We start from the raw sequence: 131,368 nt of genomic DNA, 5'->3' as shown, positions 1-131,368 counted from the left end.
GGGCAGCATCCGTGAAAACGAACAGTCAATGTTTTGGGCCGGAACCCTTTGTCAGGACTGAAGAGGGAAGGGGCAGAGACCCTATAAAGAAGGTGCGGGAGGGTGGGAAGGAGAAGGCTGGTAGGTTCCAGGCGAAAAACCAGTAAGGGGAAGGATAAAGGGGTGGGGGAGGGGAGGCAGGGAGGTGATAGGCAGGAAAGGTGAAGAAGGAATGGGGAAAACACAATGGTTAGTAGAAGGAGGCGGAACCATGAGGGAGGTGATAGGCAGCTGGGGGAGGGGGCAGAGTGACATAGGGATAGGGGAAGGGAGGGGGAGGAAATTACCGGAAGTTGGAGAATTCTATGTTCATACCAAGGGGCTGGAGACTACCTAGACGGTATATGAGGTGTTGCTCCTCCAACCTGAGTTTAGCCTCATCATGGGAGTAGAGGAGGCCATGTATGGACATATCTGAAGGGGAGTGGGAAGCAGAGTTGAAGTGAATGGCTACTGGGAGATCCTGTCTGTTGCGGCGGACGGAGCAGAGGTGCTCGACAAAGCAGTCCCCCAATCTGCGTCAGGTTTCACCGATGTAGAGGAGGCCACACCGGGAGCACCGGATGCAATAGATGGCCCCAACAGTCTCACAAGTGAAGTGTTGCCTCACTTGGAAGGACTGTTTGGGGCTCTGAATGGTGGCAAGAGAGGAGGTGTAGGGACAGGTGTAGCACTTGCGCTTACAGGGATAAGTGCCGGTGGGAGATACGTGGGGAGGGATGTGTGGATCAGGGAGTTGCAGAGGGACCAATCCCTGCGGAAAGCAGAGAGGGGTGGAGAGGGAAAGATGTGCTTAGTGGTGGGGTTCTGTTGAAGGTGACGGAAGTTGTGGAGGATAATGTGCTGGATCCGGAGGCTAGGGGGGTGATAGGTGAGGACAAGGGGAACTCTGTCCCTGTTGTGGTGGCAGGAGGATGGGGTGAGAGCCGAAGTGCGGGAAATGGAGGAGATGTGGGTGAGGGCATCATTGATGACAGCAGAAGGGAAACCACGATCCTTAAAGAAAGACATTTGAGATGTCCTGGAATGGAAAACCTCATCCTCGGAGCAGATGCGGCAGAGACGGAGGAACTGGGAACAGGGAATGGCATTTTTGCATGTGGCGGGGTGGGAAGAGGTATAGTTGAGGTCATTATGAGAGTCAGTGGGCTTGTAGAAGATGTCAGTGGACAGTCTGTCTCCAGAGATGGAGACCGAGAGATCAAGAAAGGGGAGAGAAGTGTCCGAGATAGACCAAGTAAATTTGAGGGCTGGGTGGAAGTTAGAAGTAAAGTCGATGAAATTGAAAGCTCAGCATGGGTGCAGGAAGCTGCACCAATGTAGTCGTCAAAGTACCGAAGGAAAAGTTGGGGAGCAGTACCAGAATAGGTTTGGAGCACAGACTGTTCCACATAACCAACGAAGAGGCAGGCATAGCTGTGGCCCATGTGAGTTCCCATAGCTACACCCTTAGTCTGGAGAAAGTGGGAAGAGCCAAAAGAAAAGTTATTAAGTGTGAGAACCAGTTCCGCCAACTGGAGGAGGGTAGTGGTGGTGGGGAACTGGTTCTCACACTCAATAACTTCTGTAACTCAATAACTCAATGAGGCTAAACTCAGGTTGGAGGAGCAACACCTCATATACCGTCTTGGTAGTCTCCAGCCCCTTGGTATGAACATAGAATTCTCCAACTTCCGGTAATTCCCTCCTCCTCCCTTCCTCTATCCCTATGTCACTCTGCACCCTCCCCCAGCTGCCTACCACCTCCCTCATGGTCCCGCCTCCTTCTACTACCCATTGTGTTTTCCCCTATTCCTTCTTCACCTTTCCTGCCTATCCCCTCCCCCACCCCTTTATCTTTCCCCTTACTGGTTTTTCACCTGGAACCTACCAGCCTTCTCCTTTCCACCCTCCCCCCACCTTCTTTATAGGGCCTCTGCCCCTTCCCTCCTCAGTCCTGACGAAGGGTTCCGGCCCGAAACGTTGACTGATCGTTTCCACGGATGCTGCCCGACCTGCTGAGTTCCTCCAGCGTGTTGTGAGTGTTGCTTTCACCCCAGCATCTGCAGATTATTTTGTGTTCAGGATTGAAGGATTGAAGGACGTCCACTTAGAACAGAGATGCAGAGAATTATTACTTTAGTCAGAGGGTGGTAAGTCTGTGGAACTTGTTGACATGAGCAGCTGTGGAGGCCATATCACTGGGTGCATTTAAGGCAGAGATAGATAGATTCTTGATTAGCCGGGGCATCAAGGGGTATGGGGAGAAGGCAGGGGAATGGGGATGACTGAAAGAATTGGATCAGCCCATGATTGAATGGCGGAGCAAACTCAATGGATGGAATGGCCTACTATCTTATAATTTTCAAAATTAACATGTGTTGTGCTTCCTTGAGTGAGTGCACTATGTGTTTTTCTTGGTTTGGAATACTGTATCATTCCCTCACAACAGCATGCCTAAGGCCATACAGCCTGCTAATGTCTTTCTTGGGACCACTTCCAGAAATAAATAAAGATGGAAAAGGGCTTTCAGATCCTTGGGACAACCCAAAGCATTTAACAGCCAGTGGAATACTTTAGAAGAGCACACTGACATACCAAAAAGAAACTCAGCTACAAATTACTATCAACTGCAATATGGTCACTGCAAGATAATGGGCTTTAATGAAGCTGACTGAGCGATAAGTGCCGGCCAGGACATTGGGAACATCTCCCCTGATCTCAGAGTCACAGAGAGATAATGTGAAATAGTTCCACGAGATCTTTTGTCTGGAAACTGACAGGATTTTAGTTTAAGAGGGTAGCATGTGGCTTGCAAGAGAACCTGCTGAGAGAGGTGTTCCCATGCACCCGTTCTCCCTGTCCTTCTTGATGGTGGATATCATGGGGTTGGGAGCTGGTACTGGAAAAGCCTGGGAAAAGGAGAGAAGGGGGAGGGGGGGAGAAAGTACCGTAATTTAGAGAAATCATAACTGAAGCCAAAGTGTGTCAGTGGTAAGAAAATAAATGGAAAGATTGGTGAAGAGATTCTAATCAAGTAGGCTGTCCTGCCCTGGATTGATTTTGTTTTATTTTGCTTTTGGTTTATCATGTGGTGAATCATTGTCAGTACCCAATGTCTGTGAGGAGAATCTTCAGATTTACCTCAAGAGCGCCAGTAGGCCACTTAGATGTACCAACGCCCAGAAGAGATGGTGGAAGAAAGCAGTCCTGTAAAGTAAACCACTCCCGAGGAGGAGGAGAACCGGAATATGGCTTCTTCCCGAGGTTAACCTGGCCCGACATCCTCATCCCAGTGTGAGCCCGACTGCCTGACAAGCTTGAATTTAAAGAGGAAGGTGAGTTGCCTTCCTCTTTGGAACAGGGAAAGGAAGGTAGATGAGGAGTAGAAAGAAGCTCTAACTGGGGATGAATAGAGAAACTTAGAACAAAAAATCATTAGTGAGTACAGTTAGGATTTATTCATAGCATTAGAGGACAGAACTAAAAGGTGAATAAGTTCCAATGAACCTTTATAAAACATTGCTTCTGCCATAGTAACACACACAAAATGCTGGAGAAACTCAGCAGATCAGGTAGCATCTATAGAGAGAAATAAATACTTAATGTTTTGGGCTGAGACCCTTCATCAGGACTGGAAAGGAAGGGGGCTGAAGCCAGAATAAGAAGATGACGGGACGGGAAGGAGTACAAGCAGGCAGGTGATAGGTGACGCCAGGTGAGAGGGGAGGGGAGGTACAAAGTGAGAAGCTGGGACGTAAAAGATGGAAACGTAAAGGGCTGAAGAAGGAATCTGATAAGAGAGGGCAACGTGGTCTATAGGAGAGAGGGAAGAAGGAGAGGCACAAAAGGGAGGTGATAGGTAGGAGAGGAGAAGAGAAGAGGTAAGAGGGGAGCCACAATGGGGAATGGAAAAGGAGAGGGAGAGATAAAGTACCATCATTGGAGAAATCGTTGTTCAAGCCATCAGGTTGGAGGCTTCCCATATGGAATCTGAGGAGTTGTTCCTCTAACCCAAATTTGGCCTCATTGTGGCAATAGAGGAGGTCATGGACTGACAGGCGATATTGGGAATGGGAAACTCAAGCGGAATGGTTGGCCAACGGGAAATCCTGCCTGTTGTGGTGAACGGAGTGAAAGTCCCCCAATTTACGTCGGGTCTCACCGATGTAGAGGAGGCCGCACTAAGAACACTAGATGACTCCCACAGACTTGCAGGTGCAGTGCCTCACCTAGAAGACATGTCTGGGGCCCTGGCAGAGGAGGTGTAGCATTTGTGCCGCTTGCAGGGGTAAGTGCCAGGACGGGGATCTGCGAGGAGGGATGAATGGACAAGCATCTGCAGAATCTGTTACTCCTTATCGGTTCGTCCATAACTGGAGTACTGCATCCAGTTCTGGTCACCAACTTTAAAAGGATGTGTTGGAGTGCATGCCACCGTGTACAGGAGAAGCTGTGGAGATCCTCCTTACGGCAGGGAGGTTAGTGGGAGCCCGATGCATTGAGACCAGAGCAGTTAGAGTGAAAACTGTTCCCTTTGGTGGAAGGGTCAAAAATCACAGGTTCAAGGTGAATAGCAAAATAACTTTTACACAGCGATTTATAATACATTAGGTGAAGGACTGGTGGAGGTGGATTCAATGATAGCATTCAAAAGAGATCTGAGCAAAATAAACTATTTGGCTGAAGAATGAGACTAGAATTGTAGTCCTTGCTGGGGGATGGCACCGGCCTCCAAGCAGGTGGCTGCCAACTGTGCTGTCATTGTTCAATGACACAAATACATTTTCAAAGGTTAAGGGAATGCCAGCGTTGATCTCTGTAGCTGGAGCACACAGCACTGGAGGTTCGGATCAAGGCAAAGGTCAAGTTACAGATAACACATATTGAAGAGAATTTTGGGAGTGGATCAGAGGAATTTTGCTAGATTACACCTGCAGCAAAGCATTTAAAAGATGCGGAGGGTTAGTAGAGACTGGGTTTGCATTATTGTTCAGTGGTTTTGGCAGATCGGTTTATTTTTGGCACTTTTATTTATTGTTATTTATTGAGATACAGTACATACAGATACTTGACACTGATGCCAAGCTGTATGGGTCCTAATGCCCTTCCCTTGGACAACATCGGTGGTGTGGAGAAGGGAGACTTGCAGCATGGGCAACTGCTGGTCTTCCATACAACCTTGCCCAGGCCTGCGCCCTGGAAACTTTCCAAGGCCCAAATCCATGGTCTCATGAGACTAACGAATGCCTAAAAACAGTGTAGAATAGGCCCTTCCAGTCCTTAAAGCTGGCTGCCAAGTTATCTCCCAATTTAACCCTAGCCTAATTACAGGACAATTTACAATGACCAATTCACCTAACAACCAGTACGTCTTTGGACTATTGGAGGAAACCAGAACACCTCACGGTCACGGGGAGAATGTACAAACTCCTTACAGGCAGTGGAAGGATTGAACCCAGGTCACTGGGACTGTGGTAACCACTGTGTTACCGTGTCTACCGGCACCATCATTAGAGAAACGTAGCTGCCTGGGTCATTGGGGCACGCAGGCCTCCAAACGATACGACAAGCTGGTGGTCCTTGTGGAGGACCACTTGCGTTACTTGTCACTTATCGGCCAATGCCTGTAAATTGTCCAGGTTTGGAGTGTGCAGGCATGGGCAGCTCTGCTTGCTCAGCAGCGATGAACGCAGTCGGACATTGTGCGATCATCGGCAAGTGCCCCCACTCCTGACCTTGTAATCGAATGCCTGATCTGAAACAAGGCTTTGCAGAAAAGTGGAGTGCTCCCCCAGTGTCAGGCCGGATTTTGTGTACCTATCCATGCCACAACACAGGGTGCCAGGATGCATTCCACAATTCCATACCAGAAGAATTAGAAAAGTAAACAGTGAAGTCATAACGCAGGTGAATTAAACAATGCCCTTTCCTCTTACTATAAGCAAATTAGCAGCTGTGACACTCTATAAATCAGGATTGGAAATGGAATTGGTTTATTATTGTCACACGGTGAAGAGCTTGTCTTGCACAATGCGTTACACAGTGCACTGAGGTAGAACAAACACTGACTATTTATTTTCCTCCACAGATGCTGCCCAACCTGCTGAGTTCCTCCAGCATTTTGTGTGTGTGCGTTGTGCAGAATAAAGTGTACAGTCACAGAGGAATGCAGCTCAGGTAGACAATAAGGTGCAAGATCACAACAAACTAGGTTATGAGGTTAAGAGAACACCTTATCATACTAGGGAACTATTTAATAGTCTTATAACAATGGGGCAGAAGCTACCTGTTGTTAAGCAGTATGCAAAGGGGAGGAGACAGCACTGATCCAACATCACACAAAGTGGTAGACTGGAAAGGGAGATGCATTGTGCGGCCCACTTGCAAAAGCTCCAGGTGACAGTTTGGTCTAAGGCTCTCATTGTGCAGGTACGTTTTGCATTCGCCTCTGGCTGGTGAGCTGAGTGGGAATAAAACTGAGCGGAATTCTAAACATTTGCATCGTAGTACAAAGGAACAGAACAATTTGGGGTGGGTGAGAAGTATGAGGAACCTCGATTTTATAAATGGACAGTAAATTCAGAAACTGGAGGTGTATGGGGACTTGGGACTCCTAGAGCAGGATTCCCTAAAGGGTAACATTCAGGTTGAGTTGGTAGTCACGAAGGTTAGCATTTATTTATTTATTAATTGAGATACAGCACAGAATAGGCCCTTCCGGCCTTTTGGGACGCACCACCCAGCAATTCCGCAATTTAATCCTAGCCCAATCACAGGACAATTTACAGTGACCAACTGGTACGTCTTTGGAAAGAGAGAGGAAATCAAAGCACCCAGTGGAAACCCAGGCGGTCACAGCGAGGACGTACAGACTCCTTACAGGCAGCAGTGGGAATTGAACCTGGGTCACCTGTACTGTAAACCGTTGTGCTAACCACTACGCTACTGTGCTGCCCATTTTGAAAAGTCTAGAACATAAAAGCAAGAACGTAATACTGAGACTTAATAAGGCATTGGTCAGACTACATTTGGAGTTTTGTGAGCTGTTTTGGGCTCCATCTCTAAGAAAAGAGGTGCTGGCATTGGAGAGGGTCCAGAGGAGGTTTACAAGAATGATCTGGGAGTGAAAGGGTTTAACATATGAGGAGCATTTTATGGCTCTGGGCCTGTACTCACTGAAAATCTGCAGATGCTGGAAATTCAAGCAACGCACACAAAGTGCTGGAAGAACTCAGCAGGCCAGGCAGCATCTATGCAAAAGAGTAAACAGTTGACGTTTCGGGCCGAGAACTTTCATCAGGATTGGGGAAAAGAAGAAGAGAAGTCAGAGCAAGAAGGAGGGGGAGGGGAGGAAGAAATACGTTGGTAGGTGATAGATGAAATCGGAAGAGGTGGAGAGCTGGGAAGTTGATTGGTGAAAGAGATACAGGCTGGAGAAGGGAAAATCAGATGGGGAGGAGCGCTAGAGGGAGGTGATAGGCAGGTAAGGAAATATTGTGAGAGAGGGAATCAGGGAATGGTGAAGAGGGACAATTACCAGAAGTTTGAGAAACCAATGTTCATGCCATCAAGTTGGAGGTTACCCAGATAGAATATAAGATGTTCCTCTAACCTGAGTGTGGCCTCAATAGAGGAGGCCATGGACTGACATGTCCGAATGGGAATGGGAAGTAGAATTGAAATTGATGACCACAGGGAAGTCCTGCTTTTCCTGGCGGATGGGACGTAGGTGCTCAGTGTAGCGGTCTCCCAATCTATGTCAGTTCTCACTGATATATAAGAACCACACCGGGAGCAGATGGATTTCTCGAAACTTCCAGTAATTGCCTCTCCCCACCCCGCCCCTGTCACCATTCCTGTTTCCCTCTCCCACTTTATCTCCTTACCTGCCCATCACCTCCCTCTGATGCTCTGACTTCTCATCTTTTTTTTTCCAGTCCTGATGAAGGGTCTCCGCCTGAAATTTCGACTGTACTCTTTTCCATAGATGCTGCCTGGCCTGCAGAGTTCCTCCGGCATTTTGTGTGTGTTGCTTGGACTCACTGGAGTTTAGAACAACGAGGTCGGGGGATGAGATCTCATTGAAACCTCCCGAATATTGAAATTGCAACGTAGAGTGGCATGGAGAGGATGTTTCAAGCAGTGGAAGTTTCTAGAACCAGAGGGCGGCACCTCAGAACAGAAGGATATCCCTTTAGAACAGGGATGACGGGCAATTTCTTTAACCAGAAGGTGATAATTCTGTGGAATTCATTGCCACAGACGGCTGTGGTGGCCAAGTCATTGAGTGTAGTTAAGCGGTGTTTGATAGGTTCCTGATTATTAAGGGAGTCAAAGGTTATGAGGAGAAGGCAGGAGAATGTGGTTGAGCGGGAAAAATATATCAGCCATGATCAAATGGTGGAGCTGGCTCAATGGACCAAAAAGCCTAAAATTTGTTATGTCTTATGTTCCTATAGTCTTAAAACAACTCCAGTAGTGTTGTTGTACCCTCCTTGACCATGTGCTCCAAATGAATCTATTCTTGTGTATACTACAAAACGTGGCATGGATCTATCTGAAGGCAAGGAATGGAGTTTATTCAACAGAATTATGGTTTGCTTATTCTCCAGGAAGAAAATGAAAAGAACTTGGATTTATTTGGATGATTCACATCAAATCAAGTGTCAGTGGTCAAGTTTTCACATATAAGGAGATAGTTGTCTCAAAATGTCAGGTTAAAGGGATAGGTTTGAAGTGGAATAAAGAGTTTATGGATGGATTTCCAGAGGTTGGGGCCTTTCCAGATGACATTATAGGATCCACAAGGGGGCAGAAATAGAGAAGACGAATGGCGCCCTTCAGTCGCAGTATCGGAAGTGCATCAGGGCCGAGGAGAAAGTTGTGAGCATGACTTCTCCATCAGCTCTCTCAGTCCCTTCACTACATTCCAACACCATTCCTCTTCCTGCCAGCATTCTGATACACAACCAGGCCGCTCCTCGTCGGGTCTACCCACGAGGTGAGCTTTCACCACACGGTCCTCTCCATGGTCAAGTTGGTCCAATTCTTTCACGTTGTCCATCTCTGCTCCTGCCTCGCCCCATTTCAACTTAAAACCCTCATTACGATTCTGTTCTAGTCTTCTCCTGTCTACTGCCTCCTCATTCGTAAACCTCATGTGTGTTACACAAATACCAGCGTGTATGGTTCTAACCAGTCACTGAAGACTTACATTTGCCTTTCATTCCCCCAAGCACCTCCCTTGAAGACTTGTGTATCCTCCAAATCTGTCCTTCAGGAACAGTCACAGTGGGCCGAATGGCCTCTTTCTGCCACTGCACCTTATGATCTTAAGTTCAGGTCAGCATGGACTTTATATCATGAACTCCTTACTCACTCTCTGTGCCCCTCTCCAACTTCGGGAACTTCCTCAACACCTGACTCAACACTTGCATCTCACAACCTCTCTAGTTTATTTGGCTTAGGATCAGTTTCTGCCTGATTACAATTCCGCTGAACGTTTTGAGGCTGTTCCCACATTAAAAGTGTGATTTAAACGCAAGTCATTACAACCTCCTCCGAGCACCAGTCTCACTGTGAACTTAGCACAGCGTATTTTTATTAAAGGCAAATATTTGTTTTTAAGATCTGAGAATATGGGTATTACTACCCCAGAAATGATCGTGAGTGCACTAATTATAATATTTTAAAGAGAAATGCTGGAAGGTGATACTCAAGATGATATTGCATGACTGAAAGTTCCAGCCCAGTGCACATATTTAACTTCTGTATATATAAAGAACCTATCCGATGTTCACACACTAAAAAAAAATGATAAAGTGGGGAACGCTGCTTTGAGCGTGTCAATGAAATATCGTGGTACTAAAGTACTTTTCATGGACTGATTTCCCAGACCCAGACCCCCTCATTGCCTGTAGTAACCAGAAGTGAATTGCAGGCGACCCGGAAGATGAGATCTGCCTGAAACAAGCCCGAAGATCATCGCAACCCTTTTATTTTTTTTTAAAAAAAGACCCTTTGCAAGCAAGGTCTGTATGCAATGCTGTGATTTCAAAACTTGGTGTTTTTGCATTCAGTGCAAACAATACTTGTGGTGCAGAGGCGAGATTAGAGGCGAGGCGATGTTTTGCTCCATGCAAAGTGTCACAGTATTTTCAGATCTTTGGCTTTTGCATTCAAATGCAATGCAAGGCATGCGTGTTCTAGGAAGTGTTCAAGCGTCTGAATTTTTTTTTGTGTGTGTGCCGGGCGATTCAAACCCTTGGCAATTCTTAAATCGCACGTAAACAATGAATCATCAGACATGCAAATGTTAGAGCTGATCCGAGCAGATCGCTATTTTTTTGTTTCATTACTTTGGGACCTGCAAAATATGGCGACTCTATGTCCTTTTTTAAACACTGGCTGCCATTTTTGTTTTTTTCTTTTGTCGCTTTTTTTATTAAAAAAAGTCCAGACTGTCTGAGAATGTGGGAGAGGCGGTGCACAGGGGCAGTTCAGGCAATCCGTGCAATATTATAATGTACTGCTTTTTTTTTGTTTTTGCAAAAGTTTATAAGAAATTCAACATATTTGTATTTAAGATAATACCAATCTTTATTAATTAACAGTCATTTCAGAGAAATAAACCATATAACCGCCTTTACACATCTTTTAAAAAAAGCTTTGCTGTTTTAGAACTAATAACAAGTTTTACTCAAAGTTTTTTTTAGTTTTAAATTTAAAATTCAATCTTAGGGTTTGAAAGATTGAAGTTTTTGAAATCTGTGTTCAGAAGTTTTCTTTTAAAAAATGAACACTGTGCATATGGTTAAAAAAGAGAAAATGTGGCTTTTAAACATTGCGTTCATCTTATAATGCTTTTAAATGAAAACAAGAATTGATTTGCATTAAATAAATGGCTGGGAGTAACATGGAATTATGCAAAATACACTTGCAAATAAGGACTGCCAATATATTGTGGGATATAGTCTATGTTAGAACTTTATTTTTTAAAAGTGGACTTGTTTACGTGAGCATTGTATTTGTTGTGTTGCTGTTGAGGTTAAATTGGCACAGTTGGCAGGACTTTCTGGAATAGGCTTTCTCAGGTGATGCTGCTGAATCTAGGGAATAGGACCATGAAAGGGGGCCAAGAGGGTCTCTGAGTCTGCCTGAGTGAGCAAGTTGTTTATAAGGAAAATTGATGGTTTGGTGCTCAAAGTGGCCCTAGATACTTGACTGGATAGGTAGGTGATTACCCTGGGAAATCTTCAGGTAGGACATGTGGCTGGGCAGACTGATTTTCTTGTCTGAAATGGTCATCGCGGACATTTGGTAGTGGTTGTGTTTGGTCTGGATCAGTGAAGAGTTTCTGGATGGGCACTGTTGTTCTCTGTCCATTTTGCTCGTTTGGGGCAATTTTGGAATATATAATGGAACTTCCGAAAGCAAATAATGTGCACATACAGTATTTTTGGTTGCCAAAGGGAAAGTACGCATAGATTTTACAATTTTCACTATTTGGTGCGGAACTATAAAAATTTACGACTGATGTGTTGAGGCTAAACAGTTTTTAAGTAGTAATTTAATATTTGCCACCACTATATAGCATTAAAATGAATAATTTACTACAGTACTACATTTTGTTTCTATTCTGTCCTTAGTTCAAAGGCTGCTTGTTAATTGATGGTTAATACAGTCATTTGTGCTTTGCATGCCAAACACAAGACCGTTGAACATTGGGGAAATCAATTCATTTTAATAGTTAATGACGTAACATTACGTACATTGAGTTTTATGATAAAGTTTGATGAAAGAAGCATTGAAGTTGTTCTACTGTAGGGGCGTTACTGTGGTTTCCAGTCTTCACCCACCCAGCATCGACAACACGCATGATTCTTGCAGGCCTCATAGGGTGACAAGAGTTCCTAATCCAAAAACTGTACAGGCTTTATTTTTGGAGAACTGATGTTTATGTGGATGGCAGTGGGGAGGAGGAAGGTTTTTTTCTTGGGTATCTACAACCTAACTTTTCTCTGTGCTCAACCATTCTATTTGCTGAAGTTTATGATTATGTTAATATTTCATGTTTTAGTGAAAAGTCATTGAGCTGAAACATGGATTGCCCCTCGTTATCTGCTGAGTACTTTCGCATTTTCTGTTTATGCTTTATATTTCTAGCATTCACAGTGTTGTACCCTTGAATTATAAACTTATCACATGCTCAGTTTAGCATCCAGTCGAGACCATTTCTCAGCCTTCACATGTTACGTTTAATATTATTCAAATTTAGAAATTCAAGAACAAGATATTGCAGCTGTGGGAAGTGTGAAAATAACAAAAATCAGCACAGCATAAGAGGGACCTGTGGAGGCCATGTTCCCGTCTCTCTTCAGGGGAATCCAGGTTAACTTATTATTTTTTTTAGCTCCTTCAGAGCAGAGAGTGCCGGAAACACTCAGCTGGTTGGACAGCATCTGCGGTGGAAGACACAGTTAGTGTTTAGGGTCGATAGCCCCTGTTGTGATTGTTCTAGTGCTGCTTCTCTCTGTACTGGTGCTGGTGTTTCACAACATTTTCCATTTTGTTTCCTGTAACTTTATTAAACATTGGAAAAATAGAGCAGAACAGTATAGGAACAAGCTCTTCAGCCCCGAATGTTGTGCCGAACTAATTAGATTTCTAACTAAACTAATCCCTTGTTCCTAAATTCATTGCAGATGTTCTGTTTAAGACTTCTTAAATGCCTCTCTCATATTTGCCTCCAGTGCCATTGTTGGCTGTGTATTCCAAGCACCCATCTCTCTAAACAAAACAAAATATTGTCCTGCTCATCACTTTTAAATTTATTCCCCTCACCTTAAGTGTAAGCCCTCTAGTATTAGACATTTCCACCGTGGCGAGAAGCTACTAGCTGTCTTCTCTATCCACGCCTCTCTCAATCTTGTAATAGAGTGAAGATGCCTCTCCACTGAAGGAGATGTAAAGCGCTCTTTCTCTCTGCTAGCCTGCAGGTCACCCTTGGGCAAGGTGTTGTACCTGCTTAGCCCCCTGATCAGGGTCATGTGAAACCATGGGAGCAGATGGTGGACGGTCGTGTGAGCAGCTTGTGCACGTCACAAGTCCTGGTTATGCCACCACTGACGCCAGGCAGACCACCTCTGAACACTATTGAAAATGGCTGGGGTCGTCCATCTTCAGAATCAGGTTTAATATCACCGGCATATGTCGTGAAATTTGTTAACTTTACAGCAGCAGTACAGTGAAATCCATGATAAATAAATATAGAGAAAACAAACTGAGTTACAGTAAGTATATGAGCAACACACGCAAAATGCTGGTGGAACGCAGCAGGCCAGGCAGCATCTATAGGAAGAGGTACAGTCGACGAGACCCTTCAGCCCAAAATGCCAACTAAGTTAAACTAAGTAGTGCAAAAATAACAGAAATAAGAAAGTAGTGAAGTAGTGTTCATGGGTTCAATGTCCATTCAGAAATCAGAGGGCAGAGGGGAACAAGCTGTTCCTGAATCGCTGAGTGTGTGCCTACAGGCTTCTGTACCTCCTTCCTGAAGGTAACAGTGTGAAGAGGGCATATCCTGGGTGGTGAGGATCCTTAATGACAAACGCCGCCTTCCTAAGGCACCACTGCTTGAAAATGGATTGGATGCTACAGAGGATGGTACCTATGATCGAGCTGACTAATTTGAGACTACTAGACAGGTATATGGAGGAATTTAAGGTTGGGGGGGGTTATATGGGAGGCAGGATTTAAGGATCAGTACAACATTGTGGGCCGAAGCGCCTGTACTGTGCTGTACTACTCTATGTTCTATATGTAATTTTACAAGTTTCTGCAACTTATTTTGATCTTGTGCAGTAGCTCCCCCCACCCCATACCAGATGGTGATGCAGCCAGTCGGAAAGCTCTCCACAGTACATTTGTAGATGTTTTCAGTTGTTTCAGTTGACAAACCAATGTCCTCAAACTCCTAATGAAATATAGCCACTGTCTCACCTTCTTTATAGCTGCATCAGTATGTTGCATCCAGGTTAGGTCCTCAGAGATACTGACACACAGGAACTTGAACTTGTTCACTCTCTCCACTTCTGATCCCTCTGTGAGGATTGGTTTATGTTCCCTTGTCGTAACCTTCCTGAAGTCCACAATCGGCTCTTTGGTCTTGCTGACATTGAGCTCAAGGTCGTTGCTGTGGCACCACTCAACTAGCTGGTATACCTCGCTCCTGTACGCCCTTTGGTCACCATCTGAAATTCTGTCAACTATGGTTGTATCAGCAGCAAACTTGTAGATGGCATTTGAGCTGTGCCTAGCCACACAGTAATGGCTGTTTAGAGAGTAGAGCAGTGGGCTAAGCTCACATCCCTGTGGTGCGCCAATGTTAATTGTCAGCGAAGTGGAGATGTTATTTCCAATCCACACAGATTGTGGTCTTCTGGTTAGGAAGTTGAGGATCCAGTTGCAGAGGGAGGTACAGAGGCCCAGGTTCTGTAGCTTTTCGATCAGAAATGATGGTGTTAAATGCTGAGCTATAGTCAACAGACAGCATCCTGACACAGGTATTTGCATTTGTCTTGTAAAGGCACTGCTCAGAAGGAGACAATGGCAAACCACTTCTGTAGAAAAATTTGCCAAGAACAGTCATGGTCCTGGAAAGACCATGATCGCCCACATCATATGAACGAACAAATCTTATGAACTTAGGTGAAGTTACTAGTTAGTCTCGACCACTCCAGGGAAACCATACCAAGTTTGTCTGACCTCATCTTATAGCAAGTACCCTCTAATTCAGGCAACATCCTGGTAAATCTCTTCTGCACCCTCTCCAAAACTTCCATATCCTTCCTATAATGGGGGGATCTGAACTGAATGCGGCCTAACCAGAGTTTCATAAAGCAGCTCTAAATAGTGTGGTGAATCCTCTCAACCTATTGTTGTGTCTCATTCTGGAATATTTCTTTCATCTGTTGTCTGCAGGAGCAGCAGAGGGTTTGATTAAAACACTCAACAGGTGAATTCAGAAATGTTAAATTAGTTCTCCTCCATTCATGGCTTGGTCAGCACAGACATTGACATTGGGTTAGGTAATAGCGTCAAAGATCCTGAAGTCCTTCAACAGTCAGCAGCTGTGATATGAACTCAATCGTTTCTCTCTGAGTGGGAGGACCAAATTATCTTGCTCACTTAAATGGATTGAAAGTTATAGAAAGTTCCTGAAAAGTTGATTAGTCAACATAATTTCCAACATCAATTTCTGAGGTAAATTTTCATTTTTGATTCTTCCCTTTCAATTTATTCCTTGGACATAAATAAATCCATTCAGAATTTAGAGCAGAGCATTTTGCTTGCTTTAGGTACCATTCACCATCCCAGTTATTTGCCGCTGGTGTACCAAAGCTGCACGCACCATTTACAAATCTGCCCACCCCAACGGTGCCTTCCAATTTCCCAGGCTCTGTAGATAAAAGGGAAAAGAAGTTCAGGAACGCCATCCTGATGTGGAAATGTGTGGCTGTTTTGTCACAATCAATAGGTCAAAATCCTGGAAAAGAGGGGTTGCTTTCACTGGAAGGACTGCAGCATTCAAATGTGGCTTGCCAACACCTTCCCAAGGGAATAGGCAACAAATGCCACTGAAGTTTGGACCATTGTGGTTTTGCCAGTGGTCAAATCATCTGTATAGGTGTAACATGGATCTGTTCTTTACCCATAACCCAGTAAAGTCTTTTATTTATTTAGAGATACGGGCTCCTCTGGCCTACTGATCTGCACTGTGCACCAACTTACCTATCTAACATTAGCCTAATTAAAGGACAATTTACAATAACTATTTAACCTACTAACTGGCATGCCTTTGGACTGAGGGTGGAAACCAGGGCACCTGGAAGAGACACATGGTCATGGGGAGACGGCCCCAGAGTTGAACTCCAGAACGCCCCAAGTTGTATTAGCATTACACTCACCGCTACGCTACTGTGACGCCTAATACACTACCGTGACGCCCCACAGTTTTGAATATATTCTCTTTGGGACATTAAGTTCCTAACTAGAACGTAAGCATTGTGGTTAAATGATTGAACTTGTAACCGGAGGTTTGAACCATTGGTGCAGACACGTGAGTTTGAACCCAACAGGGAAGTTGAGTTAAATCTCATCTCATTAATGAATTTTTGCTGATGTTCCTCATAGAAGGAAGTCTAGGCCTGCCAATGTTGCTGTCTCCTAACCATCTCATTTCAGGGAGCAATCAGGTGCAGAAAATAAATACTGACACTGGCAGCAATGTTCATGCTCTGTGAGCAAATGCATTTTTAAAAAGGCACAATAGCTCACCTTGTTTTTAAAAACAAAATTCTTCACCTATCTTGAATTTGCATTCCTTGTAGTTTTGACCTTACTGCACTGGAAGTAATTTACCCTACATATATACACATGTATCTGATTTCTTCTCCTGTGCTCTAGCATATGGGTAGATTGGGAGAGTTGGTAAGAAATGGCAGATGCTTATTGATGCGCAGTTAAAAATGCAAATACCCATCCGAGATGGCATGACTGCTGAATTATCTCTTTTGCTACTTAATGTGCACGTTCTTGCGCATCAATATATCAAGTTCATGAACTTAGTATTCAGGGAATTTGGAGATCTTGGTGTGTTGGTTCATAGAAGTCTGAACATAATTGTACAAAGGGAGCAAATGGTTCAGAAGACAAATGGTACGACTCTGAGAGTCGTATAGAGAAGGGAAATCTTTTTTGCATTAGGATGTTGTTGAGACACCTGGAGTACTCGGTTGAAAAGTTGTCTAAGAAAACATATGGTGCTAGAAAGTTTGTGAACCCTTTTTAAAAAAAACTGCTTCAGCTCTGGGATATTGGTGGGCTTCCTTTCAAGAACTGCTTGTTTCAGGTCCTTCCATAACATTTTTATAGGATTAAGGTCAGGCCTTTGACTCGGTCATTTCAAATCACAATTTAAAAAAAAAATTTTAAACCATTCTGTTGTTGATTTATTGTCTTTCGGATCAATGTCTTGTTGCATTACCAACTTCTATTAAGCTTCAGATGATGGACCACTACCCTGACATTCTCCTGTAAAATGTCGTGATACAATTTTGAATTCATTCTTCCCTCAATGATTGTAAGCTGTCCAGGCCCTGAGGCAGCAAAGCAGTCCCAAACCGTGATGCTCCTTCCACCTTGCTTCACAGTTGGGATGAGGTTTTGCTGTTGGTGTGCAGTACCCTTTTCCTCAAAACATAGTGATCTGCATTTCTACCAAGACATTCAACTTTTGTCTCATCTGTCCACAGAACATTGTCCCAGATGTGTTGTAGAACATCCAGGTGGTTTTTTGCAAACTTGAGATGTGCAGCAATTTTGTTTTAGGGAGTGGCGGTTTCCTCCGTGGTGTCCTTTCATGAACATCATTCTTATTCAGTGTTTTTCTTATATAGTAGTGAATACACGAACAGAGACTTTAGCAAGTTCTGCAGATTTCTGCAGGATTTTTGCTGTACCCTAGGGTTCTTTTTCCACCTCGTTCAGCTTTGCATGTTAGGCTCTTGATATGATCTTTGCAGGATACCCACTCCTAGGGAGAGTAGCAACAGTACTGAGTTTCCTCTGTTTGTAGACAATTTCTCTTACTGTGGACTGATGAACGAACACTCAGATTTTTAGAAATGCTTTTGTTGCCTTTTCCATCTTCATGCATCACTACAATTCTTCTTCTAAGGTCCTCTGAAAGTTGTTTTGATCGAGGCACGGTGCACATAAACAGATCTTTCTTAAGAAGAGCAGGCTCTGGCTCTGTCAGTAATCTGACTTCGTGTGTCTTCTTTATAGGGCTTTTTTACAACCCACACCTATAATCCCATTGTTTGAAACAGCTGACTCCAAGTAGCTTTTGTAGAAGGCATTACCCCAGTTTCACATACTTTTTCCAACAAATACATGTAATATTAGATCATTTTTCTCAATAAATAAATGAACAAGTATAATTTTTTTGTGTTATTTCTCTTAATCTAGTTTTAGGACTTGCGTGTAGATCTGATCATGTTTTAGGTCATATTTATGCAGAAATAGAGAAAATTCTACAGGATTCACAAACTTTCTAGCACCACTGTATGTATGCTTAGCAGTGGCCCCCAACATTCCCATTATTGAGATGTGGAAGACTCTGTCACGTAGAACTTGTTGCTCATATACCTGACATCAGGTAAAGCTCTGTTGTGGGAAGAGATTACTACACAGTCAAGGGAAAAGATTTAGCAACCTCCTCAAAGTCTCTGGAAGAAATTCAGCAATCCTCCTCTGACGGCTGAGAACCTTTGATTCAAGCCCACTCAATGAGCATTCTGGATGCTGTTGAGAAGCTCAGGGCCCATGAACCGGGAGCACACGGGTCCTGCTGGATGATTGCTGGTCACCCCAGAAGTGATTCACCCACTCACTACAATGGACACTTCATGCCCTTCCACAGAAGAGTCGGCAATGGACGTAAGTCAGAGTGGAAGGAAGTCGCTCTTGATCCTGAGCTACTGTTTAAAGAGAGGGTTTGGGCTCGAGGCATTTTAGCATAGATGAGCTCAACTACTACCCAGATGAAGGCCTTGTTACGGGAGGAAAAGATTGCGTAAGATTGGCCTAAACTTGTAACATTTTAGGAAAACGAGAATTGATCTCACTGTGCCATACAACATTATGAGAAGGATTGACGTGGTAAATGTTGACAAACTGTTTACTAAGTTGAAAGCACCTGGAACTGGGAGCTTAGTCTGAGGATGACGTATGGGGCATTTGGGAACAACATAAATCTTAGGAATTTTCTCTACCATTTGCTGCGGGTTCAGAGTTGTTGATTGCATTCAAAATTTAGTTTAGTTAAAAGAATGGAGCTATTGCGATCAGGTAGGAAGGTAAAGCGCAGGATCTGCTGTAGTGTCATTGAATAGCAGTCGAGGCACGAAGGGCCATCGCGGCAGGATGTTACATCGCTGTTGTGTTCTGAGAACAATCTGCTGCTGCTACTGCCTCTACTTGCTGGAGTGCCTCCTCCCCGTACCAATTCAGCAAATAATCTTTCAATCCTTGACTCCTACTTAACCTGGGGTGTCCAGAATAGAATACTGCTCAGAGAGAATCTGAACCAGTGTCTTATGCAATGAAAATGGAGAATACCAGAAGGACCAGGCTGTGTCTGCAGAGAATCAATCACTGTTTCAGTGGGGTGATCTTTCATCATCATTTTTGAAGGCTTTTTAAAAAAAACCTTATGATTAATTTGGTGTTCTGTCTTTGTAAAGCTGAGTATGCCTTTTTGTATCAACCTTCACAACTTATCTTTCAAAGATATTTTTAGTTGACGTTGGACCCTGTTCTTTCTCTGTCATGGAGACTGCTAATGAAAAATGAAGATGTCTAAAGCGAATGGTAAGGCTGCTTAATTATCTCGCCAGCTTCTCAAGCTTTGCACTAGTTGAGATGGTAACTGTTCATGGGATTCATCCCATATTGATCCATTTCTGAGATGCCAGTTCACAGGATTATGGCCAATGCAAGCAGAAGTGGGTCCTACCGTGCACACTGACCACCAAGCACCTATTTATCGCCCCTCTTCACCATGACTTTTCAGGTTCTGCTACTTATTGATTACACTGAGGGCAATTTATAACAGGCAAGACCAGGATCTTTACAATTGGACTGCTGACCACAATCAGAATGGATCAAGAACCTTGTCTCCTATTGACTGTCACACGGGTACACTCTACTCCTTCTACTGTATACCAATCACTGTGTGGCTAAGCCTAGCTCCGACGGCATCTACATATTTGCCGATGACAGCACTCATGGCAGAATCGTTTTTGGTGATGATGAGGAGCACAAGAGTGAGAGAGGTCAACTGGTTGAGTGGTCTGGTAATGTCAACCTCGTCCTCGCTGTCGGCAAAACCAAGGAATCGATTGTGGACTTTGAGGAGGAGTCCGAAGAACAAACACTGAAGGGTCTGTGATGAAAGGGGTAAGCAGTTTCCAGTTCCTGGGTGTCAGCATTTTGTGGGACTTATCCTCGGCAACCATGAAGAGGGCACAGCAGAACCTTTACTTTCTTAGAAGTTTAAGGAGATTCGGCACATCATCGAAGACTCTGGCAAATGTACAGATGTACGGTGGAAAGCATTTCTGTCTGGTTGCATCACAGCATGCTATGGGACCTCCAATGCATGGAAACACCAAAGACAACAGAGGGTGGTGGACACGGCCAGAGTCATCACATTTCCAGCTGCCCCACCATGAGGTCATATCCATGAAGCGATATCTCAGGAAGATGACGTACATCATTAAGGATCCTCACTGACCAGGTCATGCCCTCTATATTGCCACCTTCAGGCAGGAGGAATAGGAGCCAGAAGACCCTCACATAATGGTACAACAACAGCTTCATCCCTACTGCCATCAGGTCTTGAATTGACATGAAAACCCCTAATACTGCCTTGGACTTTGTTTTTTTCCCTCTCTCCTACAACTTGCACCAATATCCTCATGTTTACTTTTGTCATGTAAGTTATGCATAAATTATGTTCATTTAATCTGTGTTTTTGATATGCTGTGCTGCTACTGCAAGGATCTAATTTTCATGCCATTTGTACCCTGGGTACGTATGCTCAGGACAATAAAATTGGACAATGTTGGGATGTGTGAGGAAACTAGACACTCGGAGGAATCTCACGTGGTCATAGGGACAGCATGCAGACTCCACACAGACAGAGCTAGAGATCAGAATTGAACTTGGGTCTCTGGTGTTTTGAGTGAGGAGCTCTGCTACCTGTGCCACTGTTGTATGAAAATTTCGTTTGTAATATGGTTAATGTGCACTGGACAGGAGACACCTTTCTCATTCAGCGTTCTGGCCCAGAATTCCTATTTGGCCACAGAGAAGCCCCAGCGGTCTTGTCTGGTCCTGAAGAAGGCCTTGGCCCGAAACGTTGACAGTTTATTCATTGCCATAGACGCTGCCTGACCTGCTGAATTCCTCCAGCATTTTGTGTCTGTGCTGCCTTGGGTTTCCAGCATTTGTGTTTGTCACTGTAAATCTGTTTAAGATTTTTTTTCAAGCTTAAAAAGATATTCATCTGTCACCAGTGAATATCTCTTTTCTCAGTGCCCTTCACTTTGTGAGTTCATGGATTATGGTTCTTGGGCTAGCCTGGCCCATTGGCCATCCAGCCATCAAGCAGTGAGGTCCCGTGTAAGGAGTGCGTCGCTCAGAGACTCCCCATCTGCCTGCCCTGTCAGCCGTTTCCTGCTCCGTTTGCGGGAGAGTTTGCAGTAACCTTCGTTAGTCATTTCATAACCCACAAAGCCAACCTACAAGCAGATCCAAGGCACTGTTGAAGAGGAAGTGAAAGGTCACATCACAGCTCAGTGATGGAGGCAGGTGGTAGCCCCAAATTCTCATACCCCAGATCATTCTGTTTTTGACAACATCTGCGATCTCTTGCGTCTCCATTTCATTTCTTTTTTTTTCTATATTCATTTATGGGATGTGGGCATTGCCAGCTAAGCCAGCATTTACTGCCCATCCCCAGTTGCTCTTGAGAAGGTGGAGATGAGCTGCCTTCTTGAACCGCTGCAGTCCCTGAGGTGTAGGTACACCCACAGTGCTGTTAGGGAGGGAATTCCATGATTTTGACCCAGTGACAATGAAGGAATGGCGATATGTTTCCAAGCCAGGATGGTGAGTGAATTGGAGGGGGATTTCCAAGTGGTGGTGTTCCCAGATATCTGCCGTTCTCGTCCTTCTAGATGGTAATGGTCGTGGGTCTGGAAGGTGCTGCCTTAGGGACTTTGGCGTGTTGTTGCAGTGCATCTTGTAGATAGTACACACTGCTGCAACTGCTCGTCGATGGTGGAGGGATTGGATGCTTGTGGAAGGGGTACCAATCAAGTGGGCTGCCTTGTACTGGATGGTGTCGAGTTTCTTGAGTGTTGATGGAGCTGCACTCATCCGGGCGAGTGACGAGTATTCCATTACACTCCTGACCTGAGCCTTGTAGATGGTGGACAGGCTTTGAAGATTCAGGAGGTGAGTTATGCACTGCAGGATTCCTAGCTTTTGACCTGCTCTGCCACTGTGTTTATATGGCTACACCAGTTCAGTTTCCTGTCAGTGGTAATCCCCCAGGATATTCCTTCATCTCTATCTATTTCTGGCCATTAAAATCTCAACAGGCTACAGTTTCCCAGCAGTTGGTAATGCTCCCCCGACTCTTGACTCCATCCTAAACCCTGGGGCTACCTTCACGGAAATTGCATGTTTTCCATGTGGATTCTCTGATTTTTTTTTTCCCCACTCTCTGACGATTCGCTGATTGGCGAGCTGATGGCGGCATAAATCACCCCCAGGGTAGGTTGTTGGGAGGAGAACTGAGTGTGTGGTGATGGTGGGGAGTGGATGAGGACAGAGGCTGAGGGCAGGGCAGGAGTTGATCGTTGTGAGACTGAATAGGTTACAGGGAAATTAGGGGTGGTATGGTAGTGAAATGTTTTTACTGTACCAGCGACTCGAGTTCAGTTCTGCCTCTGTCTGTAAGGAGTTCATACATTCTCCCCGTGACCACGTGCTCTGGTCTCCCCCAGCATTTCAAAGGTGAACTGGTTAGTGGGTTAACTGGCCACATGGGTGTAATTGGGTGGTACGAGCTTGTGGGGTCACGAGGGCTTGTTACCTCTAAATTAGAAAGTTAGAAGTCTCTAAAATTAAAAAAAAGAGGGGGAATAAATTGATGGGGCAAGAAATCAAATGCTGAAGGAGCTCAGTAACTCAGTTAGCATCTGTTGAAGGAGGTAAGCGTTTCAGGTTGTGGCCCTTTCAGATGCAGGGTCTCAGTCTGAAATGTTGACTGTTCGTTTTCCTCCAAAGATGCTGCCTGACTTGCTGAGTTCCTCCAACATCCTGTTGGCAAACATTGAAATCTGGAGCCACAGTCCAATTGGATTGATGTGATTGCTCCAAGAGCTGGCACTCTTTCAATGGGCCAAATGGCCTCCCATCTTTATTTGTTTATTGAGATACAGAGGGAACAGGGCTATCCGGCTCTTTGAGCCATGCTGCTCAGCAATGCACTGCTTTAACCCTCGCCTAATCACGGGGCAATTTACAGTGAGCAATTAACCGACCGACCAGTACGTCTTTGGACTGTGGAAGGAAACTGGAGCACCCGGAGGAAACCCGCCTGGTCAAGGGGAGAACGTATGTACTCCTTACAGGCAGTGGCAAGAGTTTAAACCGGTTCACTGGTACTGATGCACTGTGCTAATCACTACGCTGCCATGATGTCCTATTTATATTTTTTTAAATCAGTCTTTGAAAAAAAAGTTGAGAATTCTTTTTCTCTAATTTCATTCAACATGCCTCACCTACTGCCCAGCAGAAAGACTCCGAAGTATGCAAACTGCGTAACTGATTGAAATACTCAATTAGCACACACCCATCCCCCAGAACCACTGTTACCTGGCATCCTGCTGTGTTGCAGTTTTTTTTAAAAAGGATTAAGACACTCATTGACCAAGAAAATTACTGCAATCAATTAACTTTCAACTGATGTTATCAGTTTACAACCTCCAAGTATTTGAACAGTGAGGTTGATAGGGACAGGACAACCGGGTAGAAAGTACCACAATCTTGCCAAGGATTCCAGACGACACCTAAGCTATTCTGCTCTTTAGACTAACTAATGTGGTTAATTGCTGGCAGTACAACAGGAATTCTGCAGGTACATCTGCTCTCACTCCATCCTCCCACCACCCCACTAGGAATAGGGTTCCCCTGGTCCTCACCTACCACCCCACCAGCCTCCGGGTCCAACATATTATTCTCCGTAACTTCCGCCACCTCCAACAGGATCCCACCACTAAGCACATCTTTCCCTCCCCCCCCTCTGCATTCCGCAGGGATCGCTCCCTACACAACTCCCTTGTCCATTCGTCCCCCCCATCCCTCCCCACTGATCTCCCTCCTGGCACTTATCCGTGTAAGCGGAACAAGTGCTACACATGCCCTTACACTTCCTCCCTTACCCCAAACAGTCCTTCCAGGTGAGGCAACACTTCACCTGTGAGGCGACTGGGGTGATATACTGCGTCCGGTGCTCCCGGTGTGGCCTTTTATATATAATTGGCGAGACCCGACGCAGACTGGGAGACCGCTTTGCTGAACATCTACGCTCTGTCCGCCAGAGAAAGCAGGATCTCCCAGAGGCCACACATTTTAATTCCACATCCCATTCCCATTCTGACATGTCTATCCACGGCCTCCTCTACTGTAAAGATGAAGCCACACTCAGGCTGGAGGAACAACACCTTATATTCCGTCTGGGTAGCCTCCAACCTGATGGCATGAACATCGACTTCTCTAACTTCTGCTAAGGCCCCACCTCCCCCTCGTACCCCATCTGTTACTTATTTTTATGCACACATTCTTTCTCTCACTCTCCTTTTTCTCCCTCTGTCCCTCTGAATATACCTCTTGCCTATCCTCTGGGTCCCCCCCCCCTTGTCTTTCTTCCCGGACCTCCTGTCCCATGGTCCTCTCATATCCCCTTTGCCAATCACCTGTCCAGCTCTTGGCTCCATCCCTCCCCCTCCTGTCTTCTCCTATCATTTTGGATCTCCCCCTCCCCCTCCAACTTTCAAATCCCTTACTCACTCTTCCTTCAGTTAGTCCTGACGAAGGGTCTCGGCCTGAAACGTCGACTGCACCTCTTCCTACAGATGCTGCCTGGCCTGCTGCGTTCACCAGCAACTTTGATGTGAATTGCTGGCAGTATATTGACTTGGAGCTTGACATCTTCAAAGTTCTTTAACAGACATATTAGGGAAAATGTGCCAAATCTTTTTCCATTATAACTCATAACTTCTGAACAAAAACTTGAGTTTGAACTGATTTAATGCAATGGAAGCACAAGTTCTACACTATTGACTGTTAGGAGCATCTGGAAAAGTTGGACTGGATTGATGGCAAAAGGTGGACTGCAGTGTTGGGTTGACTACTTCAGCAGCAGTTTTGCAGGCCTGAGTCTTGACGCGTTGCTGCGTATTTAATGAAATTACAAAACCTAATGTACAGGGGTCAAAACTCGTCATCGCTAGTCCAGCTGGTCAGAAACAAAGACTGAGTCGTAGGAAATTTTCAACAACAATTTGTCGATTGCACAGTGTCAAAAGTAGTTTGGTTTTCCAGTATGCATGGTGTTCCACTACTGAAATACCAAGAGGTTCGTGCATTGTTTGCTAAGCTGCTGTTCCAAAATGAAACACTTTGGAAAGGTTATTGTGGAAGATGTTCCAGAGTGCATGCTATTGATGTCACATTGTGTTAGATCAGTAAAATTAATTTACAAGATGGGGCACCGTTGGCAAGATTAGTACTAGTTATCTATCAGTAATTGTCTTTGGAAAAAGCGTTCCACCAATTTGAACCTCTGCAGTGTTATGAGAGGAGTTCTGGGATTGCGACTCATTGACAGAGAAGAACAAGCAATTCCAAAACAGCACACACTTTTCATCCGTGCTGGGTTGAGCGTTGAGCTAACAACTCGGTCTTGTAAAATATAAAAAAAAATGCCATCATGACGGCCTCCGGATGACTCCACTTGGCGTTAAGGGCTTTCTTCTTCTTCTTCCACACACAAAGTGCTGGAGGAACACAGCAAGTCAGACAGCATCTGTGGAAATGAATAAATAGTCAGTGTTTCAGGCCAAGACCCTTCTTCAGGGCTGAAAAGGAAAGGGGAAGATGCCAGAATAAAAAGTGGGGGGAGGGACTCAGGTTGGAGGAGCAACACCTTATATTCCGTCTGGGTAGCCAACAACCTGATGGCATGAACATTGACTTCTCAAACTTCCACTAATGCCCCACCTCCCCCTCGTACCCCATCCGTTATTTATTTTTATACACACATTCTTTCGCTTTCTCTCCTTTTTCTCCCTCTGATCTTCTGACTATACCCCTTGCCCATTCTCTGGGTTTTTCCCCCTCTCCCCCTTTTCCTTCTCCCTGGGTCTCATAATCTTCTCATATCCCTTTTGCCAGTCAACTATGTCCAGCTCTTGGCTCCATCCCTCCCCCTCCTGTCTTCTCCCATCATTTTGGATCTCCCCCTCCCCCTCCCACTTTCAAATCTCTTACTAGCTCTTCCTTCAGTTAGTCCTGACAAAGGGTCTCGGCCCGAAATGACGACTGCACCTCTTCCTAGAGATGCTGCCTGGTCTGCTGCGTTCACCAGCAACTTTGATGTGTGTTGCTTGAATTTCCAGCATCTGCAGAATTCCTCGTGTTTGCCTCCATAATTCCAAATCAGGTTTGTGTAGTGTCTTGGTGGCAAACCTAAAGGTGGAGGTGTTACCGTGAGCCAGATGTATCTTTCCTTTATGGTAGAGATCACAGGTTTGGGAGGAACTATCATAGTTGCCAGGGTGAATACTTTGTTGAGAATACACGCGATAGAGAATGTTTAGGATGATGGATGGAGTGCTGATCAAGTGTGCTGCTTGGTTTTGGGTGATTTTGTGCTTCTTGACTTTTGATAAAGCTTCACTAATCCAGGTGGATGGTGAGATCTCCGTCACGCTTCCAGCTTCTGCCTTGTGGATGGCAAAAGGAGTGAGTTACAACCCCCCAGGAGAGCAAACCTCACTTGGTCATGTAACGACTGTGGGTCCCGTTGGACCTTTTGTTAGTGATAACCCCTAGCAAGGGAACTTGGCAATGGTAATGCGAATCAATGTCAGGAGTAAGCAAAGATGCGACTAGAGGAGCAACACTCACAAGATGCTGGAGGGGCTCCACAGGTCGGGAAGCATCTATAGAAATGAATGTACAGTCAACATTTCGGCCTGAGACTCTTCACCCGGATTGGAAAGGCAGAAGCCAGAATGAGAAGGTGCTGGGGTGGGGGGTTGGGTGGGTAGGGGAAAGAGTACAAGGTGGCAGCTGATCGGTGAGATCTGTTGAGGGAGAAGGTGGGATGGAAGTGAATGATATGAGAAGCTAGGAAGGGCGAGGTGAAAGCATTAAAGGGCTGAAGAAGAAAGGGAGGGAGGAGCTGGTGCAGAGGGAGGTGATGGGCAGGTGAGAAGAAGAGAGGGTAACTGGAATGAGGTGCACACAAAATGCTGGAGGAACTCGGCAATACACACAAAATACCTCCTTCTGGTTCTGTGCCTCCTTCTCTACCTTCTGTGGTCCATGGCCCTCTCCTCCTTCAGCCGTTTACCTCTTATATCTATCCCATTAGCTTCTCACATCATCCTGCCTACCCCCCACCCCCCGACTTGCTGAGATCCCCTGGCAGATTTATTTTGCATGAGTCAGGCTTTCCGTTTGGTCATGATATGGTGAACTTAATCTGCCTGTTTTGTCTCAATGTAATTCATGAGATTATATCTTGGGTTATGAATCCGCAGTCTGCTCAGATGAGTGTGGTTTCAACTTTCGAAGAAGAGCAAGGTTTCCTTTGGTGTCTTGGGCAACTGTCTCCCTGGGGCAGTAGAACTAAAAACAGGTCAAGTCATCTAGCCATGTGATCTGCTGATTCTGACTTCTAGTTGTGCACAATTTAATTGGCATTACTGCACTGACCTGAATGAAGTGATTTGGGAAACTGTGATCTGGTGCTGTACCAAAGTGCAAGTTCTTATCAGCCTTCTGGTTTACTAACGTTGCTGTGTACTTCTGGGGGCAAATAAAAGTCAAGTGTTTGAGTGAGCAGAAAAAATACAATAAAATTGTTACTCATGCATCTGAGTGTTTGGAGATCTTGATGGACCGGTCTGTGAGATCGCAAGCAGGTAGTGCAGCTGCAGTTTGGCTGGGGACGGGGTCCAGCTGCAGGCTCACTGTGTGGCTGGAGCTGGGGCTGTGCTCCTGGACAGTATTTACGATCAGGAACAGCCGCGGGTTTGCTTCCAGAACTGGGATCTGGACTGCGTTTCCCACTCCCTGGAAAATTTATGACAGCACTGTTATCATCGTGAAAAATGTGAAGTCGAGATGTGTTTGAGCATTAATAGAAGTAATGGTCATTTGTCTGGGAAGTCTGCTGGTTTGCAGTAGTCGTATATCCCAAGGAGAGAGAGAGAATGGTGGAAGTACTTAGCAGGTCAGTTCGCATCTGTATTGAAAGTTGACATTTCATGTTAATGGTCGTTTGGCAGAATACAATTATGGAACTGAGGCCTGAATTGTTGAATTTCTCTCCGTTTTGAAGCTGAGGGAACCTAGAGATGGGGAACTGGATTCAACACAGTGTCCCTGCAACACACACAAAATGCTGGAGGAACTCGCCAGGCCAGGCGGCATCTATGGAAAAGAGTAAACAGCCGATGTTTTGGGCCGAGGGGAGATCAGGTGACCTGCCCATCACCACCGTCTGGTGCTCCTCCCCATTACCCTTCTCCCATGGCCTTCTGCCCTCCCTTATCAGATTCCCCTTCTCCAGCTCTTATATCTCTTTCACCAGTTAGCTTCCCAGCTCTTTACATCACCCCACTCCCCCTCCCTGTTTCACCTATCACCTGCCACCTTGTACTTCTTCCTCCTCTCCCCCACCCACCTTAGTCTGACTGCTTCCCCCTTCCTTTCCACTCCCGATGAAGGGTCTGGGCCTCCAGCATTTCCCTTGTGTAGCTTTGGATTTCGAAAATCTGTAGATTTTCTCATGTTTTGTGACACTACCCTTGCAGTCCTGGATATAAGATGTGGTTTTGGTCCAATCCTGTGATAACCTCTTGGCTCTCCTTCACGCTGGGGGAAGATTAATGTTAACCCTCCCCCGAGCTCTCCCCTGGGTGTGTGATCACACAGTTCCTTTTGTCACCCATCTCAGGCCTAATGTCACATGAAATCAATGGTTTGATGTGGCACTTCCCACATGAACCACTCACCTGCTCTCAGTAACATTGTTCAGTGGTGTTGAAATCATTATAAGCTGAGTTATGGTTACGGTTGCTCGGACAGATTTAACATTGGCCGTTTACAGTTGGCCATGATGTAATTACGGCTAGTATTTGGGAGACCTGTAAGTCATCAATCAGGGCTGTGTTGGTTTTCTCCCACATCGCAAAGCTGTGCTGGCAGCTTAACTGGCTGCCATAACTTCCCCCCGAGTGGTAAAAAGAATTCAAGCGGAGGCGATAGGCATGAGAGAGAATGAATTTCAGGGATATAAAGGAAATTTGTAGGGGTGGGTGGGGAAAATGAGATTTCTTTCCAGGATGCTGAATAGACCTAATGGCCTGTTTTGTACTGTGTTAAATACAGTGGATTCCAGTGCCTCAGGACCAGTACATTTTGGCCCAATTAGCCAAAGTTTCATGGAAATAGTGAAAAAAGTATTAAAAAAAGACAAACTGAGTAACAGATTATGTATTTAAATGAAACACAGAACAAATTAGAACACTACCGATACTACTACAGTAATATAAAAATGTGTTTTAGTTCCTAATACTTATCGACAGAAGAATTCTTCCAGTATACAAAATGAACAAAACTAGTGCAGGACTGCGTTCATATAATGCTATCGACGATTACATACTCAAAATCTTCATTTTCATTGTAGCATGCAAGATAATTGTTGATACCTTCAAATTCCTCATTGTTTCTAACTTGTTGAAGCAGTGAAATAGGTTCATTTTCACTCTCGGCTCTTTCTGGCATCTCCAGGCTTTAATGGTTAAAATTGCAGTGAGCAAAACAGTTCTGAATTGTCTTCCTGCTTATTTCTTGTCAACTATCGCTCCTTTTTGAGCACAATTGAATTGAATTGACTTTATTACTTATATCTTCCATATACACAAGGAGTAAAAATCTTTACGTTACATTTCTGTCTAAATGTGCTATTTATAGTAATTTATAATAAATAGTATGTATGATAGGACAGTCAATATAACATAGAAATACAGTTGTGTCAGCATGAGTTAATCAGTCTGATGACCTGGTGGAAGAAGCTGTCCTGGAGCCTGTTGGTCCTGGCTTTTATGCTGTGGTACTGTTTCCCGGATGATAGCAGCTGGAACAGTTTATGGTTGGGGTGACTCGGGTCCCCAATGATCCTTCGGGCCCTTTTTACACACCTGTCTTTGTAAATGTCCGGAATAGTGGGAAGTTCACATCTACAGATGTACTGGACTGTCCGCACCACTCTCTGCAGAGTCCTGTGATTGAGGGAAGTACAGTTCCCATACCAGGCAGTGATGCAGCCAGTCAGGATGCACTCAATTGTGCTCCTGTAGAAAATCTCAGGTTTTCAGGGCCCATGCCAAACTTCTTCAACTGTCTGAGGTGAAAGATGCGCTGTTATGCCTTTTTCACCACACAGCTGGTATGTACAGACCACGTGAGATCCTCGGTGGTGTGTATGCCGAGGAACTTAAAGCGGTTCACCCTCTCAACCCCAGTTCCATTGATGTCAATAGGGGTTAGCCTGTCTCCATTCCTCCTGTAGTCCACAACCAGCTCCTTTGTTTTTATGACGTTGAGGGAGAGGTTGTTTTCTTGACGACAAATGCTATTTAAAAACTGATTGCTCTAAACACAGTTTTGTGCCTAAGGGCCACACAACTGTGTGTGAATGATACTGGTTAGAACCTATTTGGCAACAATCTTCTACCCCAATTAAGTAGCATAGTGTCCCAACTAAACAAAGGGAATCCGACAATTTTCTCAAATAGTTTCTGTTCTTTAAGAGTTGTTCCAGTAAGTGGCTGCCCCCATTAAGCAATGGCCCAATTAACCAGAATCCACTGTATATAAGATGTGTGTTTGGTCGGAGTTGCTTCTCGTAATTATGTTACTGCAATAATTATAGCTCCTCCCTAGACAGGGGTCTGTTCCAGACAACTATTAGTAACCAGAACTTTGTCTGCCTGGTAGCACACTTAAATACTAAAAACAAAGGCCAAACGAGGGCAACGTGTAGTTAAACCAGAGCATTTAACTCAACCATTTAGATATTACCACAAACTGTTTCCATAGACAAGAAAGTGTCTGTAGCCCCACTGGACCCCCAACACTTTGTCACATATATCGGTTGTACATAAGTTAGGCACCCATAACTTGGGGAGGACCTTGTAATTCTGTAATTTTATATATAATGTAGAGTTTTCCATGCATCTAATAACTGCGTAATTGTATTTGTTATAGTTATTAATTAATGTACTTGGCTTATTATTAGTAATGGTGTCTTGCACTCTCCATATTCCTGCCTTTATTCCCTTGCTATCTTGTATCATCCCAATTGTTCTTCCCAGTTTGGCAAAAGAATAAACCAGGGAAGGTAGTGCACCTGTGGCTGACAAGGGAAATTAGGGATAGTATCAATTCCAAAGAAGAAACAAAGAAATTAGCCAGAAAAAGTGGCACACCTGAGGACTGGGAGAAATTCAGAGTCCAGCAGAGGAGGACAAAGGGCTTAATTAGAAAAGGGAAAAAAGATTATGAGAGAAAGCTGTCAGGGAACATAAAAACTGACTGTAAAAGCTTTTATAGATAATGTGAAAAGAAAAAGAATGGTTAAGACAAATGTAGGTCCCTTACAGTCAGAAACAGGTGAATTGATCATGGGGAACAAGGACATGGCAGACCAATTGAATAACTACTCTGGTTCTGTCTTCACTAAGGAGGACATAAATAATCTTCCAGAAATAGTAGGGGACCGAGGGTCTAGTGAGATGGAGGAACTGAGGGAAATACATGTTAGTAAGGAAGTGGTGTTAGGTAAATTGAAGGGATTAAAGGCAGATAAATCCCCAGGGCCAGATGGTCTGCATTCCAGAGTGCTTAAGGAAGTAGCCCAAGAAATAGTGGATGTATTAGTGATAATTTTTCAAAACTCTTTAGATTCTGGACTAGTTCCTGAGGATTGGAGGGTGGCTAATGTAACTCTGCTTTTTAAAAAAGGAGGGAGAGAGAAACCGCGGAATTATAGACTAGTTAGCCTGAAATCGGTGGTGGGGAAAATGCTAGAGTCAGTTATCAAAGATGTGATAACAGCACATTTGGAAAGCGGTGAAATCATCAGACAAAGTCAGCATGGATTTGTGAAAGGAAAATCATGTCTGACGACTCTCATAGAATTTTTTGAGGATGTAACTAGTAGAGTGGATAGGGGAGAACCAGTGGATGTGGTATATTTGGATTTTCAAAAGGCTTTTGACAAGGTCCCACACAGGAGATTAGTGTGCAAACTTAAAGCACATGGTATTGGGGGTATAGTATTGATGTGGATAGAGAATTGGTTGGCAGACAGGAAGCAAAAAGTGGGAATAAACAGGACCCTTTCAGAATGGCAGACAGTGACTAGTGGGGTACCGCAAGGCTCAGTGCTGGGACCCCAGTTGTTTACAATATATATTAATGACTTAGATGAGGGAATTAAATGCAGCATCTCCAAGTTTGTGGATGACACAAAGCTGGGCGGCAGTGTTAGCTGTGAGGAGGATGCTAAGAGGATGCAGGGTGACTTGGATAGGTTAGGTGAGTGGGCAAATTCATGGCAGATGCAATTTAATGTGGATAAATGTGAGGTTATCCACTTTGGTGGCAAGAACAGGAAAACAGATTATTATCTGAATGGTGGCTGATTAGGAAAAGGGGAGGTGCAACGAGACCTGGGTGTCATTGTACACCAGTCATTGAAAGTGGGCATGCAGGCGATGAAAAAGGCGAATGGTATGCTGGCATTCATAGCAAGAGGATTCGAGTACAGGAGCAGGGAGGTTCTACTGCAGTTGTACAAGGCCTTGGTGAGACCATACCTGGAGTATTGTGTGCAGCTTTGGTCCCCTAATCTGAGGAAAGACATTCTTGCCATAGAGGGAGTACAAAGAAGGTTCACCAGATTGATTCCTGGGATGGCAAGACTTTCATATGAAGAAAGACTGGATCGACTAGGCTTATACTCGCTGGAATTTAGAAGATTAAGGGGGGATCTTATTGAAACATATAAAATTCTAAAGGGATTGGACAGGCTAGATGCAGGAAGATTGTTCCTGATGTTAAGGAAGTCCAGAACGAGGGGTCACAGTTAAGGGGAAGCCTTTTAGGACCGAGATGATGAAAAACTTCTTCACACACAGAGTGGTGAATCTGTGGAATTCTTTGCCGCAGGAAACAGTTGAGGCCAGTACATTGGCTATATTTAAGAGGGAGTTAGATATGGCCCTGTGGCTAAAGGGATCAGAGGGTATGGAGAGAAGGCAGGTACAGGGTTCTGAGTTGGATGATCAGCCATGATCATACTGAATAGCGGTGCAGGCTCGAAGGGCCGAATGGCCTACTCCTGCACCTGTTTTCTATGTTTCTGTGTTTCTATGTATCCTGCCTTTCCCCACCTCTTAACTTCGAAACTGTGCTTCTCCCCTTCCTTAACTGCATAAGCCATTGCAATGAATTCATCCACTGCTTGCCCTTTCAAAGCATGTATCTTGGGTTCTTCCTCCGCCAGACCTCCCTGCTCAGTCCTGCTGTGCTGGGTTACAGGACACGGACATGGGCCCAGTGGTTGCATTGGGAGTGGTTTGGACAGACAGAGCAAAAGATTTGACGGCAGTCCCATTCCTTGGGTGAGAAATGGAGGCAGTGTTGACCCAGGACATGGGAGAAGTCAACCCCTAATTGTTGCTGAAGGGGGTAGCTAAAAGTAGATTGGAAGGCACACCGGGCTGAAAGAAGGAGACAGACTTTCCTTTTGAAGATGTCCGCCATCGAGGATATCTTCAAAGCGCGATGCCTCAAAAAGGCGGCATCCATCATTAAGGATACTCCTTCACCAGGATGTACACTTGGCTGATTGCTACCGTCAGGGAGGAGGTACAGGAACCTGAAGACACACACTCAGTGTTTTAGGACCAGCTTCTTCCCCTCCGCCATCAGATTTCTGAATGGACAATGAGCTCATGAACACTACCTCCCGATTTCTTTCCTCTCTTTTTAGACTATATTAAAAAATATGTGTATTTATGTATCGCACTGTGCGGCAGTTGCAAAATAACAAATTTCCCGATGTACGGTATGTCACTGATGATAAACACGATTCTGAGTCTGGTTCCTTGAAGGACATTTATGAATCAAGAGGGTGTTTAGGGTGGCACTGTAGTGTAGTGGTTAGCACAACGGTTTGCAGTATGGGTGACCCAGGTTCAATTCCCGCTGCTGCCAGTAAGGAGTTTGTACGTTCTCACTAATTGAGTGAGTGCTCCGGTTTCCTCGCACTGTCCAATGACCTACCAAGTATAGGCTCATTATAAATTGCCCCGTGGTTAGGCTAGGGTTAAACCGGGGACTTGCTGGGTGATGTGGCTCGAAGGGCCAGAAAGGCCTATTTCGAGCTGAATCTCAATAAAATAAAACATATTTACAGCCACTGAAGCAAGTTTTATTTTGAAATTCCCGATTTAATGTAAAGAGTTGGAAGGAGTACTTTAGTTGCGGGTGTTGTTGAGGGGTGAGGTGGTTGGACGTACGGAAGAAAACTGTATAGAGTTCCTATTTGTGATTGCTGTGAGGTGACTCTTCGCAGAGTGTTCTTGTATATGTACACACACACGCACTTCTTTAAAACTATGAGTTCAGACAGAATAACTATAATTAGAAAGAAAACAATCTAAATCTCTATTCTCAGTGGTTTTTAAAGAGGTTGCCTGGTATTCCTGTCTGTTTCTAACCAGATGCTCTGCACTGTTATTTACGGTGATGGGGTGAGGTAAGCAGTCCACTGTTTGGTATCTTCTAAGCTGAGCAACAGGGTGAGGGAGTGGGCAGAATTTCTCCTGGCGAAGCCATCTCTCTGTTGCACGGTCTCCTTTCACTGCCTGTGAGAGAGAGGAGGTAAAGACACGATAAGATGTCTATAGTCTGTCAGAGATGTCAGGTTCCAGTAATAATGTGCTTAGTGGCACTGATTTCCCTCCTGCTGAAGATAATTCATTTGAACATTATTGAAGACGCCAGGCAAGTAACTAAGTGCTTGAGATGACTGATGCTGCCCCTCTCATCTTTTTTCAACATCATTATCTCGTTTTCTCTGCGTTTTCTTGACCATGGCTTCTCTGGGATTTTATCTGTACCAACCAAATTGCAGATAGAACATAGAAACATAGAAAATAGGTGCAGGAGTAGGCCATTCGGCCCTTCAAGCCTGCACCGCCATTCAGTATGATCATGGCTGATCATCCAACTCAGAACCCTGTACCTGCTTTCTCTCCATATCCGCTGATCCCTTTAGTCACAAGGGCCATAGATAAAGTATACATTTGAGCACTTGCTAGGCCGGGACCTCAAGGATTGTGGAGGAGACACCGGAAGTAAGCAAAAGGGGAACTTGACGGACGTGATGAGATGGAGAGGCAAATCCACTGCTCTCACCTGGACTGGCAGTGGTAGAAAAGTCACCGGGACTTAGCTCTGTGTCATAGAGTTATAAAGCTGAAAACCCGCCCTGGGCTCAACTTCCCCACACCAACCAAATTGCCAGCTGGGTTAGTCCCATTTGCAGACATCCCACCCTGCAAAAAACTCATTTCAGGAAGGTAGCGCCATCAGTTTCCGGGAGAGGTGGGATGTCTGCAAGAGAGTACCTCCTTAGCAGCTAGCCAGCTAGCTTAAATAATGTTAGCTATGCTGATGAATGAATGACACCTGTTAAACTCACCTCAACATGTCTTTTACAGTCTTGACCTGCCATGGGCAATAGAAAAGTCACTGTTGCAAACAGTGCAGCAAGCAACACTGTCGTTATTTTTGTCCCCTATTAGGCAGAGGTACACTTTACGTTTTATATTTTCTTTTTTTGGAACACTCTGCAATGGCGTGCGCACGTTCTCTCTCTCTCTCACTCTCGCTCAAAAAAAATCGATTGCCGGGATATTGTATATAATTTGCAGGCATCAGGGAGCCGCTACCAATGTGCGGGAGACTCCTGGAACTTCCGGGAGAGGTGGGATGTCTGCATTTGCCTGTGTTTTACCCATATCCCGCTTAACCTTTTCTATCCCTGTACTTTTCCAAATGTCTTTAAAATTCCTTCCTCTTCCTAGAACATAGAATATAGAACAGTACAGCATCAGATGGGGCCTTCAGCCTACGATGTTGTGCCAGCCTACAGTACTGTACAAAAGTCTTAGGCACACATATCTAGCTAGTACTGTAGTGATTTTATGTATTGCACAGTACTGCTGCCACAAAAAACAAAGGAAGTTCATGACATATGTGAGTGATGATAGACCTGATTCTGATATGGGTCTCTGTCGTGGACTGAGAGTGGGACGAGGGCAGGGAGAGGCGAATCTTGGTTGGGAAAAGGGAAGGGCGAGGGGAGGGAGTGGGAGAGAGACATTCTGTAATGATCAGTAAACTAACTGTTTGGAAGCAAATAACCTTGCCTCAGGGCTGGGTGTGCCATTCCCCCCCCCCCACCCCTGGCACTCCTTCTCTGCCACCTGCCCTACACCCCTCCTGCGATGCACCACTCTCGTCATTCCGAATGCCCTTTGCTCCCGCCAGATTTACAAACTTCCTGTCCGCTCCATGCTGACCAATACAGTATGTGCAAAAGTCTTAGGCACCCATCACTGTGCAAAAACAGAAACCTGCCTCTGACAGCTCCCCTAAACTTTCCTCCACTCACCGTAAATGTGTGTCCTCTGGTATTAACCACCGCCAGCCTGGGAAAAAGCTGTTGGATATCTTCTCTATCTGTGCTTCTGTCAAGTTGCCTCTCATCCTTCATTGCTCCAAAGTGAAAAGTCCCGACTTACTCAAACATTCCTCATATGACAACCTTTCATCTGGCATCTCACTCCATATACACCCTTGGCATGTCCCAAGTTAAAAAGAGAAGGATTTGGACTGTCTGATGATCCAGTGTTCATTTCAATGCCAAGACTGGCACATGAGAAAAGGCATCTTGGCCAATATATCAGAGCCCAGTTATTCAGCCGATCACAAGCTGCTGTCAGTACTGCTGCTATTGTTTGTGGATGACACCGAGACTGGGGGGGCGGGGGCTGTGTAGTGGACAGTGAGGAAGGCTATCATTGCTTGCAGAGGAATCTGGATCAGCTAGAAAAATAGGCTGAAAAATGGCAGATGGAATTTAATGCCGACAAGTGTGAGGCGTTGCACTTTGGTAGGACCAATCAGGGTAGTTCTTACACAGTGAATGGTAGGGCATTGAGGTGTGTGGGAGAACAAAAGGATCTGGAAATACCGGTCCAGAATTCATTGGAAGTGATGTCACAATTAGATAGGGTGGTAAGGAAAGCTTTTGGCACATTGGCCTTCATAAATCAAAGTATTGAGTACAGGAGAAAGGATGTTTTGTTGAAATTGTATGTGATGTTGGTGGGGCCTAATTTGGAGTATTGTGTGAGGTTTTGCTCACCCATCTACAGGAAAGATGTAAATAAGGTTTGAAAGAGTACGAAGAAAATTTACAGGGATGTTGCCAGATCTGGAGGACCTGATTGAGAAGGACGGATTGAATAGATTAGGACTGTATTCTTTGGAATGTGTTTGCTGAAGCTTTGAATGCATCAACTGAGTACAAAGATAACTTGTAACCCAGTGACTGTCCTGTCAGCCTGAAACTTGCCAAACATTGTAAAACACTGCTAAAAGCCACAACTGATGTCTTCTTCAAGGTCATGGATATTAATAAAGACTGTCAGGTGTTGTCTGTTGGCTAGTGTTAGACTTGTAAGTGGGAATATTTATGTGGCACCTTCTAAAGCCCCAGGATGACTCAAAGGCTTTCAGAGTTATTTAGGCGGCCCTTATCCGGTCATTGGCAAGTTGCAGTTAGCGGCTGCTTGGTGTTCTCAGGCCACCATATTCCCGTTACTACCATCAGGGAGGCGATACAGGAGCCTGAGGATACACTCAATATTTTAGAAACAGCTTCTTCCCCTCCAGCATCCAATTTCTCAATGGTCCATGAACCATGGACGCTACCTTACCGTGTTTCTCTTGTTATTGTATATTTATTGATGTAACTTATAGGAATTTTATGTATTACATTGTCCTGCTGGCGCAAAACAATAGATTCGTGACATACACTCAGCGGTACACCTGTACACGTGCTCATTAATGCAAATATCTAATCAGCCAATCACGTGGCAGCAATTCAATGCATAAGAGCATACAAATATGGTCGCGAGGTTTAGTTGTTACCCAGGCAAAACATCAGAATGTTGAAGAACTACCACCTAAGTGACTGACCATGGAATGATTGTTGGTGCCAGACGGGGTGGTTTGAGTATCTCAGAAACTGCAGATTTCCTGGGATTTTCACACACAGCAGTCCCTAGCGTTTACTGAGGAGTAATGGGAGGGGTCAGAGCAAAATGGCCAGAGTGGTAGGAAGGCGACAGTAGCTCAGTCAGCCGTGCCTGACAATAGTGGCGTGCAGAAGAACATTTCTGAACGCACAATACCGTACCTTGAAGTGGATGGGCTACAGCAGCAGAAGACATCAGCCATACGCTCACTGGCCATTTTATTAGGTGTGGGAGGTAGCTAACAAAGTGGCCACTGTGTGCACGTCAGTGATGATAAACCTGATTCTGCTCGGATGTTCTAACAGTGACCATACTTAGAAGCTGATTGTGACATTCTGTGGCTGTGTGTCAGTTTTCCAAACAAGGCCGTTGGGCTTGTCTGCCCCCTACTGTTCAGTGTGTTAGAGGCATGTGTTATAATGCAGGTCCATTTAAACAACACGATAAAAGATGGAGAAAAGCTTTCTTCTAATAGCTTACAAGGCCAGAAGCAAATATTAAAATCAAAATCAAGGAAAGTAGCCAGGGTGGAAACTGATGTTTATACAGTGCAGTAAGACACAGCTTTTCTTGGCGCGTGCGACGTAACAGCTGCACAAACACTGAACGTGTAATTACCACTGATATGTCACACTCACACTGCCTTTATAATAAAGCATAGAACTGTCGACCTTGTTATGGGGATGGACCCTTCCACTTGGGCGGAGGCCGACTCTTCCTAGACATTTCAGGACCCCCCCCTGCCGGGCTTTCATTCCGTGGAAGAAGTTTTGGCCTCCTTCAGTGAACAAGGACAGGCCCAGGTTTGAGTAGCATCTTCTCTGAGATGCAACGTGGAAAAAGCCCTTTTGGCCCAACTTATCAATGCTGATCAAGATGGCCATCTAAGCTAGTCCCATTTGCTTGTGTTTGGCTCTTGTCTCTTCAAACCTCTCCTATCCATATACTTACCCAAATCTCTTTTAAATGCTGTTATTGTGCCTACTTTGACTCTCTCTGGCAATTCATTCCATTTACACGCTGTCCTTTGTGTGAAGATGGCCATCAGGTCCATTTTAAAATAAAAAATTCTCCTCTCACTTAAAACCTATGCCCTCTAGTTGTTTGGTACCCTTTTCTTGGAAGAAGACTATCTGTCCCCCTTGTGACTCGATACCCCTGTAAGTTTACTCCACAGTCTCCTACATTACAAGGTGAAGTGGTCAGTTCTAGCAAGCCAATCGTCACTGTTGGTGACCTCCACATCTCGTTATCCTGGTGTGCCACACCATCCAATCACTCCAGTAATGATTTTTTTTTCTCCGGTCCTGCCGAAGGGTTTTGGCCCGAAACGTCGACTGTGCATTTTTTCCATAGATGCTGCCTGGCCTGCTGAGTTCCTCCAGCATTTTGTTTTTGTTACTCCAGTAATGATGCTCCACAAAGTCAAAGGAATGTATTCGATCCTTTATTAGCAACTTGTAAAACAGTTATGCAATTATGTGTAATTAGACAAAACTAAATGTAACTAAGTGGTCAACAAAAGATATGACATCCATCGGTCCCCTGTTCCAAACTAAACTGCCCAGAACAAAGCACAAACACGTAATTTATCCCCTTTGCTTTTACCACAGTCCGCTCACATGACTAGTTACCATAAAACACGCAACACAGAATACCATGCAGATAGAAAACAGATTCATGGCTCCTACACAAGGAATAAAGTCTTAACTTCCCTGACCTCTTCCTGTTATTTACATCCTCAAGTCCAGATGCTCCAGATGCAGCCTCACCAGCATCTCCAACAACTCCAACGTGATGTCCATCACACCTTCCTGCTTGGTTGGAGGCCCACTGCATTAACCAATGAACACTGGGCCTTCAAAGCAAGCCATAACAGGGGTCAAGTCAGAACAGTTAGAGATTTTGTGCCTAGTTGATTTGTTCATGTGAGGGAAGCTATAAATTTGCTCCTGGACTTTCTCACCAGAAGGTCGGTGAGGTAGAAGCATGCAGAGAATGCCAGGAGGCACATTCCAGCCCTCAGTGTAGTGTCTCGCAGCGGAGTAACAACCCGGGATTGTGTGTCAGTCATTGCTGGGTAAAGTGAAAGAGCTGATTCAGCCATTTCCAAGTGGCAAGGTGTGACATTGAGAAACAACAGAGGCCCAAACAATCAAATTGTCACACGTACTGCTTCTACCTCAGCTACGTGGCTTCACATTCTAACCTGCATGACTTGCCACTGGGCATTAGAACTTAGAAACGTCCCCTGTGAATGTCACATTTCAAATCACAGAGCCAGTCTGATTTCTCAACAATGAGTTTCCTGGATCAGAAGCCTGCCTTGTTTTGAGATGTATTTGACATCAAAGGACTGGAAAAAATTACAGGTGTTTTTTCTGCAAATATCACTTCCCCTCACTGAATACTTGCAAGAGTGACTTTATTGTGACTGGCTAACAGCAACTAAATTTTACACCTGCGCTTTGTGGGAGACACCACGGACGATCGCTGTGCTCGGGCAGCTTTTGGCTCCTGAAACACTTTTTTCCCTCAACAGTTGTACAACTTTAGAACGTTGGGTGTGTTCTGTCAGTGGCAGCTGGTGTGCTGGAATGTTGCCTGGACGTGACAAGCAAGATATATCTTACATCCTCTTTTGTGATGTGTACATCAGCATCCTCCTGCATTAATCGAGGCTCATCAGTGAAGGCAGCAGAGAGCTGATCTTACCGCCGAGACTCTCAGTGTTCGGCTCTTGATCCCGCTGCAGCGGTGGCAGGGAGACTGGTGGAAGGGGAGTGAGAAGGGACCGTGTGGGAAGAAGAAAGGAAAGAGAAATGTAGAGAATGTAGTTCTGAGACAAGAGCACGGGGGAGAAATGTTGCCAGTGGGGTGGATGAAAATCTCTGTCTGCTTTGCACCATCTATTGTCTCTCTTTACCTCTGTCTACCTCCCTCTCTACCTCTCTACCCCTACACCTACCCCTCCCCTCCCCTAAACCCTCACTCTACCACCACCTCCTACCCCCTCCCCTCTCACTCTACCCCCTCCCCCCTCGCTCTACCCCCTCCCTCTACCACCTCCCCCTCGCTCTACCACCTCCCCCTCCCTCTACCCCCTATCCCCCCGCTCTACCCCCTCCCCCTCCCTCTACCCCCTTCCCCTTCCCTCTACCCCCTTCCCCTTCCCTCTACCACCTACCCCTTCTCTCTACCCCCTACCCCCTCCCTCTACCCCCTACCCCCTCCCTCTACCACCTCCCTCCTCCCTCTACCACCTCCCCCCTCACTCTACCCCCTCCCCCTCCCTCTACCACCTCCCCCTCGCTCTAACCCCTCCCTCTCCCTCTCCCCCTCCCCCTCCCTCTACCCCCTTCCCCTTCCCTCTACCCCCTTCCCCTTCCCTCTACCACCTACCCCTTCCCTCTACCACCTCCCTCCTCCCTCTACCACCTCCCCCCTCACTCTACCCCCTCCCCCTCGCTCTACCACGTCCCCCCTCGCTCTACCACTCCCCCCGTGCTCTACCATCTACCTCCTCCTTCCTCCCTCTACCCCCTCCCCCCTCGCTCTACCCCCTCCCCCCTCGCTCTACCCCCCTCCCCCTCGCTCTACCCCCTCCCCCTCGCTCTACCACTTCCCCCTTCCTCTACCACCTCCCCCCTCCTCTACCCCTACCCCCTCGCTCTACCACCTCCCCCCTCCCCCCTCGCTCTACCACCTCCCCCCTCGCTCTACTACCTCCCCCTCCCTCTACCACCTCCCCCCTTGCTCTACCCCCCTCCCTTCCCCCTACCCCCTCGCTCTACCCCCTACCTCCTCGCTCTACCCCCTCCCTCTACCATCTAACCCCCTCCCTCTACCACCTAACCCTTTCCTCTACCACCTACCCTCCTCACTCTAACAACTCAGCCCCCCCTCTAACACATTCCTCGTCTAAAACCTCCCCCTCTCTGACCCCACCCCCTCTGGCCCCTCCCCCCTCTCTACCCACACCCCCTCTCTCTACACACACCCACCCCTCTTCTTCTCCCCTCCCCTCTCTTCTTACCCCCTCCCCCTCCCCTCTGCATGCTGCCTGAGCAGAGCATCTCCATCTGTTCTGGTGCGTTGTTGCATGGGTCCAGTTGGACTTTGCGTCTATAATGAACCATCAGCCCTGGCAGTTGTTCCTGAGCACAGCACTGTTGAGCCCTGCTGGCACTGCAGGGTGCCCATACCGACTCTGCGGTAGTCTCTCGCTGTTCAGTCAAACCCAGTTTGCAGCATTGTGTGGAGCCAGACTGAAACACAGTCCTGCAAATTCTCCTTGTAGCTGACAGACAATCATGAAATGAGCTTTGTGCAGGCCATGACCTAGACCATGAACACGTGCTCAATTGAGACTTGAACTGTGTGTTAGATAGCCCAGGTGTTATACAGGTTTTATCCAGGGTCTGGTGTGTTCCAGTACAGTAGCTCATTACATTGCCCTGGAAAGCATCATGATGGTGAAACTGTTCTGGCTGCTCCAGGGAGCCAGCCTCAATCCTGACTCTGTGGAGTTTGCATGTTCGCCCTGTGATGGCGTGGGTTTCCCAGCAGACCCCAAAGAGACGCTGGTAGTATAACTGGAGTGATAAGCAAGATGCTGAAAGAACTCAGCGGGTCAGGCAGCATCTGTGGGGGAACGGACAGTCGACGTTTTGGGTCGGACGTCTTGCGTTTTTTATTGAGATGGATTAGGCCCTCCAGCCCTTTGAGCCGTGCCACCCAGCAACATGCGATTTAACCCTAACCCAATTTACAATGCCCAATTAACCTACCAATTGGTACGTCTTTGGACTGTGGGAGGAAACCGGAGCACCCGGAAGGAGGCCCACGCGTAGGGCGGAAGCAAACTCTTTACGGGCAGTGGCGGGATTTGAACCTGTCACTGGTGCTAACCACTACACTACCGTGCCACATTTTGCTCCAGATTCCAGCACCTGCATCTGCAGGAGGTGGATAATTACCTACAATCCACGATACCTTCATGTCGTACGTGGTAGAAGGGCTAAGAGGGAATTGATGTAAGGTGAAAGGCTTTGGGGAAGTGCAGAGAGAGGATGGGACATCTGGGATTGCTCTTAGGAGCTAACAGGGACTCGATGGGCTGAACAGTCTCCTGTGTCGTCAATGGGTAGGTAAGTAATTGCGGCTATGTTGGAGGACTGTTGCTGAACAACAGCAGTTCCTGGCCATTGTTCAGTACTTAGAGTAAGGAGGGATCATGTGACAGTAGAATTGTCACTTGCTTTCAGTCAACTGCAAGAAATAGAGAGTGGTGTTTAATGTCTCTAAAATTGTATTCTGTCTGGGAAAAGTTGCATTGATATTCCTGTGGAGAACTTGTCTTTTTCCATGTGTGTATTCTTTCAGTGCTGACAGCCCACTATTGCGGCAAGATTACATATTATTAAACACAACTATCTTGACACGAGCGAGGAGACGCAGTAAAGCTGTAATGGTACTTTTCGAATATAGATTTGTCCAGAACAGAAACAGGCCCTTTGACCCACTGTTTCCACGATGACCGTCAGTTACTTATCAACACCAATCCCATTTACCAGCACTTCATCCGTTGACTGCTATGCCTTGGCAATTCAAGTGCTCGTCTCGATACCCATTGTATATTGTGAGAGAGCCTGCTTCTACCACCCACTCAGTGTCTTCTAGATTGTAACTATGCTCTGAATGGAAAAAATTCTTCCTCAAATTCCCTATAAACCTATTCCTCCCTCCCCTAAATATATGTCCTTCAGGATTAAATTCTGCTTGTCATTTTGTAGCCCTGTTTCACCAGCTGAACTGTAACCTGTGGCTATCCTGTTCTCTGTCGACAACACCGTTGTTTATGAATAGCCGTTTATCCAGTCGGTTAGCCCGTCAGACGTATGAGCAGAATTAGGCCATCTGGCCGATCGAGTTTCCTCTGCCATTCAATCATGGCTGGTCCTTTTTTCTATCTCCTCCTCAACCCCAGTTCCTAGCTTTCTCCTCGTAACCTTTGATGCCGTGTCCAATCAAGAACCTATCAATCTCTGCCTTAAATACACCCAACGACCTGGCCTCCACAGCTGCGTATGGCAACAAATTCCACAAATTCGCCACCCTTTGGCTAAGGAAATTTCTCTGCATCTCTGTTTTGAAAGGGCGCCCCTCTATCCTGAGGCTATGCCCTTTTGTCCTAGACTCTCCCACCATGGGAAATATCCTTTCCACATCTACTCTGTCTAGGCCTTTCAACATCTGAAAGGTTTCAATGAGATCCCCTCCCCCCCCCATCCGTCTGAATTCCAGCGAGTACAGACCCAGAGCCATCAAACGTTCCTCGTATGATAACCCTTTCATTCCTGGAATGATAAGATTGCACAAGATCAAGATCAGTCCATCTGCTGGCTGGCCTCGATCTCTATTTGCATATTCTTGATTAATAATTACCTCGCTTCTGTTGACTTCTGTTTTCGGAATACCAAATAACCCAGGAGAAAGAGTTCAGATTTGTGTAAAGCAAAAGGCTGGTTGAAGTCAGAGCTAAATGACTTGGCTTGACCGAGATTTTCCTTCATGTAATTCTGAAGTGCGTGCTGCTGGTTTATTGCATTTCCATAGAGTTTGCATTGTTTGTTGTCACTGCACGAGTTCCTGCCGTTTCCTTTCAAATCCCAAAAAATGTGCTGATAGGCAAATGGGCTGCTATGGTTTGCCTCTTTGTGAGGTAAGTGTCAACAGAGTTCAAGGGGAGTTGATGGGTGTGTGAGAGAGAATGTCCTCCAGGAAAATAAGGAGGCAGGGAATAGGTCTCCTGAGCTGAATATGGCCTCACCCTGGTTTAGAATAAATAAGTAAGCGAGCTTGCAGGAGTTCTCGCAAGACTGTCCAGATTTCCAGGTGTTTTAGCAACCATCAGAAAACCTGACCCCAACTTTTAGTAGAATTTTTGTTTCCACTGGCATCTTTTCTCTTATAGCGTAATATTCCTCCAAATGATGCCAACAATAAGCAAATGCCCAAAATCTGTCAGCTTTGCTGGTCTGAAACATGGCAGATCTTCTACTCCAATAAAGCCACCAGCTTCTACTAACCCCTTCCTCCCCAAGCCGACAGTTAGTCAACAAGGGTCTCGGCCCGAAACATCAACTGTTTATTAATTTCCATAGATGCTGCCTGACCTGCTGAGTTCCTCCAGCATTTTGTGTGTGTTGAGTTGGTCAACATTGCTTACCCCTTATGGGATCCATAAACACACCCTCATTCTCCTGACAGGAAATAGGTCATCTTTTTGTATTTAATTACCATTCAAATTTGCGGAATAAAACTCAAATTGCAGCCTGCAAATCATTGACGTTCTGACCAAGCAGAACCAATAATTTTGAAGTGCTTTTCCAAGTGAAGACTTGAGGGATAAGGTCAAGGCCCCTGGTCCAAGACAACACTCTTTCATTTATTGGCTCAATGTTGACAAATGGGTCAAACCATAGAAATAGAGGACGGAGAGAGATAGCTATCAAGTAGGACATGAAGATGCCATCAAAACTCTAGGCTGTTAGAAGAAAGTAAAGTGAGAAAATTGCACAGGATGGACACACCCAGAGTAGAAGGTCAACCAAAGAAATCAGTTTGATGTGGCAATATAGTGACTTTTGTGAAAGTTTTATCTTACTTCAGATGTAGGGGAAGGGCAATGTTGGGACACCGCATCACTGGCTCAGAGTGAGATGGATGGGGTGAAGTAATAATTTTAATATTTTTTTAACAGAACCGAAAGGGGCGAATGATTACGAAATGGGGGTTGTTAAGAGTTCAGAGGAGAGTACGGTGGAAGTAGAAGTAAAATAAAGAGAGGAGATTAGCACAGCTGATAGAGCCAGTGCCAGTGATCCAGGTTCAGTCCCGTCCACTGGTGCTGCCTGCGTGGAGTTTGCATGTCCTCCCTGTGACTGCATGCTCCGCTTTCCAGTCACATCTAAGAGACGCGAGTTGGTAGAGTAATTGGCCGCTGCAAATCGTCCCCATTGCGTAGGCGAGTGGCAGAATCTGGGGAGGGTGCAGGGGAATGTGGGGAGAAAAAATGCTTGTAGGATTAATGTAAATGGGTGCTTGATGGTCAGCACCAACATGTTGGGCCGAAGGCCCTGCATCCCTGATGGATGACTATAACTGCTGCCAGTGACGACAATGGGGCACGTTTGGACAGCAGAGAGCACCAGTTCTAAGCAGCTGACCAGCTTCCTCCTGTTACAGGGACAGGCTCAATAGTCTTCGTTCTGTTCCTGGTAAGATTTAGAAGTGTCTTCCCAGAGGCAGCGTACAGCACAGCAGTCGTCCCTTTGGCCTATCTTGTCCATGCTGACCAAGTGACACAGCCAAGCCTGGCCTACTGGCCCGTGTGTGTGGCCCACATTCCTCTAAACCTTCCTCCCAATTGATGCACTTAACAAAATTTAAAAGACACGTGGATATTTTACTTGCCTGAACCACTTTCCTGGCAGCTTGTCCCATATATGGACCGCCCTCTTGCATGAAGAAGTTGCCTCTCAGGTTGTTTTTAAATTCCCCCCCCCCGCCCCACCTTAAAGCTATGCTCCCAGTTTTTGGGCTGCCCTTCCTTGGGAAAGGGACACGGGAGCAGGGATTCTATTTATGGACAGAGTTGGCTTTTTAGGAGTTTGGGGGCAGTGGGGTTTGCTTGCCACAGAATGACTGGAACCTGACGTGTTTGTTTCTCTTGCACAGTTGCCATGGCAGAGCCGCGATTCAACAACCCGTACTTTTGGCCACCGCCACCCACCATGACGAGCCAGGTAGGGCAGGAGGAACTTTCATCACGCCACTCACTCGAGTGTATTTCAGGTTCAAGGTGTTTGCCTCTGGGGGGAGGGGGCGGGGGGGAATGAGACCCCACTGTTATAGGACTCTTGAACTGACCTCTTCCTTCCAGTTTTCCCTTCTGCTGATTCTGTCTGCTCTACCCCTCCACTGATTCTGTCCACTCTCCCCCCCCCCCCCCCGCCTTGGGAAAGCAGCGAACGTAACCAAGGACCTCTCCTACCCGGACTCATTCTCTCTTCTCCTTCCATCGGGCAGAAGACGAACCCTCACAACACGCACCACCAGGCTCAGGGACTGCTTCTGTCCTGCTGTTATGAGACTCTTTTAACAGACCTCAGGAATCTTTATTGCCCTCTTGTACAATAAAGATGATCTCTCGCTCCCTCAGTCTATCTCACCGTCGTCCTTTGTGCTTTATTCTGACTGACTACACTGCACTTTTCCTGTGACTGAAACACTTTATTTTTACTACCTCAGTGTACTTGTGTGTGAAGTGGTCTGTCTGGATGATAGGAAAACGAAAGCTTTTCATTGTATCTTGATACAGGTGGCATAAATAAATCAATTAGCCGAGTGCCCTGTACACCCCCCCGCCCAAGTATGTTGGTCCCTTGGTTCTTTATGTTGTTCCCACCACCAGGCCCCGGATAAAGATGGGGTGGGAGGATTGTATGCCTGTGTGGACTGGACATTGCCCCTTCACCCTGGCTGCTTTTGGGGGCCATGTACGTGCTATGCTTCACCATTAGGGGCTCGGTCCAGGTCCCAGGAAGCTCGGTTGACAGCCGCACCATGTCACCTCGGATTAGGTGGCCATTTCTCCTTCGAGGCTCAAGAGATTGCAGAGAGTAGGCTGCCATGGTCACTCTGCCCAGGCTGGGACTAGCGTGCCTGTGATTGGTAGCCATCGAGGGAAATTTAGTCTGAATCCATCCAGCTTTAGAGTTGCAGGTATTGCGAGATTGCCCACTTGAAATGGGGGATGCGATCCACAGGGTAGCAATTACAGGTTTAGAATTCACACAAACAGACCAGTTAATCCTGGCCCTGCTCATGCTCAGGGAAGCGTATTTCTATTGTCCCTAAAGGGGCTCCGCGTCAGCCCATGCCTTCTCTGACCCTGTGTGGGCTGGTGTGTGCCCCTTGCCGAGGCAAGAGGAGTCCTTGCAACACTTGGCCCCTGCTGCGGTCAGGCCTGCAGTCGTTCTGAAGTCACCAAAACACAGGATGCAAACACACAGCCCAGAAGCAAAGGCTTTGCATCTCTGCAACGGCTCTTGCGTAGGAGGCCAGCCGGAAGAAAGGCAGCTGAAGCTCCCCCATGTGGTTGGTTGGGGAATAAGACGAGGTAGTCAGTCACAGAGGCTCCCAATCTGCCTGTGCTGATGTGACTGTTTCTCGTTGGGGCTCAGTTGTGTGTAGCTTCTAGGGTCTGAGTGGGCTGTACTTGCTCCTAATCCTGGCCTGCACTTCTCCTCCACTGTAGGCCGAGGATTGGAGTTAGCTGGACCCGGAATTGTCCAGCAGGGACAGGATTGTGTTCGGCTGTGGTTAACTCCCACCGTTAAATATCTTGGGGGAGGGGTCATTACCAATCTGAAATCATGTGCCCCCCCTGAGTGGAGGCCTGAAGGGAGATGAACATTCTAGAAAGGAGAAGCAAAAGATGTGGATATTGAAGGGAGTGGTTACTTGTAGTAGGACAGTGGGTATGGTAGCTATCCCATTTTCACACAGGCCAGTTAGCTGGGGAACTCTGTGCTGGGACACCCCAATGTCTCTGCTCTCATGTGCCCCACTTCCCTCAGTAAACCTGTCTCGCATTCTTGGTGTTGCAATGTCTCAATTTCTCTGATGTCTTTGCCCCCTCCCTCCAGCTCGATAACCTGATGCTGATAAACAAGATCAAGGAGCAGCTCATGGCGGAGAAGATCCGCCCGCCACACGTGCCCCCTTCGTCCGTGCAGTCCCAGCAGCCCTTGCTGCTGCCGTCGACCTCGCAGAGCGGCCAGTCGCCTCTGTCCATCCTCAAACCGCAGCAGCTGTCTGAGGTCCACGCCCAGACCCCGCAGCCAGACGTGGCTCTCCACGCTCGGCCCGCCACTAGCTCTGTAACAGGTACTCCAAACTGTAAGGACGCACTTTTTTCTCACACACTTGTTTGAATGTTGGCTTTTACCTGACCTGTTTTTCCCTTGGAGCATGATGTACTGTGCTGGTTCATGTGCTAAGAGTGGGGTCTACCTGCCTTTGGTTACGGTCTCCGGCCAGTGGAGGCTGGCGTTTAATTACAGGAGCAGGAGTTGGAAAGGGAGGTTAAAACAAAAGGGGACTGTTGTAGCACTTTACAATAAGGAACAACCTTCTTAGATTGTAAATTGTCTCTTACATTTGCAAGTTGTTAGAAAGGTTAAATCCAATTATGATGAAATTATTGCAGACTATGAGGTTTAAAACATGGCCCTTAAGGTATCAAAGTTCAAAATTAAAAGTAAATTTTATTATCGAAGTATGTATATGTCACCATATACAACCCTGAGATTCATTTTCTTGTGGGCATACTCAACAAATCTGTAGAATAGTAACTATAATAGACTCGGTGAAAGACTGCACTCAACGTGCAAAAGACACCAAATTGGAAATACAAAAGAAAAATTATAATAGTAAATAAACAATAAATATAGAGAACTTGAGATGAAGAGCCCTTGAAAGTGAGTCCATAGGCTGTGGGAGCAGTTCAGTGATGGGGCGAGTGGGTCTGATGGTTGAGGGGTAATAACTGGTGTCGGACTGGGCCATTCCCACTACTTTTTGTCGGACCTTTCGTTCAAGGGCATCGGTACTTCAGACCAGGCTGTGAGGCAGCCGGTGTTATGTGTTGAAAAGTAATCGGCAGCAGAATTTCTGTTTGTTGGAAAGCTGGTGCACGAGCTGGAATAAACAGCCCCGTAGAACAGATTCTGCTCCTGTGTCTTATGGCTTGACAGAGAGGGGCTGACATGAGAAAGAAAATGTGCTGGGTCTGCATCTGTGTCCCACAGCCGGATAGATTCCTGGAAAGTCATGAGGTAATGAAACTGCCAATTGAAGGTGTGTGGTCAACACCCAGGGTTCAAAAGCAGGAACACAGGGATGGGTAACAAAAAGAGACGTGACTGGACATACTTAGATTAGATTATGAGGACACTCAGTCCTCGTTTATTGTCATTTAGAAATGCATGCATTAAGAAATGATACAATGTTCCTCGAGAGTGATATCACAGAAAAACAGGACAAACCAAAGACTAACACTGACAGAACTACATAATTATAATATATAGTTACAGCAGTGCAAAGCAATACCATAATTTGATAAAGAGCAGACCATGGGCACGGTAAAAAGAGATTCAAAGTGTCGATCGACTCCCAATAGTCCCCGATAGCAGGCGGCAGAAGGGAGAAACTCCCTGTCATAAACCTCCAGACACCGACAACTGCCGATGCATTGGAAGTACCCGACAACAGCCCACACTGAGTCCGTCCATCCGAAAACTTCGAGCCTCCGACCAGCTCCTCCGATACAGCCTCCCGAGCGCCATCCTCTGCCGAGCGCCTTCGACCTCACCCCGGCCGCAGAAACAAGCAAAGCCGAGGATTCGGGGCCTTCTCCTCCGGAGATTCCGGTTACCACACAGTAGCAGTGGCAGCGAAGCGGGCATTTCAGAAGTTTCTCCAGAAGTTCCTCCGTACTCTCACGTCTGTCTCCATCAAATCAGAATTGTGCACGGTACCCTACTTGACACATAACGGATATCTTTCACCGGAGTGTTGTCTTTGAGGAGCGAAACCTGAAGTTTAATGTTTCAGGTTTATGCTTGAAACATGGTCATTCCTCTTTGACTTATTGACAGACATTCTGCAGTAACTTAATAATTTGTATCACATTTGTAAGCTTTGCTGGCCCGGCAGCTGCTCCATTCCTCCCACCCGAATCCTGACAGGGAGTGTCAGCATTCTGTTTGTTCCCAGATCCTGACGACCATCGGAGTATTAGCAGGGAAAGCGATCGGAAATGGGAACACTGGCTCAGGGTGTAGAGAGGCAACTCGGCGGAGAAAGTCAGTCAGCTTTGGGCCCGTTTTTAATGTGTGTCATCCATTTGTCCTGATATCAGTCCCTCATCTTGTTTCTCTGCCTGTGATTGTGTTACTAAGCCTTTGATTCTTGAAGAACAGAAATAGTATCAAAAGGTGGGAAACTTGCAACCTTCGTCGTTAACTCGGATTCAATGAGGAGTACATAACAATGGAATTAATGGAGCCTACAAGATTTAAAACTTGAAAGATAATCGCCCGCTGTTTTTGTTTGTGGGAGAGCTGATTGCTGACTGTTCTAGTCAGGCTCCTGGTAACTGTACCTCGGTAACCCCTCGATCACCCCTCGATCTCCCAGCTGACACACGCGCTGATTTTTGGGGTTCATGACTTCAGTTGTGTCCCAAGGAGGGGGAGGTGGAGTGCAGGAGCAAGAAGCCCATTGTGCTCATGAATCCCACCCTCTGGGGGTACTGGGCTCTCTGTGACTTGCCAGTTCTCCCACATTTGTAGCGCCTGGGTGTGGGGAGTTAAGTGGACGAAGGATAGAAGCATAACCTGTTCTCCTCTCTGAGGCCCACGAGTTCATTAATCAAGGTGTTGAGAGCAGAGGGTGGTGGAGTGTAAGGTTTCTTGGGTAGGTAAGAACTTGGATATGGTTGCAGACAAATCAGCTGCCATTTTATTAAATGGTAGAATAAATAGAGAGTTCAAGTGGCCCACTTTCATTCCTAGTCCTTTTGTTTTTAAATGTTGATTTTCTGTGGAACTGGGCCTGTTCCAGTATATAGGAAGGGAAGCCCTTATGAAAACCCTTGTCCTTATCGAGGACTTTCTTTCTCCCTGTGGATGCTGGGATAGCTCTGCCGCCATAGCTGCCTGACTTTCCAATTGACGAAATGAGGTTAGAGCCCTTTGGGGTCACCAGGGTGCATGAGGAAAGCAAGTTTGTGGCTCTGGTTGGGATTTAAGTAGCCTGCTCCTGAGATTCGGATGTTTTGATTTTTTTCTAGTATTGCCAGAGCCGTTCTTGTTTGGCAGAGATCATTGGGGTGAGTAGTGTAGCTGCAGTGCCACAGCTTCAGCACCAGGCGGCGCTGTTGATGAAAATACGATTCAAAGCACATTTATTGTCAAAGAATCTGGGAAGTATAGGCTTTGAGCGGGTCAGTCAAGAATGAGAATGTTTCAGATGTGGCCCCTTCGTTCTTGAGCATACCTGAAATTCTGTGTTGCATGACATCAGCCACCATGTAATGGTCCAGAGCACCTTGCTCAGTTCATTAGGTTCTTCCAGATGCACACTGTCCCCGGCCATTCTGCAGCCACCAGCTCTGACACAGCAGGAGATGTAACCTGGCCGACCCAAGTGTGGTGGATCAACGTTTAGTCCCAGTCTGAGAGCACAAAGGCCGTCAGCTACCCAGTGAGCCAGTTATAAAGGGCTGCGTGCAAACAGTGAGTTGGTACGAGAGGTTTTGAGAACAGGTGCAGGTATCCGTTTCTGTGATCGCACCAGCTCAAGGTATTGGTGAGATCATGCATAGTGTGCAGTTTTTCTCCCCCCATCTAAGAAAATATCCACTTGCCTCAGAAGGAGTGCGGCAAATTGTCACCGGACAGATTCCTGGACTGGTGGGACTGTTGCAGGAGGAGAGATTTGACGGATGAAGCTTAAATTTACTGAAGTTTAGAAGGACGAAAGAAACCTCATTGAAGTAAGCAAAATCCAGACTGGAGTTTAGAAAGAATGAGAGAAATCTCATTGAAATGAACAAAATCCTGACTGGCCCAACAGGGAGACAGTTTCCCGTGGCTGGGCTTAGAGAAACACAGATCACTGTTTTGCAACTCAGTAAGGGTTTTGGGGCTTCTGTAACACAGGGAGCTGTGGAGCCCACATTGCTGAATCTATTTGAACAATATATATGGAAACAAAAAGCAACAAAGGGTTTAGCGGAGAGCAGGAATATACACTGAAGTAGAGCCATAATTGAGTTGAATAGTAGAACAGAAGCAAGGGCTGAATGGCCACTCCTCCTATTTTTGGATGTTTCTATTATTTCTGGTAGCTGTGAACTTTTGCTAGATCTGTGTCGGAATAATACTGTGACTTCTGAGAGGGTTCTTCAGCATGGCGCTCAGGAAGAGATGATGAGGAGGTGCACTCAAACCGATAATACATTATACCCATTCCCAGATGCCAGGTGATGTCGGCAGAGCTCCACCTGTTCCCAGATGACAGCTCCCGATGTCCAACCGGGTATCCACCCCACCAGGACTGCGAAGATAACCTGCTTAGTCTGCTACACGAACGTAACCTGGTCATAGAGTAAAACAACTTGTAAGCAGGCCAAGCTAGCCCCATCTGCCTGTATATGGACCATTATCCTTCTAAACCTTTTCCGTCCACATATGTGGCCAAGTATATTTAAATTTGTTGTTCTTGCACTTGCTCCAACCAATTCCTTCTGCAGCTCATTCCAGATATGTACCAACCTCTACATGAAGTTACCACTGGGTCCCTTTCATATCTTGCCTCTCTCACCTCAAAACAATGGCCTCTTATTTTTGATCCCTTTCCCAAGGAAAATAAAAGACCGCCTTCCAGGGATTTTGTGAATTTATACACCTCACACTACTACTACCAGGCAAGACCTTACAGTGTGAGGTCCTCCCACAGTTTTCTGTGCTTCAGGAAATAACGTGCACTTTGGCACAACCTTTTGCTGAACCTCAGACCTTTGAGTCTTGATGCTTTCTGTGATAAACCTCCATCATTATCTGTACTTCCTCTGAAGTATCAAATACCAGTTCTCAGTGAGTTCAGCAGAGCATTTATCGCGTGCTGTTGATCTGAAATTTCACCGCCCTCTTGTTATTGCAGAGGTCTGGTTTGAATCAGGGTAAGGAAGGGACATGCCATAGTGCCTGCAGTTTGACCCCGGGGGTCCTCCTGTTGGGCAGCAACAGGCAATGCTGTGTTTAATACTCGCCACAAGGTGGCAGTCAAGTGCGCCTCTGCTCGGTCAGAGCTGTGTAATCGCAAACACCACACACGGTGGTTAAACATCAAGATTCAGAAAGATCTGCTCAGTGCAACAGTCTCTACCAGCCCCACTCACTACACAATCATCGGTTAGTGTTAAATTTTGCTGGGGTATTGACCACTCTCCAACACCTCATCCCATTAGCAAACACAGGCCACTGTACCTGTTACAGATCTCTCAAAGTCAGGAGGTCTTCCCTCCTTGGTGCCTCGACCCCATATTGCTCACTTCTATCCCTTACCCATGAACCATAAACAGAGCTGCCTTGTTAGGCTCATTGTTTCTGCCTGCTGTTATACCCCCAGACTTCATTCTGTCTTCCCTTCCCATTGATACCTGAGGCATCTCTCCCACCTTCCGCTTCCCTGCCAACCAACTCATTGTGATCATGTATGTCTGGTCTCTACGCTACTCGCCTCCATCCTCAGTGAACTCTCCAATACGTTGACCATTCCCGCCGCTGCCTGTAAGGAACTTGTACGTTCTCCCGTGACTGCGTGGGATTCCTCCCGCAGTTCAAAGACGCGGTTGGTAGGTTAATTGATCATTGTAGGTTGTCCCGTGGCTAGGCTAGGGTTAAATCGGGGGATTGTTGGGCGGTGAGGCTCGAAGTGCCTACTCCACGATGTACTTCAATAAATAAATAAAATGTAATCAAATACATCGGGAAAAGTTACGATAATGAAGTGTATTCAGTTTATTTTTGAAACGTCACCGATGATGATCCCTCCTCACTAATCCAGATTTCGTATCGCTGCTGACCCAGTTCCAGTTCTGGGATCCCAATGCTTGTGTGCTTGGTAACGGTGGCAAGAACAACCTGCATTTAAATAGTGCCTTTTTGGTGCTTCACTGGAGCTTAGAGAAACAAAGGGGCCCCTCGTGCTTGGCAAAAGAGACAACTTCTGAGGAATGTTGTGAAGTTGGAGAGGTGGAGGCTTCTAGAGGGAATTCCAGAGCACAGGCACAAGATGACAGATACGTGGGATGAAGGAATTCAGGATTGTTGGAGGAAAGGCGAAACCCAATTCCTTCAGAAGTCAAGCATAATTTGCATTGGTTTAGAATCCTTCCTTGGTGTGGGAGACAAGGTTGTCAGGTCAATGCTAGAATGCCACCTGCAGATTGACATTGAATATTGATTTCAACGTTTAGGAGAAGTTTGGATAATTACATGAATGGTAGGTGTATGGAGGGCTATGGTCCCAGTGCAGGTTGATGGAAGTAGGTGATTTAAATGGTTTGGCATGGACTAGATGGGCTGAATAGCCTGTTTCTGTGCTGTACTTCTCTCTGAATTCTATTGAAGTGCAAAGGTGGCTGATGGAATGATCACGTGAGGGTAAACAAGAGCTCGCTGATCTGGTGATTAAAATCTTCACTGTGCACCATTGTTTGGTGCAGGTTACCTGTGTTTGCTGTACCCACAGCCACCGCCAAACATCTGTTTCAAACAGTAAACCTCACTGGCTGAATTTCAGAACTGATTTGACGTTTTGTGACCTGACTGAGCTGCACATTGCTGCAGTAGTTACCTCCCAGTTGCAGAGGCTCTGGTTCAATTCTGTCTTCAGGTGATGCCTGTGTGGGGTTTGCATGGTCCTTCAGAGAGCACATTGCTTTTTAAAAATTATTATTATTCATTTGGGATGTGGGCTTTGCAGGCTGAGCCAGCATTTAAAAGCCCGTCCGTAAATGTCCTTGAAGGTGCTGGTCATCTGATGCCTTGAACCACTGCCGTCCTTGAGGCGTGGACCCCTCCTTCACCCTGTCTGCTATGTTGGGATTTCAGAATATGTTTATCTGTGAGCAGAATTCCAGCGCTTTTCTGCTGAAGCTTCCTCCCAGGGTTCTAGGTCCGTGTAAACTATAACTTGCGTATGAAGGAGTTGGTTTGTGTTCCCCTAACGCTGCTGGCATCTCCGGCACCAGTAACTTCTGTCTCCTGGTGCTAGTTGGTGGGTTAATCAGTGCTAGACATTGGCTGCAGTGTGGGTGGAGGGTGGTGGAGTCTGGGAACAGGTTGATGAGCACCAGATTACCAGGGAACAAGTGGGGAACTGGGATTGCTCCGAGAGCCAGTGTGGTGGGTCAGGTGACCGCCTTCGCCGTTGCGAGAGAAATGCCAGTCTGATTGACTTTGGCCTTGAATAAGTGGCTGACCGGATTAAGGTGAACAACAGCAGCGAATCATGGACTGTGAGTCTGCGACGCGCATGTGCAGTCAAGAAAATGGGAGAAGTTGGTCACTGGACTTCAGAATGTACCACTGGGCTCTGCCTTCCATCTTTCCCACTGTAGAAAGTGCTTTGTGAACATTAACGGCATACGTGACAGAGCTGTGACAAGGTGTTGCACACGGTGTAACCAATTACCACTCCACATGCACACTTCGAATGTCGGAGTAGCACTGGGTCAACCTGTCCTTCAGCTGCCCGCCTGCCTTTCGGTAGGAGCGTGGCTGATCGATGCTGGCCTCAACACCTCCTCCATAACACGGCTCCCCACAACCCTCAACCCCTTTGCTTTCAAAATATTTATCCATCCCGACGTTAGATATCTCCAATGATGTGGCCTCCGCCATCCTCGGGACCTGGAATGCTGCATAAGCAGAAGTTGCCGGAATATTCAGCAGATGAAGCAGCATCCGTGGATGGGGAACCAGGGTTAGAATCCGAAAAGGGAGAAATCAGATAGGTTTTAAGCAAGCAGAGGGAGGACAGAGGGAGCGGTGACCAACAATGTCCAGAGAACAGTTGTCTTGGGAATGATCTACTTAACAGATGAACGAGGGTAGAGGCAGGATTTTGTGGGAAGGAGTTGAAGTTTTCTCACTGGGTGGAGGTGGAGTTTGCAGACTCGGTGTCTCGTCACAGGAGCAGACTTTAGATTAGAGAATACTGGAGACCCTTCAGATTTCTAACATCTGCAGATGGATTCATCAGGAATGGAGGGAAGAGGGCAGAAGGTAAAGTGAGACCAGGTGAGTGAGAGAGGGGAGATGATGTAAGAAACTATTCATTGACAGGCGGAAGAGGCAGAGGGCTGAAGAAGAACAGGAACTCTGATAGGAGAGGAAATGTTCGTGTGTGGGAAGCTCGGAGTTGGATTTCCTAAATTTCCGCGGCGTTTTGTTTCCTCCCCAGGGCTCAGCTTGTCTTCACCCACCGTTACCTGCGACTCCATCAGCGTGACAACCCCCACCCTGGCGAGCCAGGGGCGCACCGAGGTCTCCTCCCCAAGCCTGATCTCGGGCCTGATCACCCACCACGGGATGGACCCCGCACACTCCAGCAAGAACGGCCTGGCCAACACCCTGAAGACTGAGCGAGGGAGGAAGAAGATAAAGGGGGAAAACTGCATTGGGCCGCCCGTCCTCGTGGTGCCGTATCCCATTCTGGCTTCGGGCAACGAGCCTTCTAAGGATGGGAAAACGTACAGGTTGGAAAATAAGCGGTAGAGTACCACTTGGAAAATAGCGCCACTCAAACGGGATCTCAGGAGCAGTGAGGGTGGGCTGCAGGTTACGCCACCACGTCAACACGCACAACATGCTGGAGGGACTCAGAAGGTCTGAAAGCATCTATGGAGGGTCCCCCTTCCTTCCCAGTGCTGATGAAGGGTCTTGGTATGAAACGTTTACCTTCTCTAGATGCTGACATCCTCCAGCGTTTTGTGTGCGTGTTGCGCAAGAGTTCCAGCATCTTCAGAACTCCTTGTGCCACACCAGCAGATAGCTGTCCAGGGTGCGGCTTCTGGGAAGAAAAGGGAGGACAGAAGTACAAGGTTTCGGCCTCCATGGGAGACGAATTTGGAATTGGGACCTCAAGCTTTTAAATCCTTCCAAAATGTCTCATGTTAAACAAGGGCTAGCTTCTTTTCCACGTCACAGTGTGATCACGGAGCCAAATGTAGAGCGAGGCCTGTCACACTTTGCTTCCTGGCATGTTTATGTCACAGGCTTCGCCAACTCAAAACGGGTGAAGGAGCCACTTGCCCGTGCTGCTCAAGAAAAGAATTCTCAGTTGCTCCATTCCTTACAGTTCCCATTTTCCAAGTAGTTACTGAATTCCTTTTTAGTGTTGCAGATCACATTTGTTACATAAATAATTTCCTCCACTGGTCCCCATGTCCCATTAAACTTTTGCATAGATCTGGGGTCTGAAACTATTGCCAGTCGGGGCAGCTTCGAGGGTTATGGGGGCTGTGGCAGGGTAACTGAAGTGACAGGCAGACAGTTGGTCAGGGCGCAGTCAGAATTTAGCAGCCTTAAATCAGCACCCTCTTCCAGAGTAGTTAATCTCCTAAAATTAAAACGTTAAGCTCCTGTTCTGGAGGTGTGGTCTAGAAGGCAGCCTCTCTATCCCGAGGTGATGTTCATTATTCTGGGCCAGTTGTCTCCGTTCAAGGCAGGGTTCCAGTTTAGGGGACGTTTCAGGATATCTTCCCAGCTTTATTCCAGTGTGAAGCACACCCTACTGGAGCAGCTCACCGTTGTTCTGGGAATGCCTCCCATCCCTGGAAGGAGGATTCCGCAGAGGATATTTCCATTCCACTCCAGAATTCATCCTCCGATAGTGATTCCTGCCAGAGGGGCTTCTACATGCCTAGAACAAAGCTTCGGACTGTGATTGACCTGTGGTTTGACCTGTGGCCTTCAGCTTCCGGGCATTTGGCCCCTCTCTCTGCACAGTGCCCCATTCTAACGAACTGCTCTACTGCAGAAAGCGATGGAGCTCAGTCTTGGAGCTGTACCTGGACAGAAGGAAGTCACAGGGTAACATTTAGGTGCTGGAACCTTGACTATTCTTATTCCCTGCAGAGTAAGACTAAACGAATTACTGGCTCCCAGGCTAGGGTCAGGCAGACAAACCAAAGGACAAATGTGGTCCCTTTTATCACATTCAGATTCATTTATCATACGTGCATCAAAGCGTACAGTGAAATGTGTCGCTTGCACTAACAACCCGCACACCCAAGAGTGCTGGGGGGGCAGCCCACAATTGTCGCCACACATCCCAACACCAACACGGCCTATTCATATTGTTCCACAGGACAACTCGAGGCAGCAAAAACAACAAAAAAAAAGACAAGACGACAACAGCAAAACAAACTCCAATTCCCACCCTTTCCACCCAATAAGACAGGGTCAGGACAGGCCGCCTCTGGGCCTCTGGTCCTTGTCTCAGGATTCTCAGACTCACAGATGATGGGCCTCCAACTTTGGAATTCATCCCAGCATGCCAACCTCGTGTTTGATCTTTGGGCATTGGCTTCCAGACTTGCCTGGACCTCCTACTCTGGTGACCCATCCCTCATGACCTTTTTGGCCCTCTACCTTAGTCTTCGTGCATTAACCCTAGGCATACGTCCCCAGAGCGCCCTTCATAAAGACTGCTGTGTTTGTGAAGGTAGTATCTAGTTTGGAGGCTGATTTGAGCTTGTCTCCTTTCTCTCCCTCAAAAACAACAGTATCGTTGACGTGTTGAGTTCTGCACCCTGGGCTAGGATTTTCTAATCAGCAACTTTTATGTGTGTTGCTTGAAATTCCAGTATCTGCAGATTTCCTCATGTTCGCGATTTTATAATCAGCTCGTGTTTGGACTCCGGAATGCTCTACAATGATCTCCACTGCCAGGAGATGGCAGCGTTGAGCTTCGTGCCTACTTGTTTGAGCAGGCCCAGAACGCAGGTGATGTAGAAAACACAGCAGCCAACTTAAGTTTAGCTCTTGCAGACAGCAATATATAACGACCATTCACTCTGGGTCTCTTCAGAGAGGATGGATAGAGGAATAAACAATGTTTGGGTCCCAAAAATAATCCTTCTATTCTTCTTTATAAGAGTACCATGAGTTCTTTAACACTCCCCCCAGGAGAGTGGATGTAGGGTCATTAGGGGTTCTCACCAGAGCTGTAGCAGGACTCAAACCCACGTACAGGCACCAGACTCGGGGAAAGTAGTTGGTGTTTTGTTGGGTCTGTTAAGTATTTAGAAGCTGGGAAACGGGCTGGAAACCCTTGGCTTGCACAAGCTGTTTGTTAATAAACCCTGTTTCTTTCTTTGTCTCTCTCCCATCTAGGTGTAAAATCTGCCCCTTGACCTTCTTCTCCAAGTCCGAAATGCAGATCCATTCAAAGTCCCACACGGAAGCGAAACCTCACAAGTGTCCACACTGCTCCAAGTCATTTGCCAATGCTTCCTACCTGGCTCAGCACCTACGCATCCACTTAGGAGTGAAACCTTATCACTGCTCCTACTGTGAGAAATCCTTCCGCCAGCTCTCTCACTTGCAGCAGCACACGAGGTGGGTCGGGGACCTTTGATGGGTGGCCTTACAGGCCAGATTTTTAAAAAAAATCATTTCTCTGCTGCTTTTTGCTTATCCAATCCGATCTGCTCACAGTCAATTCTTCCCACTCCCTCTTCATGGTGGTGATACGGAAAGGGAGGGTGGCTGGTAGAGATGGTGAGGGAGGGGGCTGTCGGAGAGAAGGGGTGTACTTCTTAGCTCTATTAATGAAAAGTCTATAGATTTTTGGTGTCATCATGTGTAGGGATGCCTTGATTACCATAGGCATAGTCATAGAGCAAAAAAGGGCAGATACTGATTATCTGGCCTAGTGACTCCATGGCAACCAAGGTACCCACCCAGCCTCTCCTAATTCTCTGCATTCGGCCCATATCTTTCCAAGCCCAGCTCCTGCAGGTCATCTCCACGTGGAGAGAAGAATTGAGGATACTGCTAGGACTTGAGGGTCTGGGAATTGGGAGAGGGTGGACACATCTGGAGTATTGCCTACAGTTCTGGTCGCCCCACTACAGGAAGGATGTTGAGTCTTTGGAGAGGGTGCAGAAGAAGTTTACCAGGATGCTGCCTGGTTTAAAGGGCATGTGCTATGACAAGAAGCTGGATAAACTTGGGTTGTTTCTCTGGAATGCCGGAGGCTGAGGGGAGATCTCATGGAGGTTTAAAAGATCACGAGAGGCACAAGTAGAGTAGTCAGGGAGTATCTGTTTCCCAGAGTAGATATGTCTAATACCAGAGGGCATGCCTTGAAGGTGAGAGGGTGTGGGCTCGAGGTGGGTGTGAGGGGTAAGTTTTTTTACCCAGAGAGTGGTGGGCACCTGGAACGTGCTGCCTGGTATGGTGGTAGAGGCAAATATATTAGAGGCTTTTAAGAGATGTTTGGATAGGCACAGAGATGTAAGAAAGATGGAAAGCTATGGACATGGTGAATGTAGGAGGGATTGGTGTTTGGGTGTTCTTGATTTGCTTTTTAGCTGGGCTGGCACAACATTGTGGGCCGAATGTTCTGCTCCTGTGCTGTATTGTTCTCGGTTCTATGATCTAAGGCCGCTCTTTACTACTTGGAGTTTAGGAGGTTAGGGGCAACGTCTGACAGAGGTGCACAAAATGAAGATGGACATGGATGGGTGAATGCATATGGAAGGAAAGGGGAATATAAAACTCAAGGACATTGGGCTAAGGTGAGAGAGGAAAGGATTTAAAAGAGACTTGAGGGGCAGCGTCTTCCCTCAGAGGGTGGTGTGTGCATGGAGTGAGCTGTCAGAGGAAGTGCTTGAGACAGGTGCTTTGGAACACCCAGAAGACATTTGGATGAGTGCACGGTTAGACAGGGTTTATCAGGATATGGGCCAAACGCAGGGATGGGTTTGGTGGGCACTGTGGTCAACATAGATGAGTGGGGCCAAACGGCCTGTTTCCGTGCTGTGTTACTCTATGCCTCTAAGTCCCATAGAACGTGGATTGGGGTGCCTGAAGTCAAATCGCGAGTGTAGAATTGCAGTCTGTTTCTGGCAACAATCTTTCAGCAAGGTGTGGCTTATCCTTGGGGCTCCCCCACCACCCCACAGATGGGAGGAGGATAGCCTTTTGCCAGGTGTAGTGAGTGCCCCCCGGCCACCCGCCACCAGCGCAATAGGCAGCGTTTCCTGCGTGACGCGATGTCAAATTTGTACCTTCTTCAATGCAGGATCCACACTGGCGACAGACCGTACAAGTGTGCCCACCCTGGCTGTGAGAAGGCTTTCACCCAGTTATCAAACCTGCAGGTGAGTGAATAATGGTGTATCTGTTTAAGCTGCTATTTATTGGCTGTTCACGTTGTAATTAATACTCTGGACCGTGCCTCAGAAATCTCAGTGGTTCTATTTAATATCAGAGAGAATACATTCAATATACAACCTGAAATTCTTACTCTCTGCAGACAGCCACGAAATAGAAGAAAAACCCCAAAGAAAGAATGACAGGAAAACTTTAGCACAAGCAGCAGTAAAGTATCAACCCCCTCCCTGTCCTGCCAGACTCCACCAACTGCCTTGCAAATAATAGAAAACACCCAAAGAGACCGTGATCTAGAGTCCTTCCAAGGCCACTGTTTCCCCCAACAGTTTGACATTATGGTTTTCTCTCTCAGTAACAAGGGAGGGAGAGGTATCACTCCTGCCACAGTGAGAAGGGAGGCCAGCTGCTTGCTGTTTCGATGTTGCAGTCAGCACGTCACTTTTCTTCTGAGTTCCCCGGCTCGCTAAATGGATCGAAACAGAACAATTCCAGGCTTGAAGTGGGCAGAAGCTAGGTGCCAATTGTCTTGTCTCTTATGGGCTGGTGAAGATGATCCAGGGTAGAGGGTGTGACGAATTGACAGAGAGAAAGCAGCTGCCAGATTTTGTGTTTCGGGGTGATTCAGAAGAACAGTAATTATGGTGATATCTGTGGCCTGCAGGAGAGAGGAAATACCGACACATCAGCTTAGAATTTAACAGAACGTGAAGATGATCAATTTTTTCCAGAAAGGCTAATGGGCCTCAAACAGGTTTGGAAAAATACAGTATTTCTACAGTGACAGTACATGCTTCAAACCAAACTGCTGTGTGCAGAGTCATTTCTTTTGAAAAGAAGCCAGGTAATTATTTGTGTAGGGATGGAGATGTGGTGGGTTATGGACAGATTGGAGAGGTAATGTTTTTGATGAAGTTTACAGGCTAATTGTGAGGGGCTGGCAAATTTCCTTTGTTGGGACGAAGGTGTATTTGTATTCTGAGTGAGACACAAAGTAGCTTGTTTTGGGTCAACTATTTGAAGTTTAGTATATCGTAACACCTTGACACAGGAGTAGAATTAGGCCATTCAGCCTGTCGACTCCCTCACCCTAACCCTGTCATGGCTGATTTATTATCCCTCTCAACTCCATTCTTCTGCCTTCTCTCCATTGCCTTTGATAGCCTGACTAATCAAGGACCTATCAACTTCCACTTTAAATATACCCGGTGACTCGGCCTTCACAGCCGTCTGTGGCCATGAATTCCACAGATTCACCACCCTCTAGCTGAAGAAATTCCTCTTCATTGCTGTTCCAAAGGGATGCCGATTAAGGGAAGCTCCACCTCATCTTCGCCTTGACCAACGAGCCAACCTGCGCATGGGGAGGACTGACAATCGGCTTGTATCACATTCATCTTTCGGTGCAACAGAGGAGGAGGCCACTCAGCCCATTAAGTCAATGCTATCTCAGAACATTCCCATTAACCCCCATCCCCCACTAATTTCCCTTCAAGTAGCTCTTTTCCATATGACCTTCAATTCAGAATAAGAATCCAGTTTAATATCACTGGCATACAATGATATCAGCAGTACAATGCATTAGGTAGTAATAAAACTCTATAAATTACAAGAAGAAATATTTTAAAAATTAATTTAAGTAAGAAAAAAGGAGCAAAAACGAATAAGGTAGTGTAATGTCCATTTAGAAATCTGATGGCAAAGGGGAAGAAGCTGTTCCTGAATCGTTGAGTGTGTATCTCCAGGATCTTGTACTTCCTCCCCGATGGTAGCAATGAGAAGAAGGCATGCCTTGGGTCCTTAATGATGGATGGCTCCTTTTCGAGGCTTCGCCATTTGGAGATATCCTTGGTGCTTGGGAGGCTGGTGCCCATGATGGAGCTGGCTGAGTTTGCAACTTTCTGCAGCTGTGCAGTGGCCCCCTCCATTCCAGACAGATGTGCAGCCAGTCAGAAATCTCCCTACGGTGCCTCTTAGCCCTATTTCCACCCGCACTGGTGAGCAACCAATTAACCTCCCAAACCTGCACATCTTCCAGACGTGGCCGACACTGGAGCATCCTGGCAAATCCCATGCAGTCACAGGGAGAACACGCCATCTCTGTGCGGGCAGCACCCAAAGTCCTGATCGAAGCTGCAGCTTTGGAGCACTGAGACAGCAGCACCACCCACTGTACCACTCTCACCAGCCAAATGTAAGGTCGGCTTAGTTGGTATGGTTACAGTTTGGAAGTGGTTTTACACCTGTTACGTACCCCGTAACTGGGTTGCCAAACCAGCAGAAATGAATCACTCAGTTGGAGTCTGGATTACTAGAACTAAGAAAGTTTTATTAAAGAAATAAGCAACACAGTAATCGAAAGGATAATAAATGCAACAGTTCAGCAATGATAAACACACATGTGCACAGAATTAAGATAACAGCATCAATCAAGCTCTATCGTTGTCTAGGGGTAAATGACCAATTTCAAAGTGACACAAAAGTCCAGTTCGATTTAATAGTTCAGTTCGCAGTAATCGTTGCCATGGCAATGGACAACGTGGGGGGAGGGAGAGAGAGAAAACGGGAACGACTGATCATTCAGAAACGGCTTCCACTCACAGACCGGCGATATGGCTCACAAGCAGCTTTCGGGCAGGTCCTTGGTGATGTCACCTGAGGTCACCGACTGTGACCCCTCCTCCAGATGCGGTCGATCCTCTGCAGTGAACCCGGCACCGAAGCGAGGGCAGACACGCACCGGGTTCCTGCTGATCGTACCTTTCCACCCTGTGCGTTTAAGGTCCGGTACTTCCCACCGACTCGTGAGAGGCGCACCGCTTCCAGGGTCTCGTTACCTCGGGTGTCGTGTGTGTGCTGCCTTAGCGAACCTGTCCCTTTTTATCCCCCTGCTGGGGTATCGCCTGTCCATCACTTCAAACAGTTCAGGGTTCAAAGGGGGAGCCGCTCCAGAGAGCTCTCTATCCCGTCCCTTCATTACACATCTCCAGACGCAGCTCCATTGTTCCTTCTCTCTCCTTCCCCTGAGGACAGGTGGCAGACCAACTGCTGATCTCACAGGACAGCTAACATCTATGTGTATTCTTGTCACACACCTCACTTAGATAAAGGACAGGTAGCGATTAACCAGATGGTTTTGCAATCTAGACTTGTGCAGTTGCCACTGGATTGTAGAAATGTGGCAGTTTCCTTCCCTGAAGAAAGTTACAAAATTGGAGCAGCACACATAAACTGCTAGAAGCATTTTGCAACTTAGGCAGTGGCTGTAGAGGGAAGTAATCATAATCAGAATCAGGTATATTATCACCGGCATGTGTTGTGAAATTTGCTAACTTAGCAGCAGCAGTACAATGCAATACATGATAATATAGAAAAAAAAGTACATCAATTACAGTAAGTATAGAACATCGAAAACCTGCAGCACAATACAGGCCCTTCGGCCCACAAAGTTGTGCTGAACATGTCCCTACCTTAGAAATTACTAGGGTTACCCATAGCCTTCTATTTTTCTAAGCTCCATGTACCTATCCAAAAGTCACTTAAAAGACCCTATCGTATCCACCTCCACCACCGTTGCTGGCAACCCATTCCACACACTCACCACTCTCTGTGTAAAAAAAACTTACCCCTGACGTCTCCTCTGTACCTTCTCCCCAGCACCTTAAACCCAGCCTCTTGTGGCAACCATTTCAGCCCTGGGAAAAAGCCTCTGACTATCCACACGATCAATGCCTCTCATCATCTTATACACCTCTACCGGGTCACCTCTTATATATATCTATATATATATATATATATATATATATATATATATATATTAAGTAGTTAGATTAAAAGTAGTACAAAACAGAAATGATATATATGTTTAAAAAAAAAAGTGAGGTAGTGTTCAAAGCTTCATTGTCCATTTAGGAATGGGATGGCAGAGGCGAAGAAGCTGTTCCTGAATTGCTGAGTGTGTGCCTTCAGGCTTCTGTACCTCCTACCTGATGGTATCAGTGTGAAAAGGACATGCCCTGGGTGCTGGGGGTCCTTAATAATGAACATCAGCTTTCTGAGTCACTGCTCCTTAAAGATGTCTTGGATGCTGCAGAGGCTAGTACCCAAGATGAAGCTGACTTATTTGACAACTTTCTGTCGCTTTTTTTTTGGTCCTGTGCAGTAGCATCCCCCCCTCCACCCACCCACCCGTACCAGACTGTCAGAATGTCCACCATGATACACCTATAGAAGTTTCTGAGTGCTTTAGTTAACAAACCAAATCTTCAAACTTCTAATGAAATATGGCTGTTGTCTTGCCTACTTTATAGCTGCATCAGTATGTTGGGACCAGGCTAGATTCCCTTTGACACTCAGGAACTTGAAATTGCTCACTCTCTCCACTTCTGATTCCTCTCTGAGGATTGGTTCATGTTCCTTTGTCTTACCCTTCCTGAAGTCCACAATCAATCGGTCTTTCTGGCTGAACTCCACAGATGCTGCCTGACCTGCTGAGCTCCTGCAGCATTTTGTGTGTATTTCGTGATTTCCAACATCTGCACCCTCCATTTTACTGAATCGGGTTTTTTTAAAAATTAGTAAATTGGTTTATTATTTCCACGTGGCAAGGTACAGAGACCTGCATGCCTTCCTTGCAGATCATTTCTTCGCAACAGTACCCGGAGGTGGTACAAGGGGAAAGCAGTGACAGACAGATGAATAAAGAGAAGGTACATTACAGGCAGACAATAAGATGCGAGGCCATGGCGAGGTAGATTGTGAGGTCAAAGGTTATGACAGTCCTGTAGGTTTGTTGTCACCATTGCCTTTTCTTCCAGTTTGTTTGTTTATTAATTGACTTTTTAATGGCTGCATTGTGTTGTGGCAGCTAGTGATCCTGACCTCACAAAGTCTGCAGACTCTCCCTGTGATCAGCTTGGCCTCACATCCTGGAGAGCCCTGCTATCTTACCAGAGTTTGAGAAGTTCACTCGTTGGTGGAAGATAGCGGTAAATGGAACCAGAGGGAATATGTGAGAGGCTTGAGTTGAAAGAGTAGAGACCGTACGACACAAGAAGATAGCAGTAGAGGAGGGCCACTAGGCCCTAAGAGTCTGCCCTACCTTTCAATAGGAATCAGTGGTCTACTTTGTGGAGATCACAGTGAGCTCTAAATATATTTTGCAAATGGAAAGGAGCCTTAGAACACCTACCTGCAAGAAAGATGTAAATAAGATTGGAAGAGTGCAGTGAAAACTTACCAGAATGTTCCCGGGTCCAGAGGACCTGAGTTATAAGGAAAGATTGAATAGGTTTGGAATTTGTTCCCTGGAATGTAGAAGATTGAGGTGAGTTTTGATAGAGGTATACAAAGTTATGAATGGTGTAGATCAGGTAAATGCAAGCAGGCTTTTTCCAGTGAGGTTGGGTAGGGACTAGAACTAGAGGTCATGGGTTATGGGTGAAAGGTGAAAAGGTTAAGGGGAACATGAGGGGGAAACTTCTTCACTCAGAGTCCCGTGAGTGTGTGAAACGAGCTGCCACCGCAAGTGGTGCATGCGAGCTCAATTTCAACGTTGAGAGAAGTTCCGATGGGTACATGGATGGGAGGGGTACGGAGGGCTTTGGTCTTGGTGCAGGTCAATGGGAGTAGGCAGATTAAATGGTTGAGCACAGACTAGATGGGCTGAACAGCCTGTTTCTGTGCTGTACTTTTCTGTGACTCTAACAAAGTCTGTTAAACATCATCACTTAGCATAGCATCATTACTAACAGGAAGCAATTAGCTACTGCATTCTAGGAGCAATAAAATGTTGTTCAATTTGGAATAATGTAGAAAACAATTCTCCAGTGGGATTACTGCTGAGATCACTGTTATTCACAAATGGCATTATTGACTTGATCTTGGGAATGACTGCAAATGTGGAGATGATACCAGACTAGAGCCATCAAATCCTGTGTTAGACACTTGCAGATATGGCAGTTAAATTGCAAAATTAATTTTTAATAGAGATAAATGTGAATTCATGTATCTTGCTTGAAAAATAAATTACCTACCTACATTTTAAAAATGAATTAAATTGGATGGAATCAAAATGTAAGGAGAACTTTGGATTTGGACCCTAAGGGTTCACAGTCGCAAAGTGGTTAGCACAATACTTTAACAGTACAGGTGACCTGGGTTCAATTCCCCAGGCTGCTACCTGTAGAAATTTCTATGTTCTACCCGTGACCATGCGGGATTCCTCCGGGTTCTCTGGTTTCTTTCCAAAGCCCAAAGACATACCGACTGCCCCGCAAACAATTTACAGTGGCCAATGAACCTACCTACCAGCTGGTTGTCGGAGGAAACCGGAGTACCCGGAGGAAACCCCACCCTGTCACGGGGACAACATACAGGCAGCGGCGGGAATTGAACCCAGGTCGCTGGCATTGGAAACCGTTGTGCTAACCACTATGCTACCGTAGCCTGCCCACTTCCACTTGCAATATTTCAACATATCAGGTCAATCCCATTCTGATGCAGATACTTCCACTAGAAACATTAATTCTGTGTCTCCCTCCACAGACACTGAATGTTTACAGCGTTTTCTGCTTTTACTTCTGATTTGCTGCATTAATAGTTCTGTGGTTTTGTTTTCAAAATAGCCCTTTGCTCCGTTTTGGTGTCATGCACTACACTACTGTGCTGCCCCATCTTGAGATTCATTTGCTTGCAGGCATTTACAGGAAAATAAAGAAATATAATGAAATTTATGATAAAACTATATAAAAATAAAGACTGACAAACAAAAAATTTTCAAAAGAAGGCAAATTGTAAAAATGAAGAATACGAGAGCATGAGACCATAAGACGGGAGCAGAATTAGGCCATTCAGCCCATCAAGTCTGCTCTGCCATTCCATCGTGGCTGATCCTGGACCCCACTCAACCCCATACACCTGCCTTCTCACCACATTCTTTGATGCCCTGACTAATCAGGAAACAATCAACTTCCGCCTTAACTATACGCACTGACGTGGCCTCCACCACAGTCTGTGGCAGAGCATTCCACAGATTCACCACTCTCTGGCTAAAATAAATTCCTCCTTCTCTCTGTTCTAAAAAGTAACCTTTCAGTTTTGAGGCTGTGCCCTCTAGTTCTGGATACCCCCACCATAGGAAACACCCTGCCCACATCCACCCTGTCTAGTCCTTCCAACATTCAGTAGGTTTCAATGGGATCCCCCCACATTCTTCAAAATTCTGGTGAGTACAGGCCCAAAGCTGCCAAACGTGAGTTGCAGAGTCTTTGAAAGTGAGTGTATAGGTTGTGGTTGTAGTCACATGCTCCAAGATACAATGTCTTGCATTCTGTTTATACAGATGAATTCATCCTTGACGTAGAACAAGGTAAAACAATAACAGAGTAGAGAATAAAGTGCAAAAGCTATCGAGAAAGTGTAGTGCAGGGAGGCAATAATGTGCAAGATGATAATGTGCAAGATAGGTTGTGAGGTCAAGAGGCCACCTTTGACAGACCATCAATAGTCTTGTAACAGTGAGGTAGAAGCTAACACTGAGGCAATGCTTTGAGATGTTTGACCCTTTCAATGACTCTTCTGTCTTTTTCAGTCTCACCAGCGACAGCACAACAAAGATAAGCCGTACAAGTGTCCAAACTGCTACAGAGCGTATTCAGACTCTGCCTCCCTGCAGATCCACCTCTCCACGCACACCGTTAAACACACTAAAGCCTACTGCTGCAGCATGTGTGGACGGGCCTACACCTCAGTACGTACAAGAACTCTTCTTCCAGTCGTGTAGTGATGGCATTCCCAGCTCAAGGTCTGCTCCAGGGTGCAAACATATGAACCTCTCATTGCGTATCTGAGGGGACACTGCTCTGTGGGAGTTGCCATTGCTAAAGTGGCGTGTTAACCTGCGACCTTTGAAGAGGGAAAAGATCTATATTTTTGCCCCGTTCCACATGACTTTTTAAAGTCGTTATGATGTTGCTAATTATGGGCATTCCTTGTGCCAGGGTTCTTGGACTATGTGATGAGAATTTCTGTGAGATTTGGGCTGGCGAATGGGACTAGTTTGGATAGTCAGTTCAGTCGAAGGGCCAGTTTTCCTGCTCTGATTCTGACTCTTTGGGACTTTGATTTATGGTGCAATTGGTGACATTAGTCAGTACCGGGGCAGAGGTCCTGGATCATCATGGCTTTGATGGGGTCCCAGATCAGCCTGGGTCTGTGTGGGGCGGTGATGACGTTGGGGCTGGACTCTGCCTGCACTGTGCGGAGGGTGATGAACTATTTCTCAGCTTGTGCCATGAAACAGCACTAGGCTTGGGATGTCAGGTCGCATTTGGATCTTTAACTAGTGCTGTTTTGGGACACTATCAAAGCAGTGGTAAAATGAGCTGACAACACCCTGCAGTGTCTTTGCCAAAGTGACACCTTTCCCCCGGGAGCCCAGACACTGATACTGGCCCAAGCTCTTTTGGAGCGTGTTCAAGCCACAGGATCCAAACTCACACAATGGAGTCTTTCATTAAAGATAGAGAGGGTTCTACCTTCCTCATCCTCTCACTTTCTAGCCCCGAAATTTTGCAGACCATTGCCCCGTTACTCCACCATGATTACTTCCTATCCCGAGAAGCTTCTGATGGGATCTCTTTACTTGCCAGCTGCTTGTGATTTCTGGTATGGGTGTAACATCTCAGTGCTTTCTTTGGTTTCAGTTGGATGCTGAAGGTAACATTTGAACTGAAGAGCCTACCCACAAACTTCCCCTCCTGAGAGATTCCTCAGCCCCTATTTATGGCAGCTGAGGTGACAAAGCAAGTGCAACTGGCAGCCCAGGATGTGGGTGGCAAATAGTTACTGTTTGAACTTGATATGGAGCATTGAGTCTGGGATATCGGGAAAGCAGTTTATATTTGGTTGTATTGGACATTATAATTGTGTATAATGTTGTAACACTGTGGTGACGTTATTGACGTTTGTACCTCTTACAGGAAACTTACCTCATCAAGCATATGGCAAAGCATACGGCAGTGGAGCACGCAATCGACACTCACTCCCCCCAGAGAACGGAATCCCCGAGCTGTCCTGTTCGGATCTCTCTAATTTAATCAGTCCCTGCGTCGGAACTGTAGGAAGTGGACGCTGCGGGGCCAAAGTCATGTGCATAATTACAAAAGGATGAGGAGCTTTTCATTCTAGTTTGTGCTCTTGTTGGTATTTATTCAGTCTCAGAGACCCAGTCACACCAGTAACGTTAGCACCAAGTGCATACAGGTGCGGAGGCTGCCAAAGACTACAACAATGCACTTTGAGCCCAAATGTACACTGTAGCCGAGGAGGTGAGTGCCATTATCCCTCGGATAGATGGCTTCCATTGCTGGGAAGTGGCACTGGAAGCAATGATGTGCCCTACAGACTGGCTACTGCTTCAATGTGGGTGTGGATTCCTGCTATTTGTGATTTAATAAGCTGTGTCTGACAACACACTTTTATTAGCATTTAAGTTGTCTTGCTGTCACACAGGAAGACAAAGGAGAAGAAAAAAAAATTAAGAGAATCGAATAGATATAGAATTACTAAACAGTATCTCATTTTGTTGTTCTGTGATAGTGTGACAAATCTAGTTTTCAGTTATCAGTTATTAGCTAATATGAATTATTATACTAAATGTATGGTCAATTTTCATGTGTTTAATTAATGTCTTAGCCCTACCTTTTAACTGGCTCTATATACCAGACTTGTCACAATCCCTGTTTAATATACACCCTAACTAGTACAATTCAAAGTACCCATGTTCACCGACACTGAATGGTACATAACATGGATTGCTTAAACGACAGCTGAACCATCCCTGCTCACTTGAAACAGGTTGCCATGAACAGCAGGTAGAAAACTTCAGTTTGACTTTGGTTGTAGCTTTAAAGTGCCCCACATCAAACAAAGTCTGCAAAGATACCAGGCTTACTCCAATCAGTGATGTTACTCTACCCTAAGGATGTAAGATCAAAATGCTGGAACTAAGACTGAGGCAGGATGAAGTTAAACTGGCTTTGATTTGAGCCAGCAGTGTTCGGTAGATGTTTTTATTCGGGGATCAAATCTGGCTTTACTTGACTGCCTGCCATGTTGGCCATGATTTATGTGTTATGCCGTGACTTTGCCGTTGGTGTGTTCAATTCTCAAGTTTTCTCTGCTGGAGTTAAGTCAGTTCCACACCTGTGTCTGGCGTTTCTCGAAGGGGCGACTTATGTGGGACAAAGAAGTGTCACGGCTTGGACAGGGTCGCAGCAGAACACACCTTGTTGGGCAGATTGAAAGGGACACTTCACTGGCACTTGATTCAGCTCTCCTGGTAGTGATAAGGGAGAACAGGGAAAATGGAATGAAGTACAGATGGCAATGGACTGCAGCAGAGAGAACCTCAGCAACTCGGTAATGAACGGCATGGCATAGCGAAGGACTTTGTCTGCTGGATACATTTAAGTCACTCATTTTCCATTTCTGCTGCTCCTGGTATGTTATGTCTTGTTCTTTATTTTTTAATCACAATTCATGTGTCACATACACTTTTCATACTGTTGTTTCAAAGAGATTTATACGATAGAGTCAATGATAGTAATCTTTTCTTTAATTTTTTATATATTATATATATTATATATATAAATATGTATAATTCAGTTTTACCTGAGGGAGAGGCCCTCTCAACCCGAAGAGTTAGCATAGAGTTGGCCTGCACTGTCGCTAATCTGATGTTCTTGTGGAACAGTATATATGTTAAAACATTTACAAAGAAATGTCTGTGGAGGAGTGTTTGTAAAAGGAATTGTTAAGGTCATGGGTCAGTTAAGGATCCCCACATGGATGGATCTGAGGGATCTGGGCTTGAAAGTTGTCTCTGATGGGTGGATGTGGAGGTTCCTGCCCGTGATAGCAACTTCGAGCAGTTGCAGATGGATTCCATTAATCCACAGTTCCATCTGGCTGTACAGTCAATTTCAACAGGGTGCAGAAAGCTATCATGGTGACCTCTGAACTGCAGCCAAATTACATATCCTCACATTGTGTTACCAATATAGTCACTTCACCAGGAAGATTTCTATCATTTGGAATTTCCCGGAGGGGGGAGAAGGTCACAAGGATGTTTGAAAAAGAGAGGTTGAATATTCTGGAAATAATGATAAATGAGAACCTCTTCAAGTGTATACATTGTGGTGATAAAGGGATTCCTGGTGCTGCCTCAGGTTTTTGTCAGAACACGGCACAGCACTGAGCACAGCCTTGTGTCAGTGAAGGAATGCTCTTATGATGTTGCAGGCACAAGAATTTCGAGAGGACAGTGTTAGCTATCGCAGGACAGAAAGCAGAAGGGATTTTTGCTTTACACTTGGCTTTGCTCTTCTTGGTTTAAAAGCACTTGATGCTGATCTTTTTTAATGTTAAAAAAGTTCCATATAAAATTACTAACTAGGTAAATGCTTTGTATAATTTTTCACTTTACAGCGACAGGGAGGCATATTGGTCAGTCTGGTGAGTGAGATTTTTGTAACTTGCACAGAGGAAGAGAGTAGCACTTCCTCTCGAATTTGCAAGGACAGAGAGAGAGGGTAAAAGCTTTAACATCACTGATTTTCATTGCCTCTCGGTAAACCAATGGAATAAAAATTGAACTGAATCAAGTGGGTCCAGTTTGGTAACCACACATTGACGTTGTGTGGCACACATGCAGTCATTGAATCCTTTACTGCAGAGGAGATGGGGGAATAAATATTTCATCTACATGGGACCAAGAAATATTCCACCTGAATATTTTACACTTTTTTTGTAACTTACTCCCTTCCATCCACCCATCCCAATTCCCATTTACTTTCAGCACTGCAGTGTTTCTCTTCTCATGGTAGGGGAGTCTAAGACCAGAGGACACAGTCTCAGAATATAGGGCGTCCATTTAGAACGGAGATGAGGAGGAATTTCTTTAGCCAGAGACTGGTGAATCTGTGGAATTCATTGCCACGGGCAGCTGTGGAAGCCAAGTCATTGGGTATGTTTAAGGCAGTGGTTGATAGATTCTTGATTAGTCTGGGCATGAAGGGATACAGGGAGAAGGCAGGAGACTTGGGCTGAAAAAGAAAATGAATCAGCCATGATGAAATGATGGAGCAGACTTGATAGGCCAAATGGCTTAATCCTGTTTCTATATCTTATGGTCTTTCCTGATGTATTTGATAGTTACCAGCTTGCATCTCCAACACCCCATCCAATTGCTGTCGCACCCAGGTTCTTGTGTTCAGTTTGCAACTTAAATGGAGTTGGGGGTGAGGTAAGGTGGTGGTGGTGTAGGATTGGAACCCATTTCTAATTTATTTTCAGCTGACTTCCACACACATACATCCTGCAAGTCTTCAATGCAATTATGCTATTAAAATGGTTTTCTAACCCATTCCCTTGTGCTGGAGCACTGAAACCAATTATAGCAAACATTTCTGCCATGAAATCTGCTTGTATAAAATTAAATCTGGGAACTATTTTCTCATAATAAAAACTGCATTCACAGATACTCTGCAGGTCAGGCAGCATCTGTGGAGGGAGAAACAAAAGGCAGTTTTTCCTACTTGACGCAAGGTCTTTGACCTGGAGCACTCACTCCCTCTCTGCAGAGAAGAGGCTGATGAGCTGGGTGTCCTAAAACTTTTCCGTCTTCATTTACTATTTCCAGCATCTGTAGTTTTTTTTTGTTTTTCAAGTATTGTCTGTTCTTCACTGTATAAGAGGCAATGTGTTGAATTAACTCCAGACTGCCAGCTGTGTAAATTAACCTGCGTCTTTTACGCGGATTAACTTCCGTTCAAAAACGAGATGTTGTTATGAAATCAATCAGTCAATGTCAGATTGTGTAGAAGATAAATATTCATGTCCCTGTGTGAATGTTTTGTTAGGAGATGGTACTAAGCATTGGGATCCAGCACCAGTAGACAGAATCAGCCTTACTCATGGATAGAAAAAGCTCTGAACACAAAAGATAGGATAAAAATTCAGATAAAGAAGGTGAGATCATATTGTCTGGCCCATGACCCTGATCCATACATGCCTAGAACAAGCACATTTTTGTCCTTGATTTGTTGATGCAAATGGAACAGGAAAAAATGCTGTTGTAAACACTTGAAATTGGTACGGTGTAAAGCTTGTCTTGAATACGTTATATCTAGATTAATTCATTCTACAGTGTCTTGAGATAGTTCAAGATAAAACAACGGCAGAATACAGAATAAAGTGTAACAGCTACAGAGAAAGTGCAGTGCAGGGAGATAATAAGGTCATAACGAGGTAGATTGTTAGGTCAAGAGTTCACATTACTGTACTAGGGAACCATTCAATATTCTTACAGCAGTTGCATAGAAGCTCCCCTTGAGTGTGGTGGTATGTGCTTTCGGGCTTTTGTCTCTTCTCCCTGATGAAAGAGGGGAGAAGAAAGAATATCCGGGGGTGGATCAGGTGTCTGATTATGCTGGCTGATTTATAGAGATAGCAAGAAGTATAGACAGTTCATGGAGGGGAGCAGATTCCTGTGATTCACTGAGCTGTGACCTACATCTCTCTGCAGTATCTTGTGACTACAGGCATAATCAATGACTAATTGAAAAATTAAAGGCACCATATGCAGGAGTAATATGGATTTTTAAAATCTTAAAATTACTCCCCTTCCCTTCCCTGCAGCACCAGGCTTTCCACAAAAAGATGTTAAAATTTGATTAGACTTGCAAGACAGATTGAGTCATTATCAAACATTTTCCAGCCCAGCCACAGACACGAGCTTGATTGGAGCTTTTGTCATCCGTAACAAATTTCATCTCGGGGAATTGGAGGTATGAATCCGAAATCCAATGAGACCAGCTAATGGTGCGGTCAGTTTATCCAGAGAATACTTTTAGAAGTGATCTTGAATATGTTTTGCAAAGTTCAAGTTAATGGCTAGGAAGTGGAATGAATGTTGTGGCTTCAACCCAAGTAATACTACATCAGTCAGAAGTGCCATTGACGATAGAACAAACTTGTTAGGTGCCCCTGTGCCTAAAGTTTGGGACATGGGCTGGAATATTGAAATCAAAATAGAATTGCTACTGATGTGGTTATCATGTTTGCACATTAGGTATATTTAGCAAGCTTTGTAATATGATAAGATTTATTTGTAATATTAGCTAGTGATGAGGTAGCAAATTATGCCTCTGGTTATAGTCGTTGCTAGGCTTTTAAATGTTTACATCTTCCACCTGTTCCATGTTGTCTTTTAGGGGGTTGCAAGCCAGATGTTTGAGATGTGACCTGATTAAATACTATGTGCATATATCTGTATTTCTCTGGACTAACACTGTAAAACTGTTTGCAGCCGCTCCATTCCTCATTGACAGGAAAGTCACAGAGCATGCCAAGCAAAATTGACTGGGATTGTCTCATGTGATTGCAGTCTTTGGAATGTGCTCTTGCAGGAATGTCAGCCTGACTTAAAATGCCAGGCACCATTTCATATTACTTAGATGTATGCCCTTAAATAGAATGGTCTGATCACAAAATGTAATCTCTCCTGCACTGTAACCAATATATTTTTTGTAAAATAATAGCTGATTCCATCTTCTGACGTTTTGAATCAAAACCACATCATTAGCTCAGGAAGCTGAATTTTGTGTATTATTTCATTTGAGAGGTCTCTTAAGAGGAGTTTATTTACTTACTTTCACTTTTTTTAGCCTCCTTGAAGGTTCTCCTCATGGTAGGTATAATGAGTCTGGTCTGGTACCTCGCGTAATACACTCCTTCTGCCAGAACATTGACTTTTAAATTGTGGGGGTCAGTACAATCCTTGCTCATCTGCCAATCACGATTGTTCTAGCAGGTGTTAACGATATAGAGTGTGGCTGCAGGATTCTGTTTTGTTACACCGGACAGGTTAGCAGCTCATGAAAATATCAACTGGACAGCTGTGATCGTAATTGCAACACATTAGTGACCTTATTGGCACAGTCTGGAAGGGAGCCTGTGCCTTGCCCCTCTGTAGCACAGCTTGCAAAAGTATCGTGGCACCAGAGCAACACAAACAAAATGCTGGAGGGACTCAGCAGGTCGGGCAACATCGATGGAACGCTATGAACAGTCGATAGTGTTTGAGCCGAGAACCTTCATCTGTTGAAGTGCCAATGAAGGGTCCCAGCCTGAGGCGTTGACTTTATTTCCCTCCATAGATGCTGCCTGACCTGCTGAGTTCTTTCAGCATTTTGTGTGTGCTGCTCAAGATCTCTGGCGTCTGCAAAATCACTTGTATCTTTGGCAGCAGAGTACTGGCCTCCTCCCGCTGCTGCCAGTGAAGTTTACTAGTTTTATTATTGAGAGCTATTCTGAGAATCAGGTACAAGGAAAGGTTATTAATAATGTAGAACTGGAGTCATCAGTCAGAAGGAAGTGCTAGAGTGACATAGAGACTCTGTGCATCACTTTCTCTAACCTACAGTGTTAAAAAGCAATTATAGTTTTTATTTAGAGATGCCTCACGGTAACAGGACCTTCTGGCCTAAGAAGCTCTTGCTGCCCAATTACACCCATGTGACTAATTAAACTGTTAACCCAAACGCCTTTGTACTGTGGGAGGAAAGCAGAGCACGCGGAGGAAACCCACATGGTAACAGGGAGAACGTACAAACTCCTTACAGACAGCAGTGGCAAATGTACTATTCCACATTATCTTGAGTCTGGGGAGGGAGGGAGAAAACCAGCTGGAATTTCTACTACTTTCTGTACTCACTATGCCCCAGCTGGACGACACATGTCTGCCATTGGGCCAGCATGCTTACAGTATATTTGTATTGACCAGCATATTAAGTAAACTCTTATTGGCTTGCATCTGGGTAGCAGTCTTATTTATCAACTGACAGTATTTCATGGAAGATATCTCAGATTCAAACTGCATCTTATTTGTGTGTCTAAGCAGTATTATAGTAAAGGGCTCATTTGAATTGGAAATCACGGCCCACAGACAATGCACGGAGAAATGTGGTGTAACAATGGAACTGAGCCAGTATGGATGCTTAACATAAGACAATGTGATACACCAGTCTGATAGCTATCACTGAGTTCTTATTTCAATTACATAGATTAGTGCTGTAATTTTATTCTGTAGGAACGGTTTGGATTGCTTTCTCCTGGCCTATCCAAATGGGAGAATGTTTATTTGAAAGGCATTCAACCAATCCACAATGTACAACCAACAGTAAGGAAATCATAGAAAGCCCAAATATGCATGCAGTCAGTGAGCAGGCCCACAAGGTAAGTCAGAGGAAGGTACAACATTCAGTGGGGGTGGCAGGTGACTGATTTATTCTATTCAAGAGATATAATATAACTATCGTTTGACAAGGAACAGAGGCCACAGGATAGGACCACACTGTATCTAATGACCATAGTCGATTACAGCATAAATTCGTAACCAAAGTATAGATGCAATGTGCTGTTTAACCAAAGAATTCCTTGAAATTGCAAGCAGTTCGGCATTTGTTGTTCTGAATGGACTGACAAAACCATAACAGTCATTAAAATGGTGAAACGGGACAGTCACTAACGGGCACCGTCTGACACATTCCAGTTAGCCTAACAATAAAAGATCGATGGATGTATGTTAACGTGTTTGGCTCCACAACGCTTGCAGGTCAGGGAATATGGGTCTGCTGTCTGGATTCATCAAATGTTGAGCTAAAAACTTAATTTTTGCTAATAGCCAATTAGTTTACATACTTTTGTCAGCATTAAAAAAAAAGGTGGAAAGTGAAGTTTAAAATCACTCCTGGCTGATCCAAGTCCAGTTGATCTGATGTTGACTCTAGGGATCATTTATCCTACAGAATGTAAAAATTACTTTTGATCATTTTAAACTTTGTAAGTATAATGCATAATGTAGATTGTTCATCAGTAAGAGGGCTGTTTTAATTCGCCTCAAAAACTGAATTGACTCGAAGCCTGATGAGAGAAGTGATCTCCCCCCTTGCCATGCTCTTCACAAACGTCTCTGATTGTGTGGCTCTCTTGCAAGGACTGAGTTGGATTTGTGGGGCTGTGAGGTGTGGGGTCATCGCCCAAGTACTGATGTTAATCGCACATCTTAAAAGGGAGAAATCCAAACAAAGTTTATTTCTAGGTTATTTTAAAAGAAGGCTGTGTCTGGTTTATATGCTAGAGATTTAGAAAAAAACACATACACACAAAAAGACTGGACATTGTATTTCCAACTGGCATACATTGTGTCTGTAGGCACTTTCTCTCATATCACCTGTAAGCCAGCAAACTGAACCTCCTCCTTTCAGACTAAAAGGTAAATGTTCTGACTGCACACTTGGCCAGGAGTGCATTCTGTGTGATCATAGAATATTTTGACACGTGCTCTGATAGACTGAGAATTAAGGGATGGTTGAAACAAGATCTCCCCTAAGCTCTTCGATTGGCAATGCCTCTTGATACGCAATTGGGAAAAAAAAATACACCTCCAAATATGACCATACTGAACATAGTTCAGTAGCTATGGAAACTAGTGTCACTTCTTACCCTGTGTACATATGAATAAATGTTTTAAAATTTTCTATGTCAATTAGTACATCGACCACATACTAATTTCATTTGAAACTTTTGAAATAAAATGTCAGTTATTTTTATACACATTTAAAAGCCTTAAATATATAAAATTCTTTTCTTTCTCTTAAAATATGTATTGTATTCATTACTTTTTATGGATTTTGAAATGACTTTTTTTTTAAGGTGAGTGTTGTATTTAATACTCTTTCCCTCTGTTCGCATGAGGTTAATGTGGCTGAAGTAACACGAAATGAAAAAAAATGTTTTGTCTGGTGCAACATTGAATACAAACCAATTACCCAGTATATTGTGGTTTAAAACAATTTGAAAATGCAGCTTTTTTTAAAATGATTTTCCTTTTGCATCCGTCTTGGAGTGTGGTATCTAAACATTGCCTGGAAAGACTGTGTACTTCATGGGCCAATACCGTTTGAAAGAAAAGTTTCCTTTGTATTATAATAAATTTGTATCTTTCTGTTACTGAATAAAATATGAACATATGCAGCAGTAATATAAGTTTCTCCCTGATGCCATCACAGATAGTTGGATAACAACTAGGAGTAACAGTGAATTTAGAGCCTGCTCCAATATCCAGTGCTGCAGATGCCAGAAATCGGAGATAAAAACAGAAGATGCTAGCCCCAATCGGATGCGGCACCATCTGCAGAAAGAGGAGCAGTTGACACTAAAGATAAAAAAAACACTTGTTAGAGCAGGGAAAGGGAGAGCCCAAAATAGCTTTGAATTGGAGTGAGGGTGGGGATATGAGGAAATGACAGTAGGGGAATGGTCCTAAGGGGAAACCTTGCCTGACAAATCTGCTGGAATTCATTGAGGAAATAACAAACGGGATAGACAAAGGAGTCAGTGGATGTTATTTTCTTGGTTTTTCAGAAGGCCTTTGCTAAGGTACTGCATATAAGGCTGCTTAACAAGATGAGACCTCATGATACTATGAGAAAGATACTGGCATGGATGGAAGATTGGTTGACTGGCAGGAGGCAAAGAGTGGAAATAAGAGGGGCCTATTCTGGTTGGGTGCAAGAGACGAATGGAGTTGTGCGGAGGTTGGCGTTTGGACCGTTTCAATGATTTGGATGATGGATTTGTGGCCAAGTTTCACATGATATGATTGAACATAGGTGGAAAGGCAGGTTGCATTGAAGAAGCAAGGAGTCTCCAGGAGGACTTCGGCAGATGGGGAGAATGAGAAAAAAAAATGGCAGGTGGAATATAGTGCAGGGAGGTGTTTGGTCATGCACTTTGGTAGGAGGAATAAAGATATAGGCAATTTTCTAAGTGGGCAGAAAATTAAAATCAGCGGAGCAAAGGGACTTGGGAGTCCTTGTACAGAATTCCCTGAAGTTTAACTTGCAGGTTGAGTCAGTGGTGAGGAAGGCAAATGCAATGTTACCCTTTGTTTTGAGATGATTAGAACACAAGAGTAAGGATGTAATGCTGAGGCTTTATAAAGCGGTGGTCAGATCACACCGGGAGTATTGTGCGCGGATTTGGCCGCTTATTAAAGAAAAGATGTGCTTGCATTGGAAAGATTCCAGAGCAGGTTCACGAGAATGATTATGAGAATGAAATGATTAATGTACAAGGAGTGTTTAGTAGTGTTGGCCTGTACTTGGTGGTATTTAGAAGAATTGTTGGGGGGGGGGTGGGGAGGATCTCATTGAAACCTATTGAATATTGAAAGGCCCAGATAGAGTGGATGTGGAGAGGATGCTTCTTATTGTGAGGGGGTCTAGAACCAGAGGGCACAGCCCTAGAATAGAAAGATGGCCATTTTGAACAGAGATAGGAGGAATTTCTTTGGCCACAAAGAAGTGACTGTGGAACTCATTGCCACAGAGGGCTGTGAAGGCCAAGTCATTGAGCATATTTAAAATGGAGGTTGATAGGTTCTTGATTTTTGCCAGAGTGAAAAGATTCCAGGGAGAAGGCAGAAGAATAGGTTTGGGAAGGATCATAAATCAGCCATGATAAAATGGCGGAGCAGACATGATGAGCTGAATGGCTTACTTTTAATTCTGCTCCTATATCTTGTGGCCTTAGGGACTCTAATAGGATGAGGCCAGGGTTGCCATGGTAATGATCTGCTGATGAAACCATCCACGTTTGGCCTCCACCGCACTTCAGTGTTTTATTTTCTGTAACCTGTGATTCCCCTTTCTAGGTCCTGAAGGTTTTCAGTCACTCAGTCAGCACAACTCTCAGAGACAGAGGGTTCCGAGGTGATTTTTTAAAACCGAAAGGAGATGGTCAGATATGGTGAGGAGGAAATAGTAATCAAAATCCCTGCTTGTAGGTACAATGTTATATAAGCAGGGTTTGCAACTCTTGAGGATTTAATATTGCGGATATTCCAAAGATGATGTTCATTTCATCCCCTGTATCTCCTGTTTCCATCGAGAGGCCTCACAAAGCAGAGAGAGTTCAACAGAAAGGGAATCCACTTTATTCAAGCGACCCTCAAAGGCTGCCTGTCCGAAATCATCTTTGCACTTTACAGCAGACCAGAAAGCAGCTTTAAAACTTAATTCTAATTTTCATTTTCAAAATAGGTTATGTTTAATGAAATTAGACACACAGGCATTTAGTTTCTGAGGTCAGAGAATGGCAGGAAGACTGATTGTCATCTGTTTGAGACTTCCTGAACTGATTAATTCCATATGGAACTCCTCCAGCAAAACCACCGATACCACTGACGCAGTCTGGTTTGCATATGTTTGTGTTGATTGCAATTGTTTATTTCATAAGGAAGCAAAGGATTCCAAAGGTGTCTCCAGTGACATAGCATCTGTTGTTAAAAGATATGAAAGAGATACTTGCAAAGCAGTGTGTTATCCATGTATCTAAGTCTGATCTAAGGGCAAATCTCTTGTACAGCATTTTATCATCAGATTTAAGATAGCGAGGTAATCTCAAATATCCATATCCTTAATGAAAATAAATAGATTGCATAATGGAGTACGGATGGTGCATAGGATAAGCGAATTATTCATTACATCTTTTCACCAGAAAAACACACTACAGCAACCTTTAAGTCAAAGTGGGAATACAGCCACTACTCTCATCAGAGTAGTCTCAACAATTTTGATCATTAAAATGCTGCAGATGTTGGAAATCTAAAATGAAATCACAAGCTGCAGAACGACTCAGGAGGTGGGGGACCATCTGTGGACACAGAAATAGTTAATGTTTCAGTTCAAAACCTCTCTGATGGAGTAGGAGAGAAGGAAAACAAAGAGTAATGTCGATAGGGTGAGATCATTAGCATATTGTACATGTTACTTCAAAGATTTATGATCCTCTGAGAGAAATTCTCTCTTATTCCTACCTTAAATTCATGATTCATTACTCTGAAGCTATGACCCCACATTCTAAACTCTTCCCTCAGGGACAAACATCTTCTTGACACCAACTTTATCAAGTTTGCTCAGAGCTTTATGTTCCAATGAGATCTCTTCCAGCATCCAGTGATTACAGATGTAACAAAGGGAGTGGGACAGAAGCCTCCTCAGAACCTTATGTTTCATTAAGACCTCCTCACTCTAAACTTAATTGCAGGAAGAGAAAAACAGTCAACTTTTCAGCTCTTTGCCCTTTCAAGTTTCAAGTTCAAGTTCATTGTCATTCAAATGTATACATGTATAAAGCCAAACTAAACAAAGTTCCACCGGTCCAAAGTGCAGTTCGTCACAGACCCGAGACTGTTTTTCTTTCCACGCACAGTATGTTACTGATTATGCTTCAGCACTTTTGATGGCCTGGTTCTATATTCATAAGTAAGTCCAAAACACTCTGCTAAAAAACTCGACTTTCCCTTCTGCTACAGTCTACCTTCTGACGCATTAGAACATTTTACAATTCCAACCAGGCCAGTTAATGTTACCAGCACCATTTAACTGTGAGTTGCAATCACTTTTGACTTCAGTCTTATATTTTCCTTCAATGCATTTACAATCAGTAGCAGGAATCCTGGCAACTTTTCCTCTCTATATTCCTAGCTTCAGTTGAGTCCAAGTTTAGCAGCTTAATTGCTGTTGCCTTTTATTAGCTGGCTTGACAGATATTAGATTTAAAACTGATTCCTTTGATTCACGGGATTTAGTTCTTGTGCCTTTAGTTAACTTAATTCGTTAAATGCAAAACCTGAACCTGGTTTGATAGAGCTTCATCTGATCCTGCACATGCAGTTCAGCTCTTTCAGTGATTATGCAGAAAGTTTGAAGTTAATACCTCATCTCCTTCTACCTTAGGCCACAAACTTATCAATCACCCATGCTGTGGACACTTTCTGGAGGTCCAAGATATGTATGCTCCATGACCGCTGGACTAAGTGTGTAAATGTAGGAGGGGACTATGTTGAAAAATAAATGTGCTAGGTTTTCTAAAACTGACTCGTTCTACCTTAGGCCATGAACTTAACAATCACCCCTGGTATGTGCCTGGACTCTTTTGATGACTTTGTGGGTTGGTGTTTTATATTATGTGTTTTTCGCTCATATTTTCTGCCATCTGCGCAATTTTTTTTTTGCATGCTGGGGGTTTGATGTTTTCTTTTGAATGGGTTCCATGGTTTTCTTTGTTTTGTGGCTGTCTGTTGGAAGTTAAATCTCAGATACTGCACATATATAGAACATAGAACAATACAACATAGGAACAGGCCCACAATGTTGTGTCAAACAAAATAAATTAGTCATCAAATGACCAACTTTTTTTAAAGCCCAAAGCACTTTCATACTTGCCAACACCCCCCCAAAGCACTTTCACATCTGCCAACCCCCTCTTCAGGCACAGTATACTTTCTGGCACTCTGATTGTGTAAAAAATATGTCTACCATATGCTAACATGAGAAAAATTATTCTGCTTTAGATTTTTATTTGTCTTTAAACCTAGCTTACACAACACCTGTGTGCTGTAGAGCAGCTTTGATATCAATATGATCCTTGAGCTTGATGGTCTTTAGCAAGAGTTGAAATAACTGGTTCAAGTTGTGATAGTAAAAGCCTTAAGTCTCCATGCATAACAATGTCAAAGTGGTTTCTGTTTTCTGTGAGTATGTGGTTCACTGCACCGAAACCTCTTTCAACAAGAGCAGGAGGATGGAAATGCAATGAAGAGTAGTTTGGCTCTTCTCCAAAGACCAGGAAACTTCCTATGACTGTGTAGCCACATGCCACAAAAACTGACATTTTTAAAAAGTATTTTTGCTGCTTCATCATTCTGAATTTGGATAATTTTAAAAATATACTTTAATAATAAATATACTTCGAAACTTGAATCATTCCAAGCCGGGACTTCAGGTCCATCTCTGGATGCTTTATATCATAAGAGTGGTGAATGGATATAAGCAATGTGGAATGGTCACATCAGTCCCTATCCCATCTATGTCATGTGATATTTGTAGGCATCTGAAGATTGCCGGTCAAATAAACCTGCTGGATTTTTTTGAGTTTTGTGCTTTTCTCCACCTTAATTTGAAATCATTCTGCATTGACTGCATTGACTAAGTTAGCTTTAAGGTGCAAGAGAGGACGGAGAAGATATAGCAGCAGAAGTAGGCCATTCATCCCGTCGAGTCTGCTCCACCATTCAATCATGGGTTGAAGGACAAACTGAATAGCTCTGAAAGGGTGAGACCAAGGTTGAATGGGTATAAGCGGAAGGTGGAATAATCCTGTTGATGGGTGACACTATCAATTAATCTAATTAACCATGTGTTTAATTCTCAAAGTAACTTACTTGGTTGATTTCATTTATGGAAATTTATGTGTAATTATCCTGTCACTGCATGAACTCAATTAATTGACTACAAACAGTTACAAGTTCTCCAGCACAGCCCCTTGAACTCAATATGCTTTGCCTAAGGATGGAGTTGGACTTCCATTATTCTCGACTGGATAGGGAAAGACCAGAGAACTTTACATCAACTCCTTTGTGGTGTATTCCTTGCTAATTCTTTCTAAAGCCTGCAGCTCTGAAAATTTGGCATGTAAATCAACCAATGCAGCAGTAGTTTTAATACTCTGAAGTCAATCTAACCTGTCCTTACTCATTCATGAAAGGTTGTGTCCTGTGGGGGTGTGCCTTATTCTGATTGTTGAATGTCTTCCGTTGTGATTGGTTAGTTTAGAAACTGCGGCTGCTTTTCCCATTGGACAACTGCCTGGTGTCCAGTTCAGATATCCTGGGTGTATAAAATAGCACATGGAAGAGGCTTGCTCTCTTCTTCCTTTGATTAAGACATGACTATTGGGAAGGTATGCTCTGTGCACACTTTTAACTCGTATCCCCTTCTGCCTATCACCTGTCCAGCTCTCGGCTCCATCCCTCCCCCTCCTGTCTTCTCCTATCATTTTGGATCTCCCCCTCCCCCCCCAGCTTTCAAATCCCTTACTCACTCTTCCTTCAGTTAGTCCTGACGAAGGGTCTCGGCCTGAAACGTCGACTGCGCCTCTTCCTATAGATGCTGCTTGGCCTGCTGCGTTCACCAGCAACTTTGATGTGTGTTGCTTTAACTAAATATGTTTGTTGAATGTGAGTACGCCTGTTGAGTATTTGACTTTATAGTGTCTGTAACTTGGGGAACATGAATGTTTGGTCAAATTGTTACTGTTCGTAAATAAATGATTAATATACCTATTCGCAGAAAGTGCTATCTGTTTCCTACGAACCTGATTGGATGTTACAGATTGCAAAAATATTTTCACATGATACATTACCCATCAGTACAGTGGATTTATTACATTATTACAAAGAGATACAATCACATGCCATAAATAGAACTGAACTGGTCAAATCTCTATTTGGTGTCTATTCTTGCTGGTGCTCTTTGAGAGAAAAATGCTTGCAAGTCTGCTGGGACTTTTAGTGACAAGCTGTGATAATAGGGGGTCTCCTTTCCGTGTTTATCATCTCACCTGGAAGGAAAGGCTAAGAGACTCCACCAGATGGGTTGTACTTTTAGTAAGAGTGCATTAGATGATCAATATCTCACACATATTTTCCATTTCAAACCACAAGTTTAGAAAGCTTTCTGTATATAGAAGGAAGAGCAAAAGTTAGGCAGCTCAGTCCCAGGTGTCAGAAATATTGTTAATTGTTTATAATCAACAAACGAAGAATAGAGCAGAAAGATGTAGATAAAACTATGCACAGTTTTATTAAATCAAAATCAAATCAAGCTTAATTATTCAACCGCACATGTATACACCCGAACGAACAAAGTGCAAAACATTCACAGCACATTCAGCGAGCAAAAGGAAAAAATAGTCATGCAAAAAACACGTGGCCAAGACCCTGAGCAACATGTCCCTCAGACTGATGGTACAGTTCCTGGCAGTGCACAGATGCACGCAATCCAGCTTGTTATTCCACCGAATGAACACTGGAGAGCAGCACTAACAGGAGAGGCCAGCCTCCAACCCAGCATGGACACCACGCTGCACCGCCTCTGGCACCTCCACTCCTGGACTGCAATAGCAGGCAAGGCCACAGCTTGAAGCCTGGTCCTCACTACAGCCAAGGCTATGCAGCTTCTCTGCTGCCTGTCCATCCACCAAACGATGGAAACAGGCCTGATCCATCTTACATTATCAATGTCCAACCGAATCTTGCAATCGCAAGAGAAACGTCCAAGAAAATCACCCATAGTTACACTGCATGCTGCTTCACACACCAACTCCAATGCCTTTGAGTAGCAGGTAGCTCCTCTGAAACTAATCTGGCTCCTCTGACATGCCAGCTGGTCTCAAAGACCATGGGAATATCTTTTATGAATTCAATATTTCATTTCATGGATATTTCAAACTTACACTTCTTGGAATGACAGGCATTTTTTTTCTACCTATTACAGCCCTAAAGAAGGGTCTCAGCCCAAAACGCGGACTATCTATTCATTTCCATAGATGCTGCCTGACCTGTAGAGTTCCTCCTGCATCTTGTGTGTGTTGCTGTGGACCTCGAACATCTGCCGGCCGGCTGGTGGTGCAATGGCATCAGCACCAGACTCCGAAGCGAAGGCTCCCGAGTTCGAATCTAAGTCGGGCCAGCCCCCAAGCATGCTTTCCATCCGTGCTGGGTTGAGCATCGAGCTAGCCACTCGGCCTCATTAAAAAAAAAAGGGTCGAGTCAGGAATGTTCATATCGTGACCCAGTTAAACTGAAAGGAGACCAATCCTGACACCAAGGTTGTTTTGGGCGACATATTTCCTTTTGGTCGTAGAGAGGGATTTGTCTGCAGAATCCAAATAGAGGAAGTCAAGGTGCAGAACACAAAAGTTGTTGGTTTTGTGACTGTGATCAAAATGTTCCAAGGAATTTGCTTTGGGCAGGCTGCAAGTGTCACCACGTCTCTGGTGCTAACACAGCATGCCCATAATTTATTAATCCTAACCACACACATAGAGGAAACCCACATGGTCATGAGGAGAACAGGTACAGAATGGTGCTGAGGCGAGCTTCATGTTGCTTCTCATTCTGCACCACCATTCACCATTCAATGGTGGTTTTCCTCCATTCACAGTGTACAGCTCTCGTCAGCATCGGATGGAAAAATCATCAGCAAGTTCCTCCCAAAGCTCCAGAGTAAAGTTTGTTGTTTTCAAGTATAACTTGAAGGAATATGCTGAGCTTCCTGATAGTGTCCTCTCCCTCTGACATTCATTGACAGACATCCCAATGATGATATGCCTGCCTGTACCATCTGTGATCCATTTGGATGCTTGGAGTCTTTGTGCATTTGAAGTTCTAGTGTCCACCATGATGAATGAATAGCCTAAACTTGATTGACACAGGAAATGAAATGCAAGCAATGCTAAAGTTTATATTGATTAACCACATTTCAGAGACCTTGTTCCCCAATGCTTCCCAGGCTACATTGATGACTCCATTGGTGCTGCTTCATGCACCCATACTGAGCTCGTCAATTTCATCAACTTTGCCTCCAACTTCCACCCTGCCACTTGGTCCATTTCTGACATGTCTCTCCTCTTTCTTGATCTCTCCGTGTCCAGCTCTGGAAACAAACTGTCAACTGACATCTTTTATACACCTACTGAACTCCACAGTTATTTTGACTATGCCTCTTCCCTCCTGCAAAAATGCTATTCGTTTTTCTCAGTCCTTTCGCCTCCACCGCATCTGTTTCCAGGATGTGGCTTTCCTTTCCTAGACATCACGGGTGTCCTGCTTCTTCAAACTTCAGGGTTTCCTTTCCTCCACTATTGATGCTGCCCTCACCTGCATCTCCTCCATTTCCCAGACATTTGCACTCACCCCATCTTTCCACCACTTTGAAAGTGATAGAGTTCCTCTTGTCCTTATGTACCACCCCATGAGCATTCACATCCAACACATCATCCTCTGCAACTGCTGCCATCTCTAAAGGGATCCTACCATGAAACATATCTTTAACCCCGCCGCCACCACTCTGTTTTCTGCAGAAATTGATGCCTCCGTGATTCCCTTGTCCATTTGTCCCTCCCCACTAATCTCCCACCCAGCATTTATCCTTGCAAACGGCTAAAGAACTGCATCTTGCCTTTTTATCTTAACCAGTTTCCTGAGACAGCCAAAGCAGCTCACTTCTACAGCATACCCTTTGTGTATTGTGGCAACACAAAGCATTTGCATGTTGGCTGGCACACTTGGGCTCCCGCACACTTGCTCATAGTCTGCCAAAGGTCATATTTGCTTTTTTTTAATTGAAGTGCTGATTTCTCCCTTGATATGAATAGTACAGCAGAGTGCACAGATGAGACAGATAAGGCTGGTCACTGCCTAGAGGGTTCAGTCATTGGTTATATTTAATACTTCCCTGCTGCCGACCGCTTTGCTACTCCAGCCTTGCGTCGATTATGACAATATCAAAATGTCAGACTCAGAAATGGGTCTTAACGAAGTCATCAATAAACACACAGATTGTGAACAGTCATTTCCCTTATCCTTGTTCTAGTCTTTGCTGTCCTCAATAAAATCTTGGAAATGTTTAGCAGATCACGTAGAATCCACAGAAAGAGAGAAAAATAGGTTATTGTTGTGGATAGATTACGATGAATCAGAAAAAGGTCATCTGTGAAGCAAAGTGGATAAACTGATTATCTGAAATTGCTGAGTTCAATATTGATCTGGAACGTTAACTCTGTTTTTCTCTGCACGGATACTACTTGAATATTCTCTACATTTTGTCTTTCAGAATTATGACAGTGTTTCACTCCTTAAAGTTCATTGGGACATTTTCCTATAAGAAGGACAGTATCAAAATGTAGGTTATGGTTGAGAAATTCATGTGATGCGCTTTTAATGCATCCATATAAGTTAACAGTCTTTTATTTAGCAACTAATTGAATTAATGTTACAGACTAATTGGTTTAACACAATAGCTGGTTCTGCTTAATGCAGGTTTCCTAGAACTGGCATAAGGAAGAGGAACCCAAGTAGATCTTATGGCTCCTCAAGTCCCTTATACCATTTTGTATACCATTCATTAGGATTATGGCTAATACATCTACTTCAATGTCATTTTCCAGCATTATATCATTCTAGTCCTTTAATGCCCAGAAATATATCAATCTTTGTTTTGAATAAACTCCATGACTGAAGATCCGTTGCTATCCAGGATAAAGGATTCTCTAACTAAAGAAACATCTTCATGTCTCATTGCTAAACAGCCTGTTCCTTATTGTCAAACTGTTTCCTTTGATCCTATGCTCCTCAGTATCTTTGTCTTTCCTGCTCCTGGCCTGTCAAGGCCTTTGAGAAATTTGAAATATTTGTAATTTCAATATCATTCCCTCTCAGTCTTCTAAACTCGAATGAATACAGTCTCGGTCTATTTAATTTCTTCTCATTCAGCAAACCCATCTTCCCTGGAACCAATGTAACAAATAGTTGCTGCACTTCCTCGGTGGTAAGTATCTCCGATCATAGGCAGGAGGACTAAATCAATTCACAATATTCCAGGAACAGTTTCATTGTGTCTCTATATACTTGTTAAACACCTCCTTATTTCTGCAACAAAAATTCTCTCATTAAAAAAAAGGCATAATACTGTTTCCCTTCTGCACCTGCACGTTGGCCTTCAGTGACTTGTGTACAAGAATGACCTAGGTTCTTTTGGACATCAGCACTTCCCAGTCTTCCATTAGTTAACAAACACACTGCTTTTCCTTTAAGTTCACCAAAGTAGAATTATATTTAACTCTTTCAGTTCCTTATTCTCACCTGTTTTGCATCATGCAGGTTTTCTGATCATAATAATTGTTCATCCCTCTTACTTTCCTAATTCACCTTTATAAATTCTCCTGACTCTGTCTTTAAGGAGCTCACATTTGCCGATAATAGTCTTTTTGTTTTCACATACTTAAAGAGAAGCTATTGTCGATTATTGGTGCTGTGTCTCTTTTGTCTGTTCTTGTTGTCTATCTTGCTTTTCTTTAACAATACCTTGTTCTTCCTTGCTAAGTTCTGAAAACCTCCTACATCCAGGCTACCATCTATTTTGAACAGCATTATAAGCATCTTCAATTTGATCTAACGCTGTCTTTTATTTGAACAGCTGTGATTCATCTGTTGTGTTCATTATTGAGGGATAGTGCAGAACACACCAGGACACCAGCATGGAGGACACTCACCTGAACTTTATTGTCAACCATCCCTGTACATTATGTAAACTCCTCCCATGTGGGAGTGACTAACTGAGTATCATAGGAATAACACTACTACCACTACATCCCCCCTTCTTGGAAAAAAAAGAGAAAAACTAGGTACTGTATGTAATTTTTGTCCACAAAACTGCATTGAAATTTTGTCACTGAAATTGAGCAATTCAGTTCACTTTACCAATAGCACATAATTTATGCTCCTTAAATAAACATAAAAAATAATTGCAAACATTATAATTGACCTTCTCTGTTTTAAATGGTCTCTCTCTCTGTCTCCTCTTTTTTCCACCAATTCCCTTTTTTTAAGGAAGTCTAATTTTGTAAATATTTACAACATTAGAGCTCTTTAAAAAAAAATTAAATCTGATGAAAGTCAGGGTAGACTACCTGAACACTGCGGCAAAGTGTGAAGGTTAATGTTCCTTTTTAGTCTCTTGTTCTAAGCTATTAGGCAATGGAGTATATCTCTGCTGTGGGACAGATAAATGACATGATCTGGTTTGGGTTCTTGGAAGTGTTGGAGTGGGTAGAGATTCTTGAACAGGTGCATCCACCTCAGGTAAGTGGCCCTCGTCATAAGGATCAGGCCACTTTATTTCTTTCTCTACCTTTTGTGGACTTTGAAGATGCACAAACGCATGCCTGTTCTGCCTGATTTCACCTTGTGCTGTTCTGCTCACAAACGATCGTGGTCCATGCTGCCGGATTATTGTTCCTTAGCTGTGTTGATCTGAAACCCAAACAGCTTCACCACTCCTGAGCGGTAACAAAGATTTGGTCTGCGTTTGAGATCTTACGTGCTCGTCATCTTCTCACACTGTGTCGGCTCAAAATTTCTCACTTTGTCCAAGTCCGTTAAGTGAAGTTGGCGAAGGGAAGGAAGAATGGGTAGGCTTGTTCTCAGTCTCTGGCCCATCAACAGCTCTGTCGGACAGTAACCATTGACAAGGAGTGTGGAGCAATAAGTTAACAGTGCTTTGTAGGGCACTTTTGCCTTCAGTAGGAGACTCCTAACAATTTGCACTGGTCTTTCTGCTTCTGCATTTACCTGTGGGTCCTGTGGACTGCTTGTCTGCTGTTTGAACTCATTGTCCCTCGCAAAGACTTTGATTTCTGAACAGCTGAGCTGTGGACCATTGTCTGACACAAGTGTCTCTGGTATCCATGGTGAGTGAACACAGCTTTCAGGTGCTGTTGAGGATGCAGAGGACAATTTAGACCCCTCAACATTCATTGAGTTGTAGTTCACTGTGAGAAGATACTTGTCTCTATTCAGCTCAAAAGTGTCTGTGTCTGCAATTTACCCTGGAAAGTCTGGGAATTCTGTGGGACGGAGAGATTCAGCATGAATTTTGTGCAGTTTTCTGCATGCTTCACATTGCTTTACATAATCTCCCAGCTGTGTGCTCAGACCAGGCCACCACAGAGACTCCCTTGCTCTTCGGTGACATTTCTCGATGCCTTGATGTTGCTGAATTTGTCTGATGATTTTGAGCATAGAAGCAGGAGTGATGAGTCTGGAAACCTCTAGCAGCAGACCATCAAGAATGGTGAGTGTGTCTCTTTCAAGCTAGCAAGGTCTGAGTTCGAGAGAATTCAAACAGCTGGCCATCCATACTCACAGTATTGCATGACCTTGCTGCAGATTAGGTCCTTTTTCAGCTCTGCGTGAGTTTCATCCAGTTTACTCTGTGATGCAAGAAAGCTTTCATGTACCTGAGCTAAGAAGATGTTGGTATCTTCCATGAGGGCAGAGTCAGCTTCCATCCATTCACTGCTGACAGAGTATCTGGTATTTAGGTTGATCAATTTCTGGAAATTTTTCATAGATATATGCGAACAAGAGTAGTATTACTGTAAATTCTTTCTTGTTGGGGATCTCTCTTGGTCTGTAGCACAAATTCATTGACTATCAACTGCTCTGACGCCATGTTGGATTTGCTATTGAGGGAGAGTGCAGAGCACACCAAGATACCAGCATGCAGGACATTTAACTGAACTTTATTAACAATCCTTGTACAGTACGTGGAGAGAGGCTATTAAGTACCACTAAATCATTCATTTTTCCTTTTGGGAGCTGTTCCTTTAAAGAAAATAGTTTTTTGCATCTTCCACTTCATTGCTGCAAATTTGATTTGCCTACTCTAGAGGTACCTTAAACTCTCCCATAATTATCCTCTTACACGCATCTCTAATATCATGAATTAGATTGTACAACTATTATTAGGGAGCCTATAAATAATTCCATTTGTGTGTTCTGCCCTTCATTACTTCTTAGCTCAATGCAGCCTGGTTTCAATTTATGATTGCCATAACAAGAATTTTTCTCGCCACTTAGCTAATTATCTCCCTTATTAATTATACCCTACCTTTTCCTTTTCGCCTGACTGTTGAGTATCCTGGAATACTTAATTCCCTAATTTGGGCAGCTGTGCTTCCTCATTGGCAATGAAATCATAAACAACACACACAAAATGCTGGAGGAACCCAGCAGGTCAGGCAGCACCTATGGAAGTGAATTAGCAGTCAGATTTTCAGGCCGAGACACTGCTTGAGGTTGTTCAGTGAAAGTATACCTGTTTCCTTCTTTTTGTGCCATTATGCATTTGTTTTTTTTTCATGTTCTCACCCGTTCTTTCTTATTGTGGATTGGCGGGCTGGGGCTTTGGGTGACCTGTTACTATTTGAGCAAGGGATGGGTCGGAGGTGTTTGGGGTTTGCAAATTTTTGTTTCTTTTTATCTTTCTGCAGTGGGGGGGATTACTGTCTTTCTTTCAACCACTTACATTGTTTTCTGCATTCTATAGCTATAGAAAACAAATTTAGTCAAATTGCAGAGTTGTATTTTGCACACATATTTTGATAATAAAATGAGCCTTTGAGCCTAGGAACCTCTTACCTCATTGTGAATGCCGTGAGCTTTCAGACACGCTGTGATTAATTTTATAAACATTTTTCTGTACTTCAAACCTGTTTGTAATTTATCTCAGTTTTTCCTGTAATTTATTTTTCTCAGTTCCTTCTGTCCTTCCCTTAACACTTTGTCTCTCTCCTTGGCGAATTCCCCTTGGGGTTCCTGTCCCATTGTCAGACTAGTTAAACCCTGTCCCAAAGCACGGGGCAACCACTCCACAAAGATATAAGACTTGGCGCTGCATGCTCTGGAGATGTTTCCAGTGCCTGAGACATCTAAACCCCTTTCTCCCGCCACATATTGATCGGTTCTATCCTGCTATTTATTCGTTCAAGAAGCTGACTGCTATTTTCAAGTACAGCTGACTGGAATCCCATTCTCCTCTTTCCCCCCAGCACATTATCTCATGGAGAGTACCATCCTTAGTGCATAAATTTCCTTAACCCTCCATCTCTCCCACAGAGCCTCCTCAGGAACACCTGACCCCCATAAGTACCGCAGTGAGAAAAAGGATGCTGACGAGTTTGTGACATAATTAATTGTCAAGTATGCCCAAAAATGTATGAAATAACTTCTAAACTGGATTTGGATTGAGGTTGCTGGAAGTATTATTCTCGAAATTCGAGGCAAATGCCTTGAATCTGGTGGTGAAGGAGAAACAGTAAGGTTTCCCTCCTCAGCCCTACCTAAAATATTTCCGGATTTTTTTCTGATGTGGCCTCTTTATGAGTGTTTTAAGGAGTACCAGAGCCAACAAGTGGAATATTTATGAAGAACACAGCCAATAAATTCCTGAAAGCTGTAACTAAGACCTTAAGAGCATAAGAGATAGGAGCAAGTATTTGGGGATTTGGCCCATCGAGTCTGCTCTACTATCTTGTTATGGCTGGTCTATTTCCCCTCTCAACCCCATTCTCCTGCCTTCTCCCTCAACCTTTCACACCATGACTAATCAAGAACCTATCAACCTCTGCGTTAAATACAATCGTACATTGAATGACCTGGCCTCCATAGCGGCCTCTGGCAAAGAACTTCACAGGTTTGCCACCCTCTGGCTAAAGAAATTCCTCCTCATTTCCATTCTAAATGGACGTTTGTCTATTCTGAGGCTGTGCCCTCTGGCCCTAGACTCCCCCACTATAGGAAACCTCCTTTCCATATCCACTCTTTCTAGGCCTTACAATATTTGATAGGTTTCAATGAGATTCCCCCTCATTCTTGTAAATTCCAGTGAGTACAGGCCCAGAGCCATCAAATGTTTCTCATATGATAATCCTTTCATTCCTGGAATCATTCTCACTAACACCTCCTGATCCCTCTCCAATGTCAGCACATTCTTTCTCAGATAAGGGGCCCAAAACTGTTCGCAATGCATCAAGTGAGGCCTCAGCGGTACCTCATAAAACCTCAACATTACATCCTTACTTTTATATTCTAGTCCTCTTGAAATGAATGATAACATTGTATTTGCCTTCCTCACTACCAACTCAACCTGCAAGTTAATCTTTAGGGAAGCCTACATGAGGATTCACAAGCAACACACACAAAAATTGCTGGTGAACGCAGCAGGCCAGGCAGCATCTCTAGGAAGGGGTACAGTCGACGTTTCGGGCCAAGACCCTTCGTCAGGACTAACTGAAAGAAGAGATTGTAAGACTACTGGGACAACAGAGAAGCGTGGGAGCTGAATTCTGAAGGCAGGCGGTTTTTTTAAAAACTTCTTCGAGTGCAAGAAGGACGAGACTGCGCAGGCGCATGACGTAACAGGACTGCATGGAGAGTTTAAAAAGGAGACCATTCCATACAGTGGGCAGCTGTCGGAACAGGCAGCAGAGTGAGTGGTAGCAGAGTGTAGGGCTTTGGCTTCAACGGGCTTCAGTGGTAAACGGGAAGAGGTGAGAGCAAAGCACCAACTCTTTTTTTTTCTTCCCCCCCCGCCCCCCGCTTCGCGAATCGGCCCGGACAGACAGGAACAACAGGGCTCACTCAGCTAACGGTTTAAAAAGTTTGTCTGTTTGGCGAGGTAAATGGGTGAGTAGATTTATTTTTCCTGTTTCATTCCTGTAGAATTAGATAGCATGCCTGCAGGGTTAGTGCCTTGTTCAGGGTGTCGGATGTGGGCATCCTGGGAGACCTCCAGCCTCCCTGATGGCCACATCTGCGCCAGGTGCACCGAGATGCAGCTCCTCAGAGGCCGTGTTAGGGATCTGGAGCTGCAGCTTGATGACCTACTGCTTATCAGGGAAAGTGAAGAGGTGATAGACAGGAGCTACAGGGAGGTAGTCATCCCTAGGCTACAGGGGTCAGAAAGCTGGGTCACTGTCAAGAGAGGGAAGGGAAATGCCCGGATAGTGGAGAGCACACCTGTGGCTGTCCCCCTCAGCAGTATATATCTTGTTCTAGATGCTGTTGAAGGGGATGACCTGACAGGGGACGCCCACGGTGACCAGGTCTCTGGCACTGAGCCTGGCGCTGTTGTGCAGGAGGGAAGGAGGGAGAAGAGGAATGTGGTAGTCATAGGGGATTCCATAGTCAGGGGAACGGACAGGAGATTCTGTGAGCCTGATAGAGATACCCGCATGGTGTGTTGCCTCCCAGGTGCCAAGGTACGGGATGTCTTGGATCGGATCCAGAATATTCTGAAGGGGGAGGGCGAGCAGCCAGTTGTCTTGGTACATGTTGGTACCAATAACATAGATAGGACAAGGGAGGAGGTCCTGAAGAGAGATTTCCGGGAGTTAGGAAGGAAGCTGAGAAGCAGGACCTCCAGGGTAGTAATCTCGGGATTGCTACCTGTGCCACGTGCTAGCGAGGGCAAAAATAGTAGGATCAGGCAAATGAATACGTGGCTGAGAGACTGGTGCAGGGGGTGGGGCTTCAGATTCTTGGATAATTAGGATCTCTTCTGGGGGAAGTATGACCTGTTCAAAATGGACAGGTTACACCTGAACCCGAAGGGGACCAATATCCTGGCGGGAAGGTTTAATAGAGCTGTTAGGGAGGGTTAGGGAGGGGATGGGAACCGGAATGATATAGCGGAGGAAGGGGAAAACAGAAATAAATCTAAGATAGCGAACAGTAAAGATGTCAGGAAAGACAGGCAGGTGATGGGGCAAATTTATAGCCATTGGGATGAGTTGCAGTGCAATAAAGTTGCAGTGAAATCAAAGCGAAAAGTACCAAATACTGGTCTTAAGGTGTTATACTTAAATGCACGCCGCATAAGGAATAAGGTGGATGATCTTATCGTACAGCTACAGATTGGCAGGTATGATATTGTGGCCATCACTGAGACCTGGCTAAAGGATGCATGTGTCTGGGAGCTGAACGTCCAAGGATACACGGTGTATCGGAAGGATAGGTAGGTAGGCAGAGGGGGAGATGTGGCTTAATTGGTAAGAGATGATATTAAATCATTAGAAAGAGGTGATATAGGATCGGAAGGTGCAGAATCTTTATGGGTTGAGCTAAGAAATCGCAGGGGTAAAAGGACCCTGATGGCAGTTATTTATAGGCCTCCTAACAGCTGCAGTGTGTGGACTACAAATTACAACAGGAAATAGAAAAGGCTTGTCAGAAGGACAGTGTTATGATAATCGTGGGGGATCTTAACATGCAAGTGAATTGGGAAAATCAGGTCGGCACTGAATCTCAAGAGAGAGAATTTGTAGAATGTCTGCGAGATGGCTTTTTAGAACAGCTTATTGTTGAGCCCACTAGGGGATCGGCTGTACTGGATTGGTTATTGTGTAATGAACTGGAGGTAATTAGAGAGATTGAGGTGAAGGAACCCTTAGGAGGCAGTGATCATAACATGATTGAGTTCACTGTGAAATTTGAAAAAGAGAAGCTGAAATCTGATGTGTCGGTATTTCAGTGGAGTAAAGGAAATTACAGTGGCATGAGAGAGGAACTGGCCAAAGTTGACTGGAAAAGGACACTGGCGGGAAGGACGGCAGAGCAGCAGTTGCTGGAGTTTATGCGAGAAGTGAGGAAGGTGCAAGACAGGTATATTCCAAAAAAGAAGAAATTTTCGAATGGAAAAGGGATGCAACCGTGGTTGACAACAGAAGTCAAAGCCAAAGTTAAAGCAAAGGAGAGGTCACACAAGGAAGCAAAAATTAGCGGGAAGACAGAGGATTGGGAAGTTTTTAAAAGCTTACAAAAGGAAACTAAGAAGGTCATTAAGAGGGAAAAGATTAACTATGAAAGGAAGCTACCAAATAATATCAAAGAGGATACTAAAAGCTTTTTCAAGTTTATAAAGAGTAAAAGACAGGTGAGAGTAGATATAGGACTGGTAGAAAATGATGCTGGAGAAATTGTAATGGGAGATAAGGAGATGGCGGAGGAACTGAATGAGTATTTTGCATCAATCTTCACTGAGGAAGACATCAGCAGTATACCGGACACTCAAGGGTGGCAGGGAAGAGAAGTGTGCGCAGTCACAATTACGACAGAGAAAGTACTCAGGAAGCTGAATAGTCTAAAGGTAGATAAATCTCCTGGACCAGATGGAATGCACCCTCGTGTTCTGAAGGAAGTAGCTGTGGAGACTGCGGAGACATAAGTGATGATCTTTCAAAAGTCAATAGATTCTGGCATGGTTCCGGAGGACTGGAAGATTGCAAATGTCACTCCGCTATTTAAGAAGGGGACAAGGAAGCAAAAAGGAAATTATAGACCTGTTAGCTTGACATTGGTGGTTGGGAAGTTGTTGGAGTCGATTATCAAGGATGAGGTTACAGAGTACCTGGAGGCATATGACAAGATAGGCAGAACTCAGCATGGATTCCTTAAAGGAAAATACTGCCTGACAAACCTATTACAATTTTTTGAGGAAATTACAAGTAGGCTAGACAGGGGACATGCAGTGGATGTTGTATATTTGGATTTTAAGAAGGCCTTTGACAAGGTGCCACACATGAGGCTAGTTAACAAGATAAGAGCCCATGGAATTACAGGAAAGTTACATACGTGGATAGAGCGTTGGCTGATTGGCAGGAAACAGAGAGTGGGAATAAATGGATCCTATTCTGGTTGGCTGCCGGTTACCAGTGGTGTTCCACAGGGTTCGTGTTGGGGCCACTTCTTTTTACATAGTACATCAATGATTTGGATTATGGAATAGATGGCTTTGTGGCTAAGTTTGCTGACGATACGAAGATAGGTGGAGGGGCCGGTAGTGCTGAGAAACAGAGAGTTTGCAGAGAGACTTGGATAGATTGGAAGAATGGGCAAAGAAGTGGCAAATGAAATACAATGCTGGAAAGTGTATGGTTATGCACTTTGGCAGAAGAAATAAACGGGCAGACTATTATTTAGATGGGGAAAGAATTCAAAGTTCTGAGATGCAACGGGACTTGGGAGTCCTCGTACAGGATAGCCTTAAGGTTAACCTCCAGGTTGAGTTAGTGGTGAAGAAAGCGAATGCAATGTTGTCATTCATTTCTAGAGGAATAGAGTATAGGAACAGGGATGTGAAGTTGAGGCTCTATAAGGCGCTGGTGACACCTCACTTGGAGTGCTGTGGGCAGTTTTGGTCTCCTTATTTAAGAAAGGATGTGCTGACGTTGGAGAGGGTACAGAGAAGATTCACTAGAATGATTCCAGGAATGAGATATGAGGACCATTTGTCTGCTCTTCGACTGTATTCCTTGGAGTTTAGAAGAATGAGGGGAGACCTGATAGAAACATTTTGAATATTGAAAGGCATGGACAGGGTGGATGTGGAAAAGTTGTTTCCCACAATGGGGGAGTCTAGTACGAGAGGGCATGAATTAAGGATTGAAGGGCGCCCATTCAGAACAGAAATGCGAAGAATTTTTTTTAACCAGAGGGTGGTGAATCTATGGAATTCGTTGCCACGGGCAGCAGTGGAGGCCAAGTCATTGGGTATATTTAAGGCAGAGATTGATAGGTATCTGAGTAGCAAGGGCATCAAAGGTTATGGTGAGAAGGCGGGGGAGTGGGACTAAATGGGAGAATGGATCAGCTCATGATAAAATGGTGGAGCAGACTCGATGGGCCGAATGACCGACTTCTGCTCCTTTGTCTTATGGTCTTATGGTCTTATGGTCTAATCAACTCCAGCGTAATTCCCAGCCTCTGAGGTCAGGCTAACAGGCCTATAATTTCCTTCCTTCTGTTTTCCTCCCTTCTTAAGAAGTGGAGTGGCACTTTCAGTTTTCCAGTCCTGTGGAATCATTCCAGAATCGAGAGACTCTTGAAAGATCATTACTAATGCCTCCACAATCTCTTCAGCCACCTCTTTCAGAACGCTGGGTGTAGTCCAGCTGCTCCCAGTGACTCAGCCACCTTGCGACGTTTCAGCTTTTCAAGCAGGCCCGCCCTAGTAATAGCAATTGAACTCACTTCTTCCCCTGAGACTCTTGGACTTCCAGCGTACTGCTAGTGTCTTCCACAGTGAAGAAAGATGCAAGATGCATATTTAGTTCATCTGCCATTTCCTTGTTCCCCATTACTACCTCTCCAGCATCAAATAGAGCCAGCCCTATGGTATCATGGAAGCCTGATTTCTATACACATTGCTTCCACTGTGTTTGAATCAGAGTGGAGGTCTGTCTGTCCAATTAAAGGCTTACCTGAAAATGATGCAGCAAAATCCAGTCCCCAACAGCAGAGTTCAGCAGTGCCTAAACCTGAAAGTGTGAGTAGAAATTCAGCTGCTTGGGCCCAGCAGTAATAGCACAATCATGCTCTTTTGAAATATACTTCTGAGTGCCTGACTCACCACATAGGCTGTTCCTGGGCCAGGGTATGACAGTGGAGCACGAATTCTTTGACTTCTTTAAGAAACAGCACAATAAATCTCTAGGAGGCACGGGCTGAACCTGAGAAAATTGCTTTCCTATTTTGACCTACTTGGTGACCTTGCAGTACCTGCTGGAATCTGCTCAGGTACAGGGATGAAAAACATACAGTAGATTTGGCTTTGCTCTGAGTTAGCAGCAAGTAAATATAAATCAAGGTATCATAGCTAAGCACCACTTTGCAAAAGCACTCTGATGAAGTGTCCATTGTAATGGGCTCTTCATCAACAACACGAGCAACTTTTCAAATTCTATGCTATATTTACACTTGGACCTGCCTCCTTCCATTGATAGGTTGCTGGAGGAGTGAATATAACACAATAACCTCTATTAGATGCTAGCCATGTCTCTACACCTATGTTTATTATTTTGGGTCATATAATTGCACCTGAAGTGTGACAACACAGGTCCAGGCTGGCACACTGATATAGTACTGATGAATACAATACGGTCAGAGTTGTGATCTTCTAGCTCAGATATTAAACCAAAGAACCATTTGCCCTCACATGTTGGCTGGTGTACTTTCATACACTACAACAGAGATCATACTTCATAAGTTTCCCATTATCTGCGATGGACCTTGGAAGCTCCTGAGGCCATGAAGCTTTCAGTATAACTAATTATGCTTCTTTTGCTGTGCAAAACAATGAAAGTTAGCAGTTTTATGCCATTCAACTATAACCAGATGCTTAATCATTCTTGCTGGAAGCCTGTCTGCTTTACTATGTGCAGAGATAAAACCCTTTGTTTTTTGGAGTAGAATAACAAAGAAATCACAAGCTCAGTATAGCTGCTCATTACTCAACAGAGGAGGATCAGAATAAAACTTGAAGTTGATCTGGAAACAGCAGTTTTTAGAATTACACCGGTTTTACTTTGCTGGATGGAAGAGAGGGAGATGAACAGTGAGCACCTTAAATACAGCCTTTGCATTAGAATGGTTTACGCTGAAAGATCTCCCCTAGGCTACTACGGATCATTTACTGCTTTGAAGATACTAGATAAATTCAGGTTATTGAGCCATGAATGATCACAATCGTTTTAATGCTTGATGTGACTAAGCAATCTAAAGCACTTGGCTAAAGGTTCAGTCATCAGAGGTTGAGTTACACCACTGCTGCTGGAAAAAGGGATGGGAGGAAGATACCAAAAAGATTGCCCTGCAAAGTCTTCAATGTCATGCTCTCCTTCCACAAATCAATGACATGCTGGATGGGAGGTTAATTGCCTATCATAATTTAATCCCAGACTGGGTGGAGATGGTGGGCATGTCAGGGAATGGATTGTAGACAAATAAATGGGGGAGTGAGATTGCTCGAGAGGGTGCATGGTCTTGATGCACTGTGTCACCTCCTTAGTAGTCAGACAATCTAAGAATATGAAATATTTTGACTCAATGGACAGTGTAACTTCTTTCAGTGCTGTGATGATTCACTGACTCCAGGAGCAATGTGCAAAAAATACAAAGAAAATATTTTTATACCATTTTAACCACAGAAGCCTGCTCCAGTGTTGACTACCCTCTCCTTAGCGCAACATTAACAGTGCCAATGGAACCACATCTACTCTGAAAGCTGAATTAATCTGTTCAGCAGACAGTGGGAACTACACATTGATGGTCTCAGACCTTAATTCTTTGATCTCCACCCTCAGACCACCTCTAGAACATAGAACAGTAGAGTACTATATGGGTCCTTCAGTCCATGATGTTGTGCCAACCTTTTAATTATACTCAAAGCTCAATCTAACTCTACCTCCTTACATAGCCCATAACTCTCCATTTTCTTGTCATCCATGTGCCTATCTAAGACTTTCAAAAATGTCCTTGTAGTAGCTGCCTCTACCGTCACCTTTGGAAGTGCATTCCAGTCACTTAACACGCTCTGTGTAAAATATCTCTGACATCTCCTCATCTACCACCCCACCAGCCTCTGCGTTCAGCACATAATTCTTCATAACTTCTGGCATCTCCAACGGGATCCCTACAACAATCAGATCTTTCCCCCTTCTCCCCACTTTCTGCTTTCCGCAGGGATCGCTCCCTATGCAACTCTCTTGGCCACTAGTCCTTTCCCACCGATCTCCCTCCTGGCACTTATCCTTGCACATGGAACGAGTATCACACCTGCCCCTGCACCTCCTCCCTCACTACCATTTCAGGGCCCCAAACAGTCCTTCCAGGTGAGGTGATGCTTCACCTGCAAGTCTGTTGGGTCATTTACTGTTTCCATTGCTCCCAGCGTGGCCTCCTGTATATGGTGAGTACTGACATAGATTGGCACCTGCCAGAAGAATCAGAATCTTCCTGTAGCCACTCATTTCAATTTCACGTCCCATTCTCATTCTGACATGTCAGTCCATTGCCTCTTCTTCTTCTACAATGTGGCCACACTCAGGTTGGTGGAGCAACACTTTATACTCGGTCTGGGTAGCCTCCAACCTGATGGCATGAAAATCGATATCTCAAACTCCTGGTAGTTGCCCACCCTCCCTTCACCAATCCCCACTCCTGTTTCCCTCTCTCACCTTATCTCTTTACCTGCCCATCACCTCTCTCTGGTGTTCCTCCTCTTCCCTTTCTTCCATGGTCTCCTATCCACTTCTGCTAGATTCCCCCGTCCTCCAGCCCTTTACCTCTTTCACCAATCAACTTCTCAGCTCTTTACTTCATCCCTTCCTCCTCTCCCATTTTCACCTATCAGCTGCCACCTTGTACGTCTTCCTCCCCACCCCCTCCAACTTCTTACTCAGACCTCTCCCCTTCTTGTTCAGTCCTGAAGAAGGGTCTCAGCCCGAAACGTCATCTGTTTACTCATTTCCACAGATGTTGCCTGACCTGCTGAGTTCCTCCGGCATTTTGTCCGTGTTGCTTTGAATTTCCAGCATCTGCAGGTTTCCTTGCATTTGTGACTCCCCTAAACTTTCCTCCACTTTGCTTTAAAGGATGTGCTCTGGTGTTATCCATTGCTGCCCTGGGAAAAAGGGACTGGCTGTGCCATCTACCTGTACCTCTTATAATCTTATACACCTCCATCAAGTCACCTCTCATCCTCCTTCGCTCCAACGAGAAAAGCCCTAGCTTGCTCAAACTTTCCGTCTCTGCCTGTTTCTTTCCTCCAAATGTCCCAAACACTCCAATCCCTGCTTTCCCACTTTCCCTCTCCTTGACTCTCGTTGCTTTTACCCGTGGCTTTCCTCTGGGTGCTTTGGCTTCTTCCCACATTCCAAAGATGTACAGGTTAGGGTTAGTGAGTTGTGAGTCTGCTATATTGGCACTGAAAGTGTGGTTACACTTCTGGGATGCCCGGTATAACACTCACTGATTTGATTTGATGCAAATAGTATGTTTTGATGTACAATACATGTAACAAATAAAGCGAATCTTCTGAATTTTTATAAGCTTCTCAGGGATGATGTTTTGCTGAAAGGGCACCATATTGACATATTGATTTGATGGAGATGGACGTGAGAACACGGAGGAACGTCAGGTGAAACTTCTGAAATGTCTGCTTCACTGCTGCTGCTGCTGCTGTGTGGTCCAGAATCTCCGGAGGAGAAGGCCCCGAGTCCTCAGCTTTGCTTGTTGCTTGGCAGCCGGGGCGGGGTCGAAGCGCTCGGCAGAGGATGGTGCTCGGAGAGGCTGTGTCGGAGGGGCTGGTCGGAGGCTCGAAGTTTTCGGACGGACTCAGAGTCCGCTGCGGTCGGGTGCTTCCAATGGTGCTGCATCGGCAAGTTGGCAGCGCTTGGAGGTTCATGGCAGGGAGAGTTCCTCCCTTCTGCTGCCTGCATGAGATGATGAGTCTATCGGGACTTTGAGACTTTTTTTTTTACCGTGCCCATGGTCTGCTCTTTATCAAATTACGGTATTGCTTTGCACTGTTGTAACTATATGTTATAATTATGTGGTTTTGTCAGTTTTAGTCTTGGTTTGTCCTGTGTTTTCTTGTGATATCATTCTGGAGGAACGTTGTATCATATTTTAATGCATGCATTTCTAAATGACAATAAACGAGGACTGAGTGTCCTCATAATCTAATCTAATCTAATTGTTTAAAGGAGAAATTGCAGGCAGCAGTCCAATTAACTCTACAATTATTGAAGAGTGAACTTCCCCCGTTGTGCTGTCTGTTTGGTTTGTGGAAGCAGCTTGAAACCACTGCAGCTGGAGCTTCACAGCTACAGGAGACTGAGGTCAGACCTGTCCCAGGTGGGTAAAATCTGAGTATTCACTATGTGACCTTATGGGTTATCCCTGGGCTCTCTGGTTTCTTCCTGCATCCAAAAGATGTGTTGCCATGTTAATTGGTTTATATAAGTAACACAATTAAGGTTGATGAACACATGAGGGAGAGTCAGTTGCTAGGTTACAAGAACGTAAGGAATAGGATTGCTCTTTGGGATCGAGAATAGACCCGATGGATTCAAAAGAAGTATAGCATGAGAACAGAAAGGTACCCTTAATCCAATAAAAAAAAAGTCTGAAATGGCTGATTCCCTCCGGCCATTTTTCAAGCAGCCCAATTATGTTCTTTTGGATTGGAATAACCAGGAGACTGTGGGAAAGGACAGAGTAAGACTTGGCCTGTGGAGTGTGTAATATAGATCCCAGGATGCAGTTGCCCCAGTTGATCAGGGCTTGCCAAATATTGATGATAGAGTCACAAAAAGGAAACAGGCCCTTCAACGCAGCACACACAAAATGCTGGAGGAACTCAGCAGGTCAAGCAGCATCTATGGAGGGGAATACACCGTCAACGATTCGAGGCAAGACCCTTCATCAGGGCTGGAAATGAAGGGGGAGGAAGCTGTAATAAGATGATGGAGGGAGGGAAAGGAGTACGGGCTGGAAGGCAGTAGCTGAAGCCAGGTGACGGGGAAGGTAGATGGGGAGATGGGGGGATGGGGGGGTGGATGAATTGAGAAACTGGGAAGTGACAGGAGGAAAAGGTAAAGGCTTGAAGAAGAAGGTGCCAGAATGTTCAGATATGGCCCAGATACGGTCAGTGAGAGACTCTGAAGCAGGTCAACAGTTCACTGACTTTAATGAGAACTGTTGCAGAATTTAAAAGAAAAACAATGAACGCAAGGCCAACGGGGCTGTTAGCTAAAACTCGCAAATTGGAAGTTAACACCAACACTGTGGCTGGAAAAAATAACTAATACCAAGTGAATACTGCTCCTTTACAGCGTCTGTCGAAGCAGTAGACATCTTTCCCAGACAAGGATGAGGGTAAGCAGGGAGCATAAATGTTGCTCTGCTTTTGATCAAGTCTTGACAAGACTAGAATGAAAAGAAGGGAGTTTAATGGGTTCCGCAGTGGAACACTAATTAGCAGGAATGTGCATACTGGCGAATGCCACTGGTAAACTATTTGCACCGCCCGCCTGTGTGGGCATGTAGTCCCTGCCACAGAGTCCATGGTTTTGACAGAATGAGTCTGATAGGAGAGGACAGTGGATTATGAGAGAAAGGGAAGCAGGAGGGGCACCAGAGGGAGATGATAGGCAGGTGAAGAGGAAGAGGTAAATGAAGGGATAGAATGGGGAATGGAAAAACAGCGAGGTGGAAGGTGGGAGATCCTAAACCATTCAATTTACACTCACCCTTCACTAATCCTTTCTTTTCCCCACATTCCCATCAACTCCCCCCTAAACTCATGACTCAATAAGCAGCATTTACAGTGGCCCATTAATCTACCAACCCACGCACCTTTTGGGACGTGAAGGAGACCTGAGCATCTACAGGAAACCACATAGTCACAGAGACAAAGGAGCTCCACACAGACATCAGCCGAGGTCGCAATTGAATTTAAGAGATGGAATTTAATTAGAACAGGGCAGAGCATAAAATCGTCCTGTCAGAATATGTCCAGCCTATGAATATTCATCTGCAGAGCCACACTCATTTTCTGCTTATATTTAAAATTTCCAACTTTTGCACTATCGCCCTTTCATGTTCAACTACCTTGGGAAGGAGTTTCATGTAACTAAAGCACACGCCCAGAGCTGAGGCATGGAAATCAGTGCATGTCATGCAACTGTCCCTGAAATAAACTGCGAGCCCCTGTTGACAAAGCACAGGCTCCCAGAGCCTCTGCTCAATAAAATACAGACCTTTCTTCCAGTGGATTAAATCAGATGGCTTAATTTGGTGTGCTTCAGTTTTATTTTTCTACAGAATAATTACTCTGGGGCCAAAAATGCATTGCATTTTTAACAAGATAGTTAAGATTGTTCTCATGGGTTATTCCACACTGCTTAGGCCTCTCGATGACTGCACTGTCACAGCAATCACTATCAAGCCAAGTTTCAAACCATGCAGAGCCAGATTTCTAATGTTTTAAAAATGTAACAGCTATGAGAATACTAGTGAGTCTCTGCACTCTGTTCTCTTCGTTAGAGGAAGCAGCAAAATTCAGTTCCAGTATCCACGAACAAAGTTCAAAGTGCATTTATCATCTAAGTATGTGTACATGAAACAATCTTGAGATTCGTCTCCTTGCAGGCAACCACAAAACAAAGAAACCTAAAACAACCCATTTAAAAAAAAGACAGTCTAACACAGTGTTACAGAGCCTATTTACAGCTTCAAAGATTAAGAGCTAGCCAAATGATGCATTTGGGATGGGAAAAGAGATCCGATAACATGTAAAAACGGAAAAATCTAACACAGACCCAAATAGTCAGAAAGGATTTGAGGAACAACAAAATATTAGCAAAAGGCATATCAGAAATCAGGGTAAATGAAAGCACAAACTTGGTTATATTCCAATTATATTTGTTTCCTCGTGATTTATTGTAGAAGTATGTATGACATCATAGATTTCTCAAGATGACTAACATTGAATCCGGGAAGGGTAATTCATCAACTTGAACAAAATAGCAGGGATTACAAAAGTAATGACATTAAAAATTAATAAATATCCAGGATCAGATGATTTCTGTGCCAGGATTCTAAAGGAAGTTTATAAGGCATCCATTAGTCTTGCGAGGCCATGGATCTGCGCCTGGAAAGTCTTCACTCTCCAGGGCGCAGGCCTGGGCAGGGTTATATGGAAGACCAGCAGTTGCCCATGCTGCAAGTCTCCCCTCTCCACGGCACCAATGTTGTCCAAGGGAAGGGCATTAGGACCCATACAGCTTGGCACTGGTGTCATCGCAGAGCAATGTGTGATTGGTGCCTTGCTCAAGGACACAACACGTGGCCTCGGCTGGGGCTCGAACTCATGACCTTCAGGTCGCTAGTCCAATGCCTTAACCACCTGGCCACCTGCCCACGTAAAGGAAGTATTCTATACTATATCTAAGTTCTTTTGGTTTCGATGTATTTCTTTTTGATTGGAAAATTTCAAAGGTTACCCTACTATTTCAGTAAGGTTAGAATGGATAACTGAGAAACTATAGACCAGTCAGGAATCAAAAGTTTGAGTATGGTGAGACTAGTGTCCTGAGCTGCGTATGCAAGAAGTATCATAGGAAAGGCGGAGGAGTGCAGGGAATTATGGAATTATAATATTGTAACCATTAGTGAGACTTGGTTGCAGGAGGGGCAGAACTGGAAGCTCAATATTCCAGGATTCCGTTGTTTTAGACGCGACACAGTGGGAGAAATTAAAGGAGGAGGGTTGCGTTATTAATCAGGGAAAATGTCACAGCAGTCAGGGTAGAGTGGAGGACTTGTCTAGTGAGGCATTATGGGTGAAACTGAGAAATAAGAAGGGTGCTGTACTCCTCTATGGCTTGACTCTACGTCAGTGGTAGGGTAGTTACTGGTAGGAAGTCTTAGGGTTAAGATGTATAAGCATTTGGAAAACCATGGCCTAGTGAGGGAGAGCCAGCATGGCTTTGTGTGGGGCTACGAGGTAACAAGGGTGACTGATGAAGGTGTTGCTATGGTTGTTACTTACATGGATTTTAGTAAGATGTCCGACAAAGTCCCTCATTGGAGGCTCACCAAGAAAATTAAGATGCACGGGATCCATGGTGAATTGACCATTTGGATTCAGAACTGGCTTTCCCATATAAGACAAAGAGTAGTGGTTGAAAGTACTTATTCTGGCTGGAGGTCTGTTATTAGTGGTGATCAATACTGGGACCTCTGCTGTTTGTGATATATATAGATGACCTGACTCCCTGTCAGGTCACTCGTCTGAGTGCTACAGGTACCATGTAACCCGGTACTACCTGTCGCATGGTCGGGTGGTTGGCGACTAAACCGGCTCCCCCACCAGGCTTGCCTGGTGAGGAGGGTGGCTAGATACCCTGCAGGACAAAAAAAAAGACCTGTCAAGGGGCGGATGAACCCTCTCGTAGGGTCAACGGCCATCTAGCAAACATGTGCCGTGAAGCACGGAAAGGGCATCCCTTGCATCGAAGCTTGGTCTGGCCATTCACTGCAACAGAACTTCTCCCAGCCGTCTTGGACCCCACCATGCTGCTGGATCCGGGAGGGGATGTCGAGAGGGCGGGTCTGGACTTGTGCAACCCCCTACTCACCTAAAATCCACTCACGCACACACTGTTCCTTTATACTGAAGGGAACCATCATCATCCTATGGGATGGTTAACCAGAGAGAGATATGGATGACCTGGATGAAAATGTAGATGGGTGGGTTAGTAAGTTTGTAGATGATGCAGAGATTGTTGGTGTTATGGATAACGTGGAAGACTGGCAAAGAATACAGTGTGATATAGATCAGGTGCAGAATTGGGTGGTGAAATGATGCAGATGGAGTTCAGCCCGGTCAAATGTGAAGTGTTGCACCTTGGTAGGTCAAATACAAAGAGAAGGCACACTGTAAAGGGCAAGACACTTAACAGTGATGATGAGCAGAGGGATCTTGGGGTCCAAGTTCATAGCTCTCTGTAAGTGGTAACATGGGCTGATAGAGTGCTTAAGAAGGCATTGAGTTCAAAAGTCAAGAAGTTATGTTGCAGCTTTATAAAATTCTAGTTAGGCTGCATCTGAAGTATTGCATACAATTCTGGTCACCCCGTTATGGGAAGGATGTCAAGGCTTGGGAGAGGGCGCAGAAGAAACATAGAAACATAGAAAAGCTACAGCACAATACAGGCCCTTTGGCCCACAAAGCTGTGCTGAACATGTCCTTACCTTAGCAGCAACATTACCTCTCGGCTCCTAAACTCATTCCCATGATTGATGAAGGCCAATGCACCGTATGCTTTCTTAACCACAGAGTCAACCAGCGCAGCAGCCTTGAGTGTCCTATGGACTTGGACCCAAAGATCCATCTGATCCTCCACACTGCCAAGAGTCTTACCATTAATACTATATTCTGCCATCATATTTGACCTACCAAAATGAACTGCCTCACACTTATCTGGGTTGAACTCCAATTGTCACTTCTCACCCCAGTTTTGCATCCTATCAATGTCCCGCTGTAACCTCTGACAGCCTCCACAGTATCCACAACACTCCTAACCTTTGTGTCATCAGCAATTTACTAACCCATCCCTTCATTTCCTCATCCAGGTCATTTATAAAAATCACGAAAAAAAGGGATCCCAGAACAGATCCCTGAGGCACACCACTGGTGGCCGACCGCCATGCAGAATGTGAACTGTCTACAACCCCTCTTTGCCTCCTGTGGGCAAGCCAGTCCTGGATCTACAAGCAATGTCCCCTTGGATTCCATGCCTCCTTACTTTCTCAATAAGCCTTGCATGGGGTACTTTATCAAATGCTTTGCTGAAATCCATATACACTACATCTACTGCTCTACCTTCATCAATGTGCTTAGTCACATCCGCAAAAAAATTCAATTAAGCTCGTAAGGCATGACTTGCCTTTGACAAAGCCATGCTGACTATTCCTAATCATATTATGCCTCTCCAAATGTTCATAAATCTTGCCTCTCAGGATCTTCTCCATCAACTTACCAACCACTGAAGTAATACTCAATGGTCTATAATTTCCTGGGCTATGTCTACTCCCTTTCTTGAATAAATGAACAATATCCGCAACCCTCCAATCTTCCGGAACCTCTCCCGTCCCCATTGATGATGCAAAGATCATTGCCAGAGGCTCAGCAATCCCCTCCCTCACCTCCTACAGTAGCCTGGGATACATCTTGTCCGGTCCCGGTGACTTATCCAACTTGATGCTTTCCAAAAGCTCCAGCACATCCTCTTCCTTAATATCTACATGCTCAAGCTTTTCAGTCCACTGTAAGTCATCCCTACAATCACCAAGATCCTTTTCCATAGTGAATACTGAAGCAGAGTATTCATTAAATACCTCAGCTGTCGCCTCTGGTTCCATACACACTTTTCCACTGTCACACTTGATTGGTCCTATTCTCTCATGTCTTATCCTCTTGCTCTTCACACACTTGTAGAATGCCTTGGAGTTTTCCTTAATCCTGTCTGCCAAGGCCTTCTCATGGCCCCTTCTGGCTCTCCTAGTTTCTTTCTTAGGCTCCTTCCTGCTAGCCTTATAATCTTGCCTGGATTAGAGGGCAGGTGCTACAACAAGAGGCTGACAATCTTGGTTGTTCTCCCTGGAGCGGTGGAGGCTGAGGGGAGATCTCACTGAGTTTTATAAGATTATGAAAGGCGTAGGTACAGTAGAAGATGGTATCTTTTTCCCGGGGTTGTTATGTCTGATACCAGAGAACATGCATTTCAGGTGGGAGGGGGTTATTTCAAAGGAGCCATGAGGGGCAATTTTTTTTTACACAGTGAGTGGTGGGTGCCAGTAATGCCCTGCCTGGGATGGTGGGCGAAGCAGATACATTAAAGACTTTTAGGAGACATTGAAATAGGCACATCAATGTGAGGAAAATGGAACAATATGAATACCATGCAGATGGAGGGGATTCGCTTCATTGGCCATTTGATTACTAATTTAATTAGTTCAGCACAACATTGTGGGCTGAAAGGCCTGTTCTTGAGCACTACTGTTCTATGTTCTAAGGTCTTTGTTCTATATTCCACAAAGGATAGAACACCCTGCCTGAGTCTGAGGCCTCTGCCGGTCAGAGTTGACCATGGATATTGTGTCAGAGTTGTCTAGATATGCCAGCCTGGGCAGTACGATACAGAGAGCAAGCTGTTGCTCATGTAGCAAGCTCCCCCTCTCCACGCATCTGATGTCCTAGAGCACCAGTAAACCGAATACAATGGATGCATACAGAACAGAATGTGTGAAGAATATCTCACATTACATTTCTTCACCCTCGGGTCTGATTTCCTATGACATATTTCAGATTAGGGTGTGATAAGAACTTACTTATCACAAACTGTTGAATATCCTGTTGGTGCCTGTGTCTTGTGTATGATTAAATGCAGTTGCACTTTGCCACATTACAAATTCACAGAAATGTCAACAGTTGGCCATGTTACTGGTACTAATGACTTTGCTACGTAAGATTAAATCTCTTATGGATGTTAAGAAATTTAAATTCAATTAAATAAAACACTGGTAATGCTGAACTTAAAAATACTGGACATACATGATTCATCAATGCACATTTATTCCATGTTCTGTGAACGAATTTATTTTAAAAAACTATCTACTATCTGAAGGTATAGGTTTTTAATTGTTTACTCTAGCTGGGGGGAATCAAGGGAAGCCAGTGAACAGTGTTTCATTTCAATAACATAGCAATAAGATGGAGCATTGGTCCAGGATGTCTAATCACCATATTAGTTCAAGGTTCAAAGTAAATTTGTTATCAAAATCAATATATATCACCATGTATAATGCTGAGATTCATTTTCTTGCAGGCATAGGCAGTAAATCTAAGAAACACAATAGAACCAATGGAGGATTACACAAAACAGGACTAACAACCAATGTGCAAAAGATAGCAAACTAGAAATACAAAAGAAAAAAATATAATAATATATGAATAGTAAGTTCAATAGTAATAATAACTGCTCCTGAACCTGGTGGTATGAGTCCTGAGGCTCCTCTACCACCTTCTTCTTGATGGCAGCAGCGAGAAGAGATCATAGGCTGCATGGTGGGGATCCTTGATGATTGATGTTGCTTTCCTGCGACAGCGCTCCATGTAGCTGTGCTCAATGATACAGAAGGCTTTACCCATGATGACATTGGCTGTATCCATAAGTTTTTGTAGGATTTTCCATTCAAGGGCAGTGGTGTTTCCATACCAGATTGTAATGCAGCCAGACAATACACTCTCCACTACAGATCCATGGAAGTTTGTCAAAGTTTTAGAAGTTATGCTGAATCTTCGCAATCTTCCAAGGAAGTAGAGGCACTGCCATGTTAGACAGTCAAAAGTATTTGTAATAACACAAAGCTGGTGTTAGTGACCCATAGCAACAAAGACATTTTCTGAGATATATAACCATATAACAATTACAGCACGGAAATAGGCCATCTCGGCCCTTCTAGTCCGTGCTGAACTCTTACTCTCACTTAGTCCTGCCGACCTGCACTCAGCCCATAACCCTCCATTCCTTTCCTGTCCATATAGCTGTCCAATTTAACTTTAAACCAACATCGAACTTGCCTCAACCACTTCTGCTGGAAGCACATTCCACACAGCTACCACTCTCTGAGTAAAGAAGTTTCCCCTCATGTTACCCCTAAACTTTTGCCCTTTAACTCTCAACTCATGTCCTCTTGTTTGAATCTCCCCCACTCTCAATGGAAAAAGCCTATCCACATCAACTCTATCTATCCCCTTCATAATTTTAAATACCTCTATCAAGTCCCCCCTCAATCTTCTACTCTCCAAAGAATAAAGACCCAATTTGTTCAACCTTTCTCTGTAACTTAGGTGATGAAACCCAGGTAACATTCTAGTAAATCTTCTCTGTACTCTCGCTATTTTGTTGACATCTTTCCTATAATTCGGTGACCAAAACTGTATACAATACTCCAAATTTGGCCTCACCAATGCCTTGTACAATTTCAAAATTACATCCCAACTCCTATACTCAATGCTCTGATTTATAAAGGCCAGCATACCAAAAGCTTTCTTCACCACCCTATCCACATGAGATTCCACTTTCAGGGAACTATGCACCATTATTCCTAGATCCCCCTGTTCTACTGCATTCTTCAATGCCCTACCATTTACCATTTATGTCCTATTTTGATTAGTTTACCAAAATGTGGCACCTCACATTTATCAGCATTAAACTCCATCTGCCATCTTTCAGCCCACTCTTCTAACTAGCCTAAATCTCTCTGCAAGCTTTGAAAACCCACTTCATTATCCACAACTCCACTATCTTAGTATCATCTGCATACTTACTAATCCAATGTACCACCCCATCATCCAGATCATTAATGTATATGACAAATAACATTGGACCCAGTACAGATTCCTGAGGCACACCACTAGTCACCGGCATCCAATCTGACAAACAGTTATCCACCACTACTCTCTGGCGTCTCCCATCTAGCCTCTGCTGAATCCATTTTACTACTTCAGTATTAATACCTAATGATTGAACCTTCCTAACTAACCTTCCGTGTGGAACCTTGATCCATATAGACAACATCCACCGCTTTACCCTCGTCTACTTTTCTAGTAACCTCTTCAAAAAATTCCATAAGATTTGTCAAACACGACCTTCCACGCACAAATCCATGTTGACTGTTCCTAATCAGACCCTGTCTATCCAGATAATTATATATACCATCTCTAAGAATACTTTCCATCAATTTACCCACCACTGATGTCAAACTCACAGGCCGATAATTGCTTGGTTTACTCTTACAACCCTTTTTAAACAATGGAACCACATGAGCAATACGCCAATCCTCCGGCACCATCCCCGTTTCTAATGACATTTGAAATATTTCTGTCAGAGCCCCTGCTATTTCCACACTAACTTCCCTTGAGATCCTAGGGAATATCCTGTCAGGACCCGGAAACTTATCCACTTTTATATTCCTTAAAAGCACCAGTACTTCCTCTTCTTTAAATGACATAATTTCCATTACTTCCCTACTTGTTTCCCTGACCTTAAACCATTCAATATCCCTCTCCTTAGTGAATACCGAAGAAAATAAATTGTTCAAAATCTCCCCCATCTCTTTTGGCTCCACACATAGCCGTCCACTCTGATTCTCTAAGAGACCAATTTCATCCCTCACTATCCTTTTGCTATTAATATAACTGTAGAAACCCTTTGGATTTATTTTCACCTTACTTGTCAAAGCAACCTTGTATCTTCTTTTAGCTTTTCTAATTTCTTTCTTAAGATTCTTTTTACATTCTTTATATTCCTCGAGCACCTCATTACTCCAAGCTGCTTATATTTATTGTAGATCTCTCTCTTTTTCCGAAACAAGTTTCCAATATCCCTTGAGAACCATGGCTCTCTCAAACTTTTAACCTTTCCTTTCAACATAACAGGAACATAAAGATTCTATACTCTCAAAATTTCACCTTTAAATGACCTCCATTTCTCCATTACATCCTTCCCATAAAACAAATTGTCCCAATCCACTCCTTCTAAATCCTTTCGCATCTCCTCAAAGTTAGCCTTTCTCCAATCCCAAATCTCAACCCTGGGTCCAATCCTATCCTTCTCCATAATTATATTGAAACTAATGGCATTGTGATCACTTGACCCGAAGTGCTCCCCAACACATACCTCTGTCACCTGACCTATTTCATTCCCTAACTGGAGATCCAACACTGCCCCTTCTCTAGTTGGTACCTCTATGTATTGCTGCAAAAAACTATCTTGCACACATTTTACAAACTCCAAACCATCCAGCCCTTTTACAGTATGAGCTTCCCAGTCTATGTGTCGAAAATTAAAATCTCCCACAATCACAACCTCGTGCTTACTACAAATATCTGCTATCGCCTTACAAATTTGCTCCTCCAATTCTGGCTCCCCATTAAGTGGTCTATAATACACCCCTATAAGTGTTACTACACCTTTCCCATTCCTCAATTCCACCCAAATAGCCTCCCTAGATGAGTCCGCTAGTCTATTCTGCCAGAGCACCGCTGTAATATTTTCTCTGACAAGCAATGCAACACCTCCCCCTCTTGCCCCTCCGATTCTATCACACCTGAAGCAACAAAATCCAGGAATATTTAGTTGCCAATCACACCCCTCCTGCAACCATATTTCACTAATAGGTACAACATCATATTTCCAGGTATCAATCCTTGCTCTAAGCTTATCCACTTTCTTACAATGCTCCTAGCATTAAAATAGATGCATTTCAGAAACTCTCCACCTCTTACTCTCTGTTTATCACTGATGGTGCAAACAACTTTGTTATCTTTTTCTTCCTTCTCCCCTACATCTTTGGTCTGAGTGCTTCCGTTCTCTGTCCCCCGCCTATCCTCCCTCACACACTGTCTACTAGCTTTCTCTATTTGTGAACTAACCTCCTCTCTCCTAGTCTCTTCAATTTGATTCCCACCCCACAACAATTCCGGTTTAAAGTATCCCCAGTAGCCTTCGTAAATCTCTCTGCCAGGATATTGATCCCCCTGGGATTCAAGTGCAACCCGTCCTTTTTGTACAGGTCACAACAGCACCAAAAGAGGTCCCAATGATCCAGAAACTTGAATCCCTGCCCCCTGCTCCAATCCCTCAGCCACGCATTTATCCTCCACCTCATTCCATTCCTACTCTCACTGTCGTGTGGCACAGGCAGTAATCCCGAGATTACTACCTTTGCAGTCCTTCTTCTCAACTCCCTTCCTAACTCCCTATATTCTCCTTTCAGGACCTCTTCCCTTTTCCTACCTATGTCATTGGCACCTATATGTACCACGACCTCTGACTCCTCACCCTCCCACTTCAGGATATCTTGGATGTGATCAGAAACATCCTGGACCCTGGCATCAGGGAGGCAAACAACCATCCAGGTCTCCTGACTGCGTCCACAGAATTGCCTATCTGACCCCCTAACTATCGAGTCCCCTATTACTACTGCCCTCCTCTTCCTTTCCCTACCCTTCTGAGCCACAGGGTCGGACTCTGTGCCAGAGGCATGGCCACTGTTGCTTCCCCCAGGTAAGCTGTCCCCCCCCAACAGTACTCAAACAGGAGTACTTATTGTCAAGGAGCCAGTACTTCCTCTTCATTAATCATCATAGTTTCCATAACTTCCCTACCTGTTTCCCTTGTCTTATGCAATTCAATATCCTTCTTCTTAGTGAATACCGAAGGAAAGAGATTGTTCAGAATCTCCCCCATCTCTTTTGGCTCCACACATAGCCATCCACTCTGATTCTCTAAGGGACCAATTTTATCCCTCATTATCTTTTTGCTATTAATATAACTGTAGAAACCCTTTGGATTTATTTTCACTTTACTTGCCAAAGCAACCTCATATCTTCTTTTAGCTTTTCTAATTTCTTTCTTAAGATTCTTTTTACATTCTTTATATTCCTCGAGCACCTCATTTACTCCATGCTGCCTATATTTATTGTAGATATCTCTCTTTTTCCGAAACAAGTTTCCAATATCCCTTGAGAACCATGGCTCTCTCAAACTTTTAACCTTTCCTTTCAACCTAACAGGAACATAAATATTCGGTACTCTCAAAATTTCACCTTTAAATGACCTCCATTTCTCTATTACATTCTTCCCATAAAACAAATTGTCCCAATCCACTCCTTCTAAATCCTTTCGCATCTTCTCAAAGTTAGCCTTTCTCCAATCCAAAATCTCAACTCTGGGTCCAGACTTATCCTTCTCCATAATTATATTGAAACTAATAGCATTGTGATCACTTGACCCGAAGTGCTCCCCAACACATACCTCTGTCACCTGACCTATTTCATTCCCTAACAGGAGATCCAACACTGCCCCTTCTCTAGTTGGTACCTCTATGTATTGCTGCAAAAATCTATCTTGCACACATTTTACAAACTCCAAACCATCCAGCCCTTTTACAGTATGAGCTTCCCAGTCTATGTGTGGAAAATTAAAATCTCCCACAATCTCAGCCTTGTGCTTACTACAAATATTTGCTATCTCCTTACAAATTTTCTCCTCCAATACTTGCTCCCCATTTGGTGGTCTATAATACACCCCCATAAGTGTTACTACACCTTTCCCATTCCTGAATTCCACCCAAATAGCCTCCCAAGATGAGCCCTCTAATCTATCCTGTCAGAGCACTGCTATAATATTTTCTCTGACAAGCAATGCAACATCTCCCCCTCTTGTTCTTCCAATTCTATCACACCTGAAGCAATTAAATCCAGGAATATTTAGTTGCCAATCACACCCCTCCTGGAACCATGTTTCACTAATAGCTACCACATCATACTTCCAGGTATCAATCCATGCTTTAAGCTCATCCACCTTTCTTATAATGCTCCTAGCATTAAAATAAATGCATTTAAGAAACTTTCCACCTCTTACTCTCTGTTTATCACTAACAGTGCAAACAACTTTAGTATTTTCTTTTTCTTCCCTCTTCCCTACATCTGTTCCTACACTCTAGTTCCCCTCCCCCCTCGTATCTAGTTTAAATCCACTGAAGCCTCTGTAGCAAACCTACCCTTAAGAATATTTGTCCCCCTCCAGTTCAGATGTAGACTGTCCCACTGGAACAGGTCTCACATTCCCTGGAAAACTGCCCAATTATCCATAAATCTGAAGCCCTCCCTCCTGCACCATGTCTTCAGCCTCTCATTGATTTGCACTATCTTACTATTTCTAAACCCACCTGCACGTGGCACTGGTAGCAATCCTGAGATTGCTATCCTGGAGGTCCTGTCCATTAACATGGCGCCTAACTCCCTAAACTCACCTTTCAGGACCTCTTCACTCTTCCTACCCACGTCATTGATCCCTACATGAACCATGACCTCCGGCTGCTCACCCTCCCTCTTGAGAATACTGAGAACTCGATCCGGGATTGAGTAAGGAACCAAGCGGATGACAATGTTCTACTTTGTGTACACTTGAGATAGATTTTGGTGGACACTTTCCTGTCTTAAGTTTCAGTAACATAGGAATGGAATATGTAGAAATGTTAATTATGGATTTAATTCAACCAAAAAAATCTAGAATTGATTCAAAGGTATGGATTTGTCAATAGCATTTCCTGAGAACCTGGTGGAACGTTGTAAAATTCAGTCTAGTTTCCAAAGTCCTGGTTCTTCATTGAATTACAAAAGTGGTTTAATGTTTGAATACATGGCTTAATATCTGCAAGGTATTTGGCATCACCAGTTTATAACACACAAGTTTTTGCCAGTTAAGTCCTTTATGGAGCCTAAAAGAGACTGGTAAACAGAGTGTTCTGTTTTAATAGCATGGCAACAAGACAGACTATTGGCCCAATTCATCTAAAAGTATCACAGGTTACAGTTATTTGCAGTTGCACGAAGATAGTGTCAGCTCAGCCAAAACAACACAGTCATTCCCTGAGATTCTGTAAGGGACCGTTCAAGTGAAAATATGTTATTATGTACTTTTCTCTGCTGGACTTACAGTAACTTAGAGATGTAAAACTTGCATACGGATATTAATCACTGAGAAATGTTAAATCATACATCCTGGGCATGGGCTTTCCTGAGCAAAGAATTAAAACCCAGCCCTTACCCTTTGACCTTAGGCTGTGCAGCCAGGTTCTGGAGGAAGAACTATTGCTACAGGATAGGGCTCCATCAGCTCAGCAGTTTTCAATAGCCTTCGCCCACCCCCACCACACTGTCCATCACCAATGGCGCATAGCAATAAAGACCTGTCCTGCTCCAATCAAGTTTATCTCACTGCACAGACAGCCCATCAGCATGTCTACATTTGGCCTGACTCAGTCGACCCTTAGGAGTTTCTATTGATGCACCACAGAAAGCATCCTATCTAGGTCTGTAATGACTTGGTATGTGGCAACTGCTCTGTATGAAACTGCACAGAGTTGGTAACACGGCTCATCAAATCACAGGAACCAGCTCCAATTCTATGGGCTGTCGATACTTCTTACTGCCTTGGTAAAGCAACCAGCAAAATCAAAAATCCCACACACTGCAGACATTATCTCTACTCCCCTCTTCAATTGGACAGAAAATACAAAGGCCTGAGAGTATGTACCACCAAGGTCAAGAAGAGCTTCTATCCCACTATTATTCGACTCTTCAACAGATCTCTTGTCCTGACAGGCCCAGGATAAATCCTTTGAGATGTTGACACCCAGGAATTTGAAACAGCCTACTCTTCAGTGAGGATTGTGGTGTGTTCTCTTCATCTCCCCTTCCTGAAGTCAATAATCAGTTCCGTTGTCTTGCCGGCATTGTGTGCAAGGTTGTCGTTGTAACAGTGCTAAACCGGCCGACCTACCCTCGCTCTTGCGCACCTCCCTGTCGCCATCTGAGATTCTGCTCACAACAGCTGTGTCATTGGCAGATTTATCGATGGCATTTGGGCTGTGCCTGGCCACACATTCAAGAGTGTAGAGAAAGTTGAGCAGCAGGCTAAACATGTATCCTTGAGGTGTCCTTCAACACTCCAAACAGTTGGTTGGCGCAGGTTTTCGGTGCCTTGCCAGGTACACTATTGGGGCCTGATGCCTTGCAATGGTTCACGTTCTTGAAAGATGTTCTGATGTTGGCCTCTGAGATATCATAGGGTCACCAGATGCCACATAACTTGGCATCAAGTTCAGCGCAAAATCACAGGTGGAGCGGCTTATCCAGTGCTGTACCCTTCAATGCTTTGTATTACCCACTCAGTTAATTTAAGTTGAAGAGTACAAAACAGCTTGTCATTGTAATGAGATTGTAGGTGGGTGCAATGGGTTGGATCGTCCTCTCTCCAGTGAGAAGCTTATCACTGGGAGTCTTCCTTCCAACTGGTCCTAGTCGAAGTCTGCCAACAACTTTGCAGCTCCATGACTGGCAAATAGTATCTAGTTCCACTACTGCTTGGCTTTGAAAGCCAATGACAGATTGACCTCAGTATCACTTCTGTCAATGCTGACAAATGGCTAGCAGCTTTGCAGAGTTCTGCTTACGAACTTCGATAAAACAGATTTATATCCTGTGTCATAGGTTATATTCTCAGTGTCTCATTGTTTCTTGCCTTTCTCCTTGATTGTAATGATTGTAATGTTTTTCAGTGAAATATGTTACGTACCCCGTAACTGGGTTGCCAAACCAGCAGAAATGGATCACTCAGTTGGAGTCTGGAGTACTAGAACTAAGAAAGTTTTATTAAAGAAACAAGCAACACAGTAATCGAAAGGATAATAAATGCAACAATTCAACAATGATAACCACACATGTGCACAGAATTAAGATAACAGCATCAATCAAGCTCTATCGTTGTCTAGGGGTAAATGACCAATTTCAAAATGACTCAAAGTTCAGTTCGCAGTAATCGTTGCCATGGCGATGGACAAGGTGGGGGAAGAGAGACAGAGAGAACAACTCATCATTCAGCACAGCTTCACTCACAGACCAGCGAGATTGCTCACGAGCAACTTTTGGGCGGGTCCTTGGTGATGTCACCTGAGGTCACCGACGGTGACCCCTCCTCCAGATGCGGTCGATCCTCTGCAGTGAACCCGGCACCCAGGCAAGGGCGGACACACACCGGGTTCCCGCTGATCGTACCTTTCCACCCTTGTCGTTGTCTGGTACTTCTCACCCACTCGTGAGAAACGCACCGCTTCCAGGGTCTCGTTACCTCGGGTGGCGTGTGTGTCTGTCTTAGCGAACCTGTCCCTTTTTATCCCCCTGCTGGGGTATCGCCTGTCCATCACTTCAAACAGTTCAGGGTTCAAAGGGGGGAGCCGCTCCAGACAGCTCTTCCTCCCACATCCCTTCATTACACATCTCCAGACGCTGCTCCATTGTTCCTTATCTCTCCTTCCCCTGAGGGCAGGTGGCAGACCAACTGCTGATGCCACTGATGCTAGCCCAGGCCAGCAAACATCTTAATTTTAAGTGTATTCTCGTAACAAATATAAAAATATTCAATGATTGACACAAAAAATGTTGTTTAAGTTTCAATGACAGTTTAATCAGCTTCTAATCTGATGTCATCACAAAAATAGTCATGTCATTAATAACAGCCTTTCAAGACTTTGAGCTTTTGGCCACATGCCCTAATTTGTGAATTATGTTAAAGATAATTTTGATAGATTTCTAAATATTAAGGAGGTCAAGGGAGATAAGCAACATTGGACAACAAAGATTTTGCTTCCCAAATATCTTTAGGTGTATCTTATGAATTTTGGGCTACTGGTCATGAAAATCACCATGAAATTTCCCGATCACGCACCATTTTTTAAGTAAACTTATGTTTATTATTTCAATTCACAATTCAAGTCAATTAAAATGTTGCCTACAATGTAAGCTGGAAAGTTTCCTATCTTGTCCAGGTGTGTTTGGGCACATTTAGGCAGCGCGGCTGCTGCATGGCAGGACAGGTTTTAGTAATAATTATTAGGTTCAGGACTGTAAGGATGGAATTTGCTATCACCAGGCACAAACATTTCTATGAAGGATTTCGATATTTGAAACAGATGCTTCCCAGAATAACTGATGCCAAGATTAAGGAAAGCATTAAGGAAGATCAAGGAAGTTGTTGAAATTTTTCTCGGCATCTACAGAGCACCAAACTACATGCAGCTGGTTGAAAGCATGCTTCAAGCATATAAAACCATGAAATGCAACATGTCACTAAAGATTCATTTTCTGCATTCCCACTTAGACTTCCTCCCTGCAAATCTTGGTGCTGTTAGTGACGAGCATGGGGAAAGGTTTCACCAGGACATTGCGGTCATGGAGAAAAGATACCAGGGCAACTGGAATCCATCAATGCTGGCGAATTATTGTTGGACACCTAAGCGAGAAGCCTCAGACACTGAGTACAAATGAAAATCATTAACAAAATATTTTTAACCTAGTTGCACTGTTGCAAAGCATCAGCACCATTATGCAATTAAACACATTATATTCAATAAAAGTTAATTTTTTGTTTCTTCAAATTCCTACATGATGCAAGTAGTCTGAAATTATATTTGCGTTCATCTTCAAGCAGTCTACCATAAACAGAAAAAAAATTCTGAGGAAGCAACACTTTTGAAAAAATTTGTTGTCCAGTGCAATCAGCCAGTGAGATTACTATGTGGCGACTGATACCAGGGGTTCAGGACCTTCTGTTGCTTCTAGTTCTTAAATTAATGGCACTTGTTATGCTGAACTGTGCACTGGTTGTCTGGGAACATGGTAAAACGTTGAGTAACACTGAACAAAATGCACTATGTTGTAAATTACCTGCAGGTGTAAAGAATGAAAGGCCCAAACGAAGCTCTTCTTTTATTTTGTAATTTATTTTTTTATTGAAGTACATCATCAAACAAACATTTCCATAGGATGTATTTCAGATATTATATATATAATATAATCATATTTGCCACAAATCTCCACATAATATTTATCTGAGGTATACACCTACAGAAAAGAGGGGAAAGAAAGAACAAGCAAAAGGAGAAAACTATGTACAAGTAGGGAGTGATCTTTTTTTTTACAACATATTCATTGATTTGTGAGAATAAAATCAGGAAGCTCTTCTATTTATTTCTAACTCGAAGCATTAAAATCTTCCCTGCTGAACTATTTATCACTGCTGTTACACACAGAAACACCCAGCCAATAGAACACTAATGATTTATTGAGCTGTGGGCAACATATCATGTGCTTTTCAGCTCGTTCACAGATAAACATCACTTTGATTTGGAGAACAAGCACTCCCTGGACCAGAAACAGCTAACTGAAAATTAACAAATGAATCCAATTAAAAATTTAATTCATCCTAAAAATTAAATTAGCTGTACTTACGATTATACTTCAAGCTGGATGATTGTTTTCTTGAGGGTGTGGCAGTACAGCTAAATATAATGCCTTAAAACTAATCTTGCTTGTTATTTTAAACTACCTATCCAAGTCAAAGTCAAAGTCAAATCTCTTTTATTGTCATTTCAACCATAATTGCTGGTATAGTACACAATAAAAACGAAACAATCCTCCAGGACCGTGGTGCTACCTGAAACAACACAAAACTACTTTAGACTTCAGGCCGACACAGGACTACATAAAGTGCACAGAACAGTGCAAGGCAGTACAATAATTAATAAACAAGACAATAAGCACAGTAAAGGACAAATTACAATATAATAATAAATGATGTAAATGTAAATAATGTTTTAGCAGGAATTGAGCAAAAATTGCAAAGGGAGTGGACTGGTGTTCAGTTGAGTGTGTGTGTGTGTGTAGGCTCTGGGTATTGAGGAGTCTAATAGCTTGGGGGGAAGAAACTGTTACACAGTCTGGTCATGAGAGGCCGAATGCTTCGGTACCTTTTGCCAGGTGGCAGGAGGGAGAAGAGTTTGTATGAGGGGTGCGTGGAGTCCTTCACAATGCTGTTAGCTTTGCAGATGCAGCGTGTGGTGTAACTGTCTGTAATGGCGGGAAGAGAGACCCTGATGATCTTCTCAGCTGACCTCACTATCTGCTGCAGGGTCTTGCGATCTGAGTTGATGCAATTTCCGAACCAGGCAGTGATGCAGCTGCTCAGGATGCTCTCGATACATCCTCTGTAGAATGTGGTGAGGATGGGGGGTGGGAGATGGACTTTTCTCAGCCTTAGCAGAAAGTAGAGACGCTGCTGGGCTTTCTTTGCTATGGAGCTGGTGTAGAGGGATCAGGTGAGATTCTCTGCCAGGTGAACACCAAGAAATTTGGTGCTCTTAACGATCTCCACGGAGGAGTTGTCGATGTTCAGTGGAGAGTGGTCACTCCGTGTCCTCCTGAAGTCAACAACCATCTCTTTTGCTTTGTTCACATTCAGAGACAAGTTGTTGGCTCTACACTAGTCCGTTAGCCGCTGCACCTCCTCTCTGTATGCTGACTCATTGTTCTTGCTGATGAGACCCACCACGGTCACGTCATCGGCAAACTTGATGTAATTCGAGCTGTGTATTGCTGCACAGTCGTGGGTCAGCAGAGTGAACAGCAGTGGACTGAGCACACAGCCCTAGGGGGTCCCCGTGCTCAGTGTAATGGTGTTGGAGATGCTGCTCCCGATGTTTGCTTAAAGACAAGATTGGACTGAGGAAGAATAGTCATGTGATTTATTTTGTCAGCCATTTTATTCATGTTTCTACAGAAGTGATGACAGGAGACCTTTCAGAAAAACAAAGAGCATTTTCACTGTTTCATTGGTTGGCAAAGGTGCAAGTTTGACATATCCCACATAGAGCTTTAATTCATCTCATTGTATCTGCAGGCACACTTAATCTTTTTCCACATGAATTGCATCTCAGATTTCCCTCAAGCTCATCTATGTCTTTTGCCTCAACCATTCCCTGTGGTACTGTTCCACATTCTCACCATTCTTGTCAGTACACATAGAAACATTACATAATAGGAACTGAAGTAGGCCTTTCAGTATGTTCTGCTATTAAAGGCAGATCCCTTGTTTCAATATCATGTTTCGCCATGTCTTTTATGTTTGTAATCTTTTTTCTTCATAAGTAATAAGATGGCGTGCACAGCTTTCTGTGTAGAGAATTCCACAGGTTCGCCCCTCTCCAAATGAAGGGACTTCGCATATTAGTTCCATCATTTGGCCTCTGGTGTCAGGCCTGCCACACAATAACAGTATGATCGTTTACCACAGGCCAGGGGAAGCATACTCCCCACATCAATCCCGTTTAGCTCAGTCAGAATTTAGTATGATTCAATAAGAACTTTTTCTCATTCTTTCCAGCTTGCCCAGTCTCTCCTTGTACAATAATTCTCACCATTCTAGGAATCAGTCCGGTTTACATTCATTGCGTTCGCTCAGATACATCTTCCTCAGGGCAAGGAAACCCAAACACATAATACTCCAGATGTGAACTCACCAATGCTCTGTGTAATTATGCTAAGGCTTCTTTGCTCCTGTACTCAAAGTCTCTTGCATTGAAGGCCAACACCCATTTGCCTTCTTAATTGCTTGCTACACTTTAATGGTTCAATTTAATATCAGAGAATGTATGCAGTATACAACCTGAAATTCTTACTCTCTGTAGACATCCACGAAACAGAAGAAAAACCACAAGAATAAATGACAGGAAAACGTTAGAACCTCAAAGTCCCCCTCCCCCCTCCCGCGCATAAGCGACAGCAAAGCACCATCCCTCTGCACCCTCCGCCACCACCTGCCTCAGCAAAAGCATCAGACCCCCCACTCGACATGCAAGCATAGCAAAGCCCCCCAAAGAGACTGTGATCTAAAGTCCATCAAACCCACTGTTCATGAGACCAACAGGTCATTGTTTCAGTGTTACAGTCGGCAGCATTGTTTTAGTTTGATTTTCTCCAACTGGAGACTTGATAGCAATATCTCTCCCCCTCTCTCCCTATCTCTCTCTAATTACATCTATCTCCCTCTACCTCTCCCTCCACCTCTCCCTCTACATCTCTCTCTCCCCCTCTCCCCCCACCTCCCCCTCTACCTCTCCAACCATCTCCCGCTCTACCTCCACCTCTACATCTCTCTCCCCCTCTCCCTCCACCTCTCCCTCTACATCTCTCTCTCCCTCCACCTCTCCCTCTGCATCTCTCTCTCCACCTCTCCCTTCACCTCTCCCTCTACATCTCTCTCTCCCTCTCCCTCCACCTCTACCTCCACCTCTCCCTCTACATTTCTCTCTCCCCCTCTCCCCCCACCCCTTCTACCTCTCCAACCATCTCCCCTCTACATCTCTCTCCCCTCTCCCTCCACCTCTCCCTCTACCTCCACCTCTCCCTCTACATCTCTCTCTCCCTCTCCCTCCACCTCTCCCTCTGCATCTCTCTCTCCCCCTCCCTCTCTACCTCTCCAACCATCTCCCCCCTACATCTCTCTCCCCCTCCCTTCACCTCTTCCTCTACCTCCACCTCTCCCTCTGCATCTCTCTCTCTACCTCTCCCTCCACCTCTCCCTCTCCCTCCACCTCTCCCTCTCTCTCCACCTCTCCCTCTACCTCCTCCTCTACCTCCCCCTCTACACTCCCTCTACCTCCCTCCCTACCTCTCCCTCTACCTCTCTCTCTATCTCCCTATCTTGCTCCATTTATCTCTCTCACTATCTATCTCTCTGTCTCCATCTCTCTCTCTCTCTATCTCTCCTCTACCTCCCTCTATATATCAACTTCCCCCTCGGACCCTCTCTCTCCCTCCCCACCTCCTCTCACCCTCACTCACCTCTCCCTCTCCCTCTCCAGGCCCCCCCTTTCTCCCCCCTCCCTCCCCGTCTCCCTCCCCCCTCTCCCACCCCCCTCTCTCTCCCACCCCCTCTCTCTCCCTCTCACCTCGCTCTCTATCCTTCCCTTCTCTCCCCTCCCCCTCTCTCACCCTCTCACCGCTCTCACCCTCCCACCCCTCTCTCTAACTCCCACCCCTCTCTCTCCCTCACCCCCTTTCCCTCTCTCCCTGCCCCCCACTGCCCCCTCACCCTCCTCATCCTCCCTCTCACCACCCCTCTCTCCTCCCTCTCTCCACCCCTTCCCTTCTCCCTCACCCTCTCTCTCTCCATCCCTGCCTCTCACTCCCTCCCGCCCCTCTTTCTCCCTCCCTCCTCCCTTTCTCTCCTCCCTCTCTGCCTCCCCCTCTCCCTGCCTCCCCTCTCTTCCTCCCCCTCTCTCCTTGCATCTCTTTCCCACCCCTCTCTCTCCCTCCCACCCTCTCTCCCTACATGCCCCCTCTCTGTCCCTACACACTTCCCTTTCTCTCTCCCTTCACACTCCCCCCCTCTCCCTACAACCCCCTCACTCTCTCCATACATCCCCCTCTCTCTCTCTTTACATGCCCCCTTCTCTCTTCCTACACCCTCCCTCTCTCTTCTTACATACCCCCCCTCTTTCTCTCTATCTCCCTACTTTACAGTAAAGAAACCTGTGTTTAGTTTCCGCTGCGGCCCGTAAGGAGCTTGTATGTTATCCCTATGATCTCATGGTTTTCCTCTTGGTGCTCTCGTTTCCTCACACAGTCCGAAGACACACTGGTTGGTAGGTTAATTAATCATTGTAAACTGCCCTATAATTAGGCTAGGGTTAAATCGGGGGACTGCTGGGCGGTGCAGATCGAAGGGCCAGAAGAGTCTATTCATCACTGTATCTTAATACATAACATTTTAGAAGGGTGCTGAGTGGGATAAATAATCAGCTGTAATGGAATGGTGGGGAAGAATCATGGGCTGAATGGCCTAATTCTTTCCTAGGTGTTATGGTCTTAAAGTTCAGCTTCATTGCACTTCATGTTATTTCAGTCTGGTAATGGTTTGCTTTGCTTTAGTTGTAGTAGCTAAAGGAAAATCAGACAGGGAGGATCCTGTAGTTTACCAACCTCTTGCTCAGTTTAAGTGCTGATGATATTGAAAGGGTTGATTCATGGCAGCTGCTGAAATAATGATGCAATCTCCACAGAACCTGGTAGCTGGGTCGTTTACAAAGGTAGAAATATATTATTTTTCACGGGGAAGAGAGAGCAGGTAGAAATAAAGAATGGTAGCGAGTGCTGTGGAGGACTAGAGAGTTCTGAGAGGGAATTAGAAGAAATAATAGGGCACATAATCAGTTAAGGGTGTTGGGGCTGACCAGATTGCTGGTCGAGTAGATGATGTCATGTTGTGTTTGGCAGAGTGAGACCTCAGGAATGATGGGATCTTTGGATCAAAATGAGTCTATGGGGGATGGAATGATTGGGTGGTTGGTGAAAATGGTGCTTAAAATGTGCAATTGTCTGCTACTATTCAAGAAGCAGAAGGATTTATTTACCAGAGCACCTTGGTTCCCCACTACCTCAGCCTGGGGATCTCTGAACTTCTTGTTGTCCCCTATTTCACTTTCCCATTCTACTTGCATGCTGAGCTGTCAGAGTCTGTCCTCCCTGCGCTGCTATGGTGAGGCCCGGCGAGCAACAATACCACATCTTCTGCCAAGACGACCTGCAACATACTCAATACTGAATTATCCAATTTCAAGGTAACTATCTGCAACAGAGCTGGCCATTTTCTCTCTCTCTTTTTGTGCAACCTAACCTATCAGAAGTTTCCTTTGGCATTTCTTTGTGTTTATTCACTGTATTAACTCATTTGACCGAGGGAACTCTGCACCTTATCTCCACAGCATCCCTGGTCTCTGGCTACCACAGATATTTCCTTTGCCTTATCCCTCCCTCCCTCCCATCATCCTCTCTTAAAACTCGTGTCTTTCTTTCTTTTTCAGTTCTGATGGAGGTGTTTGATCAGAAGCATTAATTCGCGGCATCAGCGCCGGACTTGGGGATGAAAGGTCCCAAGTTCGAATCCAGCTGGCTCTCTTGCACGCTTTCCCGCTTTCCATCCGTGCTGGGTTACGAGCTGGTGATCTTTTTGGAAACTCACCCAGCAGAAGGCAATGGCAAACCACTGCTGTAAACTGCCCCATACGCGGTTCCCCACTATGTCAGAGAGGCACGGAGGGAAATTGTCCGCTAACCGGAGAAACTCCAGATGCGACGGACTTTTCCTATTTAGCTATAAAGTGCAGAATAGGCCCTTCTAGCCATGTGACCCAGCAACCTCCAATTTAATCCTTGACTAATGATGGCACGAGTTACAATGACCAACTAACCATCTAACAGATACACCTTTGGACTGTGGAGGACATCGGAGCACCCGGAAGAAACCCATGCGATCAGGGGAACAATGTACAAACTGCGTACAGACAATTATGGGAAGGAGTTCCTCTTCCCACAAATGCAGCCTGAAGTCTTGAAAGTTTCCAGCTTCTCTATCTTCTTTTTTTCTTTAATTTACTGGAATTATTGTCAGGATCAGGGTCAGATTTACTGTCTCTGACTTAGACGGCATGAAATTAGAATACAAGAGCAAGGATGTGATGCTGAGGCTTTATAAGTCACTGGTGAGGCTTCACCGTCAGTATTGTGAACAGTTTTGGGCCCTTCATCTTAGAAAAGATGTGCTAGCATTGGAGAGGGTCCAGAGGAGGTTCACAAGGATGATTCTAGGAATGAAAGCATTCTCATACGAGGAACGTTGATGGCTCTGGGTCTGTACTCTCTGGAATGTGGAAGGATGAGGGGGGATCTCCTTGAAACCTTTTGAATATTGAAAGGCCAAGACAAGGTAGATGTGGAAAGGATGTTTCCCATGGTGGGAGAGTCTAGGACATGAGGGCACAGCCTCAGGATAGAGGGGCGCCTTTTCAAAACAGAGATGTGGAGAAATTTCTTTAGACAAAAGATGGTGAATTTGTGGAATTTGTTGCCCCATGCAGCTGTGGAGGCCAGGTCGTTGGGTGTATTTAAGGCAGAGATTGATAGGTTCTTGATTCAACATGGCATCAAAGGTTACGGGGAGAAGGCAGGGAACTGGGGTTGAGGTGCAGATAGGAAAAAGGATCAGCCATGAGTGAGTGGAGGAGCAGACTCGGTGGACCAGATGGCCCCTATGTCTTATGGTCTTATGGAAATTTGTTGCTTTGTCTCGTCAGTACAGTGCAGAGACTATAAATTACAAAAACAACTAGTGCATGAAAAATAGGAATAACATGGTGGTGTTCATATCCCAACCTAGTGATGACTGCAGGTCCTCTTTTGGAGATCCTCTGAGCCCCTGCAGGATCCACGGGAGACAATCATGCCAAAATTTATCTTTCAGGGGAGCCGTCAGAGCAGCCTTCAGAGCAGTGAAATCGCTTGCAGTGGCCATTGGACTGCGGGTGATATGCCGCGGTGTGATGTAGCCTAATGCCGACGTTCTGGGCTATCACAGCCCCGAGGTGTGACAGGAATTGGGGACTGCGGTCGGAGGAGGTATCAGATGGCGTGCCAAACTGAGTGACTCAGAGGCCGATGAACGCTCGAGCCACGTCTACGGCTGTCATCGGTGTTAGAGGGACGACCTCTGGCCACCTGGTGGTGTGGTCCATCCTGGTAGGAAGGAGCGTGAAACTGCAGGAGAAGGGTCAAG

The 131,368-nt window shown here is 44.8% G+C and overlaps 1 protein-coding gene across 5 annotated transcripts; it reads left to right on the top strand.

The window, feature by feature from the left end:
* The first annotated feature begins 9,850 nt into the window (after positions 1–9,850).
* On the top strand, positions 9,851–80,529 carry LOC134337730 (zinc finger protein 362-like). 5 transcript variants are annotated; one of them, XM_063032950.1, is made up of 8 exons: positions 9,851–10,052; positions 47,103–47,170; positions 49,076–49,316; positions 57,468–57,762; positions 60,404–60,628; positions 62,319–62,397; positions 69,999–70,157; positions 71,389–80,529. In XM_063032950.1, exons 2-8 carry the CDS (start codon positions 47,108–47,110, stop codon positions 71,503–71,505), a joined length of 1,179 nt encoding a protein of 392 aa, XP_062889020.1. In that variant the 5' UTR covers positions 9,851–10,052; positions 47,103–47,107; the 3' UTR covers positions 71,506–80,529. The 5 variants fall into 5 exon arrangements, with proteins under 5 accessions (XP_062889020.1, XP_062889018.1, XP_062889019.1 ...); XM_063032948.1 differs by having other exon boundaries at positions 57,468–57,777; XM_063032949.1 differs by having other exon boundaries at positions 49,076–49,328.
* Positions 80,530–131,368: the final 50,839 nt, after the last annotated feature.

Source organism: Mobula hypostoma, chromosome 25 (genome assembly GCF_963921235.1).
Source record: "Mobula hypostoma chromosome 25, sMobHyp1.1, whole genome shotgun sequence".
NCBI lineage: Eukaryota > Metazoa > Chordata > Chondrichthyes > Myliobatiformes > Myliobatidae > Mobula > Mobula hypostoma.
The sequence above is the reverse complement of the archived record's forward strand: the minus strand, read 5'-3'. Positions and strand labels throughout refer to the sequence as shown.

Bases quoted from the DNA above. Each gene is read 5' to 3' on its own strand.
- LOC134337730 (XM_063032946.1), top strand. From the start codon at position 47,108: ATGGCAGAGCCGCGATTCAACAACCCGTACTTTTGGCCACCGCCACCC. The intron at 49,329-57,467 runs GTAAGGACGCAC...TTTCCTCCCCAG, and splicing joins TGTAACAGGTACTCCAAACT to GGCTCAGCTTGTCTTCACCC. The intron at 60,629-62,318 runs GTGGGTCGGGGA...TCTTCAATGCAG, and splicing joins CACTTGCAGCAGCACACGAG to GATCCACACTGGCGACAGAC.